The 144,179-nt window shown below is 44.6% G+C and overlaps 3 protein-coding genes and 1 pseudogene across 9 annotated transcripts; all 4 read left to right on the top strand.

Moving 5' to 3' along the window:
- The first annotated feature begins 25,927 nt into the window (after window positions 1-25,927).
- On the top strand, window positions 25,928-71,831 carry LOC106581480 (neprilysin). 7 transcript variants are annotated; one of them, XM_045704051.1, is made up of 25 exons: window positions 25,935-26,532; window positions 27,264-27,347; window positions 28,133-28,231; window positions 29,897-30,076; window positions 40,694-40,729; window positions 40,832-40,993; window positions 52,080-52,160; window positions 52,309-52,404; window positions 52,510-52,628; window positions 53,859-53,927; window positions 55,134-55,268; window positions 58,184-58,285; window positions 58,376-58,512; window positions 58,677-58,770; window positions 58,910-59,038; window positions 61,391-61,489; window positions 61,897-61,974; window positions 62,084-62,187; window positions 62,334-62,392; window positions 62,720-62,839; window positions 62,965-63,098; window positions 66,136-66,204; window positions 69,488-69,583; window positions 69,683-69,759; window positions 69,954-71,831. In XM_045704051.1, the coding sequence occupies exons 4-25, from the start codon at window positions 29,935-29,937 to the stop codon at window positions 70,051-70,053; spliced, it is 2,238 nt and encodes a 745-aa protein (XP_045560007.1). In that variant the 5' UTR covers window positions 25,935-26,532; window positions 27,264-27,347; window positions 28,133-28,231; window positions 29,897-29,934; the 3' UTR covers window positions 70,054-71,831. The 7 variants fall into 7 exon arrangements, with proteins under 7 accessions (XP_045560002.1, XP_045560007.1, XP_045560004.1 ...); XM_045704046.1 differs by lacking the exon at window positions 27,264-27,347 and having other exon boundaries at window positions 25,928-26,532; XM_045704047.1 differs by lacking the exon at window positions 27,264-27,347 and having other exon boundaries at window positions 25,937-26,532; window positions 66,139-66,204.
- A 22,581-nt stretch (window positions 71,832-94,412) lies between these two features.
- LOC106581477 (extracellular calcium-sensing receptor) lies at window positions 94,413-104,427 on the top strand. The gene is made up of 12 exons (XM_045703423.1): window positions 94,413-94,577; window positions 99,889-100,121; window positions 100,231-100,522; window positions 100,746-100,988; window positions 101,150-101,224; window positions 101,417-101,732; window positions 101,815-101,987; window positions 102,143-102,373; window positions 102,997-103,120; window positions 103,215-103,408; window positions 103,526-103,804; window positions 103,924-104,427. Exons 1-12 carry the CDS (start codon window positions 94,413-94,415, stop codon window positions 104,350-104,352), a joined length of 2,754 nt encoding a protein of 917 aa, XP_045559379.1. The 3' UTR covers window positions 104,353-104,427.
- Window positions 104,428-105,862: 1,435 nt separating this feature from the next.
- Window positions 105,863-120,636, top strand: LOC106581465 (extracellular calcium-sensing receptor-like; annotated as a pseudogene).
- Window positions 120,637-137,184: 16,548 nt separating this feature from the next.
- Window positions 137,185-141,820, top strand: LOC106581466 (extracellular calcium-sensing receptor). Its single transcript, XM_045704232.1, has 11 exons — window positions 137,185-137,448; window positions 137,558-137,849; window positions 138,086-138,328; window positions 138,490-138,564; window positions 138,910-139,225; window positions 139,308-139,480; window positions 139,636-139,866; window positions 140,459-140,582; window positions 140,677-140,870; window positions 140,988-141,266; window positions 141,387-141,820. The coding sequence occupies exons 1-11, from the start codon at window positions 137,219-137,221 to the stop codon at window positions 141,813-141,815; spliced, it is 2,586 nt and encodes an 861-aa protein (XP_045560188.1). The 5' UTR covers window positions 137,185-137,218; the 3' UTR covers window positions 141,816-141,820.
- The last annotated feature ends 2,359 nt before the right edge of the window (window positions 141,821-144,179 follow it).

Genomic DNA, 144,179 nt, shown 5'->3' with positions numbered 1-144,179 from the left:
TTCAAAGCAGCCACCCTTTGCCTTGATCCAGTTTCAAGAGGTAGTCACCTGGAAGGAATTTCAATTAACAGGTGTGCCTTGTTAAAAGTTAATTTGTGGAATTCTTTTCCTTCTTAATACATTTCAGCCAATCAGTTGTGTTGTGACAAGTTAGGGGTGATATACAGAAGATAGCCCTATTTGGTAAATGACCAAACCAATATTATGGCAAGAACAGCTCAAACAAGCTAAGAGAAACGACAGTCCATCATTACTTCAAGACATGAAGGACAGTCGATACGGAATATTAAGAAATTTAAAAGTTTCTTCAAGTGCAGCCTCAAAAACCATCAAGCACTACTGTATGATGAAACTGGCTCACATGAGGACAGCCACAGGAAAGGAAGGCTAAGTTATATCTACTGCAGAGGATAAGTTCATAGCGCTTGATGGTTTTTACACCATAATGATGAAGCAAAAACAGGTTTAGAAATATCTGTAAAATCACATTTACATGAGTATTCAGACACCTTTGGCAGCGATTACAGCATTGAGTCTTCCTGGGTATGAAGCTTGGCACACCAGTATTTAGGGAGTTTCTCCCATTCTTCCCTGAAGATTCTCTCAAGCTCTGTCAGGTTGGATTGGGAGCGTCGCTGCACAGCTATTTTCAGGTCTCTCCAGAGATTCATGTCCGGGCTATGGCTGGGCCACTCAAGGACATTGAGACTTGTGCCGGAGCCACTCCTGCTTTGTCTTGGCTGTGTGCTTAGAGTCGTTGTCCTATTGGAAGGTGAACCGTCGTCCCCAGTCTGAGGTCCTGAGCACTCCAGAGCAGGTTTTCGTCAAGGATCTCTCTGTACTTTTCTCCGTTAATCTTTGCCTCGATCCTGACTAGTCTCTGCACACTGAAAAACTGCTGAAAAAATCATGCCTCTGAAAATCATCCCCACAGCATGAATTTGCCACCACCATGCTTCACCGTAGGGATGGTGCCTGGTTTCCTCCAGACGTGACACTTGGCATTGAGGCCAAAGAGTTCAATCTTGGTTACATCAGATCAGAGAATCTTGTTTCTCATGGTCTGAGAGTCTTTAGGTGCCTTTGGCAAACTCCTAGCGGGCTGTTAAGTGCCTGGCCACTCTAACATAAAGGCCTGATTGGTGGAGTGCTGCAGAGATCGTTGTCCTTCTGGAAGGTTCTCCCATCTCCACAGCGGAACTCTAGAGCTCTGTAAGAGTGACCATTGGGTTCTTGGTCACCTCCCTGACCAAGGCCCTTCTCCCCCGATTGCTCAGATTGGCCGGGTGGCCATCTCAACGAAGAGTCTTGGTGGTTCCAAACTTCTGCCGTTTAAGAATGATGGAGGCCACTGTGTTTTTGGGGACCTTCAATGCTGCAGACATGTTTTGGTACCCTTCCCCAGATCTGTGCTTCGACACAATCCTGTCTCAGAGCTCTACGGACAATTCCGTCGACCTCATGGCTTGGTTTTTGCTCTGACCTGCACTGTCAACAGTGGGAGCTTACATAGACATCTGTGTGCCTTTCCAAATCATGTCTAATCAATTTAATTTACCACAGGTGGACCCAGTCAAGTTGTAGAAACATCAAGGATGATCAATGGAAACAGGATGCACCTGAGCTCAATTTCGAGTCTCATAGCAAAGTGTCTGAAAACTTATGTAAATAAGGTATTTCTGTTTTTTATATTTAATACATTTGCAAAAAAAAAATGTTTTTGCTTTGTCTTTGTGGGGTATTGTGTGTAGATTGCTGAGAAGATCTCAGTAGACCTTTTTAGAGCTTTTTTTTAAATCAATTTTAGAATAAAGCTGTAACGTAACAAAATGTGTAAAAAGTCAAGTGGTCTGAATACTTTCTGAAGACACTCTAAGTATATATAATATATATATATATATTTTATATAGTTTATATATTAATATAATATATAAACTTTTGACCGGTAGTGAGTGGGTGTGTACATTTAAAACAAAATATATGGGGTACCTGAAATGCAGAAAATTACATTGATAGAATCCACAATATATCTACAATATTATAGCTGATCTACCCCTTAAATATATATATATATATATATATATATATATATATATATATATATATATATATATATATATATATATATATATTATTTAAAAAACAGTAATATAAATACTAAATAAAATGTTCGTCAGGATGTATTCCACGCGGGAAGACATTTCTAAAATGCAAAATGTCACGTTGTATAAATTATTTGATACAGGCACACGTACAGTAATAGGTGGTTTTAATTTCTCCACCCACTATCACAACATGCCATGAAAAGGCAAGGGGACGAAGCCCAAAACAAACATGTATACGAAACACACAGGGATGTAACCCAAACAAAAGAGCGAGGTTAAACCTCTAATAAATACACGGGACAATACCCTAGTAACAATGCACGGGATGTGACCCGTAATAACAATGCACGGGCCGAGACCCGTAATAACAATACACGGGCCGAGACCCGTAATAACAATGCACGGGACGAGACCCGTAATAACAATGCACGGGATGTGACCCGTAATAACAATGCACGGGCCGAGACCCGTAATAACAATGCACGGGATGTGACCCGTAATAACAATGCACGGGACGAGACCCGTAATAACAATACACGGTACGAGACCCGTAATAACAATGCACGGGACGTGACCCGTAATAACAATGCACGGGACGAGACCCGTAATAACAATGCACGGGATGTGACCCGTAATAACAATGCACGGGACGAGACCCGTAATAACAATGCACGGTACGAGACCCGTAATAACAATGCACGGGACGTAACCCGTAATAACAATGCACGGGACGAGACCCGTAATAACAATGCACGGGACGAGACCCGTAATAACAATGCACGGGATGTGACCCGTAATAACAATGCACGGGACGAGACCCGTAATAACAATACACGGGCCGAGACCCGTAATAACAATGCACGGGACGTGACCCTAATAACAATACACGGGCCGAGACCCGTAATAACAATGCACGGGACGTGACCCGTAATAACAATGCACGGGACGTGACCCGTAATAACAATGCACGGGACGAGACCCGTAATAACAATGCACGGGATGTGACCCGTAATAACAATGCACGGGACGAGACCTGTAATAACAATACACGGGCCGAGACCCGTAATAATAATGCACAGGACGTGACCCGTAATAACAATGCACGGGACGAGACCCGTAATAACAATGCACGGGCCGAGACCCGTAATAACAATGCACGGGACGAGACCCGTAATAACAATGCACGGGACGAGACCCGTAATAACAATACACGGGCCGAGACCCGTAATAATAATGCACGGGACGTGACCCGTAATAACAATGCACGGGACGAGACCCGTAATAACAATGCACGGGCCGAGACCCGTAATAACAATGCACGGGACGAGACCCGTAATAACAATACACGGGCCGAGACCCGTAATAACAATGCACAAAACACGAAAGTCAAAACAACAACACATGTACTCACAGGACAAACGGAAACAATTCATCCGACCAGGACAATGAGGAGCAGAGGGCACATATATACAATTCAAAATCAGGGGAAATGGGAACCAGGAGTGCGTAATTAGACAGTTCAGTCAAGCCTAGAAGGTCGGTGAAGTAGAACCGCACGGAATGAGCAGCAGTACAGGGGAATCCTTGACACAAAAATAAAAAAATACCATTGGAAGTTATTCAAACTGAGCCAAATACTGCTACAAAACAACATATGTCATGTGGGAACAATTAGAACAAAATAGTCAGTTCAGTTTGAAAATAAAAAAAGTCTAACACAAACCAAGGTTGTTCCATTTCAATTATTGTCAGTTCAATAGATTGGAACATGGCATTTCTCCATAGAGAAATGGATTCACAGAATTGATTGGAATTTACATTCCCCAACTAACAAACACAGAACTCCTATCTGTTGCCCAACTATCAAACTCTGGTCTTCCAGACTGTATCTCTCCCATAGTTTGAGATCAAAGGTGGTCTGAAAGAAAATTGATCTCAACAACCTCCAGCTGTTAGGTAAATCAGTTTGACCTCAACAACCTCCAGCTGTTAGGTAAATCAGTTTGACCTCAACAACCTCCAGCTGTTAGGTAAATCAGTTTGACCTCAACAACCTCCAGCTGTTAGGTAAATCAGTTTGACCTCAACAACCTCCAGCTGTTAGGTAAATCAGTTTGATCTCAACAACCTCCAGCTGTTAGGTAAATCAGCTTGACCTCAACAACCTCCAGCTGTTAGGTAAATCAGTTTGACCTCAACAACCTCCAGCTGTTAGGTAAATCAGTTTGACCTCAACAACCTCCAGCTGTTAGGTAAATCAACTTGACCTCAACAACCTCCAGCTGTTAGGTAAATCAACTTGACCTCAACAACCTCCAGCTGTTAGGTAAATCAACTTGACCTCAACAACCTCCAGCTGTTAGGTAAATCAGTTTGACCTCAACAACCTCCAGCTGTTAGGTAAATCAACTTGACCTCAACAACCTCCAGCTGTTAGGTAAATCAACTTGACCTCAACAACCTCCAGCTGTTAGGTAAATCAGTTTGACCTCAACAACCTCCAGCTGTTAGGTAAATCAACATGACCTCAACAACCTCCAGTCGTTAGGGTACCAGCGTGTGAGAAGGAAGGGAGTGTTTGTGTGTGTCTGTGTGTGTCTCTGTGTGTGTGTGTGTGTGTGTGTGTGTGTGTGTGTGTGTGTGTGTGTGTGTGTGTGTGTGTGTGTGTGTGTGTGTGTGTGTGTGTGTGTGTGTGTGTGTGTGTGTGAGAGAGAGAGAGAGAGAGAGAAAGAGAGAGAGAGAGAGCAGAAACCCACTTATATGGTCATGATAGGACTGTGCCAGCTGAAGAGGGTACAGAGGTGGCACTGCCAACACGGGAGAGAAATGTTTGTGTTTGCGTGCGTGTATTAGTATGTGTGTTTGTATGTGACAGTATGACAGCATCTTGCATACAGTTTCCTTTGGGATGGATTTAAAGTATGTGGACACTTGCATTGTCGAACATCTCATTCCAAAATCATGGACATTAATATGGAGTTGGTCCCCCTTTTTGCTGCTATAACAGCCTCCACTCTTCTGAGAAGGCTTTCCACTAGATGTTGGAACATTGCTGCGTGGACTTGCATACATTCAGCCACAGGAGCGTTAGAGAGGTCGGGCAGTGATATTGGGGGATTAGGTATGGCTCACAGTCAGCCTTCCAATTCATCCCAAAGGTGCGCATTGCACATGTTGATCTTAGGCATGTGTGTGGTTGCTCAGCCATGGAAACCCATTTCTTAAAACTCGGTAGTGAGTGTTGCAACCGAAGACAGACGATTTTTACGCCCTACGCGCTTCAGCACTCTGCGATCCCGTTCTGTGAGCTTGTGTGGCGTACCACTTCATGGCTGAGCCTTTGTTTCTGCTAGATGTTTCTACTTCACAATAACAGCACTTATGGTTGACTGGGGCAGCTCTAGCAGGGTAAAGATTTGACGAACTGACTTGTTGGAAAGGTGGCATCCTATGATGGTGCCACGTTGAAAGTCACTGAGCTCTTCAGTAAGGCAGTTTGTCTATGGAGATTGCATGACTGTGTGCTCGATTTTATACACCTGTCAGCAACGGGTGTGGCTGAAATAGCCAAACCACTAATTTGAAGGGCTGTTCACATACTTTTGTATACATAGTGTATATATAATCTTTTGTTGCAGAAATGCCTTCTTCATTTTTATTTTTACCCCTTTTTCTCTCCAGTTGGTAGTTACAGTCTTGTCGCATTGCTGCAACTCCCATACGGACTCGGGATAAGCGAAGATCAAGAGCCATGTGTCCTCCGAAACATGACCCTGCCAAGCAGCACTGCTTCTTGACACACTGCTCGCTTAACACGGAGGCCAGCCATACCAATGTGTCGGAGGAAACACCGTACACCTGGCAACTGTGTCAGCGTGCATGCACCCTGCCCGCCACAGGACACGCTAGCTCGCGATGGGACAAGAACATCCCTGCCGGCCAAACCCTCCCCTAACCCGGACGACGCTGGGTCAATTGTGCGCCGCCTCATGGGTCTCCCGATTGTGGCTGGGTGTGACACAGTCCGGGATCGAACCTGGGTCTGTAGTGCCTTAGACCGCTGCGCCAATCGGGAGGCCCTAGAAAAGCCTTCTTGTACATGTATACTTTCTTATGCCTTAATTACAAACTTATATTGGATTCATAAATATGAATAAAAACATGTATCATAAGCTGACCCAATCAACATTGTTTCCACATCATTTCAATGAAATTACATTCAACCAATGTGGAACAGACATTGAATTGAGGACAATGCCCCGCCTTTACATGTGAATTCTTAAAGAGATGGGTGGGGTAAAGGTTTAAAAGGGTGTGAATGATGCTGAATGGGCATAAACAAAGAAGAGCTAGAGACGCCAGAGAGACTCCAGAAAGTGTACAAATAATTCAAGGGCATTTCCTCCCACTTGTCTACAAAGTGGGATAACAAGTTGATCACATTTCAAAGAAGCACAAACTTTCCCATGTTTCCCCCAACTGCTGCAAATCTGGAAAATTTGACATAAGCAAACCTTCCTGAATTCAGTCACACATGTTCCCGGGAGGAAACCAAATGAAACAAGCAAACAGTCGAGGAGGACTAACCACAATAAGTAATGCAATATGCTCACAATGACTCCAACTATTTCAAAAGACCACAGGATGTGGATTCATATGCATGCTATTATTATGTAATATATTTAATGTGAAATCCATCAAATTGTTATCTACGTAATCTACCGTAAAATTCTACTGAACCACTTTGCACAGATGTTAATTCAACCTCTATTACATGTCGGTTCAACGTCATTTCAATGAAATGACTTGGAAACAACGTTGATTCAACCAGTGTGTGCCCAGTGGGGGTATGGAATATTTTCACTCACAAAGATATATGATGTCATCAGCAGGCTATTTAAGTGATGCCTGAGAAGCTTGTGTTTGGAGGATATATTGGCAAGGGTCAAACTTCGAGACGAAGTCAAACCGTGCCAATGTACAGTGCATTCGGAAAGTATTCAGACCCCTTGACTTTTTCCACATTTTGTTACTTTACAGCCTTATTCCAAAATGGATTAAATCATTTTTTCCTCTCATCAATCTACAGACAATACCCCACAACGACCAAGCAAAAACAGATTTTTATACATTTTAGCAAATGTATAGAAAATTGAAAACTGAAATATCACATTTACATAAGTATTCAGACCCTTTACTCAGTACTTTGTTGAAGCACCTTTGGCAGTGATTACAACCTCAAGTCTTCTTGGTTATGATGCTACAAGCTTGGCACACTTGTATTTAGGGAGTTTCGCCCATTCTTCTCTGCAGATCCTCTCAAGCTCTGTCAGGTTGGATAGGGAGTGTCGCTGCACACCTATTCTCAGGTCTCTCCAGAGATGTTCGATCGGGTTCATGTCCGGTCTCTGGCTGGGCCACTCAAGGACATTCATAGACTTGTCCCGAAGCCACTGCTGCGTTGTCTTGGCTGTGTGCTTAGGGTCATTGTCTTGTTGGTAGGTGAAACTTCACCCCAGTATAGGGTCCTGAGCGTTCTGGAGCAGGATGTCATCAAGGAACTCTGTACATTACTCCATTCATCTTTCCCTTGATCCTGATCAGTCTCCCAGTCCCTGCCACTGAAAAACATCCCCACAGCATGATGCTGCCACCACCATGCTTCATCGTAGGGTTGATGCCAGGTTTCCACTTTTCAGGCCATAGCGTTCAATCTTGGTTTCATCAGACCAGAGTATCTTGTTTCTCAAGGTCTGAGAGTCTTTAGGTGCCTTTTGGCAAACTCCAAGCTGGCTTTCATGTGTTTTTTACTGATGAGTGGCTTCCGTCTGGCCACTCTAACATAAAGGCCTGATTAGTGGAGTGCTGCAGAGATGGTTGTCCTTCTGGAAGGTTCTCCCATCTCCGCAGAGAAACTCTAGAGCTCTGTCAGAGTGACCATTGGGTTCTTGGTCACCTTCCTGACCAAGGCCCTTCTCCCTCGATTGCTCAGTTTGGCCGGGCGGCCATCTCTAGCAAGAGTCTTGGTGGTTCCAAACTTCTTCCATAAGAATGATGGAGGCCACTGTGTTCTTGGGGACCTTCAATGCTGCAGACATGTTTTGCTACACTTCCCCAGATCTGTGCCTTGACACAATCCTGTCTCGGACTTCTACGGACAATTCCTTTGACGTCATAGCTTGGTTTTTGTTATTATTATTATTCGTTATTACAAAAAAACTATATGTGGAATTGTGACCAATTGTTTGTTGATAACATCCTCAATCAATTGTTCTGTTAATTCTCTGCTTCCTGTCTCAAAATCATCCAGACATTCATTCATATTCTGTTTCTGACCGTGTGTGTGTGTGTGTGTGTGTGTGTGTGTGTGTGTGTGTGTGTGTGTGTGTGTGTGTGTGTGTGTGTGTGTGTGTGTGTGTGTGTGTGTGTGTGTGTGTGTGTTTGCCTGTCCAATATCTCCCCATGTGTGCACTTACCAAATGCTTTATCACACGTTTTATTGCACCTTATGTCACATATATTGTCTTCATCCTCAATGATGACAATAGTGAGCAAGAAACAGCCATATCAGCCTTATTCCTTCACTATACAGTAAATAAAACAGACAACATGTCATGAAACCATTTTCTAGGTTATTACATTCTCTATTACCCCAGAAGAACCCTACCGCTCTTCCTATTCTCTATGTCAGGGTTCTCCAGCCCTGTTCCTGGAGAGCTACCATCCTGTAGTTTTTAACTCCAGCACTGTTCACGGAGAGCTACCGTCCTGTACGTTTTAACTCCAACCCTGTTCCCGGAGAGCTACCGTCCTGTACGTTTTAACTCCAGCACTGTTTCTGGAGAGCTACCGTCCTGTAGGTTTTAACTCCAACCCTGTTCCTGGAGAGCTACCATCCTGTACGTTTTCACTCCAACCCTGTTCCTGGAGAGCTACCATCCTGTACGTTTTAACTCCAACACTGTTCCTGGAGAGCTACCGTCCTGTAGGTTTTCACTCCAACCCAAGTTGTAACTCCCCTGATTTAGTTAATCAACCAGCTGATTATTAGACCAGCTGATTATCAGGTGAGCTAGATTAGTGTTGGAGTGAAAACGTACAGGATGGTAGCTCCCCAGGAACTAGGTTGGAGTGAAAACGTACAGGATGGTAGCTCCCCAGGAACTAGGTTGGAGTGAAAACGTACAGGATGGTAGCTCTCCAGGAACAGGGTTGGAGTGAAAACGTACAGGATGGTAGCTCTCCAGGAATAGGGTTGGAGTGAAAACGTACAGGATGGTAGCTCCCCAGAAACTAGGTTGGAGTGAAAACGTACAGGACGGTAGCTCTCCAGGAACAGGGTTGGAGTGAAAACCTACAGGACGGTAGCTCTCCAGGAACTAGGTTGGAGAGCAGTATCCAAGCCCCCCCCAAAAAAGCCATATCACAACCTATGTGTTGTTATAATAGTGTTGTTTGCTCTATAACCTGTTAGTTCATGTGCCTTGACACCGTGATATATAGGCCTAAAGGCCGAGACAATAACAAGACACAGTGGCAGAATAAATTCAACCACACCTTTGTTTCATCACTAAACCGGAGAGTAACCTCTGTCTGGTGAAGTCCACAAAACATATTGCATGTAACAAACAGTTACATGACCTACAGCATGGTCAAGAAAGGTAATGTTTCCAACATTTTTGGACTACTTAACAATTATTGATTTAGAACCACGGAGAGTTACCACAAGTCACAAAGAAAACAGGAGCTGCCTCCACTATTCCAGCACCATTTCAACATCATCAAATCACCTATGCTAAATGGTCTTTGACTGTCATACAGTACACGCTTTTAGTTTTTGTTGTCCTAGGCTACCTGGCTAAAATGCTTGCTCGCTAGCCTAACTACCTTTCATGGGAAATGATGCGCCAGGCCAGCTAGTTAACATTAGCATATTACGTCTAGCTTCATGTTGAACTTCCATCCTTTCAGGCCAGGGGCACAATGTATGAATAGCCACCGGAGGACAACGACACGAGATGCAACAATGCATTTTTTGTTGTTGTCAATGACATTTGGCTTCTGATGTGATTGGTCTGAAGCCAAATCCAAACTGACTTACCTTGACACCTTTTTTTGGTGCGCCAGGACCATTGAAAGTTTAGCTCAACGTTGGTTGGCTATTATTTTATATTGTTTGGGAGAAATGTATGTTTAAAAACAATATACATTGGTCAATTTTGGGGGGAAGCCTGGCTTTCCTTGGCATCCATGAATACACGCCACTGGTTGGAGACCCCTGCCCTGTCTCAATTCCTCGTCTTCCCACTGTCTTTCCCACTGTTTTCTGCTCTCTTCTTTGGCCCAGAAACCCCATGTCTCTGTTTTCTCCTCTCTGCTTTGGCCCAGAAACCCCATGTCTCCGTTTTTTCCTCTCTGCCTTGGCCCAGAAACCCCATGTCTCCGTTTTTTCCTCTCTGCCTTGGCCCAGAAACCCCATGTCTCCGTTTTCTCCTCTCTGCTTTGGCCCAGAAACCCCATGTCTCCGTTTTCTCCTCTCTTCTTTGGCCCAGAAACCCCATGTTGCTTTCTACTCTCTGCTCTGGACCAGAAATCCCATGTCTCCGTTTTCTCCTCTCTGCCTTGGCCCAGAAACCCCATGTTGCTTTCTACTCTCTGCTCTGGACCAGAAATCCCATGTCTCCGTTTTCTCCTCTCTGCCTTGGCCCTGAAACCCCATGTTGCTTTCTCCTCTCTGCTTTGGCCCAGAAATCCCATGTCTCCATTTTCTCCTCTCTTCTTTGGCCCAGAAACCCCATGTTGCTTTCTCCTTTCTGCTTTGGCCCAGAAACCCCTTGTCTCCATTTTCTCCTCTCTGCTTTGGCCCATAAACCCCTTGTCTCCATTTTGTCCTCTCTGCTTTGGCCCAGAAATCCAATTTCTCCATTTTCTCCTCTCTGCTTTGGCCCAGAAACCCCATGTCTCCGTTTTCTCCTCTGCTCCATGACAGGAGGAGCTTAGTGTTTAAACCCCTCACTCTGAGTGACAGCTGAGCCTCTCCTCTGATTTTCTAGTGTGTGTGTGTGTGTGTGTGTGTGTGTGTGTGTGTGTGTGTGTGTGTGTGTGTGTGTGTGTGTGTGTGTGTGTGTATGAGAGAGAATGTTTCTCATCACCGCTCACCATGCCTGATAGCAGAATCATTCCTGAAAGATTCAGAAAAGGATAAAAGGATGTTGGGAATGAACTAAAAGGACATGGTGACCTTGAAAAATCCTGCATCTTTTGAAGAGACACACCTCCATAGAGTTGCTACAGTGGTTGGGTATAGGGTTTGTATTTCAGGTTAAACAGCCTGAGAACACAGTCATCTCATTAAAACAAAAGGTCTGGTTGAGAGCTGCAGGGGAGAGGAGAGGGATTGACTGAGCCAACACTCCACGGTTAAGTTTAGGCATTCATTTCTAGTGGTTAAAGTAAAGTGTATGGTTTGGGAAAGGGTTACAACAGAAACAAATCTAAATGAGTGTCAAGCACTGGGATTGAACCCACGATCCTTGGAGACCCTAGTGGATGGTATTGACGGCACCTCCTGACGTCTTGGACAAACATCTAATGCTGGAGAAAGAGAGAGATTCTCTCTGGCAGAAATAGTTAGAAAATAACAGAATGAGAGAGTGAGAGAGACAGAAAGCCGGGGGAGAAGAGAATCCAGTCTATATCTTATGGACGGTACGTTATAAGACTGGCTCTGATGATCAAATTCCTAACTTGAGATGCACAATTCGCATTTTCATTAAATCATATTGGGATATTTGAACAACATGTTTTGAGTTGTTCTGCAGATCTCAAGTTACGATTTGGCCCAGAGTGAGCTGTGTTTGGAGTTTTTGGACTGACATCAGCACAGACCTGTGATAAGCTTATACTCCCCATATCATAACCTTAATCATTAGTTAGTGAAAAACAAAGTTGACCTTAGACCAGTGTCTGGGGCCTACGTCATGTGAATCATAAAACATCACCCAAAGTAAAATAAAATAAAGTTACATTTCAAACATAAGAGTCCTAATTCTCCTTAATGCCCTAAATGACCAACAGTGGAGTGCTCATTTCCTCTGTCAGTTCACTACATATGTTTCCAAATTCTCTTTCTTCCTCTCACGTCAACAATCTCACCCAGAAGGCTCTGGAATACTCTTCCTCTCAGACTCACGTCTAGACTCTCACCCAGATGGCTCTGGAATACTCTTCCTCTCAGACTCACGTCTAGACTCTCACCCAGATGGCTCTGGAATACTCTTCCTTCCTCCCAGACTCACGTCTAGACTCTCACCCAGATGGCTCTGGAATACTCTTCCTTCCTCCCAGACTCACGTCTAGACTCTCACCCAGATGGCTCTGGAATACTCTTCCTTCCTCTCAGACTCACGTCTAGACTCTCACCCAGATGGCTCTGGAATACTCTTCCTTCCTCCCAGACTCACGTCTAGACTCTCACCCAGATGGCTCTGAGACCTCACTTGTTTACTAAGTTAATTGGTATGGCATGACCCTTTAGTGAACTCTGGGGATGGTCATATACTATATGGTTCATTAGGCCTTTAAGCTCTGTATACTATACCTCTCTAAAGTAAGATAACTTACAGAACTGTATTAAAATGTTCATACCATGGATCTTTTAGCCATTTGCTTTAGAATTTTAGACCCCTTTTATGTATAAAAAATATATATATATGCAAAGATATCTCTATCTTAAACTGCCAGATTCTTTGTTATGTTACGTGGATTGACGCACAGGTGCATCAGACTTTTAACTGGACATTAGTTAGTGGGTTCTACAAACATTGACTGTTGCTACAGAATCAACACTGTTTACTGTCTCTGTCATGTTGTCTACTCACAATGTGTTTCCATATCTAATCATTTCACTAAAACAGAACAGAGCTGATCAGTGTTATCAAGAAGTGGACATGTTTTCAAGTACACACAGCAGGGACAGTTACAGGCATTGGTATGGCTCAAGCATGTCTTCTACAGTAAAACCTGTCTCTATCAAACTGAAAGGAACAGAGGATGACATCAGTCTGAAGGTCTGCATGCATCAATGGCTCATCATAGTATGAGGGTCACCTCCTTTATGAGAAAGAGTCTATGAATGAGGACATGGCCACAGAGGAACACAGGGTCATTCCTTATGCGTTGCTATACAGGAGAGACTGATGGGGTCATTCCACGCTTGTGATTACATGTCCTGCTGTGCAGAGAGAATGATGGGTAATCACTTTGCTTTATTGAGGAAAAATGTATAACTATAATCAAGTTTCCATCCAACCTTTTAATGCGAATAATGTACATTGGATAAAAAAATGTTATGACAGGCCTGATGGAGTGTTTTAATAAATAAATGCAACATAAAACAAGAAACACGAACAACGCACAGACTAAACACTGGAACAGAAACAATAACGCCTGGGGAAGGAACCAAAGGGAGTGACAGACATTGGGCAGGTAATCAGGGAGGTGATGGAGTCCAGGTGAGTCTGATGACGTGCAGGTGTGCGTAACGATGGTGACAGGTGTGCGCCATAACGAGCAGCCTGGTGATCTAGAGACCGGAGAGGGAGCACACGTGACAGTACCCCCTCCCCGACGTAGGCTCCAGCCGCAGGACGCCGACCAAAAGATGATCCGGGGATCAGGAGCGGACCGGTCACCTCTGCTGAGGCGTAGGAAACCTGTCAGCCGGCTGAGACACAGGAGCATGGTGACCTAGAGCGCCAGAGAGGGAGCACACGTGACAGTACCCCCTCCCCAACGTGCGGCTCCAGCCGCAGGACACTGACCAAAATACGATCCCGGGGATCAGGAGCAGACACCCCTGCTGATGCGCGGGAACCTGTCGCCGGCTGGGACAAGGGAACCTGACAGATGGCTGAGGCAAGTGAGCCTGGCGATCTGGCTGAGGCACGAGAGACTGACGAGCCAGTGGAAGCAGGGGAGCCTGGCGATCTGGGTGAAGGCATGAAAGCCTGTAGCGGCTCCCGGACCCGGATGTCATTCCACCTGACACACAAAAAAAACACTCCCTAATGCTTCCCTTAGGTGAGGCGTTATTTTGTAACGATGTGCGCTGAGAGTCAGGAAGCAAGTTCAGGGAGTGAGTGTTTTAATAAATAAACATAAAACAAGAAACATTAACGCACAGGCTAAACACTGGAACAGAAACAATAACGCCAGGGAAGGAACCAAAGAGAGTGACATACATGGTGCGCGTAACGAGTGTGACAGGTGTGCACCATAACAAGCAGCCTGGTGACCTAGAGACCGGAGAGGGAGCACACGTTACAAGAACATTCCAAATGTCGACAAAACAAAATAAGCTAGACAAGGTAGGATCTTTTTGTGTAACATGAATTAGCGAGAAATCTGTGGAAAAATGCTTTTATGCGCAAATATTCATATAATAACATCAAAGTAAACTTGGAGTCACGGGATGTTATGATCTGTGGTCCTCCCACTACAACTCATCGGGAAAGCATGCAGTTTATAGCACTTTGACATCAGCTTTATAAATACATTTTGATATTAGGCAACAGATTAAATAAGATATGATGAACTTCCACTATGCTGACCAGTTTGTTTGCTTCCCGTTCATACAGGACTAATAAAGGTACATTTTTTTAATGAATTATGTTTGAATTGTGATTTATCAGGGGTTGCTGCGGTAACTTCAGCACCCCTACTTCGCGGCTATGTATATAATGCAACAATGTTTACCAATTTAACTTTTTGTGCCGGTACATTGGAATTTAAATTCAAAAGGTATTTTTATGTGCGCTACGTCATCACGCACCACCATTTTATCTGCAACAAGTCAATTTGATGCAAACATCTCCAGTGGAAAAATCTTCATTGTTTTTATGCAGATTGTAGAATATTTACATGAAAATCTGTCACCAATTGGATAGAAACCTAGCTTATGATGGTAATATGTGGTTGTCTCACCTAGTTATCTGTAAGTCGCTGCTAAATAACAAAATTAGAACTAATTAGAGGCACACTAACACAAAGTGCAATGCAAAATAGCCTACATCAACTAATATAAAAAATATACTGCTCAAAAAAATAAAGGGAACACTTAAACAACATCCTAGATCTGAATGAAAGAAATAATCTTATTAAATCCTTTTTTCTTTACATAGTTGAATGTGCTGACAACAAAATCACACAAAAATAATCAATGGAAATCCAATTTATCAACGCATGGAGGTCTGGATTTGGAGTCACACTCAAAATTAAAGTGGAAAACCACACTACAGGCTGATCCAACTTCGATGTAATGTCCTTAAAACAAGTCAAAATGAGGCTCAGTGGTGTGTGTGGCCTCCACATGCCTGTATGACCTCCCTACAACGCCTGGGCATGCTCCTGATGAGGTGGCGGATGGTCCCCTGAGGGATCTCCTCCCAGACCTGGACTAAAGCATCCGCCAACTCCTGGACAGTCTGTGGTGCAACGTGGCGTTGGTGGATGGAGCGAGACATGATGTTCCAGATGTGCTCAACTGCTGACACACTCCAGCCACATGAGGTCTAGCATTGTCTTGCATTAGGAGGGACCCAGGGCCAACCGCACCAGCATATGGTCTCACAAGGGGTCTGAGGATCTCATCTTGGTACCTAATGGCAGTCAGGCTACCTCTGGCGAGCACATGGAGGGCTACACGGCCCCCCAAAGAAATGCCACCCCACACCATGACTGACCCACTGCCAAACCGGTCATGCTGGAGGATGTTGCAGGCAGCATAACATTCTCCACGGCGTCTCCAGACTCTGTCACGTCTGTCACGTGCTCAGTGTGAACCTGCTTTAATCTGTGAAGAGCACAGGGCGCCAGTGGCGAATTTGCCAATCTTGGTGTTCTCTGGCAAATGCCAAACGTCCTGCACGGTGTTGGGCTGTAAGCACAACCCCCACCTGTGGACGTCGGGCCCTCATACCACCCTCATGGAGTCTGTTTCTGACCGTTTGAGCAGACACATGCACATTTGTGTCTAGAGCATGGAGGCGCTACCAGGAGACAGGCCAGTACATCAGGAGACGTGGAGGAGGCCGTAGGAGGGCAACAACCCAGAAGCAGGACCGCTACCTCCGCCTTTGTGCAAGGAGGAGCAGGAGAAGCACTGCCAGAGCCCTGAAAAATGACCTCCAGCAGGCCACAAATGTGCATGTGTCTGCTGGAGGTCATTTTTCAGGGCTCTGGCAGTGCAAGGAGGAGCAGGAGAAGCACTGCCAGAGCCCTGAAAAATGACCTCCAGCAGACACATGCACATTTGTGGCCTGCTGGAGGTCATTTTTCAGGGCTCTGGCAGTGCTTCTCCTGCTCCTCCTTGCACAAAGGCGGAGGTAGCGGTCCTGCTTCTGGGTTGTTGCCCTCCTACGGCCTCCTCCACGTCTCCTGATGTACTGGCCTGTCTCCTGGTAGCGCCTCCATGCTCTAGACACTACGCTGACAGACACAGCAAACCTTCTTGCCACAGCTCGCATTGATGTGCCATCCTGGATGAGCTGCACTACCCGAGCCACTTGTGTGGGTTGTAGACTCCGTCTCATGCTACCACTAGAGTGAAAGCACCGCCAGCATTCAAAAGTGACCAAAACATCAGCCAGGAAGCATAGGAACTGAGAAGTGGTCTGTGGTCCCCACCTGCAGAACCACTCCTTTATTGGGGGTGTCTTGCTAATTGCCTATAATTTCCACCTGTTGTCTATTCCATTTGCACAACAGCATGTGAAATTTATTGTCAATCAGTGTTGCTTCCTAAGTCAACAGTTTGATTTCACAGAAGTGTGATTGACTTGGAGTTACATTGTGTTGTTTAAGTGTTCCCTTTATTTTTTTGAGCAGTGTATATAGTACCCTAGCACTTTACAGATTGTGCAGCAATGTAGTTTTAAAAGTGGGCTATGTGTCCAGTGTGACCACTTTGTGATTCCTCAATTGAAATGATTATCTGCATTTGTAAGCTATTCCTCCATTATAAAGACAGATCTCCGTGTTAGTTACTTACAGTAGCAGACGCTCTTATCCAGAGAGACTTACAGATTGCTGGGTGAGACAACCACATATCACCTTCATAAATTAGGTTTCCATCCAGTTGGCAACATATTTTCATGCGGAATATTCAAACATCTGCAAAAAGAAAATATGACTATTTTTTTCCACCAGTGGTACGTTTCCACCAAACGGACTTGTTGCCGATAAGTCATAGCACACAACGTGCACCTTTTCCATTTAATTTTCATGTACCGAATAAAAACGCAATGTTCATTGTGTTTCACTTATAGTTTTATCCAAAACTGTTGAGTTAAATAGCATTGCACCACTCTGGTCTTGGTACGTGAGCCCTAGCTAACGGCTCGCAGATACAGTGCTGGTAGGCTGTGTGGGTAGGGTGGTCTGCATGATGAGATTATGGAAAATAATATTTTTATTTGTTAAAAGGGCAGTCAAGCATTGATCATCATCTCACCAGAAAAAAAGACCCTCAACATTTATTGAAAAGTAGCATCAAGCTCCTCCCGTGAACTTTCACCACCCTGTGAAGTTCATCAGAACTTATTTCATCTGTAGCCTAATAAACTGCATTGTGGACCACACACCATGTCATAAAGTGACTCCAAGTTTACTTTGATAATGATGGTTATCAGAGTCGGTTCTTACCTCCCTGGGGCCCTAAGCAAAATTCTGCTAAGGGGCCCTCCTACCTGACCCGTTGTCACATTCACGATCTTCAAACTCCCAATCATAAATAAACCAAGGCGCAGCGTGCATGGAATTCCACATCTTTTAATGAAGCTGAAACTCACCAAAACAGGAGAAAAACAAAACGTGCCATTCTGTGCTGCTCAGAGGCAGCAACACAAAAACAAGATCCCACAATCACAGGTGGGAAAAGGGCTGCCTAAGTATGATTCCCAATCAGAGACAACAATAGACAGCTGCCTCTGATTAGGAACCATACTCGGCCAAAAACAAAGAAATAAACAACATAGAATGCCCACCCCACATCACACCCTGACCTAACCAAATAGAGAAATAAAACGGCTCTCTAAGGTCAGGGTGTGACACCCGTGAGCCATGTAAACCATTTACCATTGCCACGCAGTCACACCTGACACCCCAGTGCTCCCACTACAATCCTCCCTCCTTTAGAACAGTTTGCTCCATCTGTCAGTCTAAGAATAAGTAGACCTATACAGAACAGAATGAGGTATAAACAAACAATATTTATTGAATATTTATTGAATATTAACATTAACATAAATAAGAAATTGTAGAAAATATAAAATGTAGACCATAATCAAATATAACACTGAGCATTGGCTCTGCTGCCTGGTAATTAGTCCAGTCCTCACAATATTATACAATTAGCTTTGGCTATACAATGTAAACATAAGCCTATAGGCTATGGCTGCAGCTATATGTCTTAAAATAGTCAAATAGAACCTATACATCTGTGTGATTAACTTTGGTTCCCTCTACAGCCTGGGCATTTTCAGCATCAACATGGACACCAGTCTATCTGGACTGTCTGGAAGAAATTGAGAAAGTATGTCACCTAGTTAGTTAAGCAGTCATTTACAAAAATGCCCTTCTGCCATACAATCTTAAATGTTACTAAGTGCGTAAACATTTGAATGTTTAAATGAAAATCATACCATCAAAATATTCCTCTTCTGCACTTTCTTGAGGCAAAATCACCAGAATGATTGTCATTGTAGGACATGTTTCCCCACGTCATGATTTATACTCATCATGGCCAGACCACTCAAACGTTCCTGTGACATTGAAGACCTCAGGTAGCTTTTGATGAGCTTTCATTTTGAAAAGCTCCTCTCTGCCGATGCCACTGTTACTGGTAGGGTGACTGCAATTCTTAGGGCTGTCCAAAGGGTTAGGATAGAGTTCCTCCGGGGTTTTTTTCCTAACAGAGAAAGGAAAGCAGCTCAAAGGCAGTCATCTTATCTGATAGCAGATCAGGTCAATTCTGAATCTCGTGTGCCAGATCCATTCCACTGATGTCACATCTCTGAATGTTAGAATGTTTTCAACTTCCATGCAGTGAGCCTTTAAAGATTCACTGGACATCTGAGAGGCAGTGCTGATTTTCAGCAGCACTCCATATTTGGTTTTCACCTGGTTGAGGGTTTCAAATCTCTCATCCATGGATGTCACAGCAGAGTCGACCACAATGTTAAAGTAGTAGACTTCAAGGTTTTTCAGTGCATCAGTCAGTGGTTCATCAGGAGCCTCATAGCTGAAATGCTTCTTGCTGTTTCTCAGTCTCTTCTCTTTCAGAACAGCCTCCACATCGTGTTAGCACTGGTATGTAGTGAGGGAGGCCTTTGCATTTGAGATTAAATTCACTGTGATATCCAACTGCATTGAGGCGGATTGGAGGAGCTTGTTCACCTTGGTCAGTGTCTCACACCATAGGACACAGCAAATCAAGAAGCGGTAGGACCCAACTTCCTCTGCAAGCGCTTGTGCCTCCACTTTGGCCACAGGATCATTGATCGTCTGTCTGGCTTCCCAGTAATTCCTCCCAAACCTCAGAAGCCTGATACCTGATTGCATGAACACTTTGGAGCCTACTCTCCCATCTTGTGTCACTCCATGACTTCACGGTTATGTTCACGTGTTTCTTCAAAACACTCCATCTTTGTGTGCCAGCTGAAAATAAGGTGAAGAGCTTTTTCACATGCCCCAAAAAAACCCAACTGCATCTTTTGAAGATTTGGCAGCATCTGCAATGACAAGGTATAGAGTATGTGCTCCACATGGGACGAACACGGCTCTGGGATGTTTTTTTGAGCAGTCTGGCTTGTACTCCTTGGTGCTTGCTCTTCATGTTGGTTCCATTATCATAAGCTTGCCCTCTGCAATCTTCAAATGGAATCTTCAGCTTGTTCAGCTTATCTAAGATGACAGTGGACAGATTCAAGCCTGTTGTAAACTCAACATTCACAAAGCCGAGGAAGTGATCCTTGATCTCTGGCTTTCCCTTTAAAGCCACCCTTCTCAGAATAGTGGACATTTGCTCCTGGTGACTAATGTCAGGTGTACAGTCCAAGATAATGGAGAAGTACTTTGAGTCTCTTGCTTGAGTCAATATTGCTTCCAGAATCTTGTCACTCACAATCTGTATCAGCTCATTCTGTGTGCGCTTCCCAAGGTAATGAGCATGTGTCTCTCCATCTTTCATTTTTCTGAGATGATTTTTCCATAACGGGGTCAAATTTTTCCAGTAATTCAACCTCTTTTAGGAAGGTTCCATCATCTGGTTGGAAGAGTTTGTCTGATGAACCCCTGAATGCTAGGTTTCTTTCAGCCAGAGACTGGGTGATACTTATTAAACGTGTAAGGACATCCCACCATCTCTTTCTTTCAGCCTCCAAAAATTGTCATTTATATCTGGTCAAGAGTCTGTCCCGGACTTAGGCGCAGACCAAGCTCTCTCCACGTAATCATATTGTTTGTGTGTTCAGGACTACCCTCATGGTGTTTCAGAATGGCATTGATATTTGACGAGTCATTCACGCCTTCCTTTATTATTTTGTAGACTTTTGTAGAAAAAAAGCTTACAGCAAAAACAATACACAGTGTTGTTTTTGATTGAGTATGAAAGCCAGCTCCTGGTAATCTTTTCCCCATTTGACAGCTGTCTCTGTAATAAGCCTGAATGGAAACCTCTTCTAGACTTGTTTTTAGGGTAAGAAAAATCCAGTCCTGATTTGAATGAACCTCTGCACACTAACTCAGTCCTCATAAAGTCTGTTAAGACTGGGGGTCAATCTGCTGGGTCATTTGGTCGAGCAGAAACTGTTCTATTAGGGTCTAGAGCTGCTTGTATCTGACGCTGGCAGTACACCTCTGGGGTGCTAGTACTGGCTAAGGCTGCCTGTACTTCACCTGGGTCTGTGTTAGTACTTGCTGAAGACGGCTGTATTGGGTCTGTGTTAGTATTTGCTAAAGCCAGCTGTATTGGGTCTGTGTTAGTACCTGCTGAAGACGGCTGTACTGGGTCTGTGTTAGTATTTGCTGAAGCTGCCACTGCTGGGTCTGTGTTAGTATTTGCTGAAGCTGCCAGTACTGGGTCTGTGTTAGTACCTGCTGAAGACGGCTGTACTGGGTCTGTGTTAGTATTTGCTGAAGCTGCCACTACTGGGTCTGTGTTAGTACCTGCTGAAGACGGCTGTACTGGGTCTGTGTTAGTATTTGCTGAAGACGGCTGTACTGGGTCTGTTTTAGTATTTGCTGAAGACGGCTGTACTGGGTCTGTGTTAGTACCTGCTGAAGACGGCTGTACTGGGTCTGTGTTAGTATTTGCTGAAGACGGCTGTACTGGGTCTGTGTTAGTACCTGCTGAAGCTGCCACTACTGGGTCTGTGTTAGTACCTGCTGAAGCTGCCACTACTGGGTCTGTGTTAGTATTTTCTGAAGCTGCCACTACTGGGTCTGTGTTAGCACCTGCTGAAGACGGCTGTACTTGATCTGTGTTAGTACTGGCTGAGGCTGGATGTGGATCAACAGAGTCTGTGCTTGTACTGGCTGATGATCCAGCATCTCCTCTACTGACAAACTTAAGCATAGCACCTGTAAATTATAGATAACAATACTATCATTCATTTGATCAGCAGCATCAGGCCCATTCAAACTGGATCCCCCAGATTTCCTTTTAATACATTTTCAAATATAAAACACAATTTATACTATGGCTTGACTGAATACTTGACTGTTATTATTTACTGAGAGATGTACATCCATATTGCATAGCTAACCAACATTTGAAATTCAAGAATGGCATTCTATGCCGTCAAAAGGAACATAATATTCGACATACAAATTAGGATCTGGCTAAAAATACTTGAGCCCATTGCCCTTTATGATTGTGAGGTCTGGGGTCCACTCACCAACCAAGAATTCACAAAATGAGACAAACACCAAATTGAGACTCTACATGCAGAATTCTGCAAAAATATCCTCTGTGTACAACGTAAAAAAATAAATAATGCATGCAGAGCAGAACTAGGCCGATACCCGCTAATTATCAAAATCCAGAAAAGATACGTTAAATTCTACAACCACCTAAAACGAAAGCGATTCCCAAACCCTCCATAACAAAGCCACCCTACAGAGAGATGAACCTGAAGAAGAGTCCCCTAAGCAAGCTGGTCCTGGGTCTCTGTTCACAAACAGACCCCACAGAGCCCCAGGACAGCAACACAATTAGACCCAACAAAATCACGGGAAAACAAAAATATATTTACTTGACACATTGGAAAGAATTAACAAAAAACTGAGCAAACTAGAATGCTATTTGGCCCTAAACAGAGAGTACACAGTGGCAGAATACCTGACCACTGTGACTGACCCAAACTTAAGGAAAGCTTTGACTATGTACAGACTCAGTGTCAGTGAGCATGGCCTTGCTATTGAGAAAGGCTGCCATAGGCAGACCTGGCTCTCAAGAGAAGACAGGCTATGTGCACACTGCCCACAAAATGAGGTGGAAACTGAGCTGCACTTCCTGACCTCCTGACAAATGTATGACCATATTAGAGACACATATTTCCCTCAGATTACACAGATCCACAAAGAATTTGAAAACAAACTTGGTTTTGATAAACTCCCATATCTACTGGGTGAAATACCACAGTGTGCCATCACAGCAGCAAGATTTGTGACCTGTTGCCACAAGAAAATGGCAACCAGTGAAGAACAAACACCATTGTAAATACAACCCATATTTATGTTGATTTATTTTCTCTTTTGTACTTTAACCATTTGCACATCGTTACAACGCTGTATATATACATAATGACATTTGTAATGTCTTTATTGCTTTGGTGCTTCTGTGAGTGTAATGTTTACTGTTTATTTCACTTTATCTTATTATCTACTTGCTTTGGCAATGTAAACATATGTTTCCCATGTCAATAAAGCCCCTTGAATTGAATTTACTAGATAATCATTGTCTTGTTTTAAAATGATGTGCGCCTATGAGGACTGCCATCACGCCTATATATTGTCTGGACTGGTCCCCACAGAGGTTGCTGCTGGAAAGTGCGAGTTACATTTCGTGCACGCACATATGAACGCATGTTCACGTGTTCATAAGAGCATTCTTAAATTCACACAGGACACTGGATAAGACAGGATAAATACTCCAGATATAACAGACTGACCCAAGCCCCCCGACACATAAACTACTTCACCATAAATACTAGAGGCTGAGACAGGAGGGGTCGGGAGACACTGTGGCCCCATCCGATGATACCCCCAGACAGGGCCAAACAGGCATGATATTACCCCACCCACTTTGCCAAAGCACAGCTCCCACACCACTAGAGGGATATCTTCAACCACCAACTTACCATCCTGAGACAAGGCCGAGTATAGCCCACAAAGATCTCCGCCACGGTACAACCCAAGGGGGGGCGCCAACCCGGACAGGAAGACCATGTCAGTGACTCAACCCACTCAAGTGACGCACCCGTCCTAGGGACGGCATGGAAGAGCACCAGTAAGCCAGTGACTCAGCCCCCGTAATAGGGTTAGAAGCAGAGAATCCCAGTGGAGAGAGGGGAACCGGCCAGGCAGAGACAGCAAGGGCGGTTCGTTGCTCCAGTGCCTTTCCGTTCACCTTCACACTCCTGGGCCAGACTACACTCAATCATTGGACCTACTGAAGAGATGAGTCTTCAATGAAGACTTAAAGGTTGAGACCGAGTCTGCGTCTCTCACATGGGTAGGCAGACCATTCCATAAAAATTGAGGTCTATAGGAGAAAGCCCTGCCTCCAGCTGTTTGTTTAGACATTCTAGGGACAGTAAGGAGGCCTGCATCTTGCGACCATAGCGTACGTGTAGGTATGTATGGCAGGACCAAATCGTAAAGATAGGTAGGAACAAGCCCATGTAATGCTTTGTAGGTTAGCAGTAGAACCTTGAAATCAGCCCTTGCCTTAACAGGAAGCCAGTGTAGAGAGGCTAGCACTGGAGTAATATGATCACATTTTTTGGTTCTAGTCAAGATTCTAGCAGCCGTGTTTAGCACTAACTGAAGTGTATTTAGTGCTTTATCCGGGTAGCTGGAAAGTAGGTCATTGCAGTAGTCTAACCTAGAAGTGACAAAAGCATGGATTAATTTTTCTGCATCATTTTTGGACAGAAAGTTTCTGATTTTTGCAATGTTATGCAGATGGAAAAAAGCTGTCCTTGAAACAATCTTGATATGTTCGTCAAAAGAGAGATCAGGGTCCAGAGTAACGCCAAGGTCCTTCACAGTTTTATTTGAGACGACTGTACAACCATCAAGATTAATTGTCAGATTCAAAAGAAGATCTCTTTGTTTCTTGGGACCTAGAACAAGCATCTCTGTTTTGTCCGAGTTTAAAAGTAGAACATTTGCACCCATCCACTTCCTTATGTCTGAAACACAGGCTTCCAGCGAGGGCTATTTTGGGGCTTCACCATGTTTCATCGAAATGTACAGCTGTGTGTCATCCGCATAGCAGTGAAAGTTGACTTTATGTTTCCGAATGACATCACCAAGAGGTAAAATATATAGTGAAAACAATAGTGGCCCCAAAACGGAACCTTGAGGAACACCAGAAATTACAGTTGATTTGTCAGAGGACAAACCATCCACAGAGACAAACTGATATCTTTCCGACAGATAAGATCTAAACCAGGCCAGAACTTGTCCGTGTAGATCAATTTGGGTTTCCAATCTCTCCAAAATAATGTGGTGATCGATGGTATCAAAAGCAGCACTAAGGTCTAGGAGCACGAGGACAGATGCAGAGCCTCGGTCTGACGCCATTAAAAGGTAATTTATCACCTTCACAAGTGCAGTCTCAGTGCTATGATGGGGTCTAAAACCAGACTGAAGTGTTTCGTATACATCGTTTGTCTTCAGGAAGGCAGTGAGTTGCTGCGCAACGGCTTTTTCTAACATTTTTGAGAGGAATGGGAGATTCGATATAGGCCGATAGTTTTTTATATTTTCTGGGTCAAGCTTTTGGTTTTTTTCAAGAGAGGCTTTATTACTGCCACTTTTAGTGAGTTTCGTACACATCCGGTGGATAGAGAGCCGTTTATTATGTTCAACATAGGAGGGCCAATCACAGGAAGCAGCTCTTTCAGTAGAGAACACACGTTTACTTGATTGCTGTTCCCGTATTTCACTCTTCACTCTCATGGTGTTTTTTTTTCTCTTTTCTTGACCTAGTTATAGTTCCGCTTTGACCTAGTTATAGTTCCGCTTCATCCTCTCATCGAAGTTGTAAACATTGACACCCGCTTTGACACGAGGGGGAGGCCATTGCGTAATTTGCGGGGCACTACGCAACTTGCGTAGGGAGCGTATAGGGCCTTCCGGCTCTGATGGTTATAATATCAATACTTGCACCTAAAGGCGTTTCTACCATCATTTCTCGCACAATTAATTTTACCAAACCAAAAAGATCCCACTATGTCGAACGAACAAATGATCTGTTGGCATTTATTGAAATTGTACCGAAACTACCTGTTTCCATCACTGCTGTCATTTTTATACCTTATGACTTTATTCACATAAAAACTGTGGATGGGAAACATGGTTGTAGATATAGACTAAGGACGAGTCAATGAAGGTCATTGCACAACACAATTTTAGCCTGCCCCCCCGATCCAAGGTTCGTTGCAACTTGCAAGTTATTGAGAAAGGGGAGTTTGATCAACGAATAATGCAAGGAGTAACCATCATCATATCAGTGACCGAACTGCGGTATAGGCAGCCTATTCGCTCATGGCGCAATCCGCTCGCACCAGCTATTTAGGAGCGACTTGTGGGGCGCTCCTCATCTACTCGCCGCTCCGTTGACAGGCTCACTTCTAAACGCTGCCTTAAAGAGAGGCAACGTATCGGTAACCGCTAAGTGGGAACTTCACCGGGATACTTCACTGACAGGTCACACGTTTACTCGCCGGTCATTAGACTTTCCGTTGATTTATCTTACATTTCTCGCTGAAGCGTCCGTTCAATAGATCTAGAATAGAAATACAACTGTCTTGGACTCTGGCTCGGGGGTGGTGTAGGCTCGTGGAGTTAACAGGTAGGCGAGATAAACGTGTGTTCACGTTCTTTGCCAGCAAGGGAAGAGCGAGGCGGATTGTTCTTGAAATCCACAGACTGGCAGCGAGAAAGGAAGAGTAGATGCTGCACGTGCAGTAGCTAATGGGGATCCTAATAAACTAATATAAACAGGAAGCCTACATTCTCACCAACATCCATTTCCAGGTCGTATTCCCTCCGCGCATCTGATTGACTTTGATAGACGTTTGATTGGTTGATGTAATGCCCATATACATCATCGATCGAAAATTGACAGAGATACCTGGTAAGTCGGTTACACGGTGCCAAATCTATTCTAAATATTGCTGTTTGATGCTTGGTCTGTGTGTGGGACAAGTGGCATTCACCGGTTGATCATCATGTCGTCCCATTGAGTTTTCTTTACTCTTGTTTTGATGTGCAACAGTTAGGAAATGAACTCAGTCGCAGAAACCCATTCGGCTCCATTTCCTTGGTCATTCAGTCTCTCGCCAGATATGATCATGTGTTTATTGATGTCATAATTGTAGACAGATTTTTTTAAAATTTTTATTTATTTTTTGCTCACAAAATAGATGTTTTAATAGGACTAGTTTTCTATTCGGACATGCTTCGTACAGACTAGAATGTGTTTTGTGATGGATCTTTAAAAAAAAAAAAAAACATGTGAACATATTTTCATTCCAGCTCTGTCATTTCTATAAATAAAATCCAGTTTGAGTTGTTGTGTTGGGGACAGTCATGGACATATGTTCGTTTCCATTGTAATGATTCCCTGTAGGTGTTGGGTTCAGACTACATGGTTTTATAGTCTTTAGCCATTATTCAAAGGATTAATTTCAGTAATTTAAACTTTTTATCATCTGGACATTTTGATGGTTAACAATAATGTCTTAGTGGAACCGTAACTTCTGGGAATAGGCTTAAGTTACGTGTGTGTGTTGTGGTTACAATGAAACATGACTTTCATTTTAAAGGGGTTTTTGAGGTCTCATTGCGATGTTTCACATTCATCAGAGTAACAGACAACAATCATAAATAAAGCCTGTGTGTGGAGCCTTAAACCCATCTGGAGCCCCCACGCGTCACACACCAACAGAGGTGTGTGCGAAACAGTGTGTGTGGTGCGTGCATGCTTCTGTGTGTCAGACATAGTCCTACTAAAAGTGCTGCCTACAAGTCACTCCTACAGTAAGAGGGCCCACTGTCTCACTCCTACATGCTAACTGCCATCTCTCTTCTTACATCTCTCCCTCTTCCCCCCCACCTCTTGCATATGTCAGACGTCATTCTATCCTAGTGCTTAGACTTGACGTGCCTGGCAGGATTATGACTCTCTCACACACACACACACACACACACACACTCATGTAGCACCCCCCCATATCAAGACCCCAAACCCCCCCCCCCCTCAACATACACCTCGTGGTGTGACATTGTGAAAGCACACATGGCTGCTGTCGTCACCATATGTAATCCCTTTCTGTGTGTGTGTGTGTGGAAACAGTTTTATGTGCTGTGCAGTATGCAGGCTAGAGTAACAGTAAGCTCTAATTAGTAGGTCAAACAATGCTGATTTTCCTCTGCCTCTCTTTCTCTTCCTCTGCCTCTCTCTCTCTGCCTCCCCTGCCTCTCTTTCTCTTCCCCTGCCTCTCTCTCTCTGCCTCCCCTGCCTCTCTCTCTCTCTGCCTCCCCTGCCTCTCTCTCTCTCTGCCTCCCCTGCCTCTCTCTCTCTCTGCCTCCCCTGCCTCTCTCTCTCTCTGCCTCCCCCTGCCTCTCTCTCTCTGCCTCTCTCTGCCTCCCCCTGCCTCTCTCTGCCTCCCCCTGCCTGTCTCTCCCCTTGCCTCCCTCTCTCTCTCTCTGCCTCTCTCCACTTCTCTTTTCAGAATACCCATTGACCCTCATCCCTCCATATTTCTCTATCTGTGTCTGTGGATCTCCTGTCTGTCTGTGTATTATCAGCCTATGGAATGCATTTCTTCCAGGTAATATATATAGCTGCACTGACATGCCACTCCTGGCAGTCAATCATTGAACTGGAGCCAACTGGGATGATGGAATAGGAATGAATGCATAAGCGTTCACATGATGCCTGAGGAGATGGCACATCTAACAGTTAGCATCTGAATTATCATGAGTTCCAGCTAAAGCAGAGTGTCTGGTCTTCTCTGCTTCCTTGTTGTAATGGCCAATTATCTGTCCTCCTAATGCGCCTGACATTAGGCACTTAATAGGTCCAGGTTACAGGTGTAGAACAGTAACGGAGAGTGTTGTTCCGTCTACGCATTCAGCCGTTCTGACGCCTTACTTCAAGTAGATATCGTGTGTGTGTGTGTGTGTGTGTGTGTGTGTGTGTGTGTGTGTGTGTGTGTGTGTGTGTGTGTGTGTGTGTGTGTGTGTGTGTGTGTGTGTGTGTGTGTGTGTGTGTGTGTGTGTGTGTGTGTGTGTGTGTGTGAAAGGGAGGCAGAGAGACTTTGTCCCCTGGATGGGTGCTCTCATCTCAGCCAGCTAACAGCAGGAGCCTCCCTTCTGCAGACTCGGGTCACTGAACCAGCTTGTAAACGTGTGTGTGTGCTTGACAAGCGGGGATCAAGGATTAATTGCCTGCTAAGGAAGAGTTTACTACTTGCTACGTGCACTTTGCTGAAGAGTTGAACTACAACTTGGTGAGAGGCAGAGCTGATCTTTTCTGGTTCTGGAGCCTGTATTCTTCTGCTACACATTACAAGGTAGGGTAGTATATTTTCATCTGGACCATTTTTGTGGACTTTTGTAAGGTTTGTACCTTACTGTGTGACCCCCTCCCTTTCCTTGTCTTTCTTTTAGAATTTAGCTACTTATCTCTCTCTGTTTTTCTCTCGTTCTCTCTCTATTCATCTCTCATTCTCAATCTTTTCCCTTCCACTTCTCTCTCTTTATTGTGTTGTTGGGGGGGTTGACCTTTATTGTGTTGTTGGGGGGGGTTGACCTTTATTGTGTTGTTGGGGGGGTTGACCTTTATTGTGTTGTTGGGGGGGTTGACCTTTATTGTGTTGTTGGGGGGGGTTGACCTTTATTGTGTTGTTGGGGGGGTTGACCTTTATTGTGTTGTTGGGGGGGGGTTGACCTTTATTGTGTTGTTGGGGGGGGTTGACCTTTATTGTGTTGTTGGGGGGGGTTGACCTTTATTGTGTTGTTGGGGGGGGTTGACCTTTATTGTGTTGTTGGGGGGGGGTTGACCTTTATTGTGTTGTTGGGGGGGGTTGATCTTTATTGTGTTGTTGGGGGGGGGTTGATCTTTATTGTGTTGTTGGGGGGGTTGATCTTTATTGTGTTGTTGGGGGGGGTTGATCTTTATTGTGTTGTTGGGGGGGGGTTGACCTTTATTGTGTTGTTGGGGGGGGTTGACCTTTATTGTGTTGGGGGGGTTGACCTTTATTGTGTTGTTGGGGGGGTTGACCTTTATTGTGTTGTTGGGGGGGGGGGTTGACCTTTATTGTGTTGTTGGGGGGGGGGGTTGACCTTTATTGTGTTGTTGGGGGACGGGGATGGGACGGTTGGCCTTTTATTCTTACAGCTGAGTTGTTGCCACATCTTTCTATGAGATGTTTAGTTGGTTTATATTCTTCAAGGAGATTATTTCAGAGTTAACCTTCTTTGTCTCCCCTCAGGTGAGTCGTTACAGCCAGCAGCTGAAGGAGTGTTGAGCATGGTGGAGACCGTCCCCCCTAAATCGGCTAAGAAGCCCCGCTGGACCTCTCTGGAGATCGGCCTGCTCACCATCGTCTCCCTCCTCTTCATCGTCATATTGGCCCTCATTGTCCTTTTCGCCACAAAGAAGACTGACAGTGGTGAGTGGAGAAACTCATAGAGCAATCACTGTCTATCTATCAAGCAAGCAATGAATCTATCAATCAGTTAGACAGTCAAATCAAATGGAGTTAAAACGTTATGTAAAGAGCATTTAGCCATCTCAACAGATGTTATGGTGATATGATGTGCTATTGAAAAAAAATCTGTTTACTATTCATACGGTTGCAATCTTGTGCGCTTGTATAGCCTACTTCCTGTCAGCGACGACCCTAAAACATACAGTTAAGTGAAATGTTATGGCACATTTTAATATGTGGCTTTCAGACTTCGAAGGGGCAATATGCGTTACTACATTTTTGAAAACTTTTATATTAATGATATCTAACGTTACCCATTTTGATACTCTCATTAGCTTAGGTCAACTGTTGTACCCCATTTAGAACACAAAATATAAGATTGTTTTGCTCCTATGTTTGTAAATATTTAAGTTGTAAACAAACACTAAATAGCTGGGCGGCAGGTAGCCTAGTGGCTAGAGGCAGGTAGCCTAGTGGCTAGAGGCAGGTAGCCTAGTGGCTAGAGCATTGGCCCAATAACCGAAAGGTTGCTGGGTCCAATCCCCGAGCTGACAAAGTAAAAATATGTTGTTCTGAACAAGGCAGTTAACCCACTGTTCCCTGGGCGATGAAGACGTGGATGTTGATTAAGGCAGCCCCCCGCACCTCTCTGATTCAGAGGGGTTGGCTTAAATGCAGAAGACACATTTCAGATGAATGCATTGTTCCCCCTTTCCCTTAAAACATGGATATCATGGATGGTCAGGCCTTGCATCCATAGATCTGTTAATGAATTTGAAAGTGGTTACATTTCTCCAGCCCCTATCCCACAGCTTTTTACCAAAACAGTGTAGCAGGGCTTTGTTATTGTTCAAACTGCAGATTACCCCCTTAAAGTTTGTCAGCTCAAGGGGAGCGTTAAAGCCCATAGTGGCCTGAATGCTGAATCCCACTGAGGTGCAGGGTTTTCAACAGGTTGTTAGGGATGGCCAGTAGTGGCCTGCATACTGAATCCCACTGAGGTGCAGGGTTTTCAACAGGTTGTTAGTGATGGCCAGTAGTGGCCTGCATACTGAATCCCACTGCATCTCAGTGCTAGAGACGTCACTACAGGGATGGCCAGTAGTGGCCTGCATACTGAATCCCACTGCATCTCAGTGCTAGAGACGTCACTACAGGGATGGCCAGTAGTGGCCTGCATACTGAATCCCACTGCATGTCAGTGCTAGAGACGTCACTACAGGGACGGCCAGTGGTGGCCTGAATACAGCATCTCAGTGCTAGAGACGTCACTACAGGGACGGCCAGTAGTGGCCTGAATACTGAATCCCACTGCATCTCAGTGCTAGAGACGTCACTACAGGGACGGCCAGTAGTGGCCTGAATACTGAATCCCACTGCATCTCAGTGCTAGAGACGTCACTACAGAAGCTGGTTAGATTCCAGGATGTATCACTCCCGAGTCACATAGGGCGGCGCCCAATTGGCCCAGCGTCGATAGGGTTTGGCCAGGGGTAGGCCGTCATTGTAAATAAGAATTTGATCTTAACTGACTTGCCTAGTTAAATAAAGGTTCAATAAAATGTAAATAAATGTGAAGCTTGTTGAGAGCTTTACGGCCATTGGAGATGGAGCCTTCCTAGTCCTTTACAGGCCAATAAACACTGTGATAGGAGCTATGAATGGGGTTGTGGGAATAAAATAGAACGAGGTCACTGTTCACACTGATTTAGTTACAGACACGGAGACATGACGTCTTCATGTTTACTAATCCATGACAATGGATAACTAAACATGGGCAGTACGTGACTGTTGATTAGATTATCCCAAATGTGACAGTGTGCAGCAGGTGATGTTGGTGAGTAATGATTGATAGTGAGAGAACTGATTGGTACTGAAAGGCACCACTTTATTGTTTTCAGATAGTGGGATTAAGATATCCCAGCAGTTTGACAGCAGTCATAAAGTGTTCTACTGACGACTACTATCTGACCGGCACTACTGTTTCCTTTAGTAGAGTTCTACTACTGTCTACTATTTATTTAACCTTGTTATTTTATCAGAGAGTCATACTGAGTGAGACCAAGGTCTATTTTGCAGATGAATTACAGAAATGACAGAAAATACACACATCAATATAAATACAAAATGCAAGCAGAAAGAAAATATGGTTATAATAAAAACAAACACATTGATCAGTAATAAGGTCCTCAATCAGCTTTCTGAATTACCCTAGAGGCACCAGAACATCACATTTAAGAACATGTTGAAGATTATTCCACAAATAAGGTGCAAGAAAACCTCAAATCTGATTTACTTAACTCAGTAGAAACCAAAGGAATTTCAAGAGGTAACCATCCCTCAGACCGTGGGTGGTGACTCGTATGTCTCAAGTTTAGTAAAGACATTACGAACAGTGGGACTTATGGTAAAAGGGCTTTATGAATGAAAACATGGCACTGTATCAACCTACGTGACATCATAGAGGGCCAACCAACTTTCTAGTAATGCAGGGATGAATACTCAAAATGTAGCCTGTAATAAGTTGCAGTGCGCTATGATAACCTGCATCTAACGGCTTTAATGAAGTGGCAGCTGTGTTCACGTAGATGATGTCGACATAGTCAAGAACCAATAAGAACATCGACTGAATAATCTGCGTTCTGCTATTTAGCGAGAGGCAGGACCTGTTTATATAGAAGAAGCCAATTTAAAAATATATATTTCTCTTTCTTTACTAACTCGTCAATATTAGTGGTTAATTTGTAAATCGGGAGGTGCCGGTGTTGTGCTGAAGATCCCCCCCCCACGCGAACACGCACACACTCAATTCTTCATTGCTGCTACTAAGATCAGTAAAATGCAGGCTGAAACGGACAACGGAGTGAAAAGCAGAAATCTCAACTAGCAAGCAAGTCGCAGCAATGAAGAATTGAGTGTGTGTGCGTTCACGGGGGGGTCCTGGCAGGGGGGAGATCTTCGGCACAACACATACAAGTGCAGGTTGCAGTTTTTTACAGACAAGTCTATTGTTTATACTGAATTATTATATTCAGTACCAGTCAAAAGTTTGGACACCTACTTATTCAAGGGTTTTTATTTTTACTATTTTCTACATTGTAGAATAATAGTGAAGACATCAAAACTATGAAATAACACATATGGAATCATGTAGTAACCAAGAAAGTGTTAAACAAATCAAAATATATTTTTAGATTCTAAGTAGCCACCTTTTGCCTTGATGACAGCTTTGTGCTCTCTTGGCGTTCTCTCAACCAGCTTCACCTGGAATGCTTTTCCAACAGTCTTGAAGGAGTTTCCACATATACTAAGCACTTGTTGCTGCTTTTTTTCATTCTGTGGTCCAATTCATCCCAAACCATCTCAACTGGTTTGAGGTTGGGTGATTGTGGAAGCCAGGTCATCCTTCTCGACCATTGGCGACTCAAACCTCCTTCTCGTGACTATTTGCACTTGGACTGGATAGGCTAAAATGATAAGCAGAATATTAGCACTGTGTGTGCAGCAGCGATGGGTTCTGTTCTCTAGCAGTGGAAATGACGCTCCACACCTGGTACATGCAGCATACATCAGCTGGTGAGCAAGCAATGAGTGTGGACAGGCAGGCTCGTCTGAAACCACCAGTCACCAGCCTACTCTTTAGCTTTGCCTGGTTAAGAAACACAAACTGCTTTATGAAGTGTTAAACAACACTAGTGTGGAGTTTAATAGTAAACAATGGACTAGATATTTGTCTCTCTCTCTCCCCTTGAGGACCGAGAAATAGGCTGTCTTTGAATTTGTTGTCTCGCTCCAACCTCCCACTTTCCCCCCTGCATCATATAGCCAGATTCTGACAAGTCTCAGATTAACTGAAAATTACAGACGTTACCTTCTTACTGAAGTATTTTGGGAATTTTCAGTTATTTTGCTACATAACGTTCCTGTAGATTTAAAACCATGATTTGGTCAACACCAGTAATAGCCTATGGAGCGTTGATGATGCCTGCTATGACGATGCCTGCTATGAAAGTATCAGCCTTGTCCCTGTTTCACTGTCGGCTGCTGTGTGAGTGAGCCACTCTCACTCCCTCTCCCCATTGTGCTCACAGAGGAGGGAGAGATACATTATGAGAAGAAACAAGCGTATGACCTTTGCTCAAATGCAATTGTGGGGAAAAAGACAGTTTTCAAAGCAACTACTGTTGTTCTAGTTACAGAGAGCTTTCTGTGAGTACCACTTCACAGCCAGAGTAGGCTGTAGCCTAGTGTGATTTTGATGCACCCGCAGAGTGGAGCAGAGCATGCCATTTTGCAGTGAATAGGTAACCTAGGACTATTGCTGGAAAGTCTTTGTCGGACATAAGCCTACATTTTACTGATTTAGATGAACCAATTAGCCATCATGGCTATATAGCAACAATATCTTATATTTAGAGTTAGCAATCTATCTAAGTGTTTTGAGTTCCCACTTCTACAGGTAGTGTTTAATATTGCCTACAGGCCAATATGCACACAGATGGTGGCAAATTCTATGAAGAGCAAAAAAAAATTCTGATAATTCTGGATCCTACTTTGACAGGTTGCACATCAATATAAATCAGCATTTCCTGGATATGTTAGATGAAATAGCTTACTTTTTTAATCATAGGTTACCATCTTAGTTTCATAGGTTACCATCTTAGTTGTCCTACTGGTCTTTGGAAGAAAGGTGTCTAGAACCCTGCCCCTAATATAAAGTAGCTGTTCACTAACTTTCTATTTAATGTTATCGATATAAAATTATTATATATTGTGCTAATTTCCCTAATGTGGACATTTTCTAGTTATTATACTGAACAAAAATATAAACGCAACAATTTCAAAGATTTTACGGCGTTACAGTTCACAGAAGAAAATCAGTCAATTGAAATAAATTCATTAGGCCCTAATCTATGGATTTCACATGACTGGGCAGGGGTGCATAGAGGAGGGCATAGGCCCACCCACTAGGGAGCCAGGCCCACCCACTAGGGAGCAATCAGAATGAGTTTTTCCCCGCAAAAGGGCTTCATTGAAGACAGATACTCCTCAGTACTGATATGGAGGTCCTGAGCTGACGTGGTTACACATGGTCTGCGTTTGTGAGGCCGATTTGGACGATCTGGCAAATTCTCTAAAACGACGTTAGAGGCAGTTAATGGTAGAGAAATTAACATTACATTTTCTGGCAACAGCTCTGGTGGACATTCCTGCAGTCAGCATGTCAATTGCACACTCCTTCAACTTGAGGCATTTGTGCCATTGCGTTGTGTGTCAACTGCACATTTTATTATCCCCAGCACAAGGTGCACCTGTGTAATGATTATGCTGTTGAATCAGATTTTTGATATGCCACACCTGTCAGGTGGATGGATTATCTTTGCAAAGGAGAAATGCTCACTAACAGGGATGTAAACAAAATCTGAGAGAAATAAGCTTTTTGTGCATATGGAACATTTTGGGGATTTTTTTCATTTCAGCTCATGAAACATGGGACCAACACTTTACATGTTATGTTTATTTTTGTTCAGGATATATTTTGCAAGTTCTCATTTTCACCACAAAACTGAGTGGTATTACACATCCATTTAAAAAAAAAAAGTTTTTTTACTTCAGATTGGTGATATTAATGTAAACCGTTATAGTCCTAACGATGACCCTAAATTGTTTTCTTTAAACAGATTCATATCTTTGGTTAAGTACCGTTGACTTTTCATACGCGACTCTCCGTGGCAGCGCTGTTGTAATTTTCAAACTCAATTGGCAAGGAGAAATCGGCTCATTTCTAAAAGTTGTTGGCCACAAACAAATGGTGGGATTTGACAGTCAAGCTATCAGTCAAATGAGAGCCAACACCTGTCCCTATTTACAACTACCTGTGGAGAGATGATTTGTTGAAATTTTCCCATCAACAAAGTGTTGCGTTTCCTTTTTTATATTGACTATATGCTGTAAAAATTGTCCCAGAAGGGGACGACCCCTACAGGTTGTGTAGTATATATTTAGTATACCCAAGCTCTTTGTGGTTTGTCTGTTTTAAAAGAGTAACAGCAGCAAACTGTCCATGTTCCATTGATTTTAATACCATATCAATGTGTGTGATTCATTTGCATGTGTAAAGGACATCACACTGCTTGCTTAGCGAGTACAATTTCCTCTCGATTCATCCCATACCTGGCGTGAACTCGGGACCTCTGCCTCAAAAACACACGTGACTGTCCTCCTCAAGCCTCTTAGCCGATCGCCCCAGCTCGAAAGCTAACTAATGAGGCGACGAGTACGTTGATTACAGGAAGTCATCTGAACACAAATGAGACACCTGTATGTGTAGAGTAATTTTTATGTTACATTTTCAAATTATAACAACCTATTTCAGTATTTTGATTATGAATTTGGTGTTTTGACACTGGGCTATAAATTCGAGTTATGATTTATGAAAATAAATGATTTCAAAAGGGTTCTATTTAACCGTGAAAGTGCCAATGGGTCAAAATTTTATCCTTCTGAAATTGTAGGACTTTGTTAAGGAACTAGTTACCACAAAAAACACTATTTACCATGTCTGTTAGTGTGGAGGAATGAAAAATAATCTCTCTGTATAATAGTGGTGTGGGGTCCAGCTGAAAATATGGACTCCCTAGTAAACCAAATTTGGCACAGAGGTAGATGTACAATGCTGTGAAAAAGTATTTGCCCACTTTCTAATTTTCTCTACTTTTGCTTGTTTTGGATACTGAATGTTATCTAATATTAGGTTTTGTGTAGAAGATCTGATAAAGGGAACCTGAGTGAACAAATGTCACAACAATTACATATTTCATAAACAACGTTATGCAACACCCAATGCCTCTGTCATTTTTTTTCTTCTCCCCTTTCACTCAATTACTGGTTGTGCCACCTTTAGCTGAAATGACTCCAACCAAACGCTTTCTGTAGTTGGTGATCAGTTTCTCATGTCGCTGTGGAGGAACTTTTGCCCACTTTTTTCCATGCAGAACTTTTTTGAAACTGCTTGTTTCAAGTCCTACCACAACATCTCAATTGGGATTAGGTCTGGACTTTGACTAGGCCATTCCAAACCATCAAATGTGTTGCTTTTTAGTCATTTTCATGTAGACTTGATTGTGTGTTTTGGATTATTGTCTTGCTGTGCTTCAGCTCACAGACAAATGGCCTGATATTGTCCTATGGAATTATTTGTTACACACCAGAATTCATGGTTCCTTTTTATTAAGGCAAGTTGTCCAGGTCCTGAGGCAGCAAACCATCCTCAAACCATCACCCTACCACCACCATGCTTGACTGTTGGTATGAGGTTCTTACTGTGGAATGCAGTGTTTGGTTTTGGCCAGGCATAATGGGACCCATTTTGTCCAAAATGTTATACTTTGACTCATCTGTCCATAGAAAATTCTTCCAAGAGTGTTGATGATCATCCAGGAGCTTTTTGGAAAACTTGTCTACTTTTTGGATGAGAAGGGTCCCATTATGTCTGGTGAAAATCCAAACACTGCCTTCCACAGTAAGAACCTCATACCAACGGTCAAGCGTGGTGGTGATGGAGCACGGATTTTGCAACGTCAGGATTGTGGGTTCAATTCCTGGGACTAACCATACTTAAAATGGATGCAGTCACTTCTATAAGTCATAAGGCACTTTGATGAAAGTATCTGCTAAATGGCATATATTATTACTATGTGCCCATCCTCCCCAATTAAGGTGTCACCAGCCGCCCGTGGTAGACATTGGTATTGCCCTTTTTTAAGCAAAAAAACAAGGTAAAAAGCCACTGAACAAGCCCCAAAACGTGCTACGGTTTATTGATTTTGATAATAGTCCAGAAATCTTGCCCAGCCTACTATAGTGGATCCATTTTTTTAAACAGTCACAGCAGGCAGGATGCAAACAGGGAGCTAGTTTACCACAAGAGTTGCCGCACCGCTCTGTGTGCGTCACTGTGCGTGTTCTGCCTCATTATGGTGTTGCGATTTTTAGCGCCACCTGCTCGACGCTTGTTCTACTACATCTTGTTAATTGCTTTTTATTCTATGGTATTTTGGTATGTGCTCCATTGGGATCAGTTGACCACACTTCATCACAGGAAGATGTATTCCGGGGTATCTCTAGCCATCCTTGTTGTGTCTGCCTGCGAAAGCATTGTCTGTAAGTCTAACATGTTGTCTGTATGTTCATCTTGCTATATCAGAAGTTATTATCTTCAGAGGATGTTGTTGTTTGGGTTTTATGTCAGTTGTTTTGCTGAGTAGCAGCTTGCCTAATAAATCAGACTGTGATACCAATTCTTGGGATTCAGTCTTAAACAAAGCACTGCAAAACTGTGGAAAGTTTCCTTTTCAAGCCAGAATGTTGAATGTGATTCCATTTTGAACTTACTCTGCCAGTTGTCTGTACAGTTGGTCCTTCAGTTGGTTTAAATTTGAAACAAGATATCCACAGGAAGGTATTATTTACCCAACTTAGAGCGCGACGCCGGAACTGGAGTTGGCATTTCTATGACCTGACACGCGCAAAACCACAAACACCTGCAAGACTACGGGTGGTATGCATCGTCTGCGTGTACCATCGTCTTGTGCATGAGCAAACACACAGAGACCTGAGTTTTGAAGTCGGTTTAATTATGCTTTCCTGTGGATATTTTGTCTCAAATTTCAACCCACTGAAGGACAAACCCCACAAACAATCGATAGAGTAAGTTCAAATGTAATTTTTGTCAACATTCGTGACAGACAAGGGACATTCTTTTTATTGATTTTTTTTTTTTTCTTTCTGTAATTGTGCATGGTTTTTCTGTAACTTTGCATAGCCACAGCAGGACTATGTGGCAGATGGCATCGCTTGCTGAATGTGATCTCATCATGACTTATGCTATCATACAGGTCTATTTGGGCAGTGTTTGAATTTAGAACATTGTTCATTTCAATATGCTTATTGTATACAGCTTTTACCTAACCTACAACAGAATGCTTATGTTGCACAATGGGTAATGTCTGAGCTGCATGTTCATTGCATTTTTCTTTGAAGTTTCACACCATTTCATTAAATACTGGAGGTTTGGAGAAAGCCTAATCCTGACTCTTGACATGGTTTTTGAATGGAGTTTGGCTGTCTGCCTAATTACGGTTGAACACAGCCTGAGGAGGACAGTACAGTGTGTGTGGGGTGACCATTTTGTGATAATCAAAACAGAAATTAGCCACAGAAGGCTGATCCAAAAATGCAGCGTTTGCATTGGGTTAAGGTTAGGGACGTCCCTAGGAGTCGAGATGGCGCTAACACGTTTAAACAGGCAGCCCAATTCAGATATATATTTTTTGTCTTTTGTTCAATCACAGCAGATCTTTCCACAGCAGATCTTTTTCAGAGCTGATTTGATTGGTCAAAGACAATTAGTGAAAAAAAAGATCCTTATTGGGCTGCCTGTATAAACGCAGCTAATGAGTTTGACAGAAAACAGCCTGAAAGAGTAATTATTTACCCCAAGTCTGATTTGGAGCCCACCCACCATTTCATTCATGTTTAAAACATCTACTTAACTGTTACATTTTTTTTTTATTATTGATTATCACTATCAACATTAGCATATTAGCAGAGAAAAGGAACGAGATGTTGTTTTCTTCCCCTGGCACTACACCGCTGACTCAAATGACCAAAGCTTGATAATGAGTTGGTTATTTGAATCAGCTGTGTAGTGGTTGGGCAAAAACCAAAATGTTCACCAAGAACCCTGTTCTATTCTAATCCCTTCATTACTGCACAGGAAACCAAAGCACAGTTCCTGGTTTCCCTCCTGGTTATTTCCTAGAAGGGGATCAACAAAGATTATATGTAGATTATGCCAAACATTCATTACAAATGAAGCGCTCTCAGGAGCCAAATGTTCATTCAGCCATTTAACCAAGTCAAACATTTTTCATTCAGTTCCGTTCACTTAGATGTGCATCTACTTCCTGTAGCACCTTGAGGTTTGTGACAGTGTGATCCATCTTTAATTTATCTAATGTAATATACATTTAGAGTGCCTTAAGTAAAAGTTTTTTTTACAATTATTTTATATATATTTTTTTAAACAACCAAATCTCTTATTGATGTAAGTGGCATGTTATAGAAGGGTCTGGACACTTTAAAAAAAATGTTTTTTCTTCTCCATTTCCTCATTGTGCAGTACGGGGTCTCTGAGAAAACATAAACAAACGCTCCATAAACATCTCCTTCCTTTTAGAAACAGAAACTCTCTCAGTATAGTGATGCAGATCTTTAGATGTTATACACATGAAATTGTCATTCTGAACTTTATCCGCAGCATTAAATTCCTTTTTGTGCGACTCCAGCTGTTTCCGATATCCAGCACTTCCATTCTCCGTGTAGCCTGCTGCTAGAATGGACAGAGGTATCGCTCGAGTCTCTCTTGAAAACCAAGTGAAATCGCAAAAAAAAGTGTTTGGACGCTTCTATAACATGCCATTACATCAAAGATAGAGATTTGGTTGTAAAAAACCAAAAAAAAAACAATTCTCCTTTAAGTTGGCAGTGATGGTTTATATTTTTTTCCCTTTTTAGATGGTGTCTGCACCACGGCGGACTGCACTCAGTCAGGTAAATATACATGCATACATACATGCATACATACATACATACATACATACATACATACATACATACATAGGTAGAATATGAGCTGTATTTGTCTGTGTGCAGCATCTCGTCTGATAGAGAACATGGATGCCAATGTGGACCCATGTGACAACTTCTACCAGTACGCCTGTGGAGGCTGGTTGAAGAAGAACATCATCCCAGAGACCAGCTCCCGATACAGCACCTTTGACATCCTACGAGACGAACTGGAGGTGGTCCTGAAAGGTTAGAGACACACACACACACACACACAGACTCATGTCTTGCTAGGAAGCTGAATGTGTGTCCAGGTCAGATAAGTCTTGTAGCATGGCACAGTTTGGATTCAGTGAGTTTTCCAGGGAGGTGTGAGGGCTGGGTTTGGATCTGTTGGCCAGGGAGGTAGGAGTGAGAGGGGGCTGGGTGTGGATCTGTTGGCCAGGGAGGTAGGAGTGAGAGGGGGCTGGGTGTGGATCTGTTGGCCAGGGAGGTAGTGTGCAGGCTAGGGTTGGTGTGGTTGGAGGATTTACTGGGGTTAAAGCAGCTTGTCCTTCAGGGAAAACCTGGGGCTCTAGGAATAGTCACTGTGGTTAATGGTGTCATCTATCTGCAGCGTTTACTGCCAACGCAGGAACATTTTATTTTAAAAGGTGCATAGAGGACAAAGCGTCATCTGATGAAATCCCGACCTTAGAATAGTTGGAGGCCTTTAACACCATCTGGTTAGCACCATCGTGACAGTAGATTTACAGGAAGGCTTCCCTTACACCTAAAGGAGTGGGTGGAGGTGGGGGCTTGACGGTCTGTCTGATTACATTGGACATATGCATGTCCCTGCACGTGGGCCAAATCAAATTGTAAACTCAGCAAAAAAAGAAGCGTCACATTTTCAGGACCCTGTCTTTCAAAGATAAGTCGTAAAAATCCAAATAACTTCACAGATCTTCATTGTAAAGGGTTTAAACACTGCTTCCCATGCTTGTTCAATGAACCGTAAACAATTAATGAACATGCACCTCTGGAACGGTCGTTAAGACACTAACAGCTTACAGACGGTAGGCAATTAAGGTCACAGTTGTGAAAACTTAAGACACTAAATAGGCCTTTCTACTGAGTCTGAAAAACAACAGAAAGATGCCCAGGGTCCCTGCTCATCCGCATAAACATGCCTTAGGCATGCTGCAAGTAGGCATGAGGACTGCAGATGTGGCCAGGGCAATAAATTGCCATTTCCGTACTTTGAGACACCTAAGACAGCGCTACAGGGAGACAGGAGGGACAGCTGATCGTCCTCGCAGTGGCAGACCACGTGTAACAACACCTACACAGGATCGGTACATCCGAACATCACACCTGTGGGACAGGTACAGGATGGCAACAACAACTGCCCGAGTTACACCAGGAACGCACAATCCCTCGATCAGGGCTCAGACTGTCTGCAATAGGCTGAGAGAGGCTGGACTGAGGACTTGTAGGTCTGTTGTAAGGCAGGTCCTCACCAGACATCACCGGCAACAACGTCACCTATGGGCACAAACCCATCATTGCTGGACCAGACAGCACGGGCAAAAAAATGCTCTTCACTGACGAGTCGTGGTTTTGTCTCACGAGGGCTGATGGTCGGATTCACGTTTATCGTCGAAGGAATGAGCGTTACACCGAGGCCTGTACTCTTGAGCGGGATCGAGGTGGAGGGTCCCTCATGGTCTGTGGCGGTGTGTCACCGCGAGCTTGTTGTCATTGCAGGCAATCTCAATGCTGTGCATTACAGGGAAGACATCCTCCTCCCTCATGTGATACCCTTCCTGCAAGCTCATCCTGACATGACCCTCCAGCATGACAATTCCACCAGCCGTACTGCTCATTCTGTGCGTGATTTCCTGCAAGACAGGAATTTCAGTGTTCTGCCATGGCCAGCGACGAGCCCGGATCTCAATCCCATTGAGCACATCTGGGACCTGTTGGATCGGAGGGTGAGGGCTAGGGCCATTCTCCCCCCCCAGAAATGTCCGGGAACTTGCAGGTGCCTTAGTGGAAAAGTGGTGTAACATCTCACAGCAAGCACTGGCAAATCTGTTGCAGTCCATGAGAAGGAGATGCACTGCAGTATTTAATGCAGCTGGTGGCCACACCAGATACTGTTATTTTTGATTTTGACCCCACCCTTTGTTCAGGGACACATTATTCCATTTCTGTTAGTCAGATGTCTGTGGAACTTGTTCAGTTTGTCTGTTGAATCTTGTCATGTTCATACAAATATTTAAGTTTGCTAAAAATAAATGCAGTTGACAGTGAGAGGACGTTTATTTTTTTGCTGAGTTAATTTGTCACGTGCCGAATACAACCGGTGTAGACCTTACTGTGAAATGCTTACTTAAAAGCCCTTAATAACCTGTTTGGGATAGGGGGCAGTATTTTCATGTTCGTATGCAAAGCGTGCCCAAAGTAAACTGCCTGCTACTCAGGCCCAGAAGCTAGGATATGCATATAATTGGTAGATGTGGATAGAAAACACTCTTCTAAAACTGTTAAAATAATGTCTGTGAGTATAACAGAACTTATTTGGCAGGCGAGACCCCGAAGACACCATCCAGGAATTCTTTTGTTTGTTGAGTTCACTGTGTTTTCAATTAGTTTTCTATGGGAACCTAGATTTCTGTGGCACTTGGTTGCAGTTCCTATTGCTTCCTCTAGATGGCAACAGTCTTTAGAAATTGGTTGATGTTTTTCTTTAGAGAAATTAAGAAGTACGGCTATTCAGAACGAGGGTCCAGCCTAGTGCACGCGACCTGGAACGTGCTTCACTTTGTTTTCGTCCGGTATTGAACGCAGTTTATCCCGTCTTAAATTGTATTGATTATTTATGTTTTAAAATACCTAAAGTTGGATTAGGAAAGTTGTTTGGAACAAGTTTACAGGTAACTTATTAGATATTTTGTAGTCATGTTGGGCGAGTTGGCACCGGTGTTTTTCTGAATCAAATGCGCCAAATAAATTGACATTTTGGAGATATAACGACGGAAATAATCGAACAAAAGGACCATTTGTGATGTTTATGGGACATATTGGAGTGCCAACAGAAGAAGCTCTTCAAAGGTAAGGCATGAATTATATCGTTATTTCTGAGTTTTGTGTCGCGCCTGGCGGGTTGAAATATGATTGTCATGTGTTTGTTTGATGGGGTGCTGTCCTCAGATAATCGCATGGTTTGCTTTTGCCATAAAGCCTTTTTTAAATCTGACATGGTGGCTAGATTAACAAGAAGTTAAGCTTTAATTTGGTGTATTGCACTTGTGAATGTATGAAAGTTAAATATTTCCATTTTCTTTTTAATTTCGCGCCCTGCTATTTCACCGAATGTTGTGGAAACGTTCCGCAAGCGGAACCCCCAGCCGTAACAGAGTTAATTTGTCACATGCGCCGAATACAACAGGTGTAGACCTTACTGTGAAATGCTTACTTACAAGCCCTTAACCAACAATGAATATTTTTTTATTTTTAAATAAAATATTAGCTAAAAAAGTATTGTAAAACATAAAGTAATAAAATAAGTAGCACAATTAAAATACTAAAGAAGCTATATACAGGGGCTCTTAACGGTTAAGAGTGTTGTTGCGTCAGTAACTTAAAGGTCGCTGGTTTGAATCCCGAGCCCAAACTTCTGATGTGCCCTTGAGCAAGGCACTTAACCACAATTGCTCCTCTAAGTCTCTCTGGATAAGATTGTCTACTAAATGTACACATGTGCGGAGTTACAGGTTAGTCGAGGTAAATGTACATGTAGGTAGGGCTAAAATTACTGCATAGATAATAAACAGCGAGTAGCAGCAGCGATTTAAAAAAAAAAAAAAAAAAAAAAAGGGGGTTGATGCAAATAGTCTGGGTAGCCACTCAATTAACTGTTTAGCAGTCTAATGGCTTGGAGATGGAAGCTGTTAAGGAGCCTTTTGGACCTAGACTTGGAACTCAAGTACTGCTTGCCGTGCGGTAGCAGAGAGAACAGGGTGGCTGGAATCTTTTACAATTTTTAGGCCCTTCCTCTGACACTGCCCAGTATATAGGTCCTGGATGGCAGGAAGTTTGGCCCCAGTAATGTACTAGGCCGTACGCACTACCCTCTGTTGCGCCTTGTGGTTTGCTGCTGAGCAGTTGCCATACCAGGCAGTGACGCAACCAGTTAGGATGCTCTCGATGGTGCAGCTGTAGACCTTTTTGAGGATCTGGGGACTCATGCTAAATCTTTTCAGTCTCCTGAATAAGCGTTATCGTGCCCTCTTCACAACAGTCTTGGTGTGCTTGGACCATGATAGGTTGTTGGTGATGTGGACGCCAAGGAACTTGAAGCCCTCAATCTGTTCCACTACAGCTCTGTCGATGAGAATGGGGGCGTGCTTGGTCCTCTTCCTGCAGTCCACAATCATCTCCTTTGTCTTGATCACGTTGAGGGAGAGGTTGTTATCCTGGCACCACACTGCCAGGTCCCTGACCTTTACCCTATACGCGGTCTCATCGTTTTGTCATTGGCAAACTTAATGATGGTGTCGTGCCTGGCCATGCAGTCATGAGTGAACAGGGAGTACAGGAGGGGATTGAGCACGCACCCCTGAGGGGTCCCAGTGTTGAGGATCAGCATGGCGGATGTGTTGTTACCTATCCTTACCACCTGTGGGTGGCCCTTCAGGAAGTCCAGGATCCAGTTGCAGAGAGTGTTTAGTCCCAGGGTCCTTAGCTTAGTGATAAGCTTTGAGGGCACTATGGTGTTGAACGCTGAGCTGTAGTCAATGAACAGCATTCTCGCATACAGTTGAAATCTGAAGTTTACATGCACTTAGGTTGGAATCATTAACTCGTTTTTCAACCACTCCACAAATTTCTTGTTAACAAACTATAGTTTTGGCAAGTCGGTTAGGACATCTACTTTGTGCATGACACAAGTAATTTTTCCAACAATTGTTTACAGACAGATTATTTAACGTATAATTCACTGTATCACAATTCCAGTGGGTCAGAAGTTTACAAAAACTAAGTTGACTGTGCCTTTTTAAACAGCTTGGAATATTCCAGAAAATTATGTCATGGCTTTAGAAGCTTCCATCCTATAGAAAATTTGTGGGCAGAACTGAAAAAGCACATGTGAGCATGGAGGCTTACAAACCTAACTCAGTTACACCAGCGCTGTCAGGAGGAATGGGCCGACATTCACCCAACTTATTGTGGGAAGCTTGTGGAAGGCTACCCAAAACATTTGACCCAAGTTAAACAATTTAAAGGCAATGCTACCAAATGCTAATTGAGTGTATGTAAACTTCTGACCCACTGGGTATGTGATGAAAGAAATAAAGCTGAAAGAAATCATTCTCTCTACTATTATTCTGACATTTCTTAAAATAAAGTGGTGATCCTAACTGACCTAAGACGGGGCATTTTTACTAGGATTAAATGTCAGGAATTGTGAAACTGAGTTTAAATGTATTTGGCTAAGGTGTATGTAAACTTCCGACTTCAAATGTAAATGTGTTCCTTTTGTCCAGGTGTGAAAGGGCAGTGTGGAGTGCAATAGAGATTGCATCATCTGTTGGGGCAGTATGCAAATTGGAGAGGGTATAGGTTTTCTGGGATAATGGTGTTGATGTGAGCCATGACCAGCCTTTCAATGCACTTCATGGCTACAGGCGTGAGTGCTACAGGTTGGTTGTCATAATTTTTAACCTTTATTTAACTAGGCAAGTCAGTTAAGCACAAATTCTTATTTACAATGACGGCCTACCGGGGAACAGTGGGTTAACTGCCTTGTTCAGGGGCAGAATGACAGATTTTTACCTTGTCAGTTCGGGGATTCGATCCAGCAACCTTTTGGCAGGTTACCTAAGTGTTCTTGGGCACAGGGACTATGGCGGTCTGCTTGAAACATATTGGTATTATAGACTCGGACAGGGAGAGGTTGAAAATATCAGTGCAGACACTTGCCAGTTGGTCAGCGCATGCTTGGATGTAGACATCCTGGTAATCTGTCTGGCCTTGCGGCCTTGTGAATGTTGACCTGTTTAAAAGGTCTTACTCACATTGTCTGCGGAGAGCGTGATCACTCAGTCGTCCGTAACAGCTGGTGCTCTCATGCATGTTTCAGTGTTGCTTGTCTCGAAGCGAGCATAGAAGTAATTTAGCTCATCTAGTAGGCTTGTGTCACTGGGAAGCTCGTGGCTGTGCTTCCCTCTGTAGTCTGTAATACGGTGGTGTATTACGATTCAATCCTAGTCCTGTATTGACGCTTTGTCTGTTTGTCGGTTTTTGTTCCCCCTTTGGTTGCTCATTTAACATGCTGGTAGAAACTAAGTTGCATTAAAGTCCCCTGCCAATAGGAGCGCCACCTCTGGATGAGCGTTTCCTGTTTACTTATGGCCTTATAAAGCTCATTGAGTGCGGTCTTAGTGCCAGCATCAGTTTGTGGTGGTAAATAGACTGCTACGAAGAATCTAGATGATAAACTCTCTCTTGGTAAATAGTGTGGTCTCCAGCTTACCATGAGATGCAAAAACCTTAAGACTTCATTAGATTTCGTTCACCAGCTGTTGTTTACAAATATACATAGACCACCACCCATTGTCTTACCAGAGGCGGCTGTTCTATCCTGCCGATACAGCGTAAAACCTTCTAGCTGTATGTTATTCATGTCGTCGTTCAGCCACGACTCGGTGAAACATAAGATAATACAGTCTTTAGTGTCCCGTTGGTAGGATATACGTGATCGTAGTTAGTCTATTTTATTATCCAATGATTGTACGTTGGCTAATAGGACCGACGGCAAATGCAGATTACCCACTCGCCGTCGGATCCTTACAAGGCACCGAGAGCTACGTCCCTGATATCTCTGGCTCTTCATGTGAATGACGAGGATTTGGGCCTTGTCTGGTGTCTGAAGTAAATCCTTTGCGTCCGACTCGGTAAAGGAAAAACTCTTCTTCCAGTACGAGGTGAGTAATCGCTGTCCTGATATCTTGAAGCTCTTTTCGGTCGTAAGAGACGGTGGCAGAAACATTTATGTATAAATTTAAGTTACAAATAAAGTGAAAAAATATATATATATATATCTCTCTATCTCTCTATCTCTCTATCACAATTAGTTAGGGGACTGTGAAACGGCAGCCATATCCTCCGGCGTCATTATTTATTGAGTTAATTCAGAATTAATCTTTTTTTGAGGAAGTGTATGCTGGCTACGGATTTTAAAAATGGACAAACAGTACTATTGACACTTTTTTTTCTTGTTTTTCAAGCGAAAGTCTTTTTAAGGGAGGATGCGAGCAAACTTGTTTGGTTCGGCTAGCCGAGTTCTGCTAGCTGCCAGTCAATCTGAAGCATGCTGAATGGCAGATGGGGTTACCCTCTGTTAAAGAGCCCCTACACTGTAGAAAATGATTTTCTTCATCCAAAATTACTCTGGATTAATGGTAGACAGGTGGGTGGAAATATGAGACTCTCACCCCTCTCTTTTAGCATATTTTACAGTCGACCTCTTCCTGTTCCACTTTATATGCCCTCAATCACACTCTGGATCACCCCTTTCTTTCTCTCCTCTTCTCATCTGCCTCCCTCTGTTATGCTCTCCACCTCCTCCTTTCTGTCTTTTGACGTCTCAAGTATCTGTGATTAACTTGTATGGCTTTTTAAAGCGTACTGTAAATCAGCGGTAGAGTACTCTTGGGGGTCCTAATTTGTCTGAGTGAATGGGCATGATTGTCCACTGCCAAAGCCTGATTGGATTTTATTATTATTATTTAATTTTTTTTTGTCTGTGTTTTGATTCTCAGGTTTATGTCTCTGAATTACAGTAATCAGTCTCCACACTTTCTCTATCAGACGTCATTATCACCAGAACAATACTGTCAGAAGAAAAGCTCACCCTGGTACCAGACGGGTAGACAATTGTGTCTGCTAATAACAGTCAAGGTTAAGACAAAATTCACAGGAACAAACTGTATGAAAAGATAAGAGGGGAAAAATAAGGTTGTGTTTTGTCATTGGTCCTGATGGTCTAATCTTCTACTGTCGCACACTGAATCCACATGTGATGAAATGCGCTTTGTGCCAATGGAAGAATATTGCATTTCAAATCCTGACGGACAGAGATGTGGGATGCTGTATGTGTGCTCCCATGTCTGTCTGGAGTTTCCTGTCACATCCTGTAGTAACTAGATCTCAGGACCATGGAGCCTGACTGACAAGTGTTCTGCCTGGTCAGCATATCCTGTATCTGTTAACAGCTGCCTGCAGGGCGCTGCTCTGGCCACACCTGGACAGCCGTTAACATCAGGTGTTGACAGCAGGTGTTAACAGCAGTAAATAACCTGTACTGTATCGGTATGTGTGTTTCAACGGAATGTTTGTGTAGGCTTGTGTGTGTGTGGGGGGGTTTGCGGCCGCTCATAAATGCCTCACATTGTTCTCCACTGCAATAGAAAGTCATAAAGGAACCCTATAGGCGCCCACATATTAGGTTTGGTCTCCTCAGCTATGGCGACACGAACATATGTGCCTCGCATACTCCCTTAAAAGACCTTCGGCTTAAAAAAAATGAGTGGCAGTATAAATGTTTGTCTCTCTTTTAGACGCTGTAGCAACAACATAGCCAGTATACACTTCCTCAAAATAAGGTAAATACAAAAAATCTGATTTAATTTCGATGTTTCTGCTGAGGAGACCTTAGTTGTGCAGTTTTCCATTTAACTAAGATGTTTGGTCCAGTATTTCTCAAGATAAAGAATGTGCATGAAAAACTACTCCTCTCTCATTTAATGACAACAAACCCGTCCACAGTTCCCACTCCTACTACCGACCCGTTCAGTACGGGGACATCGGTTCGGTCTGCACTGTGAACCCGAAATGAATACATCAAAAAATGACAGTCACTAGGCCTATAGGCTAAGCCTACGCTGCGTTGTATGCCTCTTGAGTAAATCTGAGCTGAAAGAACATTTCTGTTTAAACAACTCGAAGCCTTTAATCTTACATTTTTAAACAATTGTGTGCACGAACAGCTGAAAAAACCCTCACCAAAACGAACAAAAACGACAACCTCTTGTCATAATATATGCGCAAACTGTTTTGACGGGCTTAATGAGGCACTGCTCTTGGCTCTTAACCACAGCTGTGTGTGGGTAGGACAGTTTTCCACCTCTCTCTTTGTTTCAGGTATGGCATACTCTGCAATAATTTGCCCAATTGACCGTGAGCTTTTTAATTGTACCTTGTTTGTGCCGGAGGGGGAGGGAGACTGGTGCAAGTCCAAAAGAGAGAGATGTAGAAAGATTGGGATTAACTTAGAGAAAGGGAAGTGAGGAAATGGGAGGTGACATGGTTGTTATCTCTGTGGGAAGGGCCCAATGAGCTGTCAGTGACATCACAAAGGGCCAGACAAAATGTCTGTCAGACAGACAAGTGACATCAGCGGGTTAGACAGAGCGGATCACTTTTGTCAAATGGTCACCGCCTTTCAAGGTGTTGCACAATGTTTAAAAACATTGTCTGACTTGCTATATGTCGATAGCATATGTCGATAGCATGAACTTTATACAAATCAAAGGTCATTCACTTTTGACTGTAGTCAACTGCAAGTTTCTGCAGTTACTCTTAGACATTGTTAATGACTATTGTAGCTGGAAATTGCATTATTTTTTTTTTCATGGAATATCTACATAGGCGTACAGAGGCCCATTATCAGCAACCATCACTCCTGTGTTCCAATGGAATGTTGTGTTTAGATAATCCAAGTTTTTAGCATTTTTAAAAGGCAAATTTATCATTAGAAAACCCTTTTGCAATTATCTTAGCACAGCTGAAAACTGTTCTGATTAAAGAAGCAATAAAACTGGCCTTCTTTAGACTAGTTGAGTATCTGGAGCCTCAGCATTTGTGGGTTTGATTACAGGCTCAAAATGGCCAGAGACATAAACCTTTCTTCTGAAACTCATCAGTCTATTCTTGTTCTAAGAAATGAAGGCTTTTCCATGTGAGAAATTGCTAAGAAACTAAAGATCTCGTACAACGCTGTGTACTACTACTACTTTCACAGAACAGCGCAAACTGGCTCTAACCAGATTAGAAAGAGGAGTGGGAGGCCACGGTGCACAACTGAGCAAGAGGACAAGTACTTTAGTGTCTAGTTTGAGAAACAGACGCCTCACAAGTCCTCAACTGGCAGCTTTATTAAATAGTACCCGCAAAACAGGCGGGTACAATTTTGCTGGGGGGGGGGCAATTAAGATATTTGGGATCTTTGCCCACGCATTACCATGCCACTTCAATTGATTAGCTTGAGTTCGATTGACCTCTTTACCGCATTTATGTGGTTAGACAGAATGTCTAAGTCAGACATCTTATGACAGCACAGAGGGTCAGACAGCACGATGTCAGAAGTCAAGTCCCAACAAATCCGTGCTCCATGTTCAGCTTGTCAGCAATACTGCAGTTGTTGCCTGGGTCTGTAGAACATATACATGGAGGATTTGCTCTGCGGAGACACACTTCCTGTTTAGTTCCTTTTTATCAGGATGGGCCCTGATGTTGGTGCCAGATAAGGTCACATTATTTAAGTGTGTGTGTGTGTATGTGTGCGTGCCTCACGAGCATCATGTGGTCTTTAATCCATATGCGTGTGTACACACACACACACACACACACACCAGTCAGTTGTTAATCCAATCATACACACATGATCTGTGCCCTTTGGCAGGAAGCTCCCTATGAAGGGTTCCTAACCCAGAGCTTCATTAAGATTAAATGAGCAGATAAATAGTGCACACTAGGTAATGAGACAGCAGGGGTTCTGCCCTAACCAGAAGAGGGGGTGATGGAAAGAGGGAATCGGGGTAGAGGGAAAGAGGAAGATTGAGATGACAGAGAGCTGTTACTGTAAGATTGAAGAAAGAGAGGGCAGACAGCTGTTACTGTAAGAAGAAAGAAAGAGGGGGGGGGGGGCAGATAAAAGGTAGAAATACAGAGTGGGTGATACAAAAAGGTTGAGAGAAAAATAAAAGCACATTCTTTGTCCTAACTCTAGCCAATGGGTTTCTTCCTACTATTACCACTGCTAGTGCATGTGGGAAAGACCTCCAATTTAAAGCATTGTTTTTACCCTGCTGTTTTTTGTTCTGTGATGTTTCTCAATGTTTGTTATGTGGTGAAAAGCAGCGGTGCCAGCAGACAGACCTTGGCCTGGGGTCTGGCTGAGTTCTGTCTGGTCTCTCTGGGGGGGGCATTCTATTGTCCTCCAAAACACAGATTCCATGTTACTCACAACACTCGCAGCTGAACTGATCTCCCCACCTCATTATAGATGTTTTGGAGAAAAGCGTGGAGGGAGAGGCCAGTGCCCTCACTAAAGCCAAGACCCTCTACAGATCCTGCACCAATGAGAGTGAGTCTGCTGGTCTGTTTTGTTGGGGTCAATAACATTTCAATTCAGACATTTCAGTCAAATGAGTTGTCTACCGCTTTTTAAACTGTGAGTTAACCTTGGTCACTTCCTGTGGTTTTTTTTTCTTTCTTTTCTCCCACCTCTGAAGGTCAGATTGAGAAAAGGGGGGGAGCTCCTTTACTAGACATGCTCCCTAATGTATTTGAGTGGCCAATAGCAACAGACGACTGGGAGAGTGTCTATGGTAATCTACACTGCTCTTCTCGCACTGTGTGTCCTACACCCATTTAAAGAAAAATCTATCCACAATCCAATTCAAATCTCCTCTGTCCTCTCCTCTTCTACTTAGGTAACACATGGAAGTTGGAGGATGCCATTGCCATACTAAATGAAAAATATGGAACTCATGTCTTGGTTAATTTTTTTATCGGCACTGATGACAAAGACTCCAATTCACACATCATTCATGTAGGTGGCCGTCACATGCACAGAGATAATGCCTATACTCCATCACATGCACAGAGAGAATGCCTATACTCCATCACATGCACAGAGAGAACGCCTATACTCCATCACATGCACAGAGAGAACGCCTATACTCCGTCACATGCGCAGAGAGACGCCTGTACTCCGTCACATGCGCAGAGAGAACGCCTGTACTCCGTCACATGCGCAGAGAGAACGCCTGTACTCCGTCACATGCGCAGAGAGAACGCCTGTACTCCGTCACATGCGCAGAGAGAACGCCTGTACTCCGTCACATGCGCAGAGAGAACGCCTGTACTCCGTCACATGCGCAGAGAGAACGCCTGTACTCCGTCACATGCGCAGAGAGAACGCCTGTACTCCGTCACATGCGCAGAGAGAACGCCTGTACTCCGTCACATGCGCAGAGAGAACGCCTGTACTCCGTCACATGCGCAGAGAGAACGCCTGTACTCCGTCACATGCGCAGAGAGAACGCCTGTACTCCGTCACATGCGCAGAGAGAACGCCTGTACTCCGTCACATGCGCAGAGAGAACGCCTGTACTCCGTCACATGCGCAGAGAGAACGCCTGTACTCCGTCACATGCGCAGAGAGAACGCCTGTACTCCGTCACATGCGCAGAGAGAACGCCTGTACTCCGTCACATGCACCCTTTAACCCTCTCGGGTAGGGATTTAGGGTACCTCTTTGCTCAATAAACTACTGTAAATCTTTTGTATACCTTACATCTAACAGTGTGAAGTATTCACACACTAAACTCTCTGAACCTCCTACATTAGCAATACATGCTCTCATTGGTCACACAACCTCTACATTCTTACAGAATTACACACACAGGCACACACATCCATCTGTATGTATTTACCCATCATTGTTATTTTGATTTGTTTAACTAGGCAAGTTGGTTAAGAACAAATTCTTATTTTACAATGATGGCCTACACCGGCCAAACCCTAACCAGGACGACGCTCGGCCAATTGTGCGCCACCCTATGGGAATGCGCTATTATATGTCTACAAATGAGCCACTGCACTCCTTTAAAGTATCCTGTTCAGTTTAACAGTCATACCAACTATTAACGATGCAGTTTCTGACGTAATGAATAATATGGATAGGCTTTATGGTCCAGGTGTTTAGTGAGTGTATTGGCTTTCTCCTGCTGTTGAATAAATGGCTGCTTGTGTCCTGATTTTCTCTCTCTCTTGCCAGTTTGACCAGCAAACCAGCCTTGGCCTCTTATCCAGAGATCACTATAGCTGTACTGGGTCCTATGCAGAGGTAGGCATGTACCTGCTAAGCACATAATACACACATTATTTCTCTGTCTGGAGCTGTGGAGGAAATTAGTTCTCTGGACGGGTATGTCTGGGTTTCCTGTTGTTCTTATCACTGGTCAATCCACCAAGAACACAACGACCCACATCAGCATAGACTCCAAGCCCTCAGCATCAGTTTAGGATAAGATCAACATCCTCTCCAGGTAATTACGCTGACACTGGGTCCAAACCTCCAGTATGGGTAAATGAACTTCAGGACGCATCAGCATAGACATGCTCTAGTGGTTTCTGAACCTCCTGTGCTAGTGTGTTTACACAGACCTCCAGATAAACCTGTTTGCCTGAGGAGGTCTCTGTTATGGAGAAACAATCAACCCCAGTATTATCCCCTAAATACTGGTCACATTTTTGGCCCACGGATAACGCATGTTTCAACGTTTCGTACTGTTACTCATGTCAATATGACTAGCTGGAGTGTGAGTGGATGTGTGTATGTTAGTTTGGGGGTATATTGTGTATGCGTTTGTGCACACGTGTGTGTGTGTGTGTGTGTGTGTGTGTGTGTGATGAGACATATTTGGTCGCAGCCCAACCCAAACCACATGTGTTTTGAGGTAGACATTCTCTGGAATGGTTTCATTTTACTAAGTACCATCGCTGATTGATATTCTGTACTTGCCAAGCCTGGCCTGGAGGGGATAGGTGTTTGGTGCTTTGATGTTCATTTTGAATGCGAGCGAGTCTCCTCCTATGGAGTTGTTTTCCTGTCTCGTATTACCAAAAGGAAGATCATTGAGCCTCATTTATATTTACAGTGATGTGAATACAGTGTCTCATTATATTTACAGTGATGTGAATACAGTGTCTCATTATATTTACAGTGATGTGAATACAGTGTCTCATTATATTTACAGTGATGTGAATACAGTGTCTCATTATATTTACAGTGATGTGAATACAGTGTCTCATTATATTTACAGTGATGTGAATACAGTGTCTCATTATATTTACAGTGATGTGGATACAGTGTCTCTCATTTATATTTACAGTGATGTCGATACAGTGTCTCTCATTTATATTTACAGTGATGTGAATACAGTGTCTCTCATTCTTCCTTAGCTACACAACTACTTATGACTGCTTTTTTCTTTTCTGTTGATACTACAATACGTGTTTTTAAGGTGTGTTTCTGTGTGTGTCCTCCCAGCCATGTAGAGCATACAAACAGTTCATGATAGACGTGGCCAAGCTGATGCGCACCGACCGCAGTCTGGTGGTCAACGAGACCCAGATCGGAGAGGAGGTCACCAGGGTCATTGAGCTGGAGAAGGACATCGCCAATGTAAGTTCAACAGCGCTGCTCTAGGAACACCTGCTTTACTTATGATCTGCTGTTGTTCTGTAACAAATGACTGTGAAGATGAGGGAGAGGTAATAGTGATTCTCTAGATCAGGGGGTGGTCAACTCCAGTCCTCGAGGGCCTGATCGGTGTCACACTTTTTCTATCCCTAGCAAACAGCTGATTTATGTTATATATTATGCATACATACATACATACTACCGTTCAAAAGTTTGGGGTCACTTAGACATTTCCTTGTTTTTGTCCATTTAAAATAACATCAAATTGACCAGAAATAGTGTCAACATTGTTAATGTTGTAAATGACCATTGTAGCTGGAAACGGCTGTTTTTATAAATAAATAAAATGGATTATCTACATAGGCGTACAGAGGCCCATTATCAGCAACCATCACGCCTGTGTTCCAATGGCACGTTGTGTTAGCTAATCCAAGTTTATCATTTTAAAAGGCTAATTGATCATTAGAAAACCCTTTTGCAATTATGTTAGCACAGCTGAAAACTGTTGATTTTAAAGAGCACTTGATGTCTTCACTATTATTCTACAATGTAGAAAATAGAAAAAATAAAGAAAAACCCTTGAATGAGTAGATGTTCTAAAACTTTTGACCGGTGACATACATGCATACATGCATGCATACATACATACATACATACATACATACATACATACATACATACATACAGTTGAAGTCCGAAGTTTACATACACTTAGGTTGGAGTCATTAAAAATGTCTTGTTAACAAACTATAGTTTTGGCAAGTCGGTTAGGACATCTACTTCGTGCATGACACAAGTAATTTTACCAACAATTGTTTACAGACAGATTATTTCACTTATAATTCACTGTATCACAATTCCAGTGGGTCAGAAGTTTACATACACGAAGTTGACTGTGCCTTTTAAACAGCTTGGAAAATTCCAGAAAATGTCATGGCTTTAGACGCTTCTGATAGGCTAATTGACATAATTTGAGTCAATTGGAGGTGTACCTGTGGATGTATTTCAACGCCTACCTTCAAGCTCAGTGCCTCTTTGCTTGACGTCATGGGAAAATCAAAGGAAATCAGCCAAGACCTCAGGAAAAAAATGTGTAGACCTCCACAAGTCTGTTTCATCTTTGGGAGCAATTTCCAAATGCCTGAAGGTACCACGTTCATCAGTACAAACAATAGTACGCAAGTGTAAACACCATGGGACCACGCAGCCATCATACTGCTCAGGAAGGAGACGTGTTCTGTCTCCTAGAGATGAACGAACTTTGGTGCAAAAAGTGCAAATCAATCCCAGAACAACAGCAAAGAACCTTGTGAAGATGCTGGAGGAAACGGGTTCAAAAGTATCTATATCCACAGTAAAACGAGTCCTATATCAACATAACCTGAAAGGCCGCTCAGCAAGGAAGAAGCCACTGCTCCAAAACCGCCATTAAAAAAGCCAGACTACGGTTTGCAACTGCACATGGGGACAAAGATCGTACTTTTTGGAGAAATTTCCTCTGGTCTGATGAAACAAAAATGGAACTGTTTGGCCATAATGACCATCATTATGTTTGGAGGAAAAAGGGGGAGGCTTGCAAGCCAAAGAACACCTTCCCAACCGTGAAGCACATGGGTGGCAGCATCATGTTGTGGGGGTGCTTTGCTGCAGGAGGGGCTGGTGCACTTCACAAAATAGATGGCATCATGAGGCACAAAAATTATGTGGATATATGGAAGCAACATCTCAAGACATCAGTCAGGAAGTTAAAGCTTGGTCGCAAATGGGTCTTCCAAATGGACAATGACCCCAAGCATACTTCCAAAGTTGAGGCAAAATGGCTTAAGAACAACAAAGTCAAGGTATTGGAGTGGCCATCACAAAGCCCTGACATCAATCTTATAGAACATTTGTGGACAGAACTGAAAAAGGGTGTGCGAGCAAGGAGGCCTACAAACCTGACTTGCTTACACCAGCTCTGTCAGGAGGAATGGGCCAAAATTCACCCAACTTACTGTGGGAAGCTTGTGGAAGGCTACCCAAAACGGTTGACCCAAGTAAAACGATTTAAAGGCAATGCTACCAAATACTAATTGAGTGTATGTAAACTTCTGACCCACTGGGAATGTGATGAAAGAAATAAAAGCTGATATAAATCATTCTCTACTATTGTTCTGACATCTCACATTCTTAAAGTAAAGTGGTGATCCTAACTGACCTAAGACGGGCATTTTTACTAGGATTAAATGTCAGGAATTGTGAAACATTTAAACTCAGTTTATTTGGTTAAGGTGTATGTAAACTTCTGACTTCAACTGTACATGCATACATATCTTTTTAAAATAGATTTTCCTTTTTTACGTTCTAACCCTCCCATCCCTAAACAACACTGAGGCAGCTTCTTCCAGCTTTTACATACTATATACATTTTATGGACAGTCTATTTTACAATAGTTCTATTTTGTTTGTTTTTACTCCTGTCCTTCCTCAACCCCTCCCATCTATTTCTGATGTCCATCCGGGTTTTTCTATTTGCCATATCTTTCAAACTGTGCTCTTTCACAAAAGTTCTTAACCCATGTATGTTTTACGGCTCTGGTTCTTAAGTTGGTGTGGTAACCAGGTGGTGCTGGTTCTTAACAGTTGGTGTGGTGCCCATGCGCTCTTTCTAAACAGATTTGTAACAGATCAACAGGTCCCATTGCTCAGTGCTACACTGCTGCCTTTTACAATAGAACCAGAATGTTCTGGTACTGACATTTACAGTGTAGAAAATGCTGTTTGTTGCTGTTGGTGTGTCTGGACCTACACTGCTGTGTGTGTGTTTTATTGACAGAGGCATTTATGATGTGTTCAACAGTGCCTGTTTTTGATAAACATACAGTTAATGGTGTTGGGTACTGAATAACCCCCTACAGGCCACTGACACTCCAGAGGACCGTAACAACCCAGTTCTCCTCTACAACAACATGGAGCTGGGTGTTCTCAATGCTAACTTCAGCCTGGAGGTCGACACACAAGTAAGAGACTGTGTGTGTGTGGGTGTGTGCGTGCTATGCGTGAGTTTTCTGCTCTGTTAACGATGTCTGATGATAAACCCCTCCTCTCAGGTGTTTGACTGGAGTTACTTCACCAGGAAGATCATGGGGACGGTCGGCATCACTGTGCCTGACACAGAGAATGTCATCAACTACGCACCTAACTACTACAGACGACTCAAACCTGTCCTGGCCAAGTACACTAAGAGGTGAGCACATTGACTCAACCTTGTCCTAGCCAAATACACTGAGATGAGAACATTGAAAAAGAAACAGAATTATAAAGTGACGATAAGCATCAGTTAATCAAACATTCTAATCTAGTGCATTGTAGATAGTTGCTGGTGTAGTACCTTCATGTTGTTGTTTCCAGAGACCTGCAGAATTACATGGTCTGGCGTTTTGTCATGAACATGGTGGTGGGTCTGAGCAGGCAGTACAGGGACACCAGGAAAGCCTTCCGCAAGGTACAGACACGCCATCTCCTCCTTTTACTCTACCTCCCTCCCTCCTTTCTCTCTACTCTATCTTCTCTTCCTACATCTCACTATCTCTCTGGTGTGTGTGATGTCATCAGCGTGAGCCATGCTGCGTTTTCCCCTGCAGGCGCTGTACGGTACCACGTCGGAGGCGGCGGTGTGGCGGCAGTGTGCCATCTACGTCAACAACAATATGGACAACGCTGTAGGAAGACTGTACGTAGAGGAGGCCTTCTCTGGGGAGAGCAAAGAACTGGTGAGGTTAATGAGGGGGTGGAGGGGAGAGTGTGTCATACCGCAGTGTGTGTTTGTGTGTACCCCAGTCTTGTATGTTTACTTACAATACTGTGTGTGTGTGTGTGTGTCAGCTGAGCAGTGGATATTACTCATCTGTTATTGTGCTGAGCTTCTCACACTCTGCCCACTGTAACACCTGGAGCCACTGCCCACTGTAACACCTGGAGCCGCTGTAACACCTGGAGCCACTGCCCGCTGTAACACTTGGAGCCACTGTCCGCTGTAACACTTGGAGCCACTGTCCGCTGTAACACCTGGAGCCACTGGAACACCTGGAGCCACTGTCCACTGGAACACCTGGAGCCACTGGAACACCTGGAGCCACTGCCCGCTGTAACACCTGGAGCCACTGGAACACCTGGAGCCACTGCCCGCTGGAACACCTGGAGCCACTGGAACACCTGGAGCCACTGCCCGCTGGAACACCTGGAGCCACTGGAACACCTGGAGCCACTGGAACACCTGGAGCCACTGCCCGCTGTAACACCTGGATCCACTGGAACACCTGGAGCCACTGCCCGCTGGAACACCTGGAGCCACTGCCCGCTGGAACACCTGGAGCCACTGCCCGCTGGAACACCTGGAGCCACTGCCCGCTGGAACACCTGGAGCCACTGGAACACCTGGAGCCACTGTAACACCTGGAGCCACTGGCCACTGGAACACCTGGAGCCACTGTCCGCTGGAACACCTGGAGCCACTGTCCGCTGGAACACCTGGAGCCGCTGGAACACCTGGAGCCGCTGGAACACCTGGAGCCGCTGGAACACCTGGAGCCACTGTCCGCTGGAACACCTGGAGCCACTGTCCGCTGTAACACCTGGAGCCACTGTCCGCTGTAACACCTGGAGCCACTGGAACACCTGGAGCCACTGCCCGCTGTAACACCTGGAGCCACTGGAACACCTGGAGCCACTGTCCACTGTAATAGGCTGACCACACCGCTCGCGTCGTGTGCTTGAGCAGTTCAAAATACATTTTGAAATCTATGTTGTTCAGTTATTGCACCCACACTGCTCGCACGCGCCAACGAGCATCTGCGTTGCCAAGGGCTAAAATAGAACTCCTTTCTATTTCTGATGCAGATCGCGCTGCAAGTCCTGCCTCTCCCATCTCCTCATTGTTTTATAGAAGCAGGTACCCACGTGCCATCTCCTCATTGGTTATACCCACGTGGGTGATTGAAAAACGAACTGTGTTGCCGGTCGGTGTAGTAATACTATGAAAGTTTAGATGCCAATCACCATATAAGTTCAAAGATGAAAAAGCCTGGAAGGAGGAGAGATGACTGGAAACGATTCAGTTGGCCATTTTATGTGTGGATTAATTGGCGGAGTAGAGGAGCTTGTGCATTTCAGGTAAAATAACAAGTCAATGTTTTTATCCCAAGACAAATTAGCTAGCAACAGCAAGCTAGCTAAATAGGACAAATTAGCTAGCAAGCGCAAGCTAACTAGCTAAATTGCCATAAATGTTTATTGCTTTTCGACCTGTCCCCAAATTAATAGAATTGGTTCAGTTTGTTTTGATATTTTAACCTGCGTGTCATGATCGTGTTTGGTGTAGGGGGACAAAATAAATGTATGCACGATGGTGCACGCGCACAGCCGGTTTGGGTTCCATGTAACACCTGGAGCCACTGTCCACTGGAACACCTGGAGCCACTGGAACACCTGGAGCCACTGGAACACCTGGAGCCACTGGAACACCTGGAGCCACTGGAACACCTGGAGCCACTGTCCACTGGAACACCTGGAGCCACTGTCCACTGGAACACCTGGAGCCACTGTCCACATGTGACATGTCACAGGAGTGTGTGTGTGTGTGTGTGTGTGTAGAGGTTTTGCATGGCTGCCTTTTTTAGATGTGTCACAATGCATATTTCCCCTCTTGTGTGTCTTAACTGTCCTGTATGTCCGAATGATTCGCAGCATGCACTGTGTGTGTGTGTGTGTGTGTGTGTGTGTGTGTGTGTGTGTGTGTGTGTGTGTGTGTTGCATAAGCCTGTTCAGATGACCTGTTGGCTGACACAATAGGGTCTCATACCATTGAGTTTACTCTTACACAAATCATAATCCAAACACACATATTAGCAATCAAACGTTCAGTCAGCCCCCTCATACATACCCAGCTATTTTAAACTCACGATGACAACCATAACATTTCAATGCTCACTCTAAAGCATTTCTTTCCTTAACATTCTGAAAGGAGACATCTATCACGTTCTGTTTCAGAGGAACCTGGTCTGAGATCCACTAGTGAAATTATCAGTACATGCTGATGTGTGTGTGTGTGTGTGTGTGTGTGTTAGATGGAAGAGATGATCTCTGTGATCCGGGAGGTTTTCATCAGTAACTTAGACCACCTAAGATGGATGGATGTAGAGACCAAGAAGGCTGCTGAGGAGAAGGTGAGACTCACCTGCCATTTGATTTCCATCTGTTGACCTCGGGCTGATCTTTTTACCTGTCTCTGCTTTACCTGTCTGTCTCTCTTCTACCTGTCTCTTCTGTCTCGTCTCTGTCTTGTTTTACTTGTCTCTCTTCTGCCTGTCTCTCTCTTCTACCTGTCTGTCTCTCTTCTACCTGTCTCTTCTGTCTCGTCTCTGTCTTGTTTTACTTGTCTCTCTTCTGCCTGTCTCTCTCTTCTACCTGTCTGTCTCTGTTTTACCGGTCTCTCTTCTACCTACCTGTCTGTCTCTGTTTTTACTGGTCTCTCTTCTTCCTGTATGTCTCTGTTTTTACCGGTCTCTCTCTTCTTTCGGTCTGTCTCTTCTACTCTGTCATTATCACCCTCAATCTCTCCAATCCTCTATAGGCACAAGCTATCCGGGAGCGGATTGGCTACTCCAACAACATCAAGAATGACACCTACCTGAACAACGAGTATAAAAATGTGAGTGTTGAAAGATCATAATGCATTTCACCAGTGGATGTGATACAGTGGACACAGGGTTCAAACTATCATATTTGCCATTAACACCAATGCAATGTGTTGGTGTTAGTTGAGCTACAGTGCAGAGGAGTACTTTGAGAACATCCTTCAGAACCTGGAGTACGTACAGAAGAAACGTCTGAGGAAGCTACGGGTCAAAGTCAACAAAGAAGAGTAAGAGCCTCCCTTTCCAAAACCCATTGTCAGCGCGGCTAAAATAGCAGCCACAGCGCTAAGATTAGAGTAGTTATTAACTTCTGTTTGATAATTCATAGAAGAGTTCATAGTTAATGTGAAACGTCTTCCCGTCTCATCATCAGATGGGTAACGGGAGCAGCCATTGTCAACGCTTTCTACTCTTCAAGCAAAAACCAAATAGGTAACAGAGTCCTCTCAACTGTCATCTCCCGTCCTCTCTACTGTCATCTCCCGTCCTCTCTACTGTCATCTCCCGTCCTCTCTACTGTCATCTCCCGTCCTCTCTACTGTCATCTCCCGTCCTCTCTACTGTCATCTCCCGTCCTCTCTACTGTCATCTCCCGTCCTCTCTACTGTCATCTCCCGTCCTCTCTACTGTCATCTCCCGTCCTCTCTACTGTCATCTCCCGTCCTCTCTACTGTCATCTCCTCACGTCACCTCTACTGTCTCCTCCCATCATTTCTGATATGTGAGATCCTTTCTCTCTCTCTCCTCCTATGCTCTCAGTGTTTCCAGCAGGCATCCTACAGCCTCCGTTCTTCGGTAAAGGCCAGACCAAGTCTCTGAATTTTGGCGGTATCGGCATGGTGATCGGACATGAGATCACTCACGGGTTCGATGACAACGGTAAGAGACTGTGCACATAGAATTAGCTTCATTAGAATTGACAGTCCAATTTGAAAGTGTAGTTTTATGACATGTGGACTAGCTGGTCAGCTGCCCTTAACAGAGTTTGTTTGTCCGGTTGCAAGGTCGTAACTATGATAAAGATGGTGACCTGAAGGACTGGTGGACGCCAAGCTCCACCCAGAACTTTGTGAATCTGTCCAAGTGCATGGTGGACCAGTATGGAAGCTTCTCCTGGGACCTGGCCAACGGACTGAATGTATGTTTTCCTCTCCTTTTTCTCTGCATCCGTTTTCTCTTTTCTCCTCTCTTTCCCAGGGAATGTGCACTGGGATCACATCAAATTGTATTCGTCACATGCGCTGAATACAACAGGTGTAGACCTTACTGTGAAATGCTTACTTACAAGCCCTTAACCAACATTGCAGTTCATGAAATAGAGTTAAGAACATTTTTACAAAATAAACTAAAGTTAAAAAGTAACACAATACAATAACGAGGCTATATACAGAGGGTACCGGTACCGAGTCAATGTGCGGGGGTACAGGTTAGTCTAGGTAATTTGTACATGTAGGTAGGGGAATAGTGACTATGCATAGATAATAAACAGCGAGTAGCAGCAGTGTAAAAACAAAAGGGGGTGGGGTGTCAATGTACATAGTCTGGGTGGTCATTTGATTGCCTGTTCATGAGTCTTACGGCCTGGGGGTAGAAGCTGTTAACCTGTCAAGGTATAGGGGGCAGTATTTTTGATTTCGGATGAAAAGCGTGCCCAGAGTAAACTGCCTAATACTCGGGCTCAGAGTCAAATATTGCATATTATTAGTAGATTTGGATAGAAAACACTCTGAAGTTTCTAAAACTGTTTGAATGATGTCTGTGAGTATAACAGAACTCATATGGCAGGCAAAAACCTGAGAAAAATCCAACCAGGAAGTGGGAGATCTGAGAATTGTTGTTCTTCTTTTGAATCCCAATCGAAACTACAGTGTCTGGGGTCACGTTGCATTTCCTAAGGCTTCCATTGGCTGTCAACAGCCTTCAGAAAGTTTTTTCATCCTTCTACTGTTACTGGGCAGAAAATAGTAGCTCAGTCAATGAGTGAACTGCCTGGGACCAGTGAGTTGTTTACTGCGCGGGCACGTTTGGCGCGCCCCTCCTTTTTCTCCTGTAATGAATATGTTATTGTCCGGTTGGAATATTATAGCATTTTTACGTAAAAAAATACCCTAAAGATTGATTGTAAACAACGGTTGACATGTTTCTACGAACGGTAATGGAACTATTTTACTTTTCGTCTCTCGTACTGTGCTCACGCGTTATGCCTTTGGATAGTGATCTGAACACACAAACAAAACGGAGGTATTTGGACATAAATATGGAGTATTTAGAACAAAAATAACATTTCTTGTGGAAGTAGGAGTCCTCGGAGTGCATTCTGACGAAGATCAGCAAAGGTAAGAGAATATTTATAATACTAATTCAGAGTTTTGTTGATTCCAGAACTTGCCAGGTAGCTGTATAGCTTGCTTCGATGGCTGAGCTATGTACTCAGAATATTGAACAATGTGCTTTCTCCGTAAAGTTATTTTGAAATCTGACAAAGCGGTTGCGTCAAGGAGTAGTGTATCTATAATTCTTTCAATAACTGTTGTAAATTTTATCAACGTTTATGATGAGTATTTTTGTAAATTGATGTGCACATTCACCGTGAGTTTTGGTGGGAAAACATTTTCTGAACATCACGCGCCAATGTAAAATGCTGTTTTTTTATATATAAATATGAACTTTATCGAGCAAAACATACATGTATTGTATAACATGAAGTCCTATGAGTGCCATCTGATGAAGATCATCAAAGGTTAGTGAATATTTTAGCTGTACTTTTGGTTTTTGTGATGCATGTCCTTGCTTGGAAAATGACTGTGGATTTTCTTGTGAAGTTTATGTCCTAACATAATCTAATTTTAAGCTTTCGCCGTAAAGCCTTTTTGAAATCGGACAATGTGGTTAGATTAACGAGAGTCTTATCTTTAAAATGATGTAAAATAGTTAATTTCATTTTCTCAAACAATCATGAGATTTTTGCTGTTTTTTATTTCACGCTATGCTATTTCACTGGCTGTTGAATAGTGTGGGACGGTCACGTCCCACCTAGCCCAGAGAAGTTAAGGAGCCTTTTGGTCCTAGACTTGGTGTTCCGGTGCAGCTTGCCATGGAGTAGCAGAGAAAACAGTCTATGACTTGGGTGGCTGGAGTCTTTGACAATTTTTAGGGCCTTCCTCTGACACCGCCTGGTATAGAGGTCCTGGATGGCAGGAAGCTTGACCCCAGTGATGTACTGGGCCGTACACACTACCCTCTGTAGCGCCTTATGGTCGGATTCCGAACAGTTGCCATACCAGGCGGTGATGCAACCGGTCAGGATGCTCTTGATGGTGTAGCTTTAGAACGTTTAAGGATCTGAAGACCCATGCCAAATCTTTTCAGTCTCCTGAAGGAGAAAAGGTGTTGTCGTGCCCTCTTCAACTATCTTGGCGTGTTTGGACCATGATAGTTTGTTGGCCCTCTCCGCTACAGCCCTGTCTATGTGAATTGGGGCCTGTTCAGCCTGCCTTTACCTGTAGTCCACAGTCTGCTACTTTGACTTGCTCATGTTGAGGGAGAGGTTCTTGTCCTGGCACCACACTGCTAGGTCTCTGACATCTTCCCTATAGGATGTCTCATTGTTGTCGGTGATCAGGCCTACCACTGTTGTCATCAGCGAACTTAATGATGGTGTTGGAGTCGTGCTTGGCCACGCAGTCGTGGGTGAACAGGGAGTACTAAGCACACACGCACACCTGAGGGGTCCCCGCTTTGAGGATCAGCATTGCAGATGTGTTGTTGCCTACCCTTAACACCTGAGGGCGGCCCGTCAGGAAGTCCAGGATCCAGTTGCAGCGGGTGGTGTTTAGTCCCAGGGTCCTTAACTTAGTGATCAGCTTCGTGGGCACTATGGTATTGAGCTGTAGTCAATGAACATCATTCTCACATACTTAGTCCCCTCCTGTTCTCCCTGTTCACCCACGACTGGATCTTTTGGGAATCTACTTTTGTCCTGCTCCCTTAAAATGGGAGGACTATGTACAAAACGTGCTGTAATTTCTTAACGGTTCACCTGATATGGATACAAATATCCTCAAATTAAAGCTGACAGTCTGCACTTATAGTCATTGTATCATTTAAAATGCTGGAGTACAGAGCCAAAACAACATGTTTCAGACTATTGATCTGTGTTTTTCTTTTTCTGTAAGCAGCTCAATGGGAATAACACTCTGGGAGAGAACATTGCAGACAACGGCGGGATTCGCCAGTCGTACCAGGTAGGCATGGACACTGCAGAAAGACAAAGATTTTACAGAAGGAAAAAAAACGCACACACAATCTGTGGAAAAAAATCAAGGAGTTTGAATACTTTCTGAAGGCACCGTAGATGGGTACTTCAATAGCCTTTAATACTTTACATTAGATAGACAGGTACTTCATTGGACTTTAATACTTTAAGATAGTTTATTAGATTTTACTTTAGGATAGATATGCACTGTCAACCGTTTTTATTCAATGCTATTATAAAACATAAAATGTGCTTCTCCCTACTTCCACTGCAGCTGCAATGAATGAGTAACCAAGTGTATCGATAGCCCTGCGTTTTTATTATTATTAGCAGCTCGTTGTCTATTTTAATATCAAGGAATATTTCACTTTCGCTGGTCATAGGAACAACATGAATTTGTGCGTGAAGCTGATGCGGTTTGACTTGCGTTTCGCCATCAGGTGTAAGACGGTGCCCGCTCTCTCTGGTCACTCTCACCGTAGGAAAGGAAGGAGAGAGCAGGGACCATGAGAGGCAGACCCTCTTCTGCTCTCTCCCTCCGCTGAGACTAATGTCGTGTTCAAAAAAAGAAAACGAGATCCGACTGGGGAATTGTTTTTTCAATGGTCATCCAACTCGGAAACGTGGGTATCTTTCTAGAGCTCCGACTTTCCGACCAGAAGATCACTGACGTCATGATTTGATCTCGGAAAGCATTATGACCATGCTTTCCAACAGACACCGGGAGACAAATCCACCTTTCAGCAGGACAATAACGGTGTACTGTATACCGGGGTATTTGGAAATACCATCAAATATAAATACCCACAGGATGCTTTTTCAATACCATCAAAACTGTTTTTGAAGCTTTTAATACATTTTTTTATATTTGTAGCTACTTTTTAAGGAAATACTTGCAGTCAACTTGTGCAATATGTTAGCATATACAGCAGATTGCATTAATTTCACCTGTTCTCACCTGTCCCATTATTTTACGTAATGAATCTTGCAGTAGTTCCCCAGAACATTTGTAAATAGCACAATGGGAGAAAGTGGGAGCTGGTGAGTCCAGCTATGTATTGACAGGGGTTGCATTTATATTTCAATTCATGTTTGTTTATTTTTTTGCTTCAAGAATTATCAGGGATGTGCAATTATAGTTTTCCTTCACAGAAAATACATTATTGCAACACATTCGGCAGAAAATGGCTTCATTTTCATCAGATGACAACAGAAGTGCAACGCTATTTGTCTGGCGGCAACACAAGTAAATGAGTTTACAATGAAAAGGCTCCTGAGTGGCGCAACGAGTGGCGCTGTGGTCTAAGGCACTGCATCTCGGTGCAAGAGGCATCACTACAGTCCCTGGTTCGATTCCAGGCTGTATCACATCCGGCCGTGATTGGGAGTCCCATAGGCCGGTGCACAATTGGCCCAGTGTCATCCGGGTTTGGCCATGGTAGGCCGTCATTGTAAATAAGAATTTGTTCTTAACTGACTTGCCTAGTTAAATTAAGATTACATTATTTTTTTAAAAACATTAGATGATGCATGGCCATCATATTTCTAATGTTTATTATATAAAGAATGTAGCCAGCTTCATTTCCTAATTTTTTGCTTAATGGTAATCTTGCATTTTACCAGAGAAAGGTAGGCTGGCTACAGCGAGAAAAGTAGCTACACATCAGCCAGAGCGCTGTCTGCTGATAGAATTCCCGTTTGTGAATTCTCATCGAAGTGCAACTGAAGAACTAAATGTGTCTGATGCTGAGCAGAAATTACAATAAGTCTTTTTGATCTGTGTTTCCAAAACGTAGCAGAATATTTCTTATGCATTCAATTGTTTTCTCGTTTGTGAAAAACGCACAATTCTGCATTAATGTGACCCCTAAGTTTAACTTGCTATTTATCTAGTGGATGAATTAATAAGGTGACGGGACATCATATAGTGTTGGCTTTCTGCTGTGTTTGAGAAGGCAAAGCCCTTTAGATGAGTTATCTGTACAGCTGCCACTGCTATCTTTTGATTTCTCCTGTCTGTTCTTGGCTGGACTGCTCCCCCCCCCTTCTTTGAGCACAGCAGGCAGACCTGTTGACCTAGTGACTCCAGACTCCACACAGACACAGCGTGTACACATGCTGCTCCAGAGCCAGTACTGTTCTTGCTTCAGAAAAGCAAAACAGTTATAAGTGAATGTCTACCATTCATTCACTTATAAATGTCCTAACTCACCAAAAATGACATTCGGTAGCTCCTACCTATACATGTATAACTTTATGAGCTGGATTGCCTGTCTTTGCAATTTGTTTATTTTTCTTTGCACTTGTTAGCATATTTGGCTATAACTTGTGCTGATTTTGTAGTCAGAATGTTAATAGACGCCCAGTGGACTTTTTTGCAGGGTTTTTTTACGACCCCTTGTGGAATACGCCGGCAATACCGTAAATCCCAGGATAAGAGCAAGACAATATGAACATCTTCATAGCACCCAACCCTACCTAAAACACAAGGACAAATATATACTGGAGTTGCTAACCAAGATGACATTAAATGTTCGAGTTAGTTTTGACTTAAATCAGCTTAAATCTGTGGCAAGACTTAAATGCCTGTCTAGCAATGATCAACAACCAACTTGAGAGCTTGAAGAATAATGTGCAAATATTGTACAATCCAGGTGTTCAAAGCTTTGAGATTTACCCAGAAATACTCACAGCTGTAATCGCTGCCAAAGATGATTCTAACATGAATTGACTCGGGTTTGAATCATTATTTAATCAAGATATATTATTTTTGTTTTTCATACATTTTTTTTGTTTGTTAGAATTGGTCTTCCACTTTGACTTCACAGGGTATTTTGTGTAGATCGTTGACAAAAAATGACTTCGCAACACAACAAACTTTGGAAAAAGTTGAGGAGTGTGAATACTTTCTGAGTATAAAAGGCTAATAAAGTACCTATGTATCTTTCCTAAAGGCAAAGTGGTGTTGTTTATTTCAGGCCTATTGTACCCAGTAATACTGTATGTGCGGAAGCTCAGAGGATGAGTGTAAAATTAGTCTAACTCTGTTATATACTCAGACGGAAGTGGGGTTGTAATGATTTCAGGCCAGTGGGGTTGTAATGATTTCAGGCCAGAGAGGGTGGAAGGATTTCAGGCCAGAGAGGGTGGAAGGATTTCAGGCCAGAGAGGGTGGAAGTGGGGTTGTTATAATTCCAGGCCAGAGAGGATGTAAGTGGGGTTGTTATAATTCCAGGCCAGAGAGGATGTAAGTGGGGTTGTTATGATTTCAGGCCTACCTGAACTATGTGGAGAAGAATGGGAATGAGCCTCTCCTGCCTGGAATAAACCTCAACCATCAACAACTCTTCTTTCTCAACTTCGCTCAGGTCAGACTGGATGGATGGATGGATGGTTAAGGGGATGGATGGATGTATAAGGGGAATAATGGATGTCACTATCTATCACACTCCTGTCTCTTCCTCCAGGTGTGGTGTGGAACACATCGACCACAACAAGCTGTCAACTCCATCAAAGTAGATGTACACAGTCCAGGGAAGTTCAGGTACGATCTCTCATGCTATAATTTAATTCCTCTCCTGTATCACTCAATGCCACTTCCTCTTCCACTAACCCCATCTCTCTCCATTTTAACTCTTTGTGGCCCTCAGTGTCTCGGGTTTACCTTATTTCATTTGAAGGTGTGGGGATTGCCTTGTCATTCTGACCAGTGATGACCATTTCCTGTTTCCTGTTCAGGGTCCTGGGGTCCCTCCAGAACTTCCCAGAGTTTGCCAAGGCCTTCAACTGTCCCAAGAACAGCTACATGGTGCCTGACAATATCTGCCGAGTCTGGTGATACTGTAGTCTTGACACTAGCCTGCCCGGAGGCTGGTAGGGGGTGAGAGGTGGGCTTGTGTCCTCTTCCCCTTCCTAACCTCCTCACCACCTCACCTTTCCCCCTGACTGTTAGAGCACTAGTCTAGAACAGGGGTATGTTCTATGTTCCCTGCAGGGTGGACCAGGACTGCTACACTGACTGTACAGAACAAACAGATTCAATGGACTACAGTGCTGTTCATAGCCAGCTCCCAGACTCTTCACCAGATCAGCCAGGTCACTGCTTTCCACGGGATACAGTCACGTCAATTCACAATCTTTTTTGTTGTTGTTGTGTGTTTGAAAATGTACTTTTCAAATGTACTTTTTTTTCCCCCGCTGCATTTCAATCATGATTATTTTATTTGTATACAAAATGTGAGACTAATTTGAGCATCTTGAACCACAGACAAATATCCACTTATTCTAAACTGTAGCTCTGTTTGTCCAAAATTCAATTTGTTTTACACGGAGGTGGGTCTCAATATAAACAAATGTATACTGTATATCAATACATTCTAGATGAATATATGTTGACAGTAATCAATAGTCACACTTGGGGGGGATTCTATTTTATTGTACATTTAAGAAAATCACATTTTTACTGAATATACACTAATGAGTATAATAAGAATTTCACAAATGTTTTTCTGTATATGTTAAATGTTTCTAAATGGATGCCAACTATTTATGTCTACAAGCATTGCACCAAAAATGTAAGTTGTTCCCTTGGAATCAGTTGGGCGATTTAGCTAATCAGGAATTGACATAAATCAAACATATTGCTATTTTTATTTTACAGCAATAATGTGACCTTGATTCAAACTGCTCTGTCCAGCAGAGGAGGCTGGTGGGAGGAGCTATAGAAGGACAGTCTCATTAAAGGCTGGAATGGAATCTATGGAATGGTACCAAACACATGGAAACAACGCGTTTCACTCTGTTTCTTTATTTATTCCATTCCAACCGTTACAATGAGCCCGTCCTCTTAGTTCCTCCCACCAGCCTCCTCTGGTGTTCAGTATGTGTGTGTGTGTTGTGTTTTTATCTGGATGTAACCACTACATTTTTCAACAAACTGATGCAGCCCTGCATGATCCATGGTGCTACTGCTGTTTTGTGTGTGTGTGTGTGTGTGGGGGGGGCAGAGGAAGTCAGGTTTATAGCTGGACCCCCCCCCCCCCCCACACACACACACACACACTGTTTACGCCAAAGATTTCCAATTTCAAATCCCTATATGAGCCTGTGCGGTTTCCAGCAATCTGAAATATTTTTCTGACTTAAAAATGTGCCACATAACCTTTTCTTTCTCCCTCTCTTTATTTTTTATTTTTTCACACACAGCAAACAAAACATGTTGTCCTTGTTGATTTTCATCATTAGCATGGTGTCTTTAAGGTACAGATTTACTAATTGTTAAGTTTTTGTCTCTATTCCTTTCTGGGAAAAGCAGATGAAATATTTGCACCTGTTAAGGTGTTTGGTAAATCCTGGTTTGAAACACACTGTATCCTTACATTTTCTTTAAGGGGAAATGAGGTCCAGTCCACAATGTGTCATGGGACTCAAAACATACATTTCTCAAAAATGCCACCCGTTTATGTTGCCATGTCCACTCGCACAGCTTTCTGTGTATATGTTCTCCCTCCTACACATATACACACAGCCATCTCACCTGTAGAAGGACAGACGGATATACCTCAGTTGCCTGTATTTACATATTTTGTAATAAAAAAAAAATCACGATGACAATAATGAGCTTTTTTTTTGGGGGGGGGGGTTTAATAATAAATCCTTAAAGAGAATGTGGTATGTTTATGACTTATTCTGTGTGTGGGTAGAGTACATGCAAGAGATATGGAGATAGAGAAGGTGTGTCATTGTGCCTCCAGGGTCTAACTGAGACGAAAACCAGTGGATGGATGTGTACAGCCAGTTAGCGCAGCCAGGCAACACAGAGTTTGTCAGGAAGGAACAAATAAAAATCCAGCAGGACTGTCAAGAACTGACCTAAGTCATTCCTCAACTGAACACATGAACTGTTATACCATCCCATTTTGCCAACAGTCCCAATAAGAGTGATGTACCATTGTTTAAGCCGTACCATTGTTTAAGCCGCGTAAATTCCGGACTATAAGCCGCAACTTTTTTCTCAGCTTTGAACCTCGCGGCTTAAACAATGACGCGGCTAATATATGGATTTTTCCTGCTTTCAATTTATTTATTTTTTTCAAAAAAACACATTCTGTGACGTGCTCAGTTTTTTTGGCGGCATGAAGCTTTCATTAGACCAATGGAATTGCCGAACGGGTTAAGGTCAAACAACTTTTTTGTTTACTGTTTAGATTAAATCGAGCGCTCTCAAACTTACCATCATTCTGATTACGGTAGTCATTTTGTCACCCTCATCATGGCAAAGACACGGAGAAATGCATATGATGCAGCTTTCAAGTTGAAGGCGATTGATCTGGCTGTTGGAAAAGGAAATAGAGCTGCTGCACGGGAGCTTGGTCTTAATGAGTCGATGATAAGACGTTGGAAACCGCAGCGTGAGGAATTGACTCAGTGCAAAAAGACAAAGCTTACTGCAAATGTTTTCTTTTTTGTTACAAGCCGTGTTTCGTTAAAGCCTGTGTAAAGTTCATTTGTTTCAATGTACCGGTAGGCACCTGCGGCTTAGACATGTGCGGCTTATTTATATTCAAAATTCAAAATTCAGTGGGTGCGGCTTATATTCAGGTGCGCTTAATAGTCCGGAAATTACGGTAAGTCATTGGTTTTGGCTTGATTGTGACAAGTTGATCATTTAAGTCCTAGGGAGAGTAATGACTCCAGGACGGTGTCCCTCCACAACTCAAGTTGTTCCCCATTGACACTAGGTGAGTGTTTTAGGGTGTTTTGGCTGCGTTGAGGGACCTGGGTCATGTCCCCTACTCAGACGTTGCATGCATCAACCAATGGTTGCATGCCATGTCATCGACTGACAGATTGCTGTAACTTTGATGTGGTTAGCTGCAGTTACAATACCTATCCAGGCGTTGTAAGATCTGGCATGTGTCAGCAACGCCTGGGCAGAGGAACGCGCCCTCCCTCCCCTGAGCCTGGTTGGTGGAGAGAGTATCTGCGGATTCTTAATGTCCGCCCCGGGGACATGTTAAATATACCCCACACTGTCCTGCACCTGATTAGAAGCACATTTGTTGGCACTCAGGAGACAGCCTGCAGAGAGATATACTGACACATGAGAGGGAGAGAGATAGGCTTACTGAGAGGAGAGAGGGAGAGAGATACATGAAAAGAGGTAGATAAAGGAAGAAATGCAAAGAGAAAAATATAGTAAGGTAAAGAGAGGGAGGGAGTGATGGAGGGACTGAGGTCGAGACACATGTAGAGATATGCTGAAGTTCACTGATTGCTGACCTGGCTATGAAGGAAGGCTGGAGGATCATATTTCATTCTCTCTCTGCTGGCTGTCAAAACTGTGCCAATAAATGCCTTGTTATGCCTGCCCTCTCCATGTCTCTTTCTGTATCTCTCACTCTTTATTTCTGTCTCTCTCTTTTTGTGTGTATATGTGTATGTGTGTGTGTGTGTGTAGCGCTCTCTTTCTTCTCTCTCTCTCACTCACTGCTTGGCAGCTTGCTGTAGGTTAACACCACCCACTACCCTATGTTAGCAGAAGCAGCAGCAGTGTTTCCACACCATTCCCACTCACACCTTCAGTGCTATTAGTGGCTACGCTACCTAGCGTCACAGCTAGCATTACAACACCTCAGCATGTTCCCGGCAACCTGCCTGCCATTTGGCTTGCTGGGTCGCTGTGACCAAGTCAGAGTAGTTTGGTGGGGGCTGGTAGACACAGTCCCTTTTCATGTTTGCAACACAGTGTTGAGAGTTTGACAATTTCGAGTCACCAAGACCTGTACTACTTGACAATCAGGCCCATTCAGTGGTAGTAATCAGTAGTAGTAATCAAGGGACTTTATACTGGACTGAACAGAGGAAGAAGAGGGAGTGAGAGAGGTGTAGATTGTCGGATCTGGACAGATTGTCACTGTGTCTGTTTGACATTTACTGCACTGTGGTCAGCCATGTAGTCAGCACTGTAGTCAGCCCTGTAGTCATCACAGTGGTCAGCACTGTGTTCAGCCCAGTGATCAGCCATGTAGTCAGCCATGTAGTAAGCTATGTAGTCAGCACTGTGGACAGCCATGTAGTCAGCCCTGTAGTCAGCTATGTAGTCAGCACTGTGTTCAGCCCAGTGTTCAGCCATGTAGTCAGCCATGTAGTAAGCTATGTGGTCAGCCATGTAGTAAGCTATGTAGTCAGCACTGTGGACAGCCATGTAGTCAGCACTGTAGTCAGCCCTGTAGTCAGCACTGTGGTCAGCACTGTGTTCAGCCCAGTGATCAGCCATGTAGTAAGCTATGTAGTCAGCACCGTGGTCAGCCATGTAGTCAGCCTTGTAGTCATCACTTTGGTCAGCACTGTGTTCAGCCCAGTGATCAGCCATGTAGTCAGCCCTCTAGTCATCACAGTGGTCAGCACCGTGGTCAGCACTGTGGTCAGCACTGTGGGTAGCACTGTGGTCAGCCCTGTGGTCAGCCCAGTGATCAGCAATGTAGTCAGCCCTGTAGTCAGCACTGTGGTCAGCCATGTAGTCGGCACCGTGGTCAGCCCAGTGATCAGCCATGTAGTAAGCTATGTAGTCAGCCTTGTTGTCATCACTGTGGTCAGCACTGTGTTCAGCCCAGTGATCAGCCATGTAGTCAGCACTGTGGTCAGCCATGTAGTCAGCCCTGTGGTCAGCCCTGTAGTCAGCCCAGTAGTGAACCATGTAGTCAGCAGTGTAGTAAGATATGTAGTCAGCCGTGTGGTCAGCACCGTGATCAGCCATGTGGTCAGCCCTGTAGTCAGCCCTGTGGTCAGCCCTGTGATCAGCCCTGTAGTGAACCATGTAGTCAGCCGTGTGGTCAGCACCGTGGTCAGCCATGTAGTCAGCCCTGTGGTCAGCCCTGTAGTGAACCATGTAGTCAGCCGTGTGGTCAGCACCGTGGTCAGCCATGTAGTCAGCCCTGTGGTCAGCCCTGTAGTGAACCATGTAGTCAGCAGTATCAGACAGATGATAATAAACCAGCTGGGATGATGGTTGAGAATTAAATAGATGACCTCAACATCCAGTCCAGTGTAATGTCCAGTTTAGGGGATGAGAGGAGGACAGGTGGTCAAGCAGCAGGTTCAACCATGACGGTTGGTAACTTTCCAGTCACTGATACAATGTCCATATCTCCCCTGCCTCCTCCTTCCCCCAAATTCTTCCAAAGGGCAGAGTTGGGAGGTGACCTACCTCATGTTTCTATGCCCCCTTGCCACTTGCCCATACCCTCCCTCCTCTCTTCATCATTCCAGCCGATGTGTGTTCCTCACCAGCGGTGGTTGTTTTGGTGTGTTTCCCCTGTAGCCTCTAGATGGCCCTCAGAGTGGGTGCTGTGGTCTGTGTGTTGGTCCTGTAGCCTCTAGATGGCCCTCAGAGTGGGTGCTGTGGTCTGTGTGTTGGTCCTGTAGCCTCTAGATGGCCCTCAGAGTGGGTGCTGTGGTCTGTGTGTTGGTCCTGTAGCCTCTAGATGGCCCTCAGAGTGGGTGCTGTGGTCTGTGTGTTGGTCCTGTAGCCTCTAGATGGCCCTCAGAGTGGGTGCTGTGGTCTGTGTGTTGGTCCTGTAGCCTCTAGATGGCCCTCAGAGTGGGTGCTGTGGTCTGTGTGTTGGTCCTGTAGCCTCTAGATGGCCCTCAGAGTGGGTGCTGTGGTCTGTGTGTTGGTCCTGTAGCCTCTAGATGGCCCTCAGAGTGGGTGCTGTGGTCTGTGTGTTGGTCCTGTAGCCTCTAGATGGCCCTCAGAGTGGGTGCTGTGGTCTGTGTGTTGGTCCTGTAGCCTCTAGATGGCCCTCAGAGTGGGTGCTGTGGTCTGTGTGTTGGTCCTGTAGCCTCTAGATGGCCCTCAGAGTGGGTGCTGTGGTCTGTGTGTTGGTCCTGTAGCCTCTAGATGGCCCTCAGAGTGGGTGCTGTGGTCTGTGTGTTGGTCCTGTAGCCTCTAGATGGCCCTCAGAGTGGGTGCTGTGGTCTGTGTGTTGGTCCTGTAGCCTCTAGATGGCCCTCAGAGTGGGTGCTGTGGTCTGTGTGTTGGTGTTTGCTCATAGAATGTTTGGAATGCCCTGGCAGATGTCATGTGACAGCTCCTGGTGTTTTAGACATCACACTGGGATGTGAGAGGGAACCCACACACACACACACACACACACACACACACACACACACACACACACACACACACACACACACACACACACACACACACACATATACTGGCCCAGGCACACACTGACATGTATTTACTGCGTGGGAGGTGGTGCACATTTACTGTTGGGTGTGAAGTTCGTGTTAACTTCAGCAGGAATATTTACACTTTAGAGTAGAGCCTACAGTGAAGTGTACACTTATTTTGGAGTACCAATTTGCTTGGAAAGAGACACTTTACTCTACACTTGTTGTGGAGAACCCACTTATGTTGAAGTGAGCATACCTACTTTGAAGTGCACTGAGTATTATGTAAGGCCAAGCATAATCACCCAACGTAACCTTGGTCTAAATTAAGGTCTCACAGCAGGACACTGGGCCTCTCACTCTCATACTGACCTAAATCTAGACTGCACATCTCAACTGCAGTCTGTCTTTCAGCCAGGGATGCTGTCTTCACAGGAAGTAGGGGGAAATGTCCTCTCATTTATAGTGGACCGGTAGGGTTCAAATGACTGATGAGAGAAAGGTGTCGTTTGCAGCACAGACAGACAGGCAGTAGGAACAGATGTTAGAAGAGAGAGACACAGTGGAGAGGGCCATGATCTGAACCATTACTGTTAGTAAACACTGTGATCACACTGACAGACAGACAGGCAGTAGGAATCAGACGAGGAGGGATTGTAACCAGGAGGAGCCATGAGTACGACTGTTATGATGATTTCCAGCATTGATCAAAGTAAGAAATGAAATGTGGACAATCTCTCTGCACATTTGTGTCATTCATCATGTAACAATGTCATGTTTCTTACTGTAGACACAGATCGTTGACAATGTATGTGACTGAAAACGGACATCTGTGGCCAATATGGCTGGGTGCTGTGTCGTTGACGCTATGGTAACCATGACAACAGACAGTAGAATACTGCAGGTCACAGACACTCCACATGGTGACATATCCCCCAGGAATTATTACAAACCTCATGGTAAATGACTGACATGGATTCAATCCAAGACACCTTGTGGAGCAGTGTACTAGACAGCCTTTTAAAGACATTTTCTCTGATATTTGCAGAGATCGCATCCACGGTAAACACTACTGTCAGCTAAAGTATAAATTCATTTAAAAGCCTGATATAGTGGCCTGCTCTATAACGAACCTTTGATTGAATCCTGGCCTGTTGCCTAACAGAACAAAAAGCTTTCCTATTGGTCTAACTAAGCAAAACAGTGACGCCATGTGGCTACTTAGAATACTGCATGCAGAGTTTAAATTAACAGTATGTGAGAGAATTGAGTTTTAAAACTAGTGCAACTAGTAATCCTATCCAAGATCAGCAATGAACTTGTTAAAGCTTTTTTCTTGTTATCACTCATTTTTTCCTCTGCAGACTGTGTTTGCAGAATATCACTGTAAGCAACACTGCACCAAATACCGCACGTTTCATACTCCCACTTATTCTAACACATCTGAAGACTGTCGCCACTCCCTAAATTCCCCCGAGGGTCTAAAATCTATGATGATTCAAACGCAGTGTTATCTCACGACTGTTTGAGAAGTGAGTTGGTAATACCTATTAATGGGGGGACTAAAGATCCAGCCAACATTCTTTATGGAAACAGACCATAGAACACCCAGCAGACCTGACTTCAGTTTATGTTCTTGAGTCAGTGTAGTTTACATTACTTTAAGTGATGATCTCATCTGATTCTTGATCAGCACTCCGGTGTACTTTCCACCCTGGTTACAGGGAGGAACAGTACACTTAACCTCGATTGAGGTGCCTAATACCAACATGGTGTTTATGACCACATATTGTACATTGTGTTTTGAAGGAACAGCTTTGGCCTGAGGCGTTTATACACACCTATATTCCCCACCGACGTGTGCATTCCTGTGTAAAAAAAAAAGACATGAATAAACACATTAAATTCAATGTAGGTGTTGAGCTAATGCCCTCATTTTATTACACAATAACATGTGGTGTACTCAGGCATAAGTGACATAAGCGGTCACTTAGAACCATGGCCAAATGTATTACAATTTAGGAAGTCAGTCAGGATTTCAACTTACTATTGAGAGTTAGAATAACATAATTCACAAGGTTCAGTTTCAAAATTTGGTTGTCCATCACTAGTTTCTCTTGTTATGTCAGTCACTCACAGACACTCAATTAGCTCATGTCAGCACACATGTTTTTTTTTTGGTAAGTTAGTCTAGCCAGCTATCTAAACTTGTAGTAATCATGGTCAAATTACCGACCAGGCACGAAGGGCACGTGCCCATGGGCCCTGACCTCCATGTGGCCCCCATTGGTTTTGATTCATTCATGGAATAACAGAAAGGTGGCACATTAGTTTTTTTCTGGCAAACATCCTTTCTGAACTTAAAAGTAATCCATGAAGCAATCATCTAGTTTTTCCAAAGTATCTGTAAATCTGATTGTAATATTTTCGCTGGTAAAATATAACTGACAACTGTCATTGTGAGCCGTAGTGCTTTTAAAGGCCAGACATCAACGTTCATTCTTCTCTTCCCTCTTCCTCCCTAACCTCCTCCATCACGAGAAGTGCTCGCACTCTCACTTACGGGGGGGGGGAAGAACAAATGGGAGACTTTCAGTAACCATGGCAACCACATCATCACATCTGATGTTTTTGATAGGTATGACAGGTGATAGGTATGATAGGTTGTGACACACACACACACACACACACACACACACACACACACACACACACACACACACACACACACACACACACACAAGTTACAGAACTGATACTTTTAGCACATCATGTAACAAGAGAAACTGATAATGGATAGCTGAAGGTTCATCAACACTCAAGGACATTACATCACCACAGCTGAACAATGGTGGGTTCATCAACACTCAAGGACATTACATCACCACAGCTGAACCATGGTGGGTTCATCAACACTCAAGGACATTACATCACCACAGCTGAACCATGGTGGGTTCATCAACAACTCAAGGACATTACATCACCACAGCTGAACCATGGTGGGTTCATCAACAACTCAAGGACATTACATCACCACAGCTGAACCATGGTGGGTTCATCAACACTCAAGGACATTACATCACCACAGCTGAAACATGGTGGGTTCATCAACACTCAAGGACATTACATCGCCACAGCTGAACCATGGTGGGTTCATCAACACTCAAGGACATTACATCACCACAGCTGCTCACACTGACAATTTCACAAGACAGTGGGTCATTTAGTCCCGTGTGGCTCAGTTGGTAGAGCATGGTGTTTGCAATGCCAGGGTTGTGGGTTCGATTCCCACGGGGGACCAGTACGAAAAAGAAAAAAAAATGTATGAAATGTATGCATTCACTACTGTAAGTCGCTCTGGATAAGAGTGTCTGCTAAATGACTAAAATGTAAATTTAGGGTCACAGGCATCTGGTACAGAAGGCTTGTTTTACTGTATGGCAGCACAGCCTTACATGCTGACTAGACCGGGCGCCATCCTCGCTTGTTGATTTTGTCCTCCCACACCAGACGCAACTGAAATATCAAAACGAACTTGGAACCAACTATACTAATTTGGGGACAGGTCAAAAAGCATGAAACATTTGTCAATTAAGCTAGTTAGCTTGCTGTTGCTAGCTAATTTGTCCTGGGATATAAACATAGGGTTGTTATTTTACCTGAAATGCACAAGGTCTTCTACTCCGACAATTAATACACAAATAAATGGGTAAACCGAGTTCGTTTCTATTAATCTCTCCTCCTTCAGTCATCTTCTTCTTTGGACTTTATATGGCGGTTGGCAACTAACTTTAAGGTGCATTACTGCCACCAACTGGACTGGAGTGTGGACCTCAGTTCATCTTCCAATCACCCACGTGGGTACAGTTGAAGTTGGAAGTTTACAGTACATACACCTTATCCAAATACATTTAAACTCAGTTTCACAATTCCTGACATTTAATCCTAGTAAGAATTCCCTGTTTTAGGTGAATTAGGATCACCACTTTATTTTAAGAATGTGAAATGTCAGAATAATAGTAGAGAGAATGATTTATTTCAGCTTTATTTCTTTCATCACGTTCCCAGTGGGTCAGAAGTTTACATACACTCAATTAGTATTTGGTAGCATTGCCTATAAATTGTTTACCTTGAGTCAAACATTTCGGGTAGCCTTCCACCAGCTTCCCACAATAACTTGGGTGAATTTTGGCCCATTCCTCCTGACAGAGCTGGTGTAACTGAGTCAGGTGTGTAGACCTCGTAGCTCGCACATGCTTTTTCAGTTCTGCCCACAAATGTTCTATGGGTTTGAGGTCAGGGCTTTGTGATGGCCACTCTAATACCTTGATTTTGTTGTCCTTAAGCTATTTTGGCACAACTTTGGAAGTATGCTTGGGGTCATTGTCCTTTTTCCTCCAAACATAATGATGGTCATTATGGCCAAACAGTTCTATTTTTGTTTGATCAGACCAGAGGACATTTCTCCCAAAAGTTTGATCTTTGTCCCCATGTGCAGTTGCAAACCGTAGTCAGGCTTTTTTTATGGCGGTTTTGGAGCAGTGGCTTCTTCCTTCCTTGCCTTTCAGGTTATGTCGATATAGGACTCGTTTTATTGTGGATATAGATACTTTTGTACCTGTTTCCTCCAGCATCTTCACAAGGTCCTTTGCTGTTGTTCTGGGATTAATTTGCACTTTTCGCACCAAAGTACGTTCATCTCTAGGAGACAGAACGCGTCTCCTTCCTGAGCGGTGTGACGGCTGCGTGGTCCCATGGTGTTTATATTTGCGTACTATTGTTTGTACAGATGAACGTGGTACCTTCAGGCGTTTTGGAAATTGTTCCCAATGATGAAACAGATTTGTGGAGGTCTACAAAAAAAATTCTGAGGTCTTGGCTGATTTCTTTTGATTTTCCCATGATGTCAAGCAAAGAGGCACTGAGTTTGAAGTTGGACCTTAAAATACATCCACAGGTACACCTCAAATTGACTCAAATGATGTCAATTAGCCTATCAGAAGCTTCTAAAGCCATGACATCATTTTCTGGAATTTTCCAAGCTGTTTAAAGGCACAGTCAACTTAGTGTATGTAAACTTCTGACCCACTGGAATTGTGATACAGTGAATTATACGTTAAATAATCTGTCTGTAAACAATTGTTGGAAAAATGACTTGTGTCATGCACAAAGTAGATGTCCTTACCGACTTGCCAAAACTATAGTTTGTTAACAAGAAATTTGTGGAGTGGTTGAAAAACGAGTTTTAATGACTCCAACCTAAGTGTATGTAAACTTCTGACTTCAACTGTATATGCTCCTAAAAACCAATGAGGAGATGGGAGAGGCGGGACTTGCAGCGCGTCAACCATCACAAATAGAACCAAGTTGTATTTCGTTGACATGCGAGAGCAGTGTGGATGCAATGATTGAATAACATGTATATAGACATTTCTTATTTTTTGTTGTTGCGGTTTTTGTCAGCATGTTATACTAGATAAACATACATCTCTATGTACAGATTGAGTACAGACAGATCCTTTATGAAACATCATGTATGAGTCACAGATAGGAAGGCAGTATAAAATCACACATTGACACTGACAGTCAATAAGGACTAGATTATATCAGATCCACGCTAGCCGGCGGTGTCTGATGTGGAACTGTGTTAAAGCTGTCAAATCCACAAGCGACTCCCATCATTGTACCTAGAGGGACAATGCCATTGGCTGCACGGAGTTGCGTTAAGCCAAATCCAATGCAGCCTTGTTTACCAGTTGGAACACTGGAATGTTTGATGTAATCTACACCGCCGTTAGGCTGATAGAAATCCTGGTTTCCTATTTGAGCTTCATTGGTTCTATTTAACCTACACATTCTTGTTCTGAACTTCTAATGCGAGTGGGATGGGTGTGGCTTCATGTCAATGATCACAAGAGCAGCTGCTCACCGATTTGACAGCTTCAACGCACAAAACATGAACAAACTTAACGCTTGGTCTGATTGAATTTAGGCCTAAGAGTAATTTGGGCGTGCCAGTAGATTCTGCCTATTATTTACAGACATGCACAATGTACATATTTTCTAAGACAGAAAAACACATTTTCTTGGGGCTTTGCTTTGTCTTCTATTCAGCTTCCTGTCGTCAGGAGGATGAGTTCCAACACGAAGCACAAGGACTAGACGTCTCTTCTGTTGGGAGAGAGGGCAGGTGTTCATACCCAACTTTATTATGTAACATGCATTTGCTCACACACACACACACACACACACACACACACACACACACACACACACACACACACACACACACACACACACACACACACACACACACACACACACACACACACACACACACACCGTACCTAGGCGAAGACAAAATAGACTACCACCATGCAGCCAACGATCCATGCCACCATCAGTAGAGCAGGAAACAGCCTGCAGGACGACTCCACCTGACCTGAAGCTGCATGATATAACACATCAGAACACCTCAACACACAGTAGCTCTTGGTCATGGTCCCCTCTTAACACAATTCATTGTTAAAAGTCTAAGCCGTTGTAAGCTAACATATTGAATCGTTTTAAGACGGTCATAGTATGGATCACTTAGCTATTTGATTTGGAATTTGAGGACCCCTTTAGGTGTAAAAAAAGTATATAAAAAAGTATTTAATAAAGTATTTATTTTGGCCTTCACCACTATAGTCCAGAGAAACGCATTGAATAACACATCCATAAATGGAAAAAATAATTACAAACAATGTTTTGAAGTGTTTGTTCTATATCTAGGAGATATAAGTATCAAGGCACAAGGCGAGACCCAGATGCAGACACAGGAAGCAGATGGTTGGAGTCTTGCAATGTTTATTAAATCAAAGTGGTAGGCAAGAGTATGGTCGTGGACAGGCAAAAAGGTCTAAACCAGATCAGAGTCCAGGAGGTACAGAGTGGCAGACAGGCTCGTGGTCAAGGCAGGCAGAATGGTCAGGCAGGTGGGTACAAAGTCCACAAACAGGCAAGGGTCAAATCCGGGAGGACTAGAAAAAAGGAGAATGCAAAAAGAAGGAGAACAGGAAAACCGCTGGTTGACTTGGAAACATACAAGACGAACTGGCACAGAGAGACAGGAAACACAGGGATAAAGACACTGGGGAAAACAAGCGACACCTGGAGGGGGTGGAGACAATAACGAGGACAGGTGAAACAGATCAGGGCGTGACAATAAGAAAGCTCAGGAACTATATTACTTTTTTTTTTTAAATTTACACATATTCAACCCTTTTTTTTGGGTAGGCACAAAACTACTTTCATACTTCCATACATTTTTTTTTAAACCGGTACCGGTTACCTTTACACAAGGCATGTGACAATTGTGGGGGTCATAGAGCAAAATGAGAGTCTCCCCTTTCCATACAGTGGTCATAATAGTTTGTAGGTCAAACTGTTTGGACTTGACAGATGTTTTCGTGAGAAGACCGATAATCGGGATGTCTCCCGGACTAACAAACACCGCTCTAGCTCTGTCACCTTTCACCTCAGATTTCTGGTGCTTGATAAGCATACCATCAATAACATACAAGTATTTATCAGAGCCAAAGAAATCACTCACTCACTCACTCACTCACTCACTCACTCACTCACTCACTCACTCACTCACTCACTCACTCACTCACTCACTCACTCACTCACTCACTCACTCACTCACTCACTCACTACACAGTTTTGAAGAGAGAATATTGAAGAGGTTTCTTACCTCTTGGCTCCATGGTTCCTCTTCACTGACCTTCTGGTCACCTTGGATCCTACTGTATAAGACCAGTGGTGACTTGATGTTTACACCTGGCAGGGCAGCTATGGACTGAGCAGGGGGGTGAATACACACTCAGTCCCCACCGGAAACAGCTTCTAAAATGAAACTCATTCACACACACGCACACACTCAGACAGAAAACACACACACACACAGATTGACACATGGAGAGTACACACATGTCCCCATTGGCCTCGTTTTCTAAACTCAAATGGCCCTTACGCCTCTAGAGAATGCTATCTCCAGAAAAACACACAAACAATTACATCACACACCAACACGCATGAGGGCCTACAGTGGGAGACCATGTGAAAAGGAAAGTAAATGCATGGCAGAAAGCCAGAACTTAAAGTGTGTGTCTGAGTGTATCAGGGGTCACATCAAAACATAGAGACCTCACGTTTTGGGAAATCTAAAGGGAGGATAGCTGTTTCCATAACAACCATTTCTCTGTAGGCTTGGTCCCAGCTGTGAAAGACCCAGGTCTCCTCTTCAGATCTCCCCCAGGAGCAGCACCTCCAGCTGGGGTGCACTCCCCTCTCTGTCCCCAGGGAGGCCTGGAGCTCCAACCCTAGCCCCAGTGAGGCCACAGACAAGCAGTAAGGCAGGTGAAGAGGAACATGGAGATCATTAACTATCATGGAAATTAACTTCACAAGATGTGCAATGCAAGCTCCTCGAGTGACTTTACAACTTTGTGGCTAATGACAGGTTATATTAGGTTGAATACCTTCACACTTTATTTCTCTCTCCATCCCTCCAGTCTACCACTCATCAGACTCGGGGAGCACAGAGGCAGTAAAGCCAGTCACACACAGTCTGTAGAAGAGGAGGGCATAGGGGAGAGGGGGATGAGAAGAGGAGAAGAAGAGGAGGACATAGGGGAGAGGGGGATGAGAAGAGGAGAAGAGTAGGACATAGGGAGAGGGGGATGAGAAGAGGAGAAGAGGAGGACATAGGGGAGAGGGGGATGAGAAGAGGAGAAGAGGGGGGTATAGGGGAGAGGGGGGTGAGAAGAGGAGAAGAGTAGGACATAGGGGAGAGGGGGATGAGAAGAGGAGAAGAGGAGGACATAGGGCAGAGGGGGATGAGAAGAGGAGAACATAGGGGAGAGGGGGATGAGAAGAGGAGAAGAAGAGGACATAGGGGAGAGGGGGATGAGAAGAGGAGAAGAGGAAGGTATAGGGGAGAGGGGGATGAGAAGGGGAGGGTATAGGGGAGAGGGGGATGAGAAGAGGAGAAGAAGAGGACATAGGGGAGAGGGGGATGAGAAGAGGAGAAGAGCAGGACCTAGGGGAGAGGGGGATGAGAAGAGGGGGGTATAGGGGAGAGGGGTATGAGAATAGGAGAAGATTAGGGCATAGGGGAGAGGGGGATGAGAAGGGGAGAAGAGGGGGGTATAGGGGAGAGGGGATGAGAAGAGGAGAAGAGTAGGACATAGGGGAGAGGGGGATGAGAAGTGGAGAAGAGGAAGGTATAGGGGAGAGGGGAAGGAGAAGAGGTGGATTAGAGGAGGCGAAGAGGTGGATGAGAAGAGGATGAGAAGAGCAGGGACAGGCATGAGAGGCTGAAGTACAGGACAAAAGAGAGAGAGAAATTGGAAAGGCTAAGTGGAGGGAACAGGGAGAGAGTGAGGTAGAGGAAAAAAGAGGGGACATTTTGGGGGTAGAGTAGGTGGTGATCCAGAGAAGAACATGACAGCTCTCTCTCTCTCTCTCACTGACCCCTGACTTTCACAATACACCTCTCCAACACTCCATTCCTGTTGATGCAGTACAAGACTTTTACACACACACACACACACACACACACACACACACACACACACACACACACACACACACACACACACACACACACACACACACACACACACACACACACACACACACACACACACACACACACACACACACACACACACACACACACACACACACAGAAGCCATACAACTGCTAAATAGTGAACTAAATATACAGTACCAGTCAAAAGTTTGGACACATCTACTCATTCAAGGAGGGTATAGGGGTATAGCTTTTCTTATTGTTTTAAAAAAAAAACTATAATAGTGAAGACATAAAACCATGAAAGAACACATATGGAAACATGTAGTAACCAAAAAAGTGTTAAACAAATCAAATAATATTTTAGATTTTAGATTCTTCAAAGTAGCAACCCTTTGCCTTTGCTAACTCTTGGCATTCTCTCAACCAGCTTCACCTGGAATGATTTTCCAACAGTCTTGAAGGAGTTCCCACATATGCTGAGCACTTGTTGGCTGCTTGTCCTTCACTCTGCAGTCCAACTCATCCCGAAGCAGCTCAATTGGGTTGAGGTCAGGTGATTGTGGAGGCCAGGTCATCTGATGCAGCACTCCATCACTCTCCTTCTTGGTCAGCCCTTACACAGCCTGAAGGTGTGTTGGGTCATTGTCCTGTTGAAAAATAAATGATAGTCCCACTAAGAGCAAACCAGATAGGATGTCATATTAATGCAAAATGCTCTGGTAGCCATGCTTGTTAAGTGTGCCTTGAATTCTAAATAAATTACAGACTGTGTCACCAGCAAAGCACCCCACACCATCCACCTCCTCCTCCATGCTTCATGGTGGGAACCACACATGCGTAGATCATCCGTTCACCTATGCTCCGTCTCACAAAGACACGGCGGTTGAAACCAAAAATCTCAAATTTGGACTCGTCAGACAAAAGGACACATTTCCACCAGTCTAATGTCCATTGCTCGTGTTCCTTGGCATAAGCAAGTCTCTTCTTATTATTGGTGTCCTTTAGTAGTGGTTTCTTTGTAATTCGACAGTGAAGGCCTGATTCACGCAGTCTCCTCTAAACACTTGATGTTGAGATTTGTCTCTGACTTAAACTCTGTGAAGCATTAATTGGGCTGCAATTTCTGAGGCTGGTAACTCTAATGAACTTATCCTCTGCAGCAGAGGTAACTCTGAGTCTTCCTGTCCTGTGGCAGTCCTCATGAGATCCAGTTTTATCATAGTGCTTGATGGTTTTTGCGACTGCACTTGAAGACCTTCATGTCTTAAAGTGATGGACTGTCGTTTCTCTTTGCTTATTTGAGCTGTTCTTGCCATTATATGGACTTGGTCTTTTACCAAACAGGGCTATCTTCTGTATACCACGCCTCCCTTGTCACAACACAACTGATTGGCTCAAATGCTTTAAGAAGGAAAGACATTTGTTTTAAATTACTTTTAACAAGGCACAACTTTTAATTGAAATGCGTTCTCTTGAAGCTGGTTGAGAGAATGCCAAGAGTGTGCAAAGCTGTCATCAAGGCAAAGGATGGCTACTTTGAAGAATCCCAAATAAAAATTGTATTTTGATTTGTTTAACACTTTGCTCACTAAATTATTCCTTATGTGTTATTTCATAGCTGTGATGTCTTCACTATTATTCTACAATGTAGAAAATAGTAAAAATAAAGAAACTGTAATTATTAGGTGTGTCCAAACTTTTGACTGGAACTGTATACCCAGACTATCTGCATTGACCCTTTTTGCACAAACTTTTTTAATCAAATATCCTGCTTCTACTGTTTGTCATCTACCCTGTTGCCTAGTATATATACTGTTTATTACTAACCTGTTGCCTATTAACTTCAGTTATATATACTGTTTATTACTAACCTGTTGCCTAGTAACTTCAGTTATATATACTGTTTATTACTAACCTAGAGTCTAACAAAGAGTCACGGACAACAACCAAAACAAAATAGGTGGGGTTTTAGGAGGGGTTCTGAAAGAAACTAATGGGGGTGTCCACTTATAGTGGACCTAAAACAACAACTGGGACCTAAAAGACACCCACCATGAGCACCCACTAAATTTACCCAAGAAGAGGTTTGATTTTATTTTATTTGGATCTCTTTTAGTACCCATTTGGACTAATCTTCCAAGAGTCCTTAACTTGTTTGGGATAGGGGGCAGTATTTTCACGGCCGGATAAAAAACCTACCCGATTTAATCTGGTTACTACTCCTGCCCAGAAACTAGAATATGCATATAATTAGTAGATTTGGATAGAAAACCCTCTAAAGTTTCTAAAACTGTTTGAATGGTGTCTGTGAGTATAACAGAACTCATATGGCAGGCCAAAACCTGAGAAGATTCCATACAGGAAGTGCCCTGTCTGAAAATTTGTTCTCATTCTGTGGCATCTCTATCAAAATACAGCATCTCTGCTGTAACGTGACATTTTCTAAGGCTTCCATTGGCTCTCAGAAGGCGCCAGAAAGTGTAATGATAGCTCTGCAGTCTCTGGGTGAAAAACAGCAGGAGTTTTTGTGAGTGGTCAGGCAGGGAACAATGACACTAGAGATGCGCGTCCACGAGACGACTCCATGTTTTTCTTTCAGTCTTTGAATGAATACAACGTCGCCCGGTTGGAATATTATCACTATTTTACGAGACAAATAGCATAAAAATTGATTTTATACAGCGTTTGACATGCTTCGAAGTACGGTAATGGAATATTTTGATTTTTTTTGTCACGAAATGCGCTCGCGCATCACCCTTCAGATAGTGACCTCAACGCACGAACAAAACTGAGCTATTTCAATATAACTATGGATTAGAAGTCCTGGGAGTGCATTCTGACGAAGAACAGCAAAGGTAATCCAATTTTTCTTATAGTAAATCTGAGTTTGGTGAGGGACAAACTTGGTGGGTGTCAAATTATCTAGCCTGTGATGGCCGAGCTATCTACTCAGAATATTGCAAAATGTGCTTTCGCCGAAAAGCTATTTTAAAATCTGACACCACGATTGCATAAAGGAGTTCTGTACCTATAATTCTTAAAATAATTATGATGTTTTTTGTGAACGTTTATCGTGAGTAATTTAGTAAATTCACCGGAAGTTTGCGGTGGGTATGCTAGTTCTGAACATCACATGCTAATGTAAAAAGCTGGTTTTTATTATAAATATGAACTTGATTGAACAAAACATGCATGTATTGTATAACATAATGTCATAGGAGTGTCATCTGATGAAGATCATCAAAGGTTAGTGCTGCATTTAGCTGTGGTTTGGGTTTTTGTGACATATATGCTTGCTTTGAAAATGGCTGTGTGATTATTTTTGGCAGGGTACTCTCCGACATAATCGAATGTTTTGCTTTCGCTGTAAAGCCTTTTTGAAATCGGACAGTGTGGTTAGATTAACGAGAGTCTTATCTTTAAAATGGTGTAAAATAGTCATATGTTTGAGAAATTGAAGTTATAGCATTTTTTAGGTATTTTTATTTCGCGCCACGCTCTACCATTGGATATTGGCTAGCGGAACGTCTTTAAACATTAAAAAACATTTAAATGTATATACAAAAACATTTTCACATATAACACACTATTACAAACATACATAATATACTAACATAATGAACCAATAAATACTCAATCTAAAAAATATTGATTCTTCATCTACTGTAATCCCAGAACATTTACGTGTATTATATTTAAATTGTTTTAAAATAATGTATACATTTATATATTGAAAGGTTTCTGGTTTGCTCAGTTAATTTATTCCATTTCTTTATTGCTCTAAATCGAAATGTTATTTTGCCTATTTCTCTTTTCTGTCTGGATAACGCATAGATGGTGGACAATCTATTCCTAGTATTTATGGAATGTCTGTCTCTTACCAACTGATTACCGTTGTGAATAGAACTTGGCCATTTTAAATTATGTATATTATGAAATAAAATAAGCATATTTTTTTCAATTATCTTGTCGATCGGCCAACCAAGAACATTGCGCATGACTGTGTCGCGGATTTCGTCGTGGTGTTGAAGGGAGGACCAAAATGCAGCGGGTATGTGGATACTCATTCTTTTAATGAAAAAACGAAAAGCATCCACAGGAAAAACAAACCAATAAACAGTACTCACGACTAGACAGTGTAGCAGGCTCAATAAACGCAGTGCTCACAAACAATTCCCCACAAACACACAGACAAACACACCCAACTAATATAGGACTCCCAATCAAAGGCAACACCACACACCTGCCTTCAATTGGAAGTCCACCATAATTAACTATACATAGAACAACCCAACCTAGACAGGACATACAAAACACAACTCTTTCTGCCACGCCCTGACCAAAAATTATACACCTACTCCACCTGCTGGTCAGGACGTGACATTACACCCCCTAAAGGTGCAGACCCCGAATGCACCTTCAAAAGAAAACACAGAACACCCAAAACAAACCGAAAAAATCCCCCTAACTACAGGGAGGGAAGGGAGGGTGGCTGCCGTCAACGACGGCACTGTGCTACACCCCCCCTCCCCAACCCACCTATGTTGGAGGCGGCTCAGGTGCGGGACGTGGACCCCGCTCCACCCTCGTCGTTGCCCACTTCGGTAGCGCCCCTGGCTGCTCCGGAAGACTAGTAGGCGCACCTGACTTCGCCCGACTGGCGGGCGACTCTTGCCGTGACCGGCTGGCGGGTGTCTCTGACTGTGACCGGCCGGCGGGCCACTCTGGCTGATCCTGGCCTGCGGGCCACTCTGGCTGATCCTGGCCTGCGGGCCACTCTGGCTGATCCTGGCCGGCGGGCCACTCTGGCTGATCCTGGCCGGCGGGCCACTCTGGCTGATCCTGGCCGGCGGGCCACTCTGGCTGCTCCGGGCCGGCGGGCCACTCTGGCAGCTCCGGGCAGTCGGGCCACTCTGGCAGCTCCGGGCAGTCGGGCCACTCTGGCAGCTCCGGGCAGTCGGGCCGGCTCTGGCATCTCCGGGCAGTCGGGCCGGCTCTGGCATCTCCGGGCAGTCGGGCCGGCTCTGGCATCTCCGGGCAGACTGGCCGGCTCTGGCATCTCCGGGCAGACTGGCCGGCTCTGGCAGCTCCTGACTAGTGGGTGGCTCTGGCGGCTCCTGACTGGCGGGCGGCTCTGGCGACTCCTGACTGGCGGGCAGCTCTGGCGACTCCTGACTGGCGGGCAGCTCTGGCGACTCTTGACTGACGGGCAGCTCTGGCGACTCTTGACTGACGGGCAGCTCTGGCGACTCTTGACTGACGGGCAGCTCTGGCGACTCTTGACTGACGGGCAGCTCTGGCGACTCTTGACTGACGGGCAGCTCTGGCGACTCTTGACTGACGGACAGCTCTGGCGACTCTTGACTGACGGACAGCTCTGGCGACTCCTGACTGGTGGGGCTGGACTGACGCACTAGAAGCCTTGTGCGTGGAGCTGGTACTGGATGTGCCAGCCCGGAGACACGCACCTCAAGGCTAGTGCGTGTAACGGGAAACACCGGACCGTAGAGGCGCACTGGCGGTCTAAAGCGCAGGGTTGGCATCACCCCTGCTGGCTCGATGCCCACTTTCCCCTGGCACATGCGGTGTGCTGGTACTGAGCATACTGGCCTGAAAATACCAGGCCTTATCATAGCACCTACCCCAAAGCACGGGACCTGTCCAGTCTGTTTACCACTAAAAAGGGTACGGGGCGCTGGCCTGGAGACTCATTGATTCAGGCAACTTTTTTCCTTCATGATGGGATAAAGTTTTTTTCTCCTTTCATTGATCTCGGTGGGGAAGTGATCATTCATTCCAAAATCAGTGTTTCTGAGTTCTCTGCCCATGTTCTTCGTCATTTCCTTTTGCTTAAATTTGTCAAAACATGCAATAATAGCCCATGGCCTATTTCCAGAGGCCTTACCTATTCTATGGACTATGGAGAAAGTGACATCAGTGGGCAGTTTTAGTTGAGTTGACATAAAGTCTCGGACTGTGTCCTCACAGCCTCTGCTGTTGTCATTCTCCGGTATCCCTGAAAATATTAGATTGTCCCGCATTGATCGACACTGTACATCAAGCAAGGTTTCTTTAAGTTGTTTGTTCTCCCTTTGCACCACCTCCACCTTGCCATGAATAGAGTCTACAGTACCTTTCAGCGCCGTGTTCTCTTTCCTTAGATCATCAATCTGACGTTGGCTGAATTCTAGACTAGCACATAATGCATTGATGTCCTCTCGTAATATATCCAAGATATCAAGTTTGGCAAGCCTTTCATTGATGGATTTTAACAAGTCAACATCAATATCAGTAAACCTCTCCCCACTCTTACTAGGGGATGGTTTGGTTCCATCGTTGATACCTATTGGCCAACCTGGTTTTGGTTTGTTTTGTTGATTGGGTTGGTTGTCCTTAACAATGCTTGAGTCCTCCAAAGCCAGCGACATGTTTCTAAGAGTTCGTAAGTATCTCTCGTCAATGAATAGTTCAAGCTCTTCAATGGATTCTGAATCATCCAGCGTGTTTACAGGAAGAGTTAAACACACAAACAAATTGTTCAGCCGCAACTGCGGGGCCTAGCGACTGCTAGATGCTATGTTGATGTAACATGCCACTGTGTATGTTTTCCTCCAAGCATCCCAGCTTGATTAAGTCTCCTCCATGTATATCTCACTAGGTAAACAAAAGAAAAACCCACACCAAACTTAAAGACAGGAAGCAAAGCAAAAATGTGGAGCAAAGCAAAATCAGACAAAGGAATGTTTTTTTAGAAACCAAAATAGGGAGCGCCAACTAAAGGTGTTAACCCTCCACCTCTCTCAAGACATCTAAAGGTGTTAACCCTCCACATCTATCAAGACATCTAAAGGTGTTAACCCTCCACATCTATCAAGACAACTGCAGCACTGGGCCAGCCACAATTAAATAGCACCTGGGCCAGCACAGGTTAAACACCATCCCACTTACCAGATGAACAAGCCAGCAAAGGTGTAACACATACTGACTAACGAGGTGACACCAATTGGTGCGCCCCACGTGCTAAAGTCCAACCTCAAAACATAAATGGAAAAAACAAAACCTGTAACAGGAGTAACTTCAATGTTGATCAATCCTCAGTTTTCTCCTTTCACAGCCATTAAACTCTTTAACTGTTTAAAGTCACCATTGGCCTCATGGTGAAATTCCTGAGCGGTTTCCTTCCTCTCTGGCAACTGAGTTAGGAAGGACGCTTGTATCTTTGTAGTGACTGGGTGTATTGATACACCATCCAAAGTGTAATTAATAACTTCAACATGCTCAAAAGGATATTCAATGTCTGTGTTTTGTTTCTTTACCCATCTACCACTAGGTGCTCTTCTTTGCGAGGCATTGAAAAACCTCCCTGGCCTTAGTGGTTGAATGGTTTGAAATTCACTGCTCTACTGCGGGACCTTACAGATAATTATATGTGTGGGTACAGCAATTAGGAAGTAAAATCACAATTTAATCGATTTTAAATTCAGGCTGTAACACAACAAAATGTGGAAAAAGTCAAGGGGTGTGAATACTTTCTGAAGGCACTGTATCTACCTCAAATACCTTGTATCCCTGCACATCGACTCGGTAATGGTACCCTGTGTATATAGCCTAGTTATTGTTATTCAGTGTTTATTTATTACTTGTATTATTACATATTTAACTTTTCCATTATTTCTCTATTTTATTTCTCTCTGCATTGTTGGGAAGGGCCCATAAGTACGTATTTATTTCACTGTTAGTCTTCACCTTTACGAAACATGTGCCAAAAATGTATTTGACACACACACGAACGTGCACACACACACACACACACACACACACACACACACACACACACACACACACACACACACACAAATCACCACATCCTCTTATGTGTCAGGCTCAAACAGAACACTGACCCAATCTCAGTGGAATTACTCTTGATATGTAATACTAGACAGAGAAGGAGAGAGAAAGGTAAGGAGAAAGTAGAGAATAGGATGAGATTTATGACCTCACATTCTCAAAGCCTGTGGTAATAAGAGTGATGAACTCAGTGTCATAGTATTCTTCAATTACATGTAATTATCCCCAACACAACCTGATGTCACTGGTACAACTAAGAGACAACTGAAAATTTAGAGAAAGAAAACTCACACTCTCTCTCTCTCTCTCTCTCTCTCGGCTTTACATTCACCAAAGCAAGTGAAATAGACAATAAGCAAAAAATGTACAGTAAACAGAAGACAAAGGTTTATGAGACAGAGGTTTAATCCTAGACATATGAAAAGTGGGATGTATACGGAGGATTCGGGGCAATAGAAGATAAACAGCAGAGGGGCTAAGGACTATAGGATTTTAGAGATGGGGAAAGGGCCGACAAAACGGGGGGAAAGTTTACGGGACTCCACCCGGAAGGGCAGAGGAGTGGAAAGCCATACCCTCTGCCCCAGATGATAGCGGGGAGCCGGGGTCCGGTGGCGGTCCGCCTGTTGCCGATATCTGGAGCTGGTCTTGAGAAGAGCGGACCGGGCTCTCTTCCAAGTACGGCGACAGTGGCGGACAAACATCTGGGCAGAGGGTCTGCTGACTTCTTCCTCTTGCTCAGGGATAACGTGGTCTGATAGCCCAGGGAACACTCAAGGAAGGAAAAGGGAGGAAAAGGGAGTGATTGAAGGAGGCCCGAGGGAGCTTGCCGCAAAGTATTATTCTGTGGACACAGTGCAGGCGGCGACGAACTCGTTGTCGTCCAATGGGAGCCAGGATGGCAGGTGAGTTTAGAGGAATGTTCCCATTCCAGGAATGGAGAACGGGCAGTCTGGGACAACCACAGCAGGGCTATACAGGCATGAGAGCACGTTAGATTTGACATTCTTGGACCCAGGGCGGTAAGAGATAGTGAAATTAAAACAGATGAATAACAGGGCCCATCGAGCCTGCCTTAAGTTGAGGCGCTTGGCGGTGTGGTGATATTGCAGGATTTTTATGGCCAGTCCACACTAAGAATGGATGTTCCGCCTCCTCTAACCAGTGCCTCCACTTCTCCAACAAAATCTTAACCATGAGTAGCTCTCGATTTCCCACCTCATATTTCCTCTCAGCTGGGTTTTGACAATGGGAAATCAAGGCGCGGGGATGCAGTTTTTGGTCTTGGGCAGAACACTGGGACAGGATCTCCCCCACTCTGACATCTGAGGCATTGACCAAAAACTGATGGGACAGGTGCAAATGGATTATGATGGGAGCTGTAGTGAATCGATGCTTGAGGTCAGAGAACGCCCGTCAGCTGTTGGAGACCACGTGAAAGGAACCTTGTGAGAGGTGAGTGCTGAGAAGAGGGAAGCCAGGGTGCTGTAACCCCAGACGAAGCCCCGGAAGAAATGAGCAAACCCCAGAAAACGTTGCAGCAGCATTCTGAATTTGGGTTGAGGCCAATCCACCTCCACTCTCACCTTGTTAGAATTCATCTGAATAGTTCCTGCAGAGATTATGTATCCTAGGAAGGAGATGGTGGAGCAATGTAAATCTCATTTCTCTGCTTTAACCAAAAGCTGGTTCTCCAAGAGTTGCTGGAGGACCTGTTGGACGTGGAGGACTTGTGCTTGTGCTGACCAGGAAAAAATGAGGATGTTGTCAATGTAGACAAACACGAATCGGTTCAACTTGTAACGGAGCACATCATTAACCAGGGCCTGGAACACTGTGGGAGCGTTGGTCAGTCAGAATGGCATCACCAGTTACTCGCAGCGCAAGCTAGCCGTGTTAAAGCTGTCTTCCATTCATCTCCTTCCCGTATCCAAACCAGATGGTAGGCTTCTGAAGTTCCAACTTCGAGAAGATGGTAGTCCCCTGCAGACGCTCGAAAGCCGAGGAGATGATTGGTAGTGGGTAACGTTTTTTAACCGTGATGTCATTAAGGCCCCGATAGTTGATACACAGACGCAGGGTTTTGTCCTTTTTCTATAAAAAGGGGGGGGGGGGGGCAGATGGATGTAAACTCCTTGCCGCAAGAGAGTCCCAAATGTACCTTTCCATAGTCTTGGTCTCCGGACCCGACAGGGAATACATTTGTCCCCGAGGCGGGAAAAGGTCAATAGCGCAGTCGTAGGGTTGATGAGGAGGAAGAGATGTGGTGAGAGCATTGTTGAAAACCTCCTGGAGGTCCTGGCACTCCGCCAGCGGAGAGATCCGAGGCTTTTCCCTAGCCTGCAGAAAGATATTCCGGGGCAGGCCGCGCTGACTTCAGACAATGCACGTGGCCATGATAGATCCAGTAGCCCAGCCAATCAGGGGATTGTGCCTCTGGAGACATGAAAACCCCAAAACCATGGGTACATAAGGCAATTCAATGAGCAGGAAGTGCAAAGACTCACTGTGATTATCTGACACTCGCAGGTTGATAGGAACCATATTGCTGGTAACTCTGCCAATAGAGCACCCATCCAGCGCAGTGACATCCATGGGAATAAAGAGGGGTTGTGTGGAGATACCCAGCTCCGACACCAGGGTAGTGTCCATAAAACTATCGTCGGCCCCAGAGTCAATGAGCACCCGGAGAGATTTGGACCGGTCCCCCAACAGCAGGATGGCATGAAGAGGGGTACGAGTAAGGAGATATTGGAAACTCCCTGTACAGCTCACCAGCATACTCGTACCTACTGATGAGCCTGGTCTTTTAATGGACAGATAGATATGTATTGTTCTGTAGTACCACAATAGGTCAGTCTGCGCAAGTGTTCAACAGAAGACAATCTAGCCCTTCCTAGTTGCATGGGCTCCAGAGGAGATTAGTCGACTGCCCTCTGTGATTCCCGAGGGAACTCGGGTTACGTTGGATTCTCCCGGCAATGTAGACTTCGGGAACTTCCAGTATTCCTCGGAGGCGAGGTGGGAATCGTGGACGAGCAAGTGTGACCGGGAACAGACCTCCTCTCCCTCCTAGGTTCCCGTAGCCACCCTAATTCTGCTCTGCATAAAGGGCAGCGGGTCCTATTACTGATTCATGTCTTTTTTGCCAGATCCTAAGTGGTATGTTGAATTTTATGTTCCTTTTGATGGTTTAGAAGGCCCTTCTTGCCTTCACAGATTTGTGGAAGTCACCTGTGGCAGTGATGTTTAGGCCAAGGTATGTATAGTTTTTTGTGTGCTCTAGGGCAACGGTGTCTAGATGGAATTCATATTTGTGATCCTGGAAACTGAACCTTCTTTGGAACACCGTTATTTTTGTCTTACTGAGATTTACAGTCAGGGCCCAGGTCTCACAGAATACTTGCTGAAGATTTAGGTGCTGCTGTAGGCCCTTCTTGGTTGGGGACAGAAGCACCAGATCATCAGCAAACAGTAGACATTTGACTTCAGATTCTATTAGGGTGAGGCCGGATGCTGCAGACTGTTCTAGAGCCCTCGCCAATTCGTTGATATACAGTGCATTCGAAAAGTATTCAGACCCTTTGAATTTTGTTACATTACAGCCTTATTCTAAAATAGTTTTCCCCCCTAATCAGTCTACACACAATACCCATAATGACAAAGCAAAACAGGTTTTTCAATTTTTTTGCAAATTCATAAAAAAAAGGAAATATCACATTTACATAAGTAATCAGACCCTTAACTCAGTACTTTGTTGAAGCACCTTTGGCAGCGATTACAGCCTGGAGTCGTCTTGGGTATAACGCTACAAGCATGTCACATCTGTATTTGGGGAGTTTCTCCCATTCCTCTCTGCAGATCCTCAGAAGCTTTGTCAGGATGGATGGGGAGGGTCGCTGCACAGCTTTTTTCAGGTCTCTCCAGAGATGTTCGATCGGGTTCAAGTCCAGGCTCTGGCTGGGACACTCAAGGACATTCAGAAACTTGGCCCGAAGCCACTCCTGCGTGGTCTTGGCTGTGTTCTTAGGGTTGTTGTCCTGTTGGAAGGTGAACCTTTGCCCCAGTCTGAGGTCCTGAGCGGTCTGGAGCAGGTTTTCATTGAGGATCTCTCTGTACTTAGCTCCATTCATCTTTCACTCGATCCTGACTAGTCTCCCAGTCCTGCCTCTGATAAACAACTCCACATCACAATGCTGCCAACACCATTCTTCACCTTAGGGATGGTGCAAGGTTTCCTGCAGACGTGACACTTGGCATTCAGGCCAAAGAGTTCAATCTTAATTTCATCAGACCAGACAATCTTGCTTCTCATGGTCTGAGAGTCCTTTAGATGCCTTTTGGCAAACTCCATGCGGTGCTGTCGTATAGCCTTTTACTAAGGAGTGGCTTCCATCTGGCCAATCAACCATAAAGGCCTGATTGGTGGAGTGCTGCAGAGATGGTTGTCCTTTTTGAAGGTTCTCCCATCTCCACAGAGGAACTCCAGAGCTCTGTCAGAGTGACCATTGGGTTCTTGATCACCTCACTGACCAAGACCCTTCTCCCCCGATTGCTCAGTTTGGCTGGGCAGCCAGCTCTAGCAAGAGTCTTGACGGTTCCAAACATCTTCCATTTATGGATGATGGAGGCCACTGTGTTCTTGGGGAAATTCAATGCTGTAGAAATGTTTTGGTAACCTTTCCTAGATCTGTGCCTCTACACAATCCTGTCTCGGAGCTCTACAGACAATTCCTTTGACCTCATGGTTTGGTTTTTGCTCTGACATACACTGTCAACTGCGGGACCTTATATAGATAGGTGTGTGCTTTTCCAAATCACATCAAATCAATTGATTTTACCACAAGTGGACTGCAATCAAAATGTAGAAACATCTCAAAGATGATCAATGGAAACAGGATGCACCTGAGCTGGTTTATCCACACATCTCCATTTTGGATAGATAACTCTGTAACGCCATAGAGAGGGGTTTTTTGTTCTTTATTTTGGTTAGGCCAGGGTGTTACATTGGGTGGGCGTTCTATGTTCCTTTTTCTATGTTTTTGTATTTCTTTGTTTTGGGCCGTTTGTGGCTCCCAATCAGGCACAGCTGAAGCTCGTTGTTGCTGATTGGGAGTCACACATAAGGAGCATGTTTTTCCTTTGGGTTTTGTGGGTAATTGTTTCTGTTAGTGTTTACACCTGACAGGACTGGTGGCTGTCGGTTTTCTCTTTTCTTGTTTTTGGTAGTGTTCTCTTGTTTTTTAATTAAAACCTTTTATGATGAACACTAACTCCGCTGCACCTTGGTCTCTCTCCGACGACAGCCCTTACAAACTCTTTGTGTTATTGTTCGTTTAGTGTGTTCCAATTTTCACAGAAGTGGTCTCTCTCTCTCTCTCTCTCTCCCATGCATCTCAATAATCCATTTAGTCACAATTTCACTTTTTATTTAATAAAATCATTTATTGTACAGTGTGATGTAATATCTGTCTGAATGGGTCCATCAGATGTTGTTGAAGAACAGATACTGTATCTCCTGTACTACACATTACCTTCAATAACATCACCCTCACAGGCTTTCTCCAATTACCCCCAATTATCTGCTCCCCAAGTTATCCTCCAATAACAAGTCCCAATTAACCCCCTCCTGCCCCTTCCTCCCTACAAGCACCCCCTGGTGGCTGTGTGCTTGTTTTTTAGCCGGGGGCTCATTTCTCCCTATATCAGCAGCTCCCCTTCTCTCCTCTTCCTCTCCCTCTTTCACTCTCACTCTCTGCAGGAGATGCCAGACTGACAGACACTCATCCTCTCTCTCTCTCTCTGTCTGTCTCTCTGTCTGTCTCACCAGGATAAGGTTTACTGTTGCCAGGTAGGGCAGAGGTAGAACAAGGTTTTGTGTGTCTATCACTGTTGTTTCACATGTCTGGTTACAGGTGTCTGTGTTGTATGGTGTATCTCTTCATTGAAAGCACTTTTTGATCGTCATTCTGTCTACAGAGTGTTCTGTCTGCAAGGTCTTGGTTTGGTCTCTCTCCAACAGGTGACGGAACTCTCCCAGTCCTTGGCCTTGTCTCTCTCCAGATGATGAGCCTTTGGGGCTGGCTGTGGCTGCTCTACTGTCTCCATGTCCCTGGGTGTGTCTGGGGTCTGGATGGAGGTGGAGAGGGGGCTTGTCGGCTGGTAGCTAAGCCCGTCTCCGGCAGTGTTTATCGGGCAGGAGATGTGGTCATTGGGGGCCTGTTCCCCATCCATGTGGAAGCCCCACTACCAGAGCAGGAGTTCAGGAGCATTAAGGGAAATTCTACCTGTACAATGTATGCAGCTTGTGTGATAACAGCTTTATGGCATTGTGTTTTCACCTGAAGGTAATGTGTATTCAGTTACCTCCTTTCTCTCCATTTCTTCCTTTCTTCCGTCTGTCAGTTTCAAACAGCGTGCTTACCGCTGGCTCCAGACTATGATCTTTGCTGTGGAGGAGATTAACCGTGACCCAGCCCTCCTGCCTAACCTCACCCTGGGGTTCCTGGCTTCTGACACATGCCGAACAGAGGGCATCACCCTGGGGGCAGCCCTAGCCATGGTGACCGGCAAGGAGGCCTCCGTGGTGGGCACAGAGTGTGGCACAACCCCCGAGGTTCCCGTCATCATCGGAGATGCCCACTCCTCAGCCACCATGGTGGTGGCACAGACCCTCGGGCCGTTTGATTTACCCATGGTGAGGCAGGGGTTGGATTACAGGCTGGGATGAGATGATGACTCTTTTCACATTACATTTCATTCTCTATCTAGATTTCTTTCTCTAACGTTTACTTTCCTTCTCCCTCTGCTCTCTGCCTCTTACAAATTATAATTATCCTTGACTCTCGCTCTCGCTCTCTCTGTCTATCACTGTCTCTCTCACTCTCTGTCTCTCTTTCTCTCACTCTGTTCTCTCCCAGGTGAGTTACTTTGCCACCTGTGCATGTTTGAGTGACAACTGGAGGTACCCCTCTTTCTTCCGTACGGTACCCAGCGATGCCTTCCAGGCTCGGGGCATGGCCAGGCTGCTGCGTCTGCTGAGATGGGTGTGGGTAGGGCTAGTGTCAGAGGATGATGACTATGGCAGGTTTGGGGTTCAGCTGCTTCTCCAAGAGCTCCAGGGATCTGGGGTGTGTGTCGCTTACTCTGAGGTCCTCCCCAAGGTACGACCTCACTCTGATGATCTGACAGTATACTCTCTCTATTGCTCTGTCTTTCACTCTCTCTTTCACTGTGACTCCCCCTCTCTTCTAATCTAATAGAAACTATCTCTCTGATATTCTCTGACTCTCTTCCCTCTCTCTCACTGATGGTCACCCCCAAGTTACCGTCTAAGAGAAAGATCAGGCACATTGCGGACACCATCAGAGGATCTACTGCCAGAGTGGTTGTGGCATTTGTAGGATTCACGGGTCATTCAGGGGTGAGCAGTTACCGGTCAGAGTATTGTTAATGATTTGTAACACAGCTGTAGCAGTGTCCTTGTGTCTTATCATGTCTTGATGCCCTTTATATACACAATCATTTCCTAATTGATAATCACGCATTTCAGCTTGACTATCTTTATCTTTTTAACGATTTCATTCTCCAGGCCCTGATGGAAGAGGTTGTCCGTCAGAACATTACAGATAAGCAGTGGATTGCCTCAGAGTCCTGGGTCACCTACACTACTATCGCCGCCCCGAAAAACCTGCCTTCTCTTGCCGGGACAATCGGTTTTGCCCTGAAGAAAGCTGACATTCCCGGCCTGGGGCCTTTCCTAACACGCCTCCATCCAGACGGGGACTACCAGAAGTCCGACCCCTTCCTGAGGGAATTGTGGGAAGAGATGTTTGGGTGTTCTCTGGGGGTTGACCTCAGCGTGACGGTGCCGTCCAGGCGACAGTGTACTGGGTCAGAGGTCATACGTGAGGGAGACTTTACACCTAAATTTCATTTTTTTGTCCAGATTCCCAATGTTATCTCAGTTAAATATTGTGTCAATCCTAGGTGAGGGGGAGAGCCAGTATGCTGACGTGTCTCAGTTGAGAGCCAGCTATAATGTGTACAAGGCTGTGTACGCCATCGCCTACGCCATACAGGATATGATGGCCTGTCAACCAGGGGACGGAGTCTTTAATGGTGGACAGTGCCCTGATATCAGGAAGCTTCAGCCCAGCCAGGTGAGAACAACATGTTGATCTGTTTTCAAGTTAACAACACTAATGTTCCCAGTCAGGATACAGTGAAAACACTTTGTAAGGTTTGAGTTCTAAAGAACCAAAGCCACAACTGGTTCTAACTCTTCATCCTGTTCCAATGCCCTTTTCTCTTTGAGATTGTTCATTATCTGAGGGGAGTGAACTTCAGTACTCCTGTGGGGGAATCTTTCCACTTCGACATGAATGGAGATCCGCCTGCCTCTTATGACATCATCAACTGGCATGTGACCCCCGAGGGGACGGCAGAGTTTGTCCAGGTCGGACATTTTCTGTCCTCTGAGGGATCGGACGACCAGTTTCACATGGACATGGATAAAGTGATGTGGGGTGGGGGCAGCGGAGAGGAGGTGAGAACTGCTCAGTTTAGTTTCACTGAGGCAGAGAGGAGTGGTTGTGTGTGTGTGTGTGTGTGTGTGTGTGTGTGTGTGTGTGTGTGTGTGTGTGTGTGTGTGTGTGTGTGTGTGTGTGTGTGTGTGTGTGTGTGTGTGTGTGTGTGTGAGTGATGGAGAGAGATTTATTGAGTTTATCACCCTGAGGCAGACATTCAGAAAAGAAAAAGACATAAAGAAGACCAAATAAATAACAGGGGAATGGTATCTCAGACAGAAAGTCAACATGACACTGAACGGTCTCTTTTTTTAACTAGGCAAGTCAGTTAAGAACAATTCTTTTTTACAATTCCTACCCCAGCCAAACCCGAGAAGACCTGACCACACTCCGAATCACGGCCAAATGTGATACAGCCTGGATTTGAAACAGGGACTTTAGTGATGCCTCTTGCACTGACATGCAGTGCCTTAGAACGCTGAGCCACTCAGGGGGAACATGATACTGAAATTTAGATATTTGTGTGGTCATTTTCCTGACATAGTCCCCAGAGGGACCCAGCGAGCCTGTCTGTCTGTGTAATAATGATGATAACAGCAATGATGATGACGATGATAACTTCTTCCTCTCCCCCCTCTGGTAGGTCCCTGTGTCTGTATGCAGTGCTGACTGTCCCCCTGGTACCAGGCATGCGGTACAGAAGGGGAGGCCTGTGTGCTGCTTTGACTGTCTGTCTTGCGCTGAGGGAGAGATCAGCAACACAACAGGTAGTCTATCTAGGGTTCTGATTCCAATTCATATTTTTCCTCAGTCCTGACTGGTCCTGATTTGGACACCTCATTCTTCTTCCTTCTCTATCAGGGTCAGTTGAGTGTATTAGGTGTCCAGAGCGGTTCTGGTCCAACCCTGATCGTACGGCCTGCATCCCCCAGCTGGTGGACTTCCTCTCCTACAGCGACACCATGGGTGTCATCCTGTCTGTCATCTCAGTTTCCGGGGCAACACTCACAGCCGGTGCCCTGGCCACCTTCCTCTACCACCGTCACACGGCCCTGGTGAGTTGAATCATATGATCATATATAGAGGTACTGGACAGAGATGAGATTGTGTCATTTCAGGTTTGAATTTCTGACATCACTTTGTCTAAATTATAATTTTCTGTCACTTTCCAGGTGAAAGCCAACAACTCTGAGCTCAGCTTCCTGCTCCTGCTGTCGCTCAAGCTCTGCTTCCTGTGTGCACTGGTTTTCATTGGCCAGCCAAAGCCATGGACATGCATGCTGAGACACACCCTGTTTGGTATAAGCTTTGTGTTCTGCATCTCCTGTCTGCTCAGCAGGACTGTGGTGGTGCTGGTGGCCTTCAGGGCCACTCTGCCTGGAGAGAACCTGATGAGATACTTCAGCCCCACCCAGCAGAGGATGGGTATCTCACTCTGCACACTCATCCAGGTGAACATCTAGTTTTTACTATATTCTTTTGGAATGTAGTTGTTTCCCTCATTGACCATATTATTTGTTTTCAAGATAACTTGTGAAGATAACTCATCCACCTCCTTTCCCTTACACAGGTGCTGATCTGTGTACTGTGGCTGGCCTTAGCTCCACCCCAACCGGCTGAGAGGGGAGGCAGAGAGGGTCGTGGGCCGAGGGTGGTCCTGGAGTGTGAGGTGGGCTCTGTGGTTGGTTTCTCTCTGGTGCTGGGCTACATCGGCCTTCTGGCCTCCCTCTGTCTCCTCTTAGCCTTCCTGGCCAGGAAACTCCCAGACAACTTCAACGAGGCCAAGTTCATCACCTTCAGCATGCTGATCTTCTGTGCCGTGTGGATCTCCTTCATCCCTGCCTACGTCAGCTCTCCTGGGAAGTACACAGTAGCTGTAGAGATCTTTGCCATCCTGGCATCCAGCTTTGGGCTGCTGTTCTGCCTGTTTGCTCCAAAGTGTTACATCATCCTTCTGAGACCAGAGAGAAACACCAAGAAACACATGATGTCCAAATAGAAACCACCAAGAAACATGATGTCCAATTAGAAACCACCAAGAAACACATGATGTCCAATTAGAAACCACCAAGAAACACATGATGTCCAATTAGAAACCACCAAGAAACACATGATGTCCAATTAGAAACCACCAAGAAACACATGATGTCCAATTAGAAACCACCAAGAAACACATGATGTCCAAATAGAAACCACCAGAAACACATGATGTCCAATTAGAAACCACCAAGAAACACAGGATGTCCAATTAGAAACCACCAAGAAACACATGATGTCCAATTAGAAACCACCAAGAAACACATGATGTCCAATTAGAAACCACCAAGAAACACATGATGTCCAATTAGAAACCACCAAGAAACACATGATGTCCAATTAGAAACCAGCAAGAAACACATAATGTCTAATTAGAAACCACCAAGAAACACATGATGTCCAATTAGAAACCACCAAGAAACACATGATGTCCAATTAGAAACCACCAAGAAACACATGATGTCCAATTAGAAACCAGCAAGAAACACATGATGTGTTTCTTAAACTTAAACATACTCATGTTGTGATTTAGGGTTCCTTGATATTAATTTCAACATTCTAGCAGGAACATTCTGTTCCTGCTATACCTTCACTATATTATTTTGTTAATATTAGTATGTGTTCTTATAATGTGTCATAATGAAACACGTCTATATGAACAAAACCAATAAAGATTACGTAGTGTCTACTCATGCTGGAAGAGTTAGTATTGAGTCTGTCTGACAGAACTTACAGACCCCCTACATGATTCCTTCGTCACCCAGTCAGTGTGTGCGTCAATGTGAGTGTGTGTGTGTGTGTGTGTGTGTGTGTGTGTGTGTGTGTGTGTGCGTATGAGTGTGTGTGTCCCTCATCGTATACCAAAATGAAAACAGAAACATTCCACTGTCTGCTTACCCACTGTGGGAACCTCTCCACTCCCCATCACTCCCTCTTCATACCCAAGAAGACTCAAGGCTGTAATCGCTGCCAATGGTGCTTCAACAAAATACTGAGTAAAGGGTCTGAATACTTATGTAAATGTGATATTTCATTTTTTTTATTTTGTATAAATATGCATACATTTCTAAAAAACTATTTTTGCTTTGTCATTGTGGGGTATTGTGTGTAGATTTGTGAGGGAAAAAAATGATTTAGTCATTTTTAGAATAAGGCTGGAACGTAACAAAATGTTGAAAAAGTCAAGGGGTCTGAATACTTTCCGAATGCACTGTATGTTCTCATATTTAGAGAGTTACTGGATGGCATTGGAAACCCATTCATGTATTTGTGACACCATATATAATCAACATTTAGTGGAAGAACATGAACTGCTTTGGAGGCACATAGTTGCAGGGAATGACAAACACATTTAATGTAGACCTTATTCGGATTGTGTTCTTGAAACTTTGTCAGGACGGAGCTGTTTTTGACTCACATTGTGTTGCAGCCATCTGTGACTAGACAGTTTACTGTCATCAAGAGACTTGAACATGGCATTGGCAAAGGTCAGTGAATCATCAGCAGGAATTATTATTATTCCTCCAAATGTGCTTATGATTTGAAAGAGTTTATTGCTGTCGTGTTTCATCAGAACACCCACCTGCTTCTCAGTCGTGACATCAGGACTTTCATCAGTAATCAATCTGTCTGAGACACATTCCCAATGTCCGTTATTGGTTCCTCATGCACTGCAGGCCCAATAACTGCATTTATGAGTGCTGTGCAGTTTCTTTCTGTGAATATTGATTCCTTTCTTTGCAATGTCTGACATTCCCAAAGATTGGAAAGCTGCCGCGGTCATCCCCCTCTTCAAAGGGGGTGACACTCTAGACCCAAACTGCTACAGACCTATATCCGGACCTATGACAGTCTCTATGGGTGTGCCACAGGGTTGAATTCTCGGGCCGACTCTCTTCTCTGTATACATCAATGATGTCGCTCTTGCTGCTGGTGATTCTCTGATCCACCTCTATGCAGATGACACCATTCTCTATACTTCTGGCCCCTCTTTGGACACTGTGTTAACCAACTTCCAGACGAGCTTCAATGCCATATAACTCTCCTTCCGTGGCCTATAAATAGGCAGTAGTGGTGAAATAATTACAATATGGCAATTAAATACTGGACTGATAGATGTGCAGAAGATGCGTGTGCAAGTAGAGGTACTAGGGTGCAATGGAGAAGAGACAAAAAATAAATAACAGTATGGGGATGAGGTACTTGGATGGGCTATTTACAAATGAGCTATGTACAGGTGCAGTGATCTGTGAGCTGCTCTGACAGCTGGTGCTTAAAGCTAGTGATGGAGATATGAGTCTCCAGCTACAGTGATTTTTGCAGTTTGTTCGAGTCATTGGCAGCAGAGAACTGGAAGGAAAGGCGGCCAAATGAGAAATTGGCTTTGGGGGTGACCAATGAAATATACCTGCGTGAGCGCATGCTGCGGGTGGGTGCTGCTATGTTGACCAGTGAGCTGAGATAAGGCAGGGCTTTACCTAGCAAAGACTTATCGATGACCTGGGGCCAGTGGGTTTGGCGACGAATATGAAGCGAGGGCCAGCCAACGAGAGCATACAGGTCGCAGTGGTGGGTAGTATATGGGGCTTTGGTGACAAAACGGATGGCACTGTGATAGACTGCATCCAATTTGCTGAGTAGAGTGTTGGAGGCTATTTTGTAAATGACATCGCCGAAGTCAAGGATCGGTAGGATAGTCCGTTTTACGAGGGTATGTTTGGCAGCATGAGTGAAGGATGCTTTGTTGCAAAATAGGAAGCCTCTTCTAGATTTAATTTTGGATAGGAGATGCTTATGTGACTCTGGAAGGGGAGTTTACTGTTTAACCAGACACCTAGGTATTTGTAGTTGTCCACATATTTTAAGTCAGAACCGTCCAGAGTAGTGATGCTGGATGAGCGGGAAGGTGTGGGTAGCAATCGGTTGAAGAGCATCCATTTAGTTTTACTTGCATTTAAGAGCAGTTGGAGGCCACGGAAGGAGAGTTGTATGTAATTGAAGTTCATCTTGAGGGTAGTTAACACAGTGTCCAAAGAAGGGCCAGAAGTATTCAGAATGGTGTCGTCTGCGTAGAGGTGGATCAGAGAATAACCAGCAGCAAGAGCGACATCATTGATGTATACAGAGAAAAGAATCGGCCTGAGAATTGATCCCTGTGGCACCCCCATAGAGACTGCCAGAGGTCCAGACAGCAGGCCCTCCGATTTGACACACTGAACTCTGTCTGAGAAGTAGTTGGTGAACCAGGCGAGGCAGTCATTTGAGAAACTAAGGCTGATGAGTCTGCTGATAAGAATGTGGTGATTGACAGAGTCGAAAACCTTGGCCAGGTCGATGAATACGGCAGCACAGTATTGTCTCTTATCGATTGCGATTATGATATCGTTTAGGACCTTGAGCGTGGCTGAGGTGCACCCATGACCAGCTCTGAAACCAGATTGCATAGCAGAGAAGGTACGGTGGGATTCGAAATGGTCGGTGATCTGTTTGTTAACTTGGCTTTTGAAGACCTTAGAAAGACAGGGTAGGATAGATATAGGTCTGTAGCAGTTTGGGTCTAGAGTGTCTCCCCCTTTGAAAAGGGGGATGACCGCGGCAGCTTTCCAATCTTTTGGGATCTCAGACGATACGAAAGAGAGGTTGAACAGGCTAGTAATAGGGGTTGCAACAATTTTGGCTGATAATTTTAGAAAGAGAGGGATTGTCTAGCCCGCCTGATTTGTACGGGTCCAGAATTTGCAGTTCTTTCAGAACATCATCTATCTGGATTTCGGTGAAGGAGAAATGGGGGAGGCTTGGGCAAGTTGCTGTGGGCCGTAGAAAATGTTTATTGAAATTCTCAATTATCGCGGATTTATCGGTGGTGACAGTGTTTCCTAGCCTCAGTGCAGTGGGTATCTGGGAGGAGGTGCTCTTAATCTCATTGGACTTTACAGTGTCCCAGAATGTTTGGAGTTTGTGCTAAAGGATGCAAATTTCTGTTTGAAAAAGCTAGTCTTTGCTTTCCTAACTGCCCTTGTATGTTGGTTACTAACTTCCCTGAAAAGTTGCATATCGCGTGGGCTGTTCGCAAAGGATGTTTTTGTGCTGGTCAAGGGCAGTTAGGTCTGGAGTAACCATGGGCTATATCTGTTCCTGATTCTACATTTTTTGAATGGGGCATGCTTATGTAAGATGGTGATGAAAGCGCTTTTAAAGAACAAGGCATCCTCTACTGACGGAATGAGGGCAATATCCTTTCAGGATACCCGGGCCAGGTCGTTTAGAAAGGCCTGCTCGCTGAAGTGTTTTAAGGAGCGTTTGACAGTGATGAGTGGTGGTTGTTTTACCTCAGACCCATTACGGACGCAGGCAATGAGGCAGTGATTGCTAAGATTCTGGTTGAAGACAGCAGAGGTGTATTTGGAGGGCAGGTTGGTTAGGATGATATCTATGAGGGTGCCTGTGTTTACGGATTTGGGGTTGTACCTATTGTAGGTTCATTGATCATTTGTGTGAGATAGAGGGCATCAAGCTTAGATTGAAGGATTGCCGGGGTGTTAAGCATGTCCCTATTTGGGTCACCTAACAGCACAAGCTTTGAAGATAGATGGGAGGCAATCAATTCACATATGGTGTCCAGGGCAAAGCTGGGGGCAGAAGGTGGTCTATAGCAAGCGGCACCTGTGAGAGACTTGTTTCTGGAAAGGTGGATTTTTAAAAGTAGAAGCTCAAATTGTTTGGGCATAGACCTGGAAAGTTAGACAGGTCTGTGCCCTGGCATGCAGTCACCAAAGAGCTACAGTATGTGTCTGCACTGTGGGATACAGGGAATAAGGCGCGCTCACTGACTGTGCACTGCTGTCTTTTAGGGAGTACATGTCATTTACCTGTGCACAATCAAGAGTGGAAAGAGAGGCAAGCATTGCTACCTATTACATAGCGCTGCTACCTATTAGACAACCTACAAGCACTACTACCTATTAGATATACCCTAATCATTTAGAACATGGTTAATAGATAGCACTGAGAATTTAGAAGATGGTTATTAATAAATAGCACTGAGAATTTAGAACATGCTTAATAAATAGCACTGAGAATTTAGAACATCCTTAATAAATAGCTCTGAGAATTTAGAACAAGCTTAATAGACAGCACTGAGAATTTAGAACAATGTTTCTTTGGTTGAGATTAAGACATTTAGAAACAGTACGGCCTGTAAAAAAGCTGTCCCCTCTTGTAGTCATTAGACAGGTAGTGTTCCTCTGTGCGCATTTGTGTCCCCACAGATGAGCACATTTCCCTGGGACTGGAAATGACATGTCTCTTGCTCAAAGGTGGGGAAGATCACCTCTGAGTAATATAGGGATTCTGAGGGGTGGATATATATTGCGCAAAGGAACACACATTTTTCTGTCAGTTCAAGTACTTTTTTCAGTTTTAGCCAAATGTGATATTTAACAATTTTGAGGGGATCAGTAAGATTCTGTAGTTCGGATTTGTACCAAATGATCAATCCTCCAGAGTCTCTGACTCTATTGACAGAGCTGTGTTTCTGTGATGGCACAATTACCACTCTGTAGCCTGTGGGATAGTGAGTGACAATGTCAGCCTTACACCATGTCTCCTGCAGAATGATGACGTCAACAACTTTAAGATTTTGTTGAACTCCAGTGCTAAACTCTTCAGTCCAAAGACTGATGAGTTTAGACCCTGAATGTTCCACACGCTAACTGATATTGATTTCATGTTGCAAAAAGAAAGAATTGAACAGTAAGAAATACAAATACTTACTTTTTTAAGTTGTTAAGAGTGAGATAAATACGATAAAAGCAAAAACAATGATGTTATATATGCTAATCCTTTGCACATGAACGCTCACTCATTCGGGAACAATTTCAATCAATATATATTTACGCTCAGTGTGTGTCGGGATCCTTGTTGGAGAGTTCTGTTCTGTTGGAGAGTTTTATCCGCATTCTCTCTCTATCTCTCGGTTAGAATGGATCTTTCAAAGTGACATTCATTAATGTCGTTATAGAATGGTTGTTTCGTCGGTCTTCGCATTCAATGATACCGAATTCTAGCTGCAGACTAGTACTTAATATCAAAGACTTGTTCTTATTCTGTATCGATAGTTTAACCACGTGGTATGGTTAAAGTTCAGTAGAGGAATGTATGGTCAAACCTATTGGCCAACTCGTAATGGAGTGGAGGCCTAGTCTGAAAAAGTAACCCTGGGTGGGGGTTTTATTCGGAATGACAGAAAAAGGCTGTCTCATGACGCCAGGTCTTGTCTGTGTCCCTGGGGGCGTGCCGATGACGGAGTTAAGCTTTGAACAGAAATACAATTCTATCACATTAACATCAGTACATAGCCTCTCAACATATTCCAAATAGCTTTAATCTTATTAAATCATTGTATACAACCATTTAGATGCAAGTCCCATGGCTGAGGCTATTATATAAACCTTAGTATGGTAATATGGTACTATTGTCTCCAATGAGTATCACAAAATTGTACCAAGCGGACCAGTTCGTAGCTGGATTCTTCACCGATCTTTTATACCTTCTCCAGAACATAAATGTTGTTCGGTTCCCCAATTCTGTGAGTTGGAAGAATTTCCTTTGTCTCTCTATGAAACCCCTCTCTGTCTCAAATGGGCCATGCGGCAGGACATTCTCCTTTAGAATTTTACGACCGCCTTCCCAGGGCCTTGGTAGTGAGAGGTAGGTAGGGGGATGGTGCAAGGGGGAGGGGGTCAACTGTGCTCCCTGTTCCCAGAGAGAGGGCAACGTCATGACAGGTGTGTGTGTGTGTGTTTGTGTGTGCTTGTGTCCATGTGTGTGTGCGTGTTTAGTGCAGTCTAATGCAGTTTAGTGTAGAAGTATTGAAGGAGCTGTTTAATCTCACTCAATGAGATTAAAGGGATTAAAGTATTTGCGGGGCAGTAGAGTGGAGATGGTGATGTGGGAGTTGGGGGAACCAATCAGAGGCCCTCTCTGTTACACTGTTGACCAGGCTGCCTACTCTCTCCTGCCCCTCTCACAGGTTGTTGGTGCCGGTGTGAATAATAATGTGGCCTGGTGTGTCAAAGTCAGGCTGGGACAGGATAGACCTGTTGTGTGGGTGTAGGTCTGGGCCTGGGCTCGTGCGCGTGCTGTTTGCGTGCCTGAGGAGAGAGCTCGGGGGGCTGTCCTTGTCTTTTTTGGATTCCGCTATTTCCTTAGGGTGGGGAAGTCCTGCACAAAAGAGCTGAGTGCAGCGTCACTGCCCTGGACCATGACAGTGCCGTTCTGGTACATGTTTACCATCAGAAACGTGTTTTCCTGGTCCTTCTCGCTGTCCTCAAAAATGTGGTTTTGCCTTCCCTTGTAGATGCCTTTCTTCGTGGTATAGCTGACATGCCTGGTTACAGCTGTATGCCAGGCAGTAGTGTGGTCTGTGTAAAGTAACAGGTTTGTAACAGTCCTGTTGTGTTAGCAGTCGGCAAAGAAAGTATCCGGGTTCTCCCTCAGAATTCTGTGTTTAAAATTGATTTTTCCCTTCTCTGTGTCACGTTCAGAGTCTCAGGTGGAAAAAACAACTACTAAATATGATCCCCAATTAGAGACAACGATGACCAGCTGCCTCTAATTGGATATCTTCCCCCCAAAAAACAACATAGAAAAACAGAAACTAGAACCACACAACATAGAAAATATAAACTAGACAAAACCCCCTGTCAAAGCCCTGACCTACTCTACCATAGAAAATATAAGCTTTCCATGGTCAGGATGTGACACTCTGATTTGATTTCTGCTGGAAATTTAAAAAAAGGGGGGAAAGTCTCTCAGTCTCTGCTGCTGCTGGTGTTGCTATGGTTACCATCAGTAAACAGTTGGAGTTAGATGGTAAGCTAGCTAACATATTTTAATTTGGCTAGCTAGCACGATTAAGATTGGTCTTTCAACTCACTCTGTCAGTCTTTTCCTCCTGTGTTGATCTTCAGTTGTACAATTTGATTACTTATACATTTATTGCTAATTTAGTCATGTTAATCTCACTTTTGACAACCAGAAAGTTATAAAGTCTTCTGCATGACTTCTCTCTCTCTCTCTCTCTCTCTCTCTCTATATATATATATATATATATATATATATCTCTCTCTATCCGTCTCTCTCTTCTCTCTCTCTATTCATCTCTCTCTCCTCTCCTCTCCTCTCCCTCTCTCTCTCTCTCTCTCTCTCTCTCTCTCGCTCTCTCTGTCTCTGTCTCTCTCTCTCTCTCTCTCACGCTCTCTCTGTCTATCTCTCACTTTCTCTCTCTCACTCTCTACCCATCTCCCTAATCCATTTAGCCACAATTACAGTTTTTCTCAATTGCTAAAACACAATTTCTGAAACCTTGCTCCATTTCCTGAAAACATTAAACACAAAACCTCATTTTCAAGCACTATTTACATAACCTCTGACTCCTCTCGCAAAATGAAACATTCTCCTCAAAACAGTTTTACCTGTGTTCAAAATCAAACACTGCTCTCAAATCGTAAACAAAGTGATCAAAATGATATACACTCTCAAGCAGTCAGTAAACAATACACCGAAAAATAGAAAACACATTGTTCAAAACATACAATTCTCAGGGAGAAGTACATTTTTAATCTAAAAAAAGATTCATATTTTTCCATCATTGTCTTTTGATGAACGAAAACATGTTCTACCATAGTAGCTCAAAATTGATCAGAAATTACTACTCTGCTTTGCTCTTTTGTTTTTTGTTCTTCCTCCTCCTTGTACCCCTATTTTTACATTACTGTACCCTGCATCTCACAAACTTGTCCTTTGTCTCTGTGATACTGTAATTCTTGTTCTTTGTTGATATGAACCCGCAACCAGTCAAAATCTATTAAGCAGTCAGTACTGTTAATAAATGGAAAGCACAATGTTCAGGGCCATACAATTTGTCCATTGTACAGTATACAGACTACAATGCACTGTACTACAGTATACAATACTATAAGGGACAAAAATCAAAGGAGTAAACATGTGATCAATGTGCTTCTTCTTGTCTTTGGGCTGGGTCAGGCCAGAGCACTTCGTCGACATCACAAGCAATATTGTGCCTCCTGATGCAACGGGGGAAGAAGCCTCTTGTGTGCCGTATCCAGCCCTGACATGATTCCTCACCTATATCACCACACGCTAAATACATGGCTTGCAGCAGATTTACTCTGGTGTAGGGTTGTCTATCATACACTTTCCATCTCCAAGAGGAGAAAAACTCCTCAATCGGATTCAGGAAAGGCGAGTATGGAGGGAGGTACAAGTTCATAAACTGCCCATTGATGTTAAACCATTCCCTTACCTGAGCAGCTCGGTGGAAACTGACATTGTCCCACACTATCACATAGGTGGGAATGGGATTCTCATTTAGCTCTTGACCCTGCTGCTCTTGAACCTGCTGCTCAAATAAAATATCTCTTAGGTTGGCAATAAATGTTAGAAGGTGCTGGGTGTTATATGGCCCGAGTGTAACATGGTGATGTAGAACACCATGGTTGCTGATAGCAGCACAGATTGTGACATTGCCACCTCGTTGACCAGGGACTTCTACAATGGCCCGTTGTCCAATCATGTTTCGGCCTCTCCTTCTCCTCTTTGTTAGATTGAAGCCTGCTTCATCGACAAAGATGAACTTATGGAGTCTGTCCAAGGATTCCAAGTCAAATATTGTCTGTGTAGAAATACAATATACTGTATGTAGGATTTTGTAAGTCGTACAGAGACAGTGCTATACTGTAGAGTACAATTAGGCCTACTATATGCACTTCTGATTCACATACATTGTATGTACTGAAGAGTAATGTCATTCACATAGTATGTGTTAGTACTGTAGACAATCTGGATTACAATAAATGTTTCTGAATGTACACTTACTTGCACATACTGAGCTCGCAGTTCTTTCATCCTTGGTGAGTTGCGCTCAAAAGGTACTCTGTATACTTGTTTCATTCGCATCCTGTTACGATGGAGGACACGGTCAATTGTGGAAATGCTCCCACTGTCGATTCCCTGGAAGTGTGTGTTGTCTTGTATCACTCGTTCCTGGATTTCTCTGAGTCGTATTGCATTATCTTGAAGGACCATGCCAACTATAACGGCCTCTTGCTCCCGAGTGAATATTGCTGTCCTTCCACCTGCATGTGGCAGCCATGCAATTCTACAAAAAGTAGTTGTACAGTTACAAAACATATTCATGCAGTACAATACATACAGTGATTAACTTTACAAATGTCTACTGAAACAGCTGCATATAGTGTAGTACAGTAAATTTGCAATTACAAAAATACAGTAGTATACTGTACCTGTTCTCTTCTCTGAATGTCCTTACTATGGTGGACACAGAAAATCGGCTCAAATTGGGTCAAATCGGCTCAAAAGTCCTGCTTCCCTCATTGTCATGGACAAGAACATGGTCTATAACTGTTGCTCGAATTTCATCAGATATTTCCACTCTTTGTCTTCCTCTTCCTCTTCGTCCTCCTCTTCCTCTTTCTTGCCCTCCTCCTCCTCTTCCTCATCGTCGCCCACCTCGCATACGCATACGTCCTCTCACATTGTTTCTTCTATCCATTCTCAGACTTTCTCCTTCCCACCTTCAACAACCTGTTTGCTCTCTGAACTGGCTTATATTGGTTGTGTCGCATCATTTGAAACAGGTTAAATCCATTTTGAGTAGTTGTGTTCAATCAATGACATGTGTTCTCTATTTGTATTTGATTGTTGCCACTTGTGTTTACCAGTATGGATGACATGTGCATTAGAGTGCAGAATGTGTTTTGAGAATGAGAACGTGTTTAGAGTTTTGCTGAAAAGTCTAAGTGAGATCTGCAAATTGTGTTTTACCATGTGAAATGGTTTATGGTATTGACAACAGACTGCATAATTAGCTAAATGAGTCCAGGCAACTGAGAACTTTGTTCAGCCAATGGGCTTTAGTGTTTTAGCAATTGAGAAAAACTGTATTAAAATAATTTATAGTAAAGAATGATGTAATATCTGTCTGAATGGGTCCATCAGATGTTGTTGAAGAACAGATACTGTATCTCCTGTACTACACATTACCTTCAATAACATCACCCTCACAGGCTTTCTCAGCAATTACCCCCAATTACCTGCTCCCCAAGTTATCCTCCAATAACAAGTCCCAATTAACCCCCTCCTGCCCCTTCCTCCCTCCCTGGCTGTGTGCTTGTTTTTTAGCCGGGGGCTCATTTCTCCCTATATCAGCAGCTCCCCTTCTCTCCTCTTCCTCTCCCTCTTTCACTCTCACACTCTGCAGGAGATGCCAGACTGACAGACACTCATCCTCTCAACTCTGCCTGTCTATCTGTCTGCCAGGTAGGGCAGAGGTAGAACAAGGTTTTGTGTGTCAATCGCTGTTTTTTCACATCTGCTTACAGGTGGCTGTGGTGTATGGTGTATATCTTCACTGATGGCACTTTTTGTTAATATCATTCTGTCTACAGAGTGTTCTGTCTGGAAGGTCTTGGTTTGGTCTCTCTCCAACAGGTGACGGAACTCTCCCAGTCCTCGGCCTTGTCTCTCTCCAGGTGATGTGCCTGTGTGGCTGGCTGTGGCTGCTCTACTGTCTCCATGTCCCTGGGTGTGTCTGGGGTCTGGATGGAGGTGGAGAGGGGGCTTGTCGGCTGGTAGCTAAGCCCGTCTCCGGCAGTGTTTATCGGGCAGGAGATGTGGTCATTGGGGGCCTGTTCCCCATCCATGTGGAAGCCCCTCTGCCAGAGCAGGAGTTCAGGAGCATTAAGGGAAATTCTACCTGTACAATGTATGCAGCTTGTGTGATAACAGCTTTTTGTCATTGTGTTTTCACTTGAAGCTATTGTGTATTCAATTACCTCCTATCGCTCTGTTTCTTCCTTTCTTCCGTCTGTCAGTTTCAACCAGCGTGCTTACCGCTGGCTCCAGACTATGATCTTTGCAGTGGAGGAGATTAACCGTGACCCAGCCCTCCTGCCTAACCTCACCCTGGGGTTCCTGGCTTCTGACACATGCCGGTCAGATGGCACCACCCTGGAGGCAGCCCTAGCCATGGTGACCGGCAAGGAGGCCTCCGTGGTGGGCACATAGTGTGGCACAACCCCCGAGGTTCCCGTCATTATAGGGGATGCCCACTCCTCAGCTTCCATCGTGGTGGCACAAACCCTCAGGCCGTTTGATTTACCCATGGTGAGGCAGGGGTTAGATTACAGGCTGGGATGAGATGATGACTCTTTTCACATTACATTTCATTCTCTATCTAGATTTCTCTCTCTAACGTTTACTTTCCTTCTACTCTGCTCTCTGTCTCTGATAATTATAATTATCCTTGAATCTCTCTCTCTACCTTTCTCTCTCTTTCTCTCTCTTTCTCTCTCTTTCTCTGTCTGTCTGTCTGTCTGTCTGTCTGTCTGTCTGTCTGTCTGTCTGTCTGTCTGTCTGTCTGTCTGTCTGTCTGTCTGTCTGTCTGTCTGTCTGTCTGTCTGTCTGTCTGTCTGTCTGTCTGTCTGTCTGTCTGTCTGTCTGTCTCGTCTCGTCTCTCTCTCTCTCTCTCTCTCTCTCTCTCTCTCTCTCTCTCTCTCTCTCTCTCTCTCTCTCTCTCTCTCTCTCTCTCTCTCTCACTCTGTTCTCTCTCAGGTGAGTTTCTTAGCCAGCTGTGCATGTTTGAGTGACGACTGGAGGTACCCCTCGTTCTTCCGTACGGTACCCAGCGATGCCTTCCAGGCTCGGGGCATGGCCAGGCTGCTGCGTCTGCTGAGATGGGTGTGGGTAGGGCTAGTGTCAGAGGATGATGACTATGGCAGGTTTGGGGTTCAGCTGCTTCTCCAAGAGCTCCAGGGATCTGGGGTGTGTGTCGCTTACTCTGAGGTCCTCCCCAAGGTACGACCTCACTCTGATGATCTGACAGTATACTCTCTCTATTGCTCAATCTTTCTCTCTCTCTTTCACTGTGACTCCCCCTCTCTTCTAATCTAATAGAAAGTCTCTCTCTGATTTTCTCTGACTCTCTTCCCTCTCTCTCACTGATGGTCACCCCCAAGTTACCATCGAAGAGAAAGATCAGGCACATTGCGGACACCATCAGAGGATCTACTGCCAGAGTGGTTGTGGCATTTGTAGGATTCACGGGTTATGCAGGGGTGAGCAGTTACCGGTCAGAGTGTTGTTAATGATTTGTAACACAGCTATAGCAGTGTCCTTGTGTCTTACCATGTCTTGATGCCGTTTATAGACACAATAATTTCCTAATTGATAATCACGCATTTCAGCTTGACTATCTTGATCTTTTTAACGATTTCATTCTCCAGGCCCTGATGGAAGAGGTTGTCCGTCAGAACATTACAGATAAGCAGTGGATTGCCTCAGAAGCCTGGATCACTTACTCTATTATTGCCACCCCGAAAAACCTGCCCTCTCTTGCCGGGACAATCGGTTTTGCCCTGAAGAAAGCCAACATTCTCGGCCTGGGGCCTTTCCTAACACGCCTCAATCCAAACGGGGACTACCAGAAGTCCGACCCTTTCCTGAGGGAATTGTGGGAGGAGATGTTTGGGTGTTCTCTGGGGGTTGACCCCAGCGTGACCCAGTCGTCCAGGCGACAGTGTACTGGGTCAGAGGTCATACGTGAGGGAGAATTTACACCTAAATCTCTGTTTTTTGTCCAGATTCCCAATGTTATCTCAGTTAAATATTGTGTCAATTCTAGGTGAGGGGGAGAGCCAGTATGCTGACGTGTCTCAGCTGAGAGCCAGCTATAATGTGTACAAGGCTGTGTACGCCATCGCCTACGCCATACAGGATATGATGGCCTGTCGACCAGGGGACGGAGTCTTTAATGGTGGACAGTGCCCTGATATCAGGAAGCTTCAGCCCAGCCAGGTGAGAACAACATGTTGATCTGTTTTCAAGTTAACAACACTAATGTTTCCAGTCAGGATACAGTGAAAACACTTTGTAAGGTTTGAGTTCTAAAGAACCAAAGCCACAACTGGTTCTAACTCTTCATCCTGTTCCAATGCCCTTTTCTCTTTGAGATTGTTCATTATCTGAGGGGAGTGAACTTCAGTACTCCTGTGGGGGAATCTTTCCACTTCGACATGAATGGAGATCCGCCTGCCTCTTATGACATCATCAACTGGCATGTGACCCCCGAGGGAACGGCAGAGTTTGTCCAGGTCGGACATTTTCTGTCCTCTGAGGGATCGGACGACCAGTTTCACATGGACATGGATAAAGTGGTGTGGGGTGGGGGCAGCGGAGAGGAGGTGAGAACTGCTCAGTTTAGTTTCACTGAGGCAGAGAGGAGAGTGTGTGTGTGTGTGTGTGTGTGTGTGTGTGTGTGTGTGTGTGTGTGTGTGTGTGTGTGTGTGTGTGTGTGTGTATGCCCTGTGGCATGTGTTGTGTGTGTGTGAGAAATGACATAATAAGACCAAATAAATAACAGGGGAAATGGTATCTCAGACAGAAAGTCAACATGACACTGAACGGTCTCTTTTTTTAACTAGGCAAGTCAGTTGAGAACAAATTCTCATTTACAATGACAGCCTACCCCAGCCAAACCCAGAAGACACTCTGAATCACAGCCAAATGTGATACAGCTTGGACTCTAACCAGGGACTGTAGTGATGCCTCTTGCACTGAAATGCAGTCCCTTAGAACGCTGAGCCACTCAGGGGGAACATGATACTGAATTTGAGATATTTTTGTGGTCATATTCATGACATAGTCCCCAGAGGGGCCAGCGAGTCTGTCTGCCTGCCTGTCTGTGTAATAATGATGATAATAGCAATGATGATGATAATGATAACTTCTTCCTCTCCCCCCTCTGGTAGGTCCTTGTGTCTGTATGCAGTGCTGACTGTCCCCCTGGTACCAGGCATGCAGTACAGAAGGGGAAGCCTGTGTGCTGCTTTGACTGTCTGTCCTGTGCTGAGGGAGAGATCAGCAACACAACAGGTAGTCTATCTAGGGTTCTGATTCCAATTCATATTTTTCCTCACTCCTGACTGGTCCTGATTTGGACACCTCATTCTTCTTCCTTCTCTATCAGGGTCAGATGAGTGTATTAGGTGTCCAGAGCGGTTCTGGTCCAACCCTGATCGTACGGCCTGCATCCCCCAGCTGGTGGACTTCCTCTCCTACAGCGACACAATGGGTGTCATCCTGTCTGTCATCTCAGTTTCTGGGGCAACACTCACAGCAGGTGCCCTGGCCACCTTCCTCTACCACCGTCACACGGCCCTGGTGAGTTAAATCATATGATCATATATAGAGGTACTGGACAGAGATGAGATTGTGTCATATAAGGATGTGATTTCTGACGTCAGTCAGTCTAATTTATATTTCTCTGTCTCGTTCCAGGTGAAAGCCAACAACTCTGAGCTCAGCTTCCTGCTCCTTCTGTCACTCAAGCTATGCTTCCTGTGCGCACTGGTTTTCATTGGCAAGCCGAAGCCATGGACATGCATGCTGAGACACACCCTGTTTGGTATAAGCTTTGTGTTCTGCATCTCCTGTCTGCTCAGCAGGACTGTGGTGGTGCTGGTGGCCTTCAGGGCCACTCTGCCTGGAGAGAACCTGATGAGATACTTCAGCCCCACCCAGCAGAGGATGGGTATCTCACTCTGCACACTCATCCAGGTGAACATCTAGTTTTTACTATATTCTATTGGAATGTAATTGTTTCCTTCATAGACCATATTAGTTGTTATTATGGTAACTGTAACTTGCGTTTTCCTTCCACCTCCGTTCCCTTCCACAGGTGCTGATCTGTGTACTGTGGTTGGCCCTAGCTCCACCCCGACCTGCTGAGAGGGGGGACAGAGAGGGTCGTGGGCCGAGGGTGGTCCTGGAGTGTGAGGTGGGCTCTGTGGTCGGTTTCTCTCTGGTGCTGGGCTACATCGGCCTTCTGGCCTCCCTCTGTCTCCTCTTAGCCTTCCTGGCCAGGAAACTCCCAGACAACTTCAACGAGGCCAAGTTCATCACCTTCAGCATGCTGATCTTCTGTGCCGTGTGGATCTCCTTCATCCCTGCCTACGTCAGCTCTCCTGGGAAGTACACAGTAGCTGTAGAGATCTTTGCCATCCTGGCATCCAGCTTTGGGCTGCTGTTCTGTCTGTTTGCTCCAAAGTGTTACATCATCCTTCTGAGACCAGAGAGAAACACCAAGAAACACATGATGTCCAAATAGAAACCACCAAGAAACATGATGTCCAATTAGAAACCACCAAGAATCACATGATGTCCAATTAGAAACCACCAAGAAACACGATGTCCAATTAGAAACCACCAAGAATCACATGATGTCCAATTAGAAACCACCAAGAAACACGATGTCCAATTAGAAACCACCAAGAAACACATGATGTCCAATTAGAAACCATCAAGAAACACATGATGTCCAATTAGAAACCACCAAGAAACACATGATGTCCAATTAGAAACCACCAAGAAACACATGATGTCCAATTAGAAACCACCAAGAAACACATGATGTCCAATTAGAATCCACCTATAAACACATGATGTCCAATTAGAAACCACCAAGAAACACATGATGTCCAAATATTAACTTACACATACTCAAATTTGGATTTAGCGCTCGTTGATATTCATTTCAACCGGGCAATGTCCATTCTATTTGGAAACATTCATTTCCTGCTATACCTTCACTATATTATTTTGTTAATATTAGTATGTGTTCTTATAATGTGTCAGAATGAAACACGTCTATATGAACAATACCAATAAAGATTACGTAGTGTCTACTCATGCTGGAAGAGTTAGTATTGAGTTTGTCTGACAGAACTTACAGACCCCCTACACGATTCCTTCGTCACCCAGTCAGTGTGTGCGTGAATGTGAGTGTGTTTGTCTGTGTGCGTATGAGTGTGTGTGTGTGTGTGTGTGTGTGTGTGTGTGTGTGCGTATGAGTGTGTGTGTGTGTGTGTGTGTGTGTGTGTGTGTCCCTCATCGTATACCAAAATGAAAACAGAAACATTCCACTGTCTGCTTACCCACTGTGGGAACCTCTCAACTCCCCATCACTCCCTCTTCATACCCAAGAAGACTCAAGGCTGTAATCGCTGCCAATGGTGCTTCAACAAAATACTGAGTAAAGGGTCTGAATACTTATGTAAATGTGATATTTCAGTTTTTTTATTTTGTAGAAATTTGCATACATTTCTAAAAAACTATTTTTGCTTTGTCATTGTGGGGTATTGTGTGTAGATTTGTGAGGGAAAAAAATGATTTAGTCATTTTTAGAATAAGGCTGGAACGTAACAAAATGTTGAAAAAGTCAAGGGGTCTGAATACTTTCCGAATGCACTGTATGTTCTCATATTTAGAGAGTTACTGGACGGCATTGGAAACCCATTCATGTATTTGTGACACCATATATAATCAACATTTAGTGGAAGAACATGAACTGCTTTGGAGGCACATAGTTGCAGCGAATGACAAACACAGTTAATGTAGACCTTATTCGGATTGTGTTCTTGAAACTTTGCCAGGACGGAGCTGTATTTGACTCACATTGTGGTGCTGCCATCTGTGGCTAGACTGATGCAGTTTCCTGTCATCAAGAAACTTGAACAAGGCATTGGTAAAGGTCAGTGAATCAGCAGCTGGAATGATTATTATTCCTCCAAATGTGCTTATGATTTGAAAGAGTTTATTGCTGTGGTGTTTCATCAGAACACCCACCTGCTTCTCAGTCGTGACATCAGAACTTTTATCAGTAATCAATGAGTAAGACACATTCCCAATGTCCTTTATTGGTTCCTCATGCACTGCAGGCCCAATAACTGCATTTATGAGTGCTATGCATTTTCTTTCTGTGAATATTGATTCCTTTCTTTGCAATGTCTGACATTCCCAAAGATTGGAAAGCTGCTGCAGTCATCCCCCTCTTCAAAGGGGGTGACACTCTAGACCCAAACTTCTATAGACCTATATCCGGACCTCTGGCAGTCTCTCTGGGTGTGCCACAGGGTTTTATTCTCGGGCCGATTCTCTTCTCTGTATACATCAATGGTGTTGCTCTTGCTGCTGGTGATTAACCTCTATGGGCTAGGTGGGACGCTAGCGTGCCACCCGTGGTGCACTCCATCAACAGCAGGTGCATTTCAAGAGCGGCAAATTTGAATCCAAATAAATGTCAAAATTCAAATTTTTCAAACATACAACTATTTTACACCCTTTGAAAGATAAACATCTCCTTAATCTAACCACGTTTTACGATTTCAAAAAGGTTTTACGGCGAAAGCATACATTTAGAGTATGTTAGGACAGTACATTTACAAGAGTTGTGTGTAATGTTTTGTCAAGTCAAAGACAGGGTCACCAAAACCATAAAACCAGCTAAAATGATGCACTAACCTTTTACAATCTCCATCAGATGACACTCCTAGGACATTATGTTAGACAATGCATGCATTTTTAGTTCTATCAAGTTCATATTTATATCCAAAAACAGCGTTTTACTATGGCATTGATGTTGAGGAAATCGTTTCCCTCCAATAACCGGCAGTCAAGTCAGCGTCACAAATTAAATAATTAAAATTAGAAAACATTGGTAAAATATTATATTGTCATTTAAAGAATTATAGATTTACATCTCTTGAACGCAATCAACTTGCCAGATTTAAAAATAACCTTACTGGGAAATCACACTTTGCAATAATCTGAGCACTGCGCCCAGAAAAATACGCGTTGCGATACAGACTAGACGTCATGTTGGGGAGATCTAAAATCGAAAATACTATGTAAATAATCCATTACCTTTGATTATCTTCATCAGATGTCACTTCCAGGTATCACAGGTCCATAACGAATGTAGTTTTGTTCAAAAAAGCTCATCATTTATGTCCAAAAATCTCCGTCTTGTTAGCACATGATCTAAGCCAGCCGGACTTCTCGTCATGAACGAGGGGAAAAAATATATTTACGTTCGTTCAAACATGTCAAACGTTGTATAGCATAAATCATTAGGGCCTTTTTTAACCAGAACATGAATAATATTCAAGGTGGACGAATGCATACTCTTTTATAACGTATTGGAACGAGGGTACCCAACATGAACTCGCGCGCCAGGTGTCTAATGGGACATCATCGTTCCATGGCTCTTGTTCGGTCAGATCTCCCTCCAGAAGACTCAAAACACTTTGTAAAGGCTGGTGACATCTAGTGGAAGCAATAGGAAGTGCCAAAATATTCCTCAGCCCCTGTGTTTTTCAATGGGATAGGTTTAACCTCTCTAGGCTAGGCGGGACGAATTCGTCCCAACTACGTAACAGCAACTGCTATCCTGTGGCGCGATTTTCAAAACCTTAAAAATCCTATTACTTCAATTTCTCAAACATATGACTATTTTACAGCCATTTAAAGACAAGACTCTCGTTAATCTAACCACACTGTCCGATTTCAAAAAGGCTTTACAACGAAAGCAAAACATTAGATTATGTCAGCAGAGTACCAAGCCAGAAATAATCAGACACCCATTTTTCAAGCCAGCATATAATGTCACCAAAACCCAGAAGACAGCTAAATGCAGCACTCACCTTTGATGATCTTCATCAGATGACAACCCTAGGACATTATGTTATACAATACATGCATGTTTTGTTCAATCAAGTTCATATTTATATCAAAAACCAGCTTTTTACATTAGCATGTGACGTTCAGAACTAGCATACCCCCCGCAAACTTCCGGGGAATTCGCTAACATTTTACTAAATTACTCACGATAAACGTTCACAAAAAGCATAACAATTATTTTAAGAATTATAGATACAGACCTCCTCTATGCACTCGATATGTCCGATTTTAAAATAGCTTTTTGGTGAAAGCACATTTTGCAATATTCTAAGTACATAGCCCAGGCATCACGGGCTCGCTATTTAGACACCCGGCAAGTTTAGCACTCACCATAATCATATTTACTATTATTAAAGTTTCATTACCTTTTGTTGTCTTCGTCAGAATACACAGCCAGGACTGCTACTTCAATAACAAATGTTGGTTTGGTCCAAAATAATCCATCGTTATATCCGAATAGCGGCGTTTTGTTCGATGCGTTCCAGACACTATCCGAAATAGTAAAGAAGTGTCACGCGCTTGGCGCAATTCGTGACAATAAAATTCTAAGTATTCCATTACCGTACTTCGAAGCATGTCAACCGCTGTTTAAAATCAATTTTTACGACACTTTTCTCGTAGAAAAGCGATAATATTCCGACAGGGAATCTCCTTTTCGGCAAACAGAGGAAAAAATCCCAAAGGCGGGGGCGGTCGGGGTCACGCGCATAAGCCAGTGTCTCTTGATCGGCCACTTGAGAAAGGCGATAATGTGTTTCAGCCTGGGGCTGGAATGACGACATTCTGTTTTTTCCCGGGCTCTGAGAGCCTATGGACGACGTGGGAAGTGTCACGTTAGAGCAGAGATCCTTAGTAAATGATAGAGATGGAAAAGAAGTTCAACAAATGGTCAGACAGGCCACTTCCTGTAAAGGAATCTCTCAGGTTTTGACCTGCCATTTGAGTTCTGTTATACTCACAGACACCATTCAAACAGTTTTAGAAACTTTAGGGTGTTTTCTATCCATATGTAATAAGTATATGCATATTCTAGTTACTGGGTAGGAGTGGTAACCAGATTAAATCGGGTATGTTTTTTATCCAGCCGTGTCAATGCTGCCCCCTAGCCCTAACAGGTTAAAGGTAATACAACACATCAGGTATCCACTTCCTGTCAGAAAATGTCTCAGGGTTTTGCCTGCCAAATGAGTTCTGTTATACTCACAGACACCATTCAAACAGTTTTAGAAACTTTAGAGTGTTTTCTATCCATATATAATAAGTATATGCATATTCTAGTTACTGGGTAGGATTAGTAACCAGATTAAATCGGGTACATTTTTTTATCCAGACGTGCAAATGCTGCCCCCTAGCCCTAACAGGTTAACCTCTATGCAGATGACACCATTCTGTATACTTCTGGCCCCTCTTTGGAAACTGTGTTAACCAACTTCCAGACGAGCTTCAATGCCATATAACTCTCCTTCCGTGGCCTATAAATAGGCAGTAGTGGCGAAATAATTACAATATGGAAATTAAACACTGGACTGATAGATGTGCAGAAGATGCGTGTGCACGTAGAGGTACTAGGGTGCAATGGAGAAGAGAAAAAAAGAAATAACAGTATGGGGATGAGGTAGTTGGATGGGCTATTTACAAATGAGCTATGTACAGGTGCAGTGATCTGTGAGCTGCTCTGACAGCTGGTGCTTAAAGCTAGTGATGGAGATATGAGTCTCCAGCGACAGTGATTTTTGCAGTTCGTTCGAGTCATTGGCAGCAGAGAACTGGAAGGAAAAGCGGCCGAATGAGAAAATGGCTTTGGGGGTGACCAATGAAATATACCTGCAGGAGCGCATGCTGCGGGTGGGTGCTGCTATGTTGACCAGTGTGCTGTGATAAGGCGGGGCTTTACCTAGCAAAGGCTTATCGATGACCTGGGGCCAGTGGGTTTGGCGACGAATATGAAGCGAGGGCCAGCCAACGAGAGCATACAGGTCGCAGTGGTGGGTAGTATATGGGGCTTTGGTGACAAAACGGATGGCACTGTGATAGACTGCATCCAATTTGCTGAGTAGAGTGTTGGAGGCTATTTTGTAAATGACATCGCCTAAGTCATGGATCGGTAGGATAGTCAGTTTTACGAGGGTAAGTTTGGCAGCATGAGTGAAGGATGCTTTGTTGCGAAATAGGAAGCCTCTTCTAGATTTAATTTTGGATAGGAGATGCTTAATGTGAGTCTGGAAGGAGAGTTTACTGTCTAACCAGACACCTAGGTATTTGTAGTTGTCCACATATTTTAAGTCAGAACCGTCCAGAGTAGTGATGCTGGATGGGCGGGAAGGTGTGGGTAGCAATCGGTTGAAGAGCATGCATTTAGTTTTACTTGCATTTAAGTGCAGTTGGAGGCCACGGAAGGAGAGTTATATGTCATTGAATTTCATCTTGAGGGTAGTTAACACAATGTCCAAAGAAGGGCCAGAAGTATCCAGAATGGTGTTGTCTGCGTAGAGGTGGATCAGAGAATAACCAACAGCAAGAGCGACATCATTGATGTATACAGAGAAAAGAATCGGCCCAAGAATTGAACCCTGTGGCACCCCCATAGAGACTGCCAGAGGTCCAGACAACAGGCCCTCCGATTTGACACACTGAACTCTGTCTGAGAAGTAGTTGTGAACCAGGCGAGGCAGTCATTTGAGAAACCAAGGCTGATGAGTCTGCTGATAAGAATATGGTGATTGACAGAGTCGAAATCCTTGGCCAGGTCGATGAATACGGCAGCACAGTATTGTCTCTTATTGATGGCAGTTATGATATCGTTTAGGACCTTGAGCGTGGCTGAGGTGCACCCATGACCAGCTCTGAAACCAGATTGCATAGCAGAGAAGGTACGGTGGGATTCAAAATGGTCGGTGATCTGTTTGTTAACTTGGCTTTCGAAGACCTTAGAAAGACAGGGTAGGATAGATATAGGTCTGTAGCAGTTTGGGTCTAGAGTGTCTCCCCTTTTGAAAAGGGGGATGACCGCAGCAGCTTTCCTATCTTTTGGGATCTCAGACGATACGAAAGAGAGGTTGAACAGGCTAGTAATAGGGTTTGCAACAATTTTGGTGGATAATTTTAGAAAGAGAGGGTCCAGATTGTCTAGCCCGCCTGATTTGTAGGGGTCCAGATTTTGCAGTTCTTTCAGAACATCAGCTATCTGGATTTGGGTGAAGGATAAATGAGGGAGGCTTGGGCAAGTTGCTGTGGGCCGTGGAAAAATGTTCGTTGAAATTCTCAATTATCGCGGATTTATCGGTGGTGACAGTGTTTCCTAGCCTCAGTGCAGTGAGCATCTGTGAGGAGGTGCTCTTAATCTCATTGGACTTTACAGTGTCCCAGAATTTTTGGGAGTTTGTGCTAAAGGATGCAAATTTCTGTTTGAAAAAGCTAGTCTTTGCTTTCCTAACTGCCCTTGTATGTTGGTTACTAACTTCCCTGAAAAGTTGCATATCGCGTGGGCTATTCACAATGGATGTTTTTGTGCTGGTCAAGGGCAGTCAGGTCTGGAGTGAACCAAGAGCTATATCTGTTCCTGATTCTACATTTTTTGAATGGGGCATGCTTATTTAAGACGGTGAGGAAAGCACTTTTAAAGAACAAGGCATCCTCTACTGATGGAATGAGGGCAATATCCTTTCATGATACCCGGGCCAGGTCGTTTAGAAAGGCCTGCTCGCTGAAGTGTTTTAAGGAGCGTTTGACAGTGATGAGTGGTGGTTGTTTAACCTCAGACCCATTATGGACACAGGCAATGAGGCAGTGATCGCTAAGATCCTGGTTGAAGACAGCAGAGGTGTATTTGGAGGGCAGGTTGGTTAGGATGATATCTTTGAGGGTGCCTGTGTTTACGGATTTGGGGTTGTACCTATTGTTGGTTCATTGATCATTTGTGTGAGATAGAGGGCATCAAGCTTAGATTGAACGATTGCCGGGGTGTTAAGCATGTCCCTATTTAGGTCACCTAACAGCACAAGCTTTGAAGATAGATGAGAGGCAATCAATTCACATATGGTGTCCAGGGCACAGCTGGGGGCAGAAGGTGGTCTATAGCAAGCGGCACCGGTTAGAGACTTGTTTCTGGAAAGGTGGATTTTTAAAAGTAGAAGCTCAAATTGTTTGGGCACACACCTGGAAAGTAAGACAGGTCTGTGCCCTGGCATGCAGTCACCAAAGAGCTACAGTATGTGTCTGCACTGTGGGATACAGGGAATAAGGCGCGCTCACTGGCTGTGCACTGCTGTCTTTTAGGGAGTACATGTCATTTACCTGTGCACAATCAAGAGTGGAAAGAGAGGCAAGCATTGCTACCTATTACATAGCTCTGCTACCTATTAGACAACCTACAAGCACTGCTACCTATTAAATATCCCTAATAATTTAGAACATGGTTAATAGATACCACTGAGAATTTAGATCATGCTTAATAAAAAGCACTAAGAATTTAGAACATGCTTAATAAATAGCACTGAGAATTTAGAACATGCTTAATAAATAGCACTGAGAATTTAGAACAAGCTTAATAGATAGCACTGAGAATTTAGAACAATGTTTCTTTGGCTGAGATTAAGACATTTAGAAACAGTATGGCCTGTAATAAAGCTGTCCCCTCTTGTAGTCATTAGACAGGTAGTGTTCCTCTGTGCGCATTTGTGTCCCCACAGATGAGCACATTTCGCTGGGACTGGAAATGGCATGTCTCTTGCTCAAAGGTGGGGAAGATCACCTCTGAGTAATATGGGGATTTTGAGGGTTGGATATATATTGCACAAAGGAACACATATTTTTCTGTCAGTTCAAGTACTTTTTTCCAGTTTTAACCAAATGTGATATTTAACAATTTTGAGGGTGTCAAAAATATTCTGTAGTTCGGATTTGTACCAAATGATCAATCCTCCTGTCACGCCCTGACCAGGTGAACTCTTCTATTTTGGTCAGGGTGTGGCATTTCTATAGTTTATTTTCTATGTTTTTGGTATAGCCTTGCTTTGGGGCGTATTTCTATGTTGGGTTCTGTCGATTCCCAATCAGAGACAGCTGTCACTAGTTGCCTCTGATTGGGGAATCATATTTAAGTTCCTTTTCCCCCCACGATGTTTGTGGGTTGTTGTCTCTTTTTGTTGGAGCAGTAGCGATACGTTTATTCTCTGTTTTGACCGTGTTATTTCAGTCTGTAATAAATAACATGAGTTCGCTCCCAGCTGCGCCTTGGTCCACTTCTTCCTTCCTGCACGACGATCGCTACAGAACAACCCACCAAACCAGGACCAAGCAGCGGGAGGAAAAGGAGCGCGAGAGATGGGCTCGCGAGGGAAAGGAGTTCTGGACCTGGGAGGAGATCATGTCGGGGAAAGGACCCAGGCGAAGGATTTCCCAGGTCGAGGAGGTGATGCCAGCCGGTGGAAGGAGTCGCAGGCGGCGGTCGAGGAGGCCCGGAAGACACCCCCAAGAAAATTTTTGGGGGGGGCTAATGGGGTGGTCCGGAAGGGCAGAGGAAGAGCTCAGACCACTGCTCTCGTGGGGGATAACGGCGAAGGAGGAGGCAGAGATGTGGCAGGTCCTGGAGGACCTGCGTAGGGACAGCGTGGAGGAAGAGCCTTGGGTGGCAGAGGTGCGCACGGTATCGCCAGTGCGCCTGCACAGCCCAGTGCGCTCTGTGCCAGCGCTCCACACTTGCCAGGCTAAGGTGGGTGTTGAGCCAGAACGGGTGATGTCAGCTGTGCACTCCAGACCTCCAGTGCGCCTCCAGTCCGGCCCGTCCCTGCTCCCCGCACCAGGTTGGTGGTGCGTGTCCCCAGTCCAGTCCGGCCCGTCCCTGCTCCCCGCACCAGGTTGGTCGTGTCTCTGGCCCTCCTGCTGCACAGGTTAGTGGTGCGTGTCCCCAGTCCTGTCCGGCCCGTCCCTGCTCCCCGCACCAGGTTAGTGGTGCGTGTCCCCAGTCCTGTCCGGCCCATCCCTGCTCCCCGCACCAAGCCAGTGGTGCGTGTCCCCAGTCCTGTCCGGCCCATCCCTGCTCCCCGCACCAGGTTAGTGGTGCGCGTCCCCAGTCCTGTCCGGCCCGTCCCTGCTCCCCGCACCAGGTTAGTGGTGCGTGTCCACAGTCCTGTCCGGCCCATCCCGGCTCCCCGCACCAAGCCGGTGGTGCGTGTCCCCAGTCCAGTCCGGCCCGTCCCTGCTCCCCGCACCAGGTTGGTGGTGCGTGTCCCCAGGCCAGTCCGGCCCGTCCCTGCTCCCCGCACCAGGTTGGTGGTGCGTGTCCCCGGTCCTGTCCGGCCCGTCCCTGTTCCCCGCACCAGGCCCACGGCGCATGTCCACAGTCCCGCACGGCCTGTGTCCGGTCCACCGGTGACCAGTCCTGTTCCGGTCGGCGGCTCCGCTCCGGAGCCTGAGCATGCCGCTCCACCGTGGTCCAGTCCGGGCCAGAGGGGTAGGGCGAGGATGGAGGCAGGGGGAGAAACACGCCCGGGGCCAGAGCCTCCACCGAGGGTGAGGCGCCCACCGGGTCCCCCCTAATAGACTTTAGGTTGGTGCGCCGGGAGTACGCACCGTTGGAGGGGGGGTACTGTCACGCCCTGACCAGGTGAACTCTTCTATTTTGGTCAGGGTGTGGCATTTCTATTATTTATTTTCTATGTTTTTGGTATAGCCTTGCTTTGGGGCGTATTTCTATGTTGGGTTCTGTCGATTCCCAATCAGAGACAGCTGTCACTAGTTGCCTCTGATTGGGGAATCATATTTAAGTTCCTTTTCCCCCCACGATGTTTGTGGGTTGTTGTCTCTTTTTGTTGGAGCAGTAGCGATACGTTTATTCTCTGTTTTGACCGTGTTATTTCAGTCTGTAATAAATAGCATGAGTTCGCTCGCAGCTGCGCCTTGGTCCACTTCTTCCTTCCTGCACGACGATCGTTACACCTCCAGAGTCTCTGCCTCTATTGACAGAGCTGTGTTTCTGTGATGGCACAATTACCTCTCTGCAGCCTGTGGGACAGCGAGTGACAATGTCAGCGTTACACCATGTCTCCTGCAGAATGATGACGTCAACACCTTTAAGATTTTTGTTGAACTTCAGTGCTAAACTCATCAGTCCAAAGACTGATGAGTTTAGACCCTGAATGTTCCACACGCTAACTGATAGTGATTTCATGTTGCAAAAGAAAGAATTGAACAGTAAGAAATACAAATACAAACTTTTAAGTTAAGAGTGAGATAAATAGGATCAACGCAAAAACAATGATGTTATATATTATATACTGCTCACAAAAATAAAGGGAACACTTAAACAACACATCCTAGATCTGAATGAAAGAAATAATCTTATTAAATACTTTTTTCTTTACATAGTTGAATGTGCTGACAACAAAATCACACAAAAATAATCAATGGAAATCCAATTTATCAAACCATGGAGGTCTGGATTTGGAGTCACACTCAAAATTAAAGTGGAAAACCACACTACAGGCTGATCCAACTTTGATGTAATGTCATTAAAACAAGTCAAAATGAGGCTCAATATTGTGTGTGGCCTCCACGTGCCTGTATGACCTCCCTACAACGCCTGGGCATGCTCCTGATGAGGTGGCGGATGGTCTCCTGAGGGATCTCCTCCCAGGCCTGGACTAAAGCATCCGCCAACTCCTGGAGAGTCTGTGGTGCAACGTGGCGTTGGTGGATGGAGCGAGACATGATGTCCCAGATGTGCTCAATTGGATTCAGGTCTGGGGAACAGGTGGGCCAGTCCATAGCATCAATGCCTTCCTCTTGCAGGAGCTGCTGACACACTCCAGCCACATGAGGTCTAGCATTGTCTTGCATTAGGAGGAACCCAGGGCCAACCGCACCAGCATATGGTCTCACAAGGGGTCTGAGGATCTCATCTCGGTACCTAATGGCAGTCAGGCTATCTCTGGCGAGCACATGGAGGGCTGTGCGGCCCCCCAAAGAAATGCCACCCCACACCATGACTGACCCACCGCCAAACCGGTCATGCTGGAGGATGTTGCAGGCAGCAGAACGTTCTCCACGGCGTCTCCAGACTCTGTCACGTCTGTCACGTGCTCAGTGTGAACCTGCTTTCATCTGTGAAGAACACAGGGAGCCAGTGGCGAATTTTCCAATCTTGGTGTTCTCTGGATAATGCCAAACGTCCTGCACGGTGTTGGGCTGTAAGCACAACCCCCACCTGTGGACGTTGGCCCTCATACCACCCTCGTGGAGTCTGTTTCTGACCGTTTGAGCAGACACATGCACATTTGTGGCCTGCTGGAGGTCTGCAGGGCTCTGGCAGTGCTTCTCCTGCTCCTCCTTGCACAAAGACGGAGGTAGCGGTCCTGCTGCTGGGTTGTTGCCCTCCTACGGCCTCCTCCACGTCTCCTGATGTACTGGCCTGTCTCCTGGTAGCGCCTCCATGCTCTGGACACTACGCTGACAGACACAGCAAACCTTCTTGCCACAGCTCGCATTGATGTGCCATCCTGGATGAGCTGCACTACCTGAGCCACTTGTGTGGGTTGTAGACTCCGTCTCATGCTACCACTAGAGTGAAAGCACCGCCAGCATTGAAAAGTGACCAAAACATCAGCCAGGAAGCATAGGAACTGAGAAGTGCTCTGTGTTCCCCACCTGCAGAACCACTCCTTTATTGGGGGTGTCTTGCTAATTGCCTATAATTTCCACCTGTTGTCTATTCCATTTGCACAACAGCATGTGAAATGTATTGTCAATCAGTGTTGCTTCCTAAGTGGACAGTTTGATTTCACAGAAGTGTGATTGACTTGGAGTTACATTGTGTTGTTTAAGTGTTCCCTTTATTTTTTGGAGCAGTGTATATACACTACCGTTCAAACTTTTGGGGTCACTTAGACATTTCCTTGTTTCAGAAAGAAAAGCACATTTTTTGTCCATTAAAATAACACACAATTAATCAGAAAAACAGTGTAGACATTGTTCATGTTGTAAATGACTATTGTAGCTGGAAACGGCAGATCTTTTTATGGAATATCTACGTAGGCGTACAAAGGCCCATTATCAGCAACCATCACTCCTGTGTTCCAATGGCACGTTGTGTTAGCTAATCCAAGTTTAGCATTTTAAAAGGCTAATTTATCATTAGAAAACCCTTTTGCAATTATGTTAGCACAGCTGAAAACGGTTGTTTTTTCTGAATAGAAAGAGGAGTAGGAGTGCCCCAGTGCACAACTGAGCAAGAGGACAAGTACATTAGAGAGTCTAGTTTGAGAAACAAACACCTCACAAGTCCTCAACTGGTACCTGTAAAACACCAGTTTCAACATCAACAGTGAAGAGGCGAATCCGGGATGCTGGCCTTCTAGGCAGAGTTCCTCTGTCCAGTGTCTGTGTCCTTTTGCCCATCTTAATCTTTTATTTTTATTGGCCAGTCTGAGATATTACTTTTTCTTTGCAACTCTGCCTAGAAGCCCAGCATATTCCTATTAATTGAACAAGTAAACTTTTAGTACAATAGGTGTGTGTGTGTGTGTTTGTGTGTGCTTGTGTCCGTGTGTGTGTGCGTGTTTAGTGCAGTCTAGTGCAGTTGAGTGTAGAAGTATTGAAGGAGCTGTTTAATCTCACTCAATGAGATTAAAGGGATTAAAGTATTTGCGGGGCAGTAGAGTGGAGATGATGATGTGGGAGTTGGGGGAACCACTCAGAGGCCCTCTCTCTTACTCTGTTCACCAGGCTGCCTGCTCTCTCCTGCTCCTCTCGCAGGTTGTTGGTGCCAGTGTGAATAATAATGTGGCCTGGTGTGTCAAAGTAAGGCTGGGACAGGATGTGGAGTGCATCCTGCATTTTTGGGCACCATATTTTGGACACCTTGTGGTCGGGGAAGAGTTTATCTTCTTGGATGAATTTCCCATTTTGGTCAATGAGGATGGCCACCTCAGTGGGTTTTACCAGAGTAGATGGTTTACGGGCTGGGGCTGGGGTACACAGGGCCTGTGTAGAAGGAGGGAAGTCTTTTACCTCCTCAAGCGCTGTGGTAAGGCTCTCTCTCAGCTCCCGGAAAGAGATCTTCAGCTGGGACCTGCACTGGTTGATCTGGTCCTGTAGAAGCTCTGTGTCTGGGCTGGAGGTGGTGTAGCTGAGGGGCTGCTCCTTTAGCTCAGTAACCCATACCTCTAACTCTAACAGAGAGAGCCTGTATCTCAGCAGGCTGATGGTGGTCTTGACTCTGGTGGTTGTAGGCAGGTAGGGGGGAGGATAGACCTGTTGTGTGGGTGTAGGTCTGGGCCTGGGCTCGTGCTGTTGGGGTGCCTGAGGAGAGAGCTCGGGGGGCTGTCCTTGTCTTTTTTGGATTCTGCTATTTCCTTAGGGTTTGGAAGTCCTGCACAAAAGAGCTGAGTGCAGCGTCACTGCCCTGGACCATGACAGTGCCGTTCTGGTACATGTTTACCATCAGAAACATGTTTTCCTGGTCCTTCTCGCTGTCCTCAAAAATGTGGTTTTGCCTTCCCTTGTAGATGCCTTTCTTTGTCGTATAGCTGAAATGCCTGGTTACAGCTGTATGCCAGGCAGTAGTGTGGTCTGTGTAAAGTAACAGGTTTGTAACAGTCCTGTTGTGTTAGCAGTCGGCAAAGAAAGTATCCGGGTTCTCCCTCAGAATTCTGTGTTTAAAATTGATTTTCTCCCTTCTCTGTGTCACGTTCAGTCTCTGGTTGAAAAAACAACTACTAAATATGATCCCCAATTAGAGACAACGACGACCAGCTGCCTCTAATTGGAGATTATCCCCCAAAAAACAACATAGAAAAACAGAAACTAGAACCACACAACATAGAAAATATAAACTAGACAAAACCCCCTGTCACGCCCTGACCTACTCTACCATAGAAAATAAAAGCTTTCTATGTTCAGGACGTGACAGTGCCCCCCCCCCAAAGGTGCAGACTCCGAATGCAAAACCTGAAACAACAACAACAAAAAGGGAGGGTTAGGGTGGGTGTCTAATGTCGGTGGCGGTTCTGGTGTAGGACGAAGAACATTCTCATCCCGCGGATCCTCCTGCATCGGAGGCGGTTCTGGTGCGGAACGAAGAACCCTCTTATCCTGGTTATCTGCCAGCATTGGAGGCGGCTCCGGTTCGAGGCTTAGCCCCCGCTGTGCCAGCTGATCCCTCCGCTTTTGTGTCACCGGACCGTGGATCATCGCCGGAGGCTCTGAACTGGTAACCCCCGCTGGAGACTCTGGACTGCAGACCGCCGCTGGAGACTCTGGACTGCAGACCGCCGCTGGAGACTGGACTGTTGACCGCCGCTGGAGACTCTGGACTGCAGACCACCGCTGGAGACTCCGGACTGCTGATCGTCGCTGGAGACTATGGACTGCCGATCGTCTCAGGAGGCTCCAGACTGGGGGACGTCGCTGGAGGCTCCGGACTGGGGGACGTCGCTGGAGGCTCCGGACTGGGGGATGTCGCTGGAGGCTCCGGACTGGGGGACGTCGCTGGAGGTTCCTTTCCTGTCCAAGATTTCCTCCCATGTCCAACTTGTCTTCCCCGTAAACGCACGCTGCTTGGTCTTTTTGTGGTGGGAGATTCTGTCACGTTCGTCGTTCAAGGAAGACCAAGGCGCAGCTTGTGTATCGTTCCTTATTTTATTTAAACTGTGAAACTATGCAAGACATACAAATAAACTACTAAACAAAATAGCAAACCGTGACGAAGGGGAGCAACATACACTACCTCAAAATAATCTCCCACAAACCCAGGCGGAAAAAACAACTACTAAATATGATCCCCAATTAGAGACAACGATGACCTCTAATTGGAGATCATCCCAAAAAAAACAACATGGAAAATATAAACTAGACAAAACCCCCTGTCACACCATGACCTACTCTACCATAAAAAATATCAGCTTTCTATGGTCAGGACTTGACACTCTGATTTGATTTCTGCTGGAAATTCAAAAAAAGGGGGGGAAAGACTCTCAGTCTCTGCTGCTGCTGGTGTTGCTATGGTTACCACCAGTAAACAGTTGGAGTTAGATGGTAAGCTAGCTAACAGATTTGAATTTGGCTAGCTAGCACGATTAAGATTGGTCTCTCTGTCAGTCTTTTCCTCCTGTGTTGATCTTCAGTTGTTCAATTTAATAACTTATATATTTATTGCTAATTTTGTCATGTTAATCTCACTCTTAACAACCAGAAAGTTATAAAAAGTCAGGAGTTGTTCTTCTGCATGACTTCTCTCTCTCCCTCTCTCTTTCGCTGTCTCTCCCTCGCTGTCTCTCTCTCGCTCTCCCTGTCTCTCTCTCTCTGTCTCTCTCTCTCTCTCTCTCTCTATCCATCTCTCTCTTCTCTATCTCTCTCTATTCATCTCTCTCTCCTCTCCTCTCCTCTCCTCTCCTCTCCCTCTCTCTCTCTCTCTCTCTCTCTCTCTCTCTGTCTCTCTCTGTCTCTCTCTATTAATCTCTCTCTCCTCTCCCTCTCTCTCTCTCTCTCTCTCTCTGTCTCTCTCTCGCTCTCTCTCGCTATCTCTGTCTCTGTCTCTCACGCTCTCTCTGTCTCTCTCTGACTTTCTCTCTCACTCTCTACCCATCTCCCTAATCCATTTAGCCACAATTAATAAAATAATTTATAGTACAGTATGATGTAATATCTGTCTGAATGGGTCCATCAGATGTTGTTGAAGAACAAATACTGTATCTCCTGTACGACACATTACCTTCAATAACATCACCCTCACAGGCTTTCTCAGCAATTACCCCCAATTACCTGCTCCCCAAGTTATCCTCCAATAACAAGTCCCAATTAACCCCCTCCTGCCCCTTCCTCCCTACAAGCACCCCCTGGTGGCTGTGTGCTTGTTTTTTAGCCGGGGGCTCATTTCTCCCTATATCAGCAGCTCCCCTTCTCTCCTCTTCCTCTCCCTCTTTCACTCTCACACTCTGCAGGAGATGCCAGACTGACAGACACTCATCCTCTCAACTCTGTCTGTCTGTCTGTCTGTCCCAGGTAGGGCAGAGGTAGAACAAGGTTTTGTGTGTCAATCGCTGTTTTTTCACATCTGCTTACAGGTGGCTGTGGTGTATGGTGTATATCTTCACTGATGGCACTTTTTATTCATGTCATTCTGTCTACAGATTGTTCTATCTGCAAGGTCTTGGTTTGGTCTCTCTCCAACAGGTGACGGAACTCTCCCAGTCTTCGGCCTTGTCTCTCTCCAGGTGATGAGCCTGTGTGGCTGGCTTTGGCTGCTCTACTGTCTCCATGTCCCTGGGTGTGTCTGGGGTCTGGATGGAGGTGGAGAGGGGGCTTGTCGGCTGGTAGCTAAGCCCGTCTCCGGCAGTGTTTATCGGGCAGGAGATGTGGTCATTGGGGGCCTGTTCCCCATCCATGTGGAAGCCCCTCCGCCAGAGCAGGAGTTCAGGAGCATTAAGGGAAATTCTACCTATACAATGTACGCAGCTTGTGTGATAACAGCTTTTTGTCATTGTGTTTTCACTTGAAGGTAATGTGTATTCAGTTACCTCCTATCTCTCCATTTCTTCCTTTCTTCCATCTGTCAGTTTCTACCAGCGTGCTTACCGCTGGCTCCAGACTATGATCTTTGCTGTGGAGGAGATTAACCGTGACCCAGCCCTCCTGCCTAACCTCACCCTGGGGTTCCTGGCTTCTGACACATGCCTGTCAGAGGGCACCACCCTGGGGGCAGCCCTAGCCATGGTGACCGGCAAGGAGGCCTCCGTGGTGGGCACAGAGTGTGGCACAACCCCTGAGGTTCCCGTCATCATCGGGGATGCCCGCTCCTCAGCTTCCATCGTGATTGCACAGACCCTCGGGCCGTTTGATTTACCCATGGTGAGGCAGGGGTTGGATTACAGGCTGGGATGAGATGATGAATCTTTTCACATTACATTTAATTCTCTATCTAGATTTCCCTCTCTAACGTTTACTTTCCTTCTCCCTCTGCTCTCTGCCTCTTACAAATTATAATTATCCTTGACTCTCGCTCTTTCTCTCTCTCTCTGTCTTTCTCACGCTCTCTCTCTCTGTCTCTCTCTCTGTCTCTCTCTCTCTCTCTCTCTCTCTCCCAGGTGAGTTACTTTGCCACCTGTGCGTGTTTGAGTGACACCTTGAGGTACCCCTCATTCTTCCGTACGGTGCCCAGCGATGCCTTCCAGGCTCGGGGCATGGCCAAGCTGCTGCGTCAGATGGGCTGGGTGTGGGTGGGACTGTTGTCAGGGGATGGTGACTATGGCAAGTTTGGGGTTCAGCTGCTTCTCCAAGAGCTCCAGGGATCTGGGGTGTGTGTCGCTTACTCTGAGGTCCTCCCCAAGGTACGACCTCACTCTGATGATCTGACAGTATACTCTCTCTTTTGCTCCATCTTTCTCTCTCTCTTTCACTCTGACTCCCCCTCTCTTCTAATCTAACAGAAACACTCTCTCTGATTTTCTCTGACTCTCTACCCTTTCTCGCACTGATATTCATCCCCAAGGTACCATCTAACAGACAGATCAGGCACATCGTAGACACCATCAAAGGATCTACTGCCAGAGTGGTGGTGGCATTTGTTGGATTCACGGGTCATTCAGGGGTGAGCAGTTACTGGTCAGAGTATTGTTAACGATTTGTCCTTGTGTCTTACCATGTCTTAATGCTCTTTATAGACGTAATCATTGGGGCATCTGCGTAGCCTAGTGGGTAGAGCGTTGGATTAGTAACCGGAAGGTTGCAAGTTCAAATCCCTGAGCTGACAAGGGACAAATCTGTCGTTCTAACCCCTAACCCTTAGGCTGTCGTTGAAAATACGATTTTGTTCTTAACTGACTTGCCTAGTTAAATAAAGGTCAAAAAAAAATGTCCAAATGCATTTCAGCTTGACTATCTTGATCTTTTTAACGGTTTCATTCTCCAGGCCCTGATGGAAGAGGTTGTCCGTCAGAACATTACAGATAAGCAGTGGATTGCCTCAGAGGCCTGGGTCACCTACTCTACTATCGCCGCCCCGAAAAACCTACCTTCTCTTGCCGGGACCATCGGTTTTGCCCTGAAGAAAGCTGACATTCCTGGCCTGGGGCCTTTCCTAACACGCCTCCATCCAGACGGGGACTACCAGAAGTCCGACCCATTCCTGAGGGAATTGTGGGAGGAGATGTTTGGGTGTTCTCTGGGGGTTGACCTCAGCGTGACCCAGTCGTCCAGGCGACAGTGTACTGGGTCAGAGGTCATACGTGAGGGAGAATTTACACCTACATTTCAGTTTTATGTCCAGATTCCCAATGTTATCTCAGTTAAATATTGTGTCAATTCTAGGTGAGGGGGAGAGCCAGTATGCTGACGTGTCTCAGCTGAGAGCCAGCTATAATGTGTACAAGGCTGTGTACGCCATCGCCTATGCCATACAGGATATGGTGGCCTGTAGACCAGGGGACAGAGTCTTTAATGGTGGACAGTGCCCTGATATCAGGAAGCTTCAGCCCAGCCAGGTGAGAACAACATGTTGATCTGTTTTCAAGTTAACAACACTAATGTTTCCAGTCAGGATACAGTGAAAACACTTTGAACGGTTTGAGTTCTAAAGAACCAAAGCCACAACTGGTTCTAACTCTTCATCCTGTTCCAATGCCCTTTTCTCTTTGAGATTGTTCATTATCTGAGGGGAGTGAACTTCAGTACTCCTGTGGGGGAATCTTTCCACTTCGACATGAATGGAGATCCGCCTGCCTCTTATGACATCATCAACTGGCATGTGACCCCCGAGGGGACGGCAGAGTTTGTCCAGGTCGGACATTTTCTGTCCTCTGAGGGATCGGACGACCAGTTTCACATGGACATGGATAAAGTGGTGTGGGGTGGGGGCAGCGGAGAGGAGGTGAGAACTGTTCAGTTTAGTTTCACTGAGGCAGAGAGGAGAGTGTGTGTGTGTGTGTGTGTGTGTGTGTGTGTGTGTGTGTGTGTGTGTGTGTTTGAGTGAGTGTGTGTGAGAAATTTATTGAGTTTATCACCCTGAGGCAGACATACAGGAAAGAGAAAGACATAAAGAAGACCAAATTAATAACAGGGAATGTTATCTCAGACAGAAACCTCTGTCATCGACATCTTTTACGAAAAAAATAAATGTAATTTAACCTTTATTTAATGAGGCAAGTCAGTTAAGAACAAATGTTATTTACGATGACAGACAACCCCAGGCCAAGACCCAGAAGACACTCTGAATCACTGCCGAATGTGATACAGCCTGGATTCAAACCAGGGACAGTAGTACCACCTCTTGCACTGATATGCAGTGCCTTAGAACGCTGAGCCACTCAGGGGGAACATGATACTGAAATTGAGATATTTGTTTTTTCATATTCCTGACATAGTCCCCAGAGGGGCCCAGCGAGCCTGTCTGTCTGTGTAATAATGATGATAATAGCAATGATGATGATAATGATGACTTTGTCCTCTCCCTCCTCTGGTAGGTCCTTGTGTCTGTATGCAGTGCTGACTGTCCCCCTGGTACCAGGCATGCAGTACAGAAGGGGAAGCCTGTGTGCTGCTTTGACTGTCTGTCCTGTGCTGAGGGAGAGATCAGCAACACAACAGGTAGTCTATCTAGGGTTCTGATTCCAATTCATATTTTTCCTCACTCCTGACTGGTCCTGATTAGGACCCCTCATTCTTCTTCCATCTCTATCAGGGTCAGTTGAGTGTATTAGGTGTCCAGAGCGGTTCTGGTCCAACCCTGATCGTACAGCCTGCATCCCCCAGCTGGTGGACTTCCTCTCCTATTGCGACACCATGGGTGTCATCCTGTCTGTCATTTCAGTTTCTGGGGCAACACTCACAGCAGGTGCCTTGGCCACCTTCCTCTACCATCGTCACACGGCCCTGGTGAGTTAAATCATATGATCATATATAGAGGTACTGGACAGAGATGAGATTGTGTCATATAAGGATGTGATTATTGACATCACTATGTCTAAATTTTCTTTCTCTGTCTCGTTCCAGGTTAAAGCCAATAACTCTGAGCTCAGCTTCCTGCTCCTGCTGTCACTCAAGATCTGCTTCCTGTGTGCGCTGGTTTTCATTGGCCAGCCGAAGCCATGGACGTGCATGCTGAGACACACCCTGTTTGGTATAAGCTTTGTGTTCTGCATCTCCTGTCTGCTCAGCAGGACTGTGGTGGTGCTGGTGGCCTTCAGGGCCACTCTGCCTGGAGAGAACCTGATGAGATACTTCAGCCCCACCCAGCAGAGGATGGGTATCTCACTCTGCACACTCATCCAGGTGAACATCTAGTTTTTACTATATTCTATTGGAATGTAATTGTTTCCTTCATAGACCATATTATTTGTTATTATGGTAACTGTGCTTGCGTTTTGCTTCCACCTCCGTTCCCTTCCACAGGTGCTGATCTGTGTACTGTGGCTGGCCCTAGCTCCACCCCGACCTGCTGAGAGGGGGGACAGAGAGGGTCGTGGGCCGAGGGTGGTCCTGGAGTGTGAGGTGGGCTCTGTGGTCGGTTTCTCTCTGGTGCTGGGCTACATCGGCCTTCTGGCCTCCCTCTGTCTCCTCTTAGCCTTCCTGGCCAGGAAACTCCCAGACAACTTCAACGAGGCCAAGTTCATCACCTTCAGCATGCTGATCTTCTGTGCCGTGTGGATCTCCTTCATCCCTGCCTACGTCAGCTCTCCTGGGAAGTACACAGTAGCTGTAGAGATCTTTGCCATCCTGGCATCCAGCTTTGGGCTGCTGTTCTGTCTGTTTGCTCCAAAGTGTTACATCATCCTTCTGAGACCAGAGCGAAACACCAAGAAACACATGATGTCCAAATAGAAACCACCAAGAAACACATGATGTCCAATTAGAAACCACCAAGAATCACATGATGTCCAATTAGAAACCACCAAGAAACACATGATGTCCAAATAGAAACCACCAAGAAACACATGATGTCCAATTAGAAACCACCAAGAAACACATGATGTCCAATTAGAAACCACCAAGAAACACATGATGTCTAATTAGAAACCACCAAGAAACACATGATGTCCAATTAGAAACCACCAAGAAACACATGATGTCCAATTAGAAACCACCAAGAAACACATGATGTCCAATTAGAAACCACCAAGAAACACATGATGTCCAATTAGAAACCACCAAGAAACACATGATGTCCAAATAGAAACCACCAAGAAACACATTATGTCCAATTAGAAACCACCAAGAAACACATGATGTCCAATTAGAATCCACCAAGAAACACATGATGTCCAATTAGAAACCACCAAGAAACACATGATGTCCAATTAGAAACCACCAAGAAACACATGATGTCCAATTAGAAACCACCAAGAAACACATGATGTCCAAATAGAATCCATCAAGAAACACATGATGTCCAATTAGAAACCACCAAGAAACACATGATGTCCAATTAGAAACCACCAAGAAACATGATGTCCAATTAGAAACCACCAAGAAACACATGATGTCCAATTAGAAACCACCAAGAAACACATGATGTCCAATTAGAATCCACCAAGAAACACATGATGTCCCATTAGAAACCATCAAGAAACACATGATGGACAAATATTAACTTAAACATGCTCCTATCGTGATTTAGGGTTCGTTGATATTCATTTCAACAGGACAATGTCCATTCTGTTTGAAACATTCATTTCCTGCTATACCTTCACTATATTACTTTGTTAATATTAGTATGTGTTCTTATAATGTGTCATAATGAAACACGTCTATATGAACAATACCAATAAAGATTACGTAGTGTCTACTCATGCTGGAAGAGTTAGTATTGAGTCTGTCTGACAGAACTTACAGACCCCCTACATGATTCCTTCGTCACCCAGTCAGTGTGTGCGTGTGTGTGCGTGCGTGTGTGTGTGTTTCTCATCATACACTAAAATGAAAACAGGAAAATTCCACTTTCTGCTTACCCACTGTGGGTTTCTCTCATCTCTCCATCACTCTCCTCTCTCTCCATTTCTCCTTCCTCTCCCCCTCCCCATCTTTCCCGCCTCTCCCCATCTCTCCCTCCACTCCCCATCTCTCCCCTCTCTCCCCATCTCTCCCTCCTCCATCCATCCTTTCATCCTCTCTCCATCTCTCCCTGCCTTTCAACCACAGAGTCCCCCAGAGACACTATCACTCTCCTTGTCCCTCTACCTCGGTAAACATTCACACCACATTCTACATCAGGTAGAAAGCACTACCTGGTAGCACCACCGCAATGGGTAGAGTTACTACCTGGTAGCACCACCACAACAGGAAGAGTTACTACCTAGTAGCACCACCACAACGAGTAGCGTTACTACCCGGTAGCACCACCACAACGGGTAGAGATACTACCCGGTAGCACCACCACAACGGGTAGAGATACTACCCGGTAGCACCACCACAACGGGTAGAGTTACTACCTGGTAGCACCACCACAACGGGTAGAGTTACTACCTGGAAGGACCACCACAATGGGCAGAGTTACTACCTGGTAGCACCACCACAACGGGTAGAGTTACTATGCAGTAGCACCACGACAACAGGTAGAGTTACTACCTGGTAGCACCACCAGAACGAGTAGAGTTACTACGCAGTAGCACCACCACAATGGGTAGAGTTACTACGCAGTAGCACCACCACAACGGGTATAGTTACGTCGCAGGCGCACCACCACAACGGGTAGAGTTACTACCTGGTTACTCCACCGCAAAGGGGAGAGTTACTACCTGGTAGCACCACCACAACGGGTATTGTTACTATGCAGTAGCACCACCACAACAGGTAGAGTTACTACGCAGTAGCACAACCTCGAAGTGTAGCGTTACTACCTGGTAGCACCACCACAATGGGAAGAGTTACTACGCAGTAGCACCACCATAACGGGTAGAGTTACTACGCAGTAGCACCACCACAACGGGTAGAGTTACTACGCAGTAGCACCACCACAACGGGTAGAGATACTACGCAGTAGCACCACCACAACGGGTAGAGTTACTACACAGTAGCACCACCACAATGGGAAGAGTTACTACGCAGTAGCACCACCACAACGGGTAGAGATACTACGCAGTAGCACCACCACAATGGGTAGAGTTACTACCTGGTAGCACCACCACAACGGGTAGAGTTACTACCTGGTAGCACCACAACAACAGGTAGAGTTACTACGTGTTTCAC

The sequence above is a fragment of the Salmo salar genome, chromosome ssa20, assembly GCF_905237065.1.
Source record: "Salmo salar chromosome ssa20, Ssal_v3.1, whole genome shotgun sequence".
Lineage (NCBI taxonomy): Eukaryota > Metazoa > Chordata > Actinopteri > Salmoniformes > Salmonidae > Salmo > Salmo salar.
The sequence above is the reverse complement of the archived record's forward strand: the minus strand, read 5'-3'. Positions and strand labels throughout refer to the sequence as shown.

Coding starts and splice junctions, on each gene's coding strand:
- LOC106581480 (XM_045704046.1), top strand. CDS start 26,490: ATGCCCATATACATCATCGATCGAAAATTGACAGAGATACCTG. Junction 40,730..40,831: donor GGCGGACTGCACTCAGTCAG/GTAAATATACAT, acceptor GTCTGTGTGCAG/CATCTCGTCTGATAGAGAAC. Junction 61,490..61,896: donor AGAAGGCTGCTGAGGAGAAG/GTGAGACTCACC, acceptor AATCCTCTATAG/GCACAAGCTATCCGGGAGCG.
- LOC106581477 (XM_045703423.1), top strand. CDS start 94,413: ATGATAGCGGGGAGCCGGGGTCCGGTGGCGGTCCGCCTGTTGCCGATA. Junction 100,989..101,149: donor ACTCTGAGGTCCTCCCCAAG/GTACGACCTCAC, acceptor GTCACCCCCAAG/TTACCGTCTAAGAGAAAGAT. Junction 101,988..102,142: donor GGAAGCTTCAGCCCAGCCAG/GTGAGAACAACA, acceptor TTTCTCTTTGAG/ATTGTTCATTATCTGAGGGG.
- LOC106581466 (XM_045704232.1), top strand. CDS start 137,219: ATGAGCCTGTGTGGCTGGCTTTGGCTGCTCTACTGTCTCCATGTCCCT. Junction 139,226..139,307: donor TACTGGGTCAGAGGTCATAC/GTGAGGGAGAAT, acceptor TGTCAATTCTAG/GTGAGGGGGAGAGCCAGTAT. Junction 139,867..140,458: donor GTGGGGGCAGCGGAGAGGAG/GTGAGAACTGTT, acceptor CTCCTCTGGTAG/GTCCTTGTGTCTGTATGCAG.